The sequence below is a fragment of the Cervus canadensis genome, chromosome 4, assembly GCF_019320065.1.
Source record: "Cervus canadensis isolate Bull #8, Minnesota chromosome 4, ASM1932006v1, whole genome shotgun sequence".
NCBI classification, from domain to species: Eukaryota; Metazoa; Chordata; class Mammalia; order Artiodactyla; family Cervidae; genus Cervus; species Cervus canadensis.
The window spans coordinates 40,712,804-40,848,792 of NC_057389.1; the positions used below are offsets into that span (position 1 = coordinate 40,712,804).

General features: G+C 39.5%; 1 protein-coding gene across 1 annotated transcript; it reads left to right on the forward strand.

Moving 5' to 3' along the window:
* Positions 1 to 12,953: 12,953 nt before the first annotated feature.
* LOC122440818 (hepatitis A virus cellular receptor 1-like) lies at positions 12,954 to 109,692 on the forward strand. Its single transcript, XM_043467518.1, has 13 exons — positions 12,954 to 13,032; positions 61,233 to 61,366; positions 62,791 to 62,933; positions 81,470 to 81,593; positions 84,683 to 84,740; positions 86,619 to 86,948; positions 90,099 to 90,314; positions 96,620 to 96,835; positions 97,789 to 97,884; positions 100,783 to 100,838; positions 104,566 to 104,638; positions 105,514 to 105,550; positions 107,781 to 109,692. Exons 1-13 carry the CDS (start codon positions 12,954 to 12,956, stop codon positions 107,881 to 107,883), a joined length of 1,665 nt encoding a protein of 554 aa, XP_043323453.1. The 3' UTR covers positions 107,884 to 109,692.
* Positions 109,693 to 135,989: the final 26,297 nt, after the last annotated feature.

Sequence of the window (135,989 nt, forward strand, 5' to 3'; positions counted from 1 at the left end):
CCGCTTCAGAAGGGACTGGTGCAACAGATTAAAATCCCTGTAGAAAACACCGACTTCACCGGAAGGGCCCTGTAAATATCGAGAAGTGTAAGCTGGAACGAGGAGCTATCTGAAACTGAGCCGAACCCACACTGACCGCAACAGCTCCAGAGAAACTCCTAGATATATTTTTACTTTTTTTTTTCTAAGTAAGGAAAAAAAAAAAATTTTTTTTTCTTTTTATATTTTTTCTTTTTTATTTTTTCTCTTTTATTTTCCTTTAAAATTCCCTATTACTCCCCCATTACTCCTTAACTTTCATTTTCATAGATTTTTACGATTTTTTTAATTAGGGGAAAAAAAAATTTTTTTTTTCTTTCTTTCTTTTTTCTTTTTTTTCTTTTTCTTTTTTTTTCTTTTTTCTTCTTTTTTTTCCTTTCCGTTTTCTCTTTTATTTTCTATTTTTCTTTTTCTCTTATTTCTTTTAAAGTCCTCTAGAACTCCTCTACTACTCTTCATTTTCATTTTCACTACACTATAACCTTACCAAAAAAAAAAAAAGAGAAGCCCTATCTTTAAACCGAAGATTATTCTCTCCCAATCTTGACTCTCTGTTTTCTACCTCAGAACACCTCTATTTCCTCCTTTCCCCTTCTCTTCCCAATCCAATTCTGTGAATCCTTGTAGGTGTCTGAGATACGGAGAACACTCTGGGAACAGACAGCTGCGTAGATCTGTCTCTCTCCTCTTGAGTCCCCCTTTTTCTCCTCCTGCTCATCTCTATCTCCCTCCTCCCTTTTCTCCTGTTCATGTAACTCTGTGAACCTCTCTGGGTGTCCCTAACAGGGGAGAATCTTTTCGCCATTAACCTAGAAGTTTTATTATCAGTGCTGTATAGTTGGAGAAGTCCTGAGACTACAGGAAGAATAAAACTGAAATCCAGAGGCAGGAAACTTAAGCCCAAAACCTGAGAACACCAGAAAACTCCTGACTACATGGAACTTTAAGCAATAAGTGACCGTCCAAAAGCCTCCATACCTACACTGAAACCAACCACCACCCAAGAGCCAATAAGTTTTAGAGCAAGATATACCACGCAAATTCTCCAGCAACACAGGAACATAGCCCCGAATGTCAACATGCAGGCTGCCCAAGGTGACACCTAACACATAGACCCATCTCAAAACTCATTACTGGGCACTCCATTGCTCTCCAAAAAGAAGAAATCAAGTTCCACGCACCAGTACACTGACGCAAGCTTCCCTAACCGGGAAACCTTGACAAGCCAATCGTCTAACCCCACCCACTGGGTAAATCCTCCACAAAAAAAAGGAACCACAGACCTCCAGAATACAGAAAGTCCACTCCAGACACAGCAATCTAAACAAGATGAAAAGGCAAAGAAATACCCAACAGGTAAAGGAACATGAAAAATGCCCACCAAGTCAAACAAAAGAGGAGGAGATAGGGAATCTACCTGAAAAAGAATTTAGAATAATGATAATAAAAATGATCCAAAATCTTGAAAACAAAATGGAGTTACAGATAAATAGCCTGGAGACAAAGATTGAAAAGATACAAGAATTGTTTAATAAAGACCTAGAAGAAATAAAAAAGAGTCAATTAAAAATGAACAATGCAATGAATGAGATCAAAAACACTTTGGAGGGAACCAAGAGTAGAATAACGGAGGCAGAAGATAGGATAAGTGAGGTAGAAGATAAAATGGTGGAAATAAATGAAGCAGAGAGGAAAAAAGAAAAAAGGATCAAAAGAAATGAGGACAACCTCAGGGACCTCTGGGACACTGTGAAACGCCCCAACATTCGAATCATAGGAGTTCCAGAAGAAGAAGACAAAAAGAAAGGCCATGAGAAAATACTCGAGGAGATAATAGCTGAAAACTTCCCTAAAATGGGGAAGGAAATAGCCACTCAAGTCCAAGAAACCCAGAGAGTCCCAAACAGGATAAACCCAAGGCGAAACACCCCAAGACACATATTAATCAAACTAACAAAGATCAAACACAAAGAACAAATATTAAAAGCAGCAAGGGAAAAACAACAAATAACACACAAAGGGATTCCCATAAGGATAACAGCTGACCTATCAATAGAAACCCTCCAGGCCAGAAGGGAATGGCAGGACGTCCTGAAAGTAATGAAAGAGAATAACCTACAACCTAGATTACTGTATCCAGCAAGGATCTCATTCAGATATGAAGGAGAACTCAAAAGCTTTACAGATAAGCAAAAGCTGAGAGAATTCAGCACCACCAAACCAGCTCTTCAACAAATGCTAAAGGATCTTCTCTAGACAGGAAATGCAGAAAGGTTGTATAAACGTGAACCCAAAACAACAAAGTAAATGGCAACGGGACCACACCTATCAATAATTACCTAAATGTAAATGGGTTGAATGCCCCAACCAAAAGACAAAGATTGGCTGAATGGATACAAAAACAAGACCCCTATATATGCTGTCTACAAGAGACCCACCTCAAAACAAGAGACACATACAGACTAAAAGTGAAGGGCTGGAAAAAAATATTTCATGCAAACGGAGACCAAAAGAAAGCAGGAGTCGCAATACTCATATCAGATAAAATAGACTTTCAAATAAAGGATGTGAAAAGAGACAAAGAAGGACACTACATAATGATCAAAGGATCAATCCAAGAAGAAGATATAACAATTATAAATATATATGCACCCAACATAGGAGCACCGCAATATGTAAGGCAAATGCTAACGAGTATGAAAGAGGGAAATTAACAGTAACACAATAATAGTGGGAGACTTTAATACCCCACTCACAACTATGGATAGATCAACTAAACAGAAAATTAACAAGGAAACACAAACTTTAAATGACACAATGGACCAGCTAGACCTAATTGATATCTATAGGACATTTCACCCCAAAACAATCAACTTCACCTTTTTCTCAAGTGCACACGGAACCTTCTCCAGAATAGATCACATCCTGGGCCATAAATCTAGGTCTTGGAAAATTCAAAAAAATTGAAATCATTCCAGTCATCTTTTCTGACCACAGTGCAGTAAGATTAGATCTCAATTACAGGAAAAAATTGTTAAAAATTCAAACATATGGAGGCTAAATAACACGCTTCTGAATAACCAACAAATCATAGAAGAAATCAAAAAAGAAATCAAAATATGTATAGAAATGAATGAAAATGAAAACACAACAACCCAAAACCTATGGGACACTGTAAAAGCAGTGCTAAGGGGAAGGTTCATAGCATTACAGGCTTACATCAAGAAACAAGAAAAAAGCCAAATAAATAACCTAACTCTACACCTAAAGCAATTAGAGAAGGAAGAAATGAAGAACCCCAGGGTTAGCAGAAGGAAAGAAATCTTAAAAATTAGGGCAGAAATAAATGCAATAGAAACTAAAGAGACCATAGCAAAAATCAACAAAGCTAAAAGCTGGTTTTTTGAAAAAATAAACAAAATTGACAAACCATTAGCAAGACTCATTAAGAAACAAAGAGAGAAGAACCAAATCAACAAAATTAGAAATGAAAATGGAGAGATCACAACAGACAACACTGAAATACAAAGGATCATAAGAGACTACTACCAGCAGCTCTATGCCAATAAAATGGACAACTTGGATGAAATGGACAAATTCTTAGAAAAGTATAACTTTCCAAAACTGAACCAGGAAGAAATAGAAGATCTTAACAGACCCATCACAGGCAAGGAAATCGAAACTGTAATCAAAAATCTTCCAGCAAACAAAAGCCCAGGACCAGATGGCTTCACAGCTGAATTCTACCAAAAATTTAGAGAAGAGCTAACACCTATCTTACTCAAACTCTTCCAGAAAATTGCAGATGAAGGTAAGCTTCCAAACTCATTCTATGAGGCCACCATCACCCTAATTCCAAAACCAGACAAAGATGCCACAAAAAAGGAAAACTACAGGCCAATATCACTGATGAACATAGATGCAAAAATCCTTAACAAAATTCTAGCAAACAGAATCCAACAACATATTAAAAAAATCATACACCATGACCAAGTGGGCTTTATCCCAGGAATGCAAGGATTCTTTAATATCCACAAATCAATCAATGTAATACACCACATTAACAAATTGAAAGATAAAAACCATATGATTATCTCAATAGATGCAGAGAAAGCCTTTGACAAAATTCAACACTCATTTATGATTAAAACTCTCCAAAAAGCAGGAATAGAAGGAACATACCTCAACATTATAAAAGCCATATATGACAAACCCACAGCAAGCATCACCCTCAATGGTGAAAAATTGAGAGCATTCCCCCTGAAATCAGGAACAAGACAAGGGTGCCCACTCTCACCACTACTTTCAACATAGTGGTTGGAAGTTTTGGCCACAGCAATCAGAGCAGAAAAAGAAAGTAAAAGGAATCCAGATAGGAAAAGAAGAAGTGAAACTCTCACTGTTTGCAGATGACATGATCCTCTACATAGAAAACCCTAAAGACTCTACCAGAAAATTACTAGAGCTAATCAATGAATATAGTAAAGTTGCAGGATATAAAATTAACACACAGAAATCCCTTGCATTCCTATATACTAACAATGAAAAACAGAAAGAGAAATTAAGGAAACAATACCATTCACCATTGCAACAAAAAGAATAAAATACTTAGGAGTATATCTACCTAAAGAAACAAAAGACCTATACATAGAAAACTATAAAACACTGATGAAAGAAATCAAAGAGGACACAAACAGATGGAGAAACATACCGTGTTCATGGATTGGAAGAATCAATATTGTCAAAATGGCTATACTACCCAAAGCAATCTATAGATTCAATGCAATCCCTATCAAGCTACCAACGGTATTTTTCACAGAACTAGAACAAAGAATTTCACAATTTGTATGGAAATACAAAAAACCTCGAATAGCCAAAGTAATCTTGAGAAAGAAGAATGGAACTGGAGGAATCAACCTGCCTGACTTCAGGCTCTACTACAAAGCCACAGTCATCAAGACAGTATGGTACTGGCACAAAGACAGAAATATAGACCAATGGAACAGAATAGAAAGCCCAGAGATAAATCCACGAACCTATGGACACCTTATCTTCGACAAAGGAGGCAAGGATATACAATGGAAAAAAGACAACCTCTTTAACAAGTGGTGCTGGGAAAACTGGTCAACCACTTGTAAAAGAATGAAACTAGAACACTTTCTAACACCATACACAAAAATAAACTCAAAATGGATTAAAGATCTAAATGTAAGACCAGAAACTATAAAACTCCTAGAGGAGAACATAGGCAAAACACTCTCCGACATAAATCACAGCAAGATCCTCTATGACCCACCTCCCAGAATATTGGAAATAAAAGCAAAACTAAACAAATGGGACCTAATGAAACTTAAAAGCTTTTGCACTACAAAGGAAACTATAAGTAAGGTGAAAAGACAGCCCTCAGATTGGGAGAAAATAATAGCAAATGAAGAAACAGACAAAAAAAAAAAAAAAAAAATATACAAGCAACTCCTGCAGCTCAATTCCAGAAAAATAAATGACCCAATCAAAAAATGGGCCAAAGAACTAAACAGACATTTCTCCAAGAAGACATACAGATGGCTAACAAACACATGAAAAGATGCTCAACATCACTCATTATTAGAGAAATGCAAATCAAAACCACAATGAGGTACCATTACACGCCAGTCAGGATGGCTGCTATCCAAAAGTCTACAAGCAATAAATGCTGGAGAGGGTGTGGAGAAAAGGGAACCCTCTTACACTGTTGGTGGGAATGCAAACTAGTACAGCCACTATGGAAAACAGTGTGGAGATTTCTTAAAAAACTGGAAATAGAACTGCCATATGACCCAGCAACCCCACTTCTGGGCATACTCACTGAGGAAACCAGATCTGAAAGAGAACACGTGCACCCCAATGTTCATCGCCAGCACTGTTTATAATAGCCAGGACATGGAAGCACCTAGATGCCCATCAGCAGATGAATGGATAAGGAAGCTGTGGTACATATACACCATGGAATATTACTCAGCCATTAAAAAGAATTCATTTGAATCAGTTCTAATGAGATGGATGAAACTGGAGCCCATTATACAGAGTGAAGTAAGCCAGAAAGATAACATTACAGCATACTAACACATATATATGCAATTTAGAAAGATGGTAATGATAACCCTATATGCAAAACGAGAAAAAGAGACACCAGAGTACAGAACAGACTTTTGAACTCTGTGGGAGAAGGCGAGGGTGGGATGTTTCAAGAGAACAGCATGAATATTATCTATAGTGAAACAGATCACCAGCCCAGGTGGGATGCATGAGACAAGTGCTTGGGCCTGGTGCACTGGGAAGACCCAGAGGAATCGGGTGGAGAGGGAGGTGGGAGGGGGGATTGGGATGGGGAATACATGTATTCCATGGCTGATTCATGTCAATGTATGACAAAACCCACTGCAATGTTGTGATGTAATTAGCCTCCAACTAATAAAAATAAATGGAAAAAAAAAAAAAAAAGAAGAAGATAGTTTGAGTGAACTACAAAAAAAAAAAAAAATCAGGGAAGTTTACATTTTTCCATCTTGATGTAGACATCCTAATTTTCCTTACCACTTGATGAAAGGCACAGGTTCTTCAGGATTTCCTGGTTTCTGGTGCTCTTTCCTAATAAATGTTCTCTCACTAAAGTCTTCTATTAACAACAGAACATGATATTTTTGGCCTTCATAATCTGTTTCATTTTTAATTTAATGAACTTGATATTGCAATCTCCCAACTTTTGTACTTGGCTTGTGCCCTTGATGAAGGCAAGTAAAATGTCAATTCTGATGCAGGAAATAACTGACTCTGGGGAAACTACCTCTAGGGGGCATTTTAAGGAAGCCAAAAAAGGCTGGTGGGAGGAGGCCACATGTAAAGAAGAGAATTTTTTGGAAACTGAAATTATATGATTGTTCTGGCTGAATATTTTTTAAAAATAACATAGAAAGAAATTAATAGGAGACTTTTAGTGCTCAGAAATTCTTTAGTAGATGAATATTTATAAAACCACTGCTCTGTTCAGTGGGAAACAGGTACATAGCTGAATCAAAGTGACTCTCTACCTCCAACCCAATTCTTTGCTAAAGTTTTCTTGCACTTTTCACAGAATGAGCTTACTTTTCAACCTTATGTTAGGGCTCTTCCTCAGCAGTTTCTTCTACCCTTAGCTTTCTAGCTTCTTTCTCGGGAAATACTTACCACCAAGGAAGACAAATTAAAGAAGCTGATTAGGTTTTTTTCATTGTTACAGTCCTTTAATAAGATTTTTTGCTTGGTTCCTTTTTTCTCTGTATTTTATTTCAAACTGAGTGGATTGGAATTCACACTTTTAAAAAAACTTCTGATTACGCTATTAGAACAGGCTCAGCAAACTGTAGCCCCAGGACCAGATCATATTATAAAACACTTCCACCCACAGTTTTATAAATAATATTTTATTGGAAGACAGCCACACTCATTTGTTTATATTCTGTCTATGGCTGTTTTCACATTGAAAGATTTGAGCAATTACCACTGAGATCACAGGACCCCCAAAGCCTAAAGCATTTACTAATGCCTTGTACATAACAGGCACAAATAATTGTGGAAAAAAAGTTTTTCTTCTTTAAGGCAAAAATTAGCTAGTTCCCAAATTAATTTGACTTGATCCCTCAAAAGATATTCATGTCAATTGTCCCCTATTCAATAAACTTGGGATTCTAGTTTATAGTTTGTAGGGTTGAAATTTAAGAATACTTCTTGTAGGCAAAAAAAGATATCTGGTGAATAAAAGCTACACATTCTTGATTCAGGCCTGCAATTTTGCCTTTATGCCAGCAAGCACAGTGTTTTGGCTTAATCCCAGTTTCAATTTTCCCTGGGTAGCTCTGAGGACTTCAGTAAGTGGTTTGGAATCCTATACCATTTCTAACTCTGAAAAAAGTCTAAATTATTGCCTATTGTTATTATCTCTCCAGTAGAAAAGAGCCTTAAAATGTCTGGCTCACTTTCTATCCAAAAGCCTAAGGCATCTATTATCTAGCATATGGTGTTTGTGTGCGTGTGTTGTTTTTCTTTTAAGTTGTGATGTAGTTGATTTACAATGTTGTATTAGTTTCTACTGTAACGAGAAATGAGTCAGCTATATGTATACAGATAACCCATCCTTCCTGGTCCTTCCCCCCATCCACCCTTCCATCTTACCCCTCCGTCACCACAGAGCACCAAGCTGAGCTCCCTGTGCCACATAGCAGGTTCCCACTAGCTATCTATTGTACACAAGGTAGCGTATATATGTCGACCTGAATCTCCCAGTTCATTCCACCAACCCCCACCCCTCCCTCTGTCCACTTGTCCATTCTTTACGTCTGCATCTCTAATCCTGTCCTGCAAATACGTTCATCTGGACCATTTTTCTAAATTCCATATATGTTTTAATATATTATGTTAATATTTGTTTTTCTTTTTCTGACTTACTTCACTCCATCTGACAGACTCTATATCCATCCACCTTTCTACAGATGGTAATGGTGTGAATTAATTTGCATTTAGGATGCAGGTCTATTGAAACAGTACTTCTAGGACTGACTGAAGTAAATGCTATTTATTTGGTAAATATTCCAGTTCTTGGAAACTACTATTTAAGTCCTAGTCATACACCACTAAAAGGACAAAGACAGTTTCAGGCTCTAGACATTTTTTCCTATCTCACAGATGTTTATGAAGATACATAAATCTGATATGCATGTCTAGTCCTTATGAAGTGCTTCAATACAAATCCCAAATGTCATTTTTTATATTGACACCTCCCGCAAATATCATCCTTTCAATGCAGTTGTTTCCTTGTGACCATGTCTTCATTCCCCCCTCAGTCACAGATTCTAGTTGACCAATGACAAGAACTCAGAGTTCATGGGAGATGAGTCTGAGTTCTGCCTGTGGACAGTCTCCTTGGTTGTGTTGGTTTACTGGCCCAGCACAAGTCTCTTGTTTCCTGCAGCTTAATGAAGCCCTGCTTTCATGTTGATTTCTAGCTGCACCTACAACAACAACAATAACTACTACTACTCCTCCAACAACAACCACCACTACTACCACCACTGCTCTGACAACCACCACCACTACTCCCACAACAACCACCACTATTCCAACAACAACGACCACTACTACTCCAACAACCACCACTACTACCACCACTATTCCAATAACCACCACCATTCTTCCAACCACCACCACTACTCCAACAACAAACACCACCACTTCTCCATAAACAGTCACTACTACTACTCCAACAGCAACAACCACCACTCCAAACTCCACCACTACTCCAGAAACAACCACCACTACTCCACCAGCAACCATCAGCACTACTCCAGCAGTCACCACCACCACTCCAAAAACAACCACCACTACTCCAGTAGCAAACAGCACTACTCCCAAAACAACCATTACTAGTCAAACAACCACTACCACTACCATTACTCTCACAACAAACACCCCTACTTCAACCACCACCATTACCACCACTCCAACAACCACCACCACTACTCCAAAAATAAGCACTATCACTACTCCAACAACAGATACCACCACTAAGACAACAACCACTACTCCAACAACAGCCACCACCACTCCAACAATGACCAGCACCACTTCTCCAGCAACAAGTACCACTATTCCTACTCCAACATCAGTAGCTATGATGAGGATCTCAACAGCAATGACCCCTACTACTCAAGCAACCATGACTACTCCAACAATGACCAGTGGTATTCCAACAACAAAGTCCACCTCTACTCCAAGAAGAACCACCACTATTTTAACAACGATTACCACCACTACTACTCCAATAACACATGGAGTATGTTGATGAGAATGATGATACATACATGGAGTATGTATGAGAATGATGATAACCACAATCATTCCAACAACGACCACCACTATTACTCCAACTGCAACCTGGAATAGTTCCACCACAATTACTCCAAAAATGACAACCACCACAACTCCAACAAGGAACACCACTACTGTAACAACCACAATGGTCATCACTGCTCCAGAGAAATGAGGCCCTCTACCTCTGCTTTTTTAATGCCATCACCCACAAAGGATTTCCAACCAGGTAAGCAGATGTGCTTCTCAGCCCAGAAGGCTTTAAAGGAGAGGATATAGACCATCCAGGGGCACTGTGTTAAGGCAGAAATACAATCTAGGGTAAGGATGCTCAACAAATTTCCATACCTGGTTTCACAAAATTCTGAAACTCCCTGCCCCCTCTTACATTCACAATTTTTATGTCTAAGCATTTTCAGAATGAGGGGGACTTATGGCTTTTATCTGATTCTCAAAGGAATTCATCAATAGTTAAAGAAAGCCAGACCACTGATTTGGATGTCTATGTATGATAGTGAATTTGGCCCAGTTGAATATAGACTTCAGAGGAAAATATGTGGAGTGCCAGAACAGGCTCAGGTAAATGAGACTCTGTCCTTACAAGGAGTTCTGAATAGAGATGGTAATTTATTTTGAAACTGAAGCCAACACTTGAGGATAAAATTTCAATGAAGTTAATTTTACTTTGTTTCCTGTATCAGGAACCATGCTAACTGCTTTACAAGTATTAAGCCACTTAATTCTTATGACAACTCTATGAATTGTAGGTGTGACTCAATCATATTATGTATTCCTGAGGCCCGAGGAATGAAATGTAACCTCATTGTTGACAGTCATATGACTAGAAAATGGTTGAGTCTAGATGTCCCCGTTAGTTTGAATGTTGGGCCTTTTCTGCCTTCTATTATGAACATGGAGCTTATATTTGGGTGAACTTCTGATCTGATATCATCACTGGAAAGGACTTCATATTGAAAAGCCCTATCTTTTCAGGTTGTCAGTAACTTACATAGTTTTACATACTTCATCACTGAAAAGCCTTGTCTTTCCAGGTTGTCATTGACTTACATAGTTTTGCTGCTAGCATCCTTTAATTAATTTATGTAGCAGAGAAATGTTATTTATACTGATGAGAATGTAAACATCAGTACTAAGGACTTAAGAAACTTAGAATCCATATGTTTGTTTTTTCAATTCAGGCTACATGATTCATGCTTCAAATTTTAGTTAAATAAAAGTTTTGGTTTAATAGAAATGGAAGTTAATTTCCCTTATGGGTTGGGAAATAGCTTCTCATTCTGAGGACATGTTTACATTCAATCATTCTATTTTTAGAATTAAAAGGATAATGTTTTAGTGAACATTCTCTCTGACATGGCTCTAGATCCAGAGGAATAACAGAAATGTCACAACCTTTTAGCTAAAAAAGTCTGATGGAGCATATTGATTTACCCTCACTCCCATTCAACCATATGTGTATTCAACTTGAGAAATCTGAAGGATTAGATTTTGGACAGAGTTTGGAAGAGAGGTCTTTAGGTTAAAACTGGGATTTTAGAGTCATAAAAGTTTGCAAAAAAAAAAAAAAAGAAAAGAAAAGAAAATCTTAGTTCCAGGCAGCAAACACACTACATCTGTTGACTTTCTCAGTATTGGTTTAGCTTCTTAATAGTTTGTGCTGACAGAAGTAGATGGATTAGTGTTCCTGGTTTGGGGGACATGTGTAAGCTATGGCCTTTGTTTAAAGCAGAGTTTCAGAAGGAGAGTGTTAGTGTATTTGTCCATGTGACCTCCTGGGGGGTATAATTCATTGAGTATTATATGTATCCTGCTGGAGATGGTTGGATGGCATCACTGACTCAATGGACATGAGTTTGGGTAAACTGCGAGAGTTGGTGATGGACGGGGAGGCCTGGTGGGCTGCAGTTCATGGGGTCGCAAAGAATCGGACATGACTGAGTGAACTGAACTGAACCGATGATTTCCTGAAGAGGTTGAAATTAGAGTTGAACTTTAGCAGATCTAGTTTTGCTAGATCTAGTGCAGGGTCATTTATGTTTACATGCATTTCCTCTCTGTGCTCTGTGCATCTGTCCATACTAGTTACCTAAAGTATTTCTGTAATAGTTGGAAGTAAACTCATAGGAGCAAGGAAGAAAAAAATGCCCACAAAGATGCAAACTAGGGAAAGAAGTTAAGCTCAAGAGTTCTTTTGCACAGATTTAAGAGGAATGAAGGCTCTGATCATCTGATTTTCTTTTATTGTCCTGTCCTTAGTTCCTAAAGAGAGTCATATCCTGTTATAAACTTGAGAATTAGGGGAAAGCAAAAACAAAATTAAAAAGCCATTACCTTGGAGATTCCTTTAAAAACTAGGAATAAATCTACCATATGACCCAGCAACCCCACTACTGAGAATATACTCTGAGAAAACCACAGTTTTGCAGGAGACAAGTGCTCGGGTCTGGTGCACTGGGAAGACCCAGAGGAATCGGGTGGAGAGGGAGGTGGGAGGGGGGATCGGGATGGGGAATACATGTAAATCCATGGCTGATTCATGTCAATGTATGACAAAAACCACTACAATATTGTAAAGTAATTAGCCTCCAACTAATAAAAATAAATGGAAAAAAAATAAATAAAAGAAACGTGTACCCCAATGTTCATTGCAGCACTATTTACAATAGCCAGGACATGGAAGCAACCTAGATGTCCATCGGCAGATGAATAGATAAAGAAGATGTTATATATATATACAATGGAATATTAGTCATAAAAAGTATGAATCTGAGTCAGTTCTAGTGAGGTAGAAGAACCTAAGCCTGTTATACAGAGTGAAGTAAGTCAGAAAGAGAAAGACAAATATTGAATGTTTACAAATATATATGGGATCTAGAAATATAGTATTGATGAGCTATTTGCAGGGAAGGAAAGGAGATGCAGAAGTAGAGAATGGGCTTGTGGCACAAGCTGGGGAGGAAGAGAGTGGGACGAATGGATGAAGTAGTACTGACATGTGCACTATCATGTGGGGCATGGAGCGCTGGGGAGAAGTTGCTGTAGAACACAGCGAGCCCAGGCCTGCACCGTGTGATGACACAGAGGGTGGGACGGGTGAGGGATGCGGCTCAGGAGGGAGGGGATGTGTGTGGTTGTGGCTGATCTGTGTTGCTGTCTGGAGGAAGCCAACTCAACATTGTAAAAATTAAAAACAAACAAAAGAAATGACCAAGAAACACACACACACGAACAAAAGACAGCTCAGAATAAGAGAAGAGGTGATGCTGAAATGTGAAGTCCATGGTGAGGAAGTGGAAAGAGGAAGACCAATGAGGGGCAATAAAAGAAGCCCAGCTCTAAAATTCTGTGGCACTCTCAGAGGAAGAGATATAAAGATCTTATTAAGAGGCAAGGGGTCAACTCTTAAGGTAAGGTGAGAGGTCTGATGGAAAATAAAGAAGAGATTTCAAGAAGGGAAAAGGAAATATAGCTCTGAGAATTCTTACTGAAGCTTTTTGTTGAGAAGTGGAAGATTAGTCAGATAATACAGGAAATCATTTTTATGAAAGGAGTGACCAGAGCACAACTGCAGAAGGATCCAGGGTACCAGGGACATTGCTTCATGGCTCATTACCAAGACTGAGACATTGGACAGTACTATTACCTGGAAGGGACCTCAAGGAATTGAATAATTTTAGTATGTTTTCTGTGCTGGTCAATGTGTGCATCTCCCTGGAAAGACGTGTGGATGGATAGTTAGGAACTTGAATAAGGTCAGCAAATCCAGATTGGGTTTCTTGTGAAGGGAGGAGTGTGGATTAGTGCAGGCTATTCTCCACAAAAGTGAAATGTCATTAGTATGAATAAAAGTTTAATTGCGAGTCCTGATTACAATGCACTGTTGTAGACCTTAGGGGGATCCTAGGAGTATAAAAAGTGAAATAATTCTGTCTGTTGGTAGGCTTTCCAGATCATTGTCTAGATCAAATTTATTCATGATGATGAAATGCCTACATGTCACTGTAATGCCTCAAGGTTATTTGATATTTCTCTAAGAAAGATTTGAAGGATAATTTCTGATTTTAGCTTTGTGTTTTATTTTTGTTGGAGGTGGAAAATTTCCTCCATAATTGTATACCATTCTTCCATTCTTATCATTCCAGTACCTTCTTTATCTTTTCCAACACAGACAGCAGAAAACCAGCCTACCATAACACATGAAACCAATATAGCAGGCTCATCATCACACTCTTGCTCAACAGGTAACTTCTGTTTCTTACCTGAACACCTTGTTTAACCATTTCAGGTCAGTGTTCTCATCTCTAAAATGGGACTGAGGAAATTTGTATAAGCATGTATAAAGTGCTTTGTATATGCTAGATAATCAGCAAAAAGAGAATCCTGTATTTGACCTATAGTTGCTTATGATGTCCAACAGTATATGTTCTATATGACAAAACAGATATTTCAAAACATTACTAAAATTTGCACATCAAAACTTCATGCTATAATATCTTTTCATACTGGGGTATTACGTCATTTAAGATACACTGGCCTTGGGGCTGATGTAACGTATTTTCTAAAGCAAGTTTGGATCAATGGGTAAGCTGGCATATAATGTAGGACTTAGATGTCGCCTGTTTGAGGTATCTTGGTACATTTCATTCATGTTTTGAATGTAAAACTAATTTAACATCCATTTTGAAAACAGTGGTTCTGCTCTTTGGATGTGTAATGGCCTCTGAGCACTCACTGGCAGTTTCTTAGCTGTCATGAAAAAATTGATTTCTACCTGTGCTGTGCTTAGTCACTCAGTCATGTCTGACTCTTTGAGACCCCATGAACTGTATCCCATCAGCTTCTCTGTCCATGAGATTCTCCAGGCAAGAATACTGGAATAGGTTGCCATTTTCTTCTTTAGGATTTGCCATTTCCTTACTTTATCTACCTATAAGTGGTAATTTTTAACCTAGTTCTGAGTCTGAGCTACTATGACTCCCCTAAAACTATATGTAAACTTCCCATGAACATGCATTTTCACAGTTAAGGAAGGAAAAAAAAAAAGGTTCATTTTGGAAGGGCCCATGATAAAATGGTTAAAAAGCATAACCTTCTTAACCATTGATTTTAAGTTAGTAAATATTATTAATTTGGTATAACTCTTGCAATGCCTACAGCATTCGGCCATATGATTATTAAACTTTTCACTCATTACCAGAAGGCCTGTGAATGTATTTGGTTTACAGTGAAACTTCAGTATTTTGTTGAGCAGATGGAAATGGCACAGTGACAGTCTCCAGATCCCCTTTGGCATTGCAATGGAAGTGTAAGCATATTCCTTACTGCTTTATTAGCCTGATTCACTTGTATGTTTCCTTGGAAGCAAGTTACATTTAGAGAGTATTATTGTAAGTCTTGTTCACAATTGATTCTTTCTCATTCACAAAGTAAAGGAAGAAAAGAGTTTGACTCATAAATAGCAATGCTTTCATTGATTAAAGCATTCATTAATTTTAGAAGTTTATATAGATGTATTAGTTTGTTAGAAATACCTGAAAAGGGATATTTTAATCTACCTTTCCCTTCTTCACACACACAGTACAGACTTTCTCCTGACCAAAAAAATTAGCAACAAAAGAGTGAAGTAATTCACAGATAATCAGATACTATCAAGGAAGATTTTAATCATTGTTAGAGAAATAACATACCTTGAGTTGATGTGGTGGGATGGGGGCCATCCAAACTAAAAATATTATGTAAATGAAAGTTTGCTTGCTTAAACATAGGACCCCTAATGTCCTTTTCCAACCTTATTGTTCTCCTATAGAGAATTGTTGAGGCACTGCTAAATCTTTCTATATGTAAACCTTACCATATGATGCCTTATTAAGATACTAAGGTCTTGAACAACTTTGTGATTCTGTAGTATGTTCTCACACTTTTCCACAGTTAGCTTGAGAAAAAGCTCAGGATGTTCATCAAAGCCTCATCTTTGTGAGTAAGTTACAATAATTTCCAGTAGGATATTTTGGCTTCCTTGAGTGAAACAACTTTCCTTTCATTATATGCAAATAACTCTTAGAAGCAACACAAATGAAGAGATTAAGGAATGAAAATAATCCTGATCATAAGTGGTGAGTAATTGCAGCATAGCTATTGTAAGTGAAAGTCAAGTTCAGGAAAAGTGGGATTATTTAGTGTGAGGGCAGATGGCATTATGTTGCATACCTTAGTGGCAATGAGAAACCACCACATAGGAATGATATGAATGATTCTAACCGCTCTGATGGTATGGGCACTGATTGGTCTGATGGATATGGGCTGAATTTGTTTATGCCTGTTAAATAGCAGAAGTGCCACTGTGTCACTGACTGTTACGCTCCTGAATACCCAGATTCACCCTGGATTAAAAAGAATTCTGAATGCTGGAATTGTTCTTAAACTCAGTTACCTGCAGGACAGGTATGTTTAGCAGCAAGTAGAAAGCAGTTCACACTAGGCGGTAGCAAAATCTTGGACTTTTTGTATCTTGACTCTGGAGATGTCAAGGTGTCTCCCAGATGTCCTAAAGCCAAGCAGCGTACATTTTAACCCAGTAGATCAACTTCCTGAGCTCTCTCTTAAGGAGAGAATTGTACAAATATGTGAGAATGTGTAAGAAAAGATGTCCATTGGTGCTATTTATAATTATGAAGGTGTTACAAACACTCTAAATGTTCAGTGATAAGGGATTAATTACTTTAGTCAGTTAAGGATGCTCACTTATTGCCATTAATGATGTTGCCACTGCAGTGAATTACTAACATAAGAAGACAGTGTCAATTGTTAAGTGAAAAAGCTAACTTGTTAAACGTTATATATACTGTATATTGAACATCGTCACTGTCTGTGTTAAGAAAAGCACTAGAAGAATAAAGTCCTGGAAGAGTATGTAATGAAAAATACTAATAGTGGTTGTTTCTGGATGTTGGGTTTATGTTTTATTTTTGTGCTCCTTTCTTTATCTTGAGTTGCACATTCTGAAATGAACCTGCAGTGTTTATGTTAGTATAATATTTTTAAAAAGGAAACAAAGCCTGCTTCCTGTAACTCTTTGTCCCACCTAACTACTGTCCCACCTTCACAAATAAGGTGATAAGACAACGTTTCCCTTCCAAGACACTGGCCTTTTCCCCTTTAGGCAAGGACAAGTCAAATGCTAAGTTACCCTCTTCTCTATTCCTATTAGTTTTTATCAGGAAATACCTAGTGTACCTTACCCAAGTACCTTCTTCAATTTGCATTTGACAGACAGAGAAACAGAGATTCAGAGAGGCTAAATAACTTGTCCACGGTCACACAGCAACTGAGTAAAAGAGCTGGGATTCTGACTCTAGAGTTTAACCTCTTATGCAGGAAGAGACATGAGACTTAAATCTTTCTCTGACCATTCAGTTTGTTTCTATTAACATCCTACCAGTGGGAACTCTTTAGATTTAGAGTTAAGCTATGTAAAGGGGCAGAGCATGATGCCTGGTGTATTTTGGGTTTATTTCAAGAGGTGATGATCCCTTATGAACCACACTAGGATATTCAAATAAACTGTATTTTCTTCAATTGCTCAGCATTTTAATTGTTAAGCAGAGCCATACATCTGAGCAGCCACTTTCAAGTCCATTTATGAACCCATAGATATTATCTTGAGTTCTCCTGAAAAAAAAAGTGTTGAATCAAGAGCCAAATTAAAAAATTGAACACATTCGGATAACATTGAATAATACCACATCAGTTTATATAGGAACAGAAATTGTTGCTGCTTTCTAATAAGAGGATTATTTATGAAAGTGGCTACTGTTTGTTGCTCAGTTGTGTCTCACTCTTTGTGACTTTTTGGACTGTAGCCCTCCAGGCTTCTCTGTTCATGGAATTCTCTAGGCAAGAATACTGGCATTTGTTGTCATGTCCTTCTCCAGGGGATCTTCCCAACCCAGGGATCTCCTGCATTCCAACCCAGGTCTCCTGCATTGTAAGCAGATGCTTTACTGTCTGAGCCACCAGGGAAGCCCCCTTATTTATGGAAATACCTTATCAATTTTTTAAAGTATACATTTAAAAATACATATAATAATGCATATTCATTTGAAGCTTAGAGTTTCAGTTTTGACAAATGCATAGACTTCTTTAAGTACATTTACATATGTATATACAACATACATATAGTGTATGTTGCAAAATATACAACATTTCTACCATCCCAAATACATTTTGAATTTTAAGTTGTCTTAGAATTTCACCATATGGCTATAACTTCAGATCATTTGGTCTCACCCCTCATAATCCAAAACTAGCCAAGGGCCAATAAAATAAATATGTCAGGGTGCATTGTTTCCAAAAATGTTTTCTACTCATAATTCTAACATGATTGTTTTTTTCTTTTAATCTGCTGATGTTTCCTTAGGCTGTGACACTGACACAAGATACTTGGATATGCATCAACAAGGGAGTCTCTATTAGAATATCTGTTACATTCTCGGTATTATTCCTCACAGTTTTGGTATTCATGATTAGTAAAAGTAAGTCACCTCAGGACTGTGCCCACAAGAGTATTCTTGATCTAATCTGCCTATAACCCTACATTCCACATGATTTCAATTTCATGTAATTTTCTTGGTTGGTTCTTACATTATTCTTTTTTCTTTTTTCTTTCTCTTATTGTCCCATAAAGAGAAACATGTTATTTAAATTCTCCATAGGAGAAATTAAATATGGAGAATTAAGAATTGGTTGGGTAGAGCTGGAATTTGGAAGTCAACAAAGCAGTATAATATATAAGATTTGCTCACTCTTCATTTTCCCCTCCCCTCAAGACCAATTTCTGTCCCTATAGGGGGTGAAATTGTTGAGGGTTTTACAACACCCACTTAATAGAAGAAGCAATGAGATATTGGGAGGGTACATGATATCAGGGCCAGGAGGAGAATGAAGGTTTTCGCAAGGCAATCATCCAAATTCTCCTGGTTTCCTCCTACCAGTTGAGTGTGTGTGTTTAAAACCTGTCATCTATGAGAGAAACACAATCTCCCACTTTTTTTTTACAGTGAAATATAATGGCATTAAAGTAAGCTATGACATGTGGGTAAATACACTAAATATTTCATAAATATGTGTTGCTTTACATTAAGGGGCTTATTTGGCTCCTAGATTAAAAAAAAAGTTACCTGGAGTTGTCAAGGAAAGGATCCACAATTATTTTCTTTCTCTTTCTTTTTAAATATATTCTTTCTAAAAATAAATTAAAAAAATATTCTTTCTTCTTAATTAATTTGTCAGGCTTTGAGATTTGTACAGATTTTATTCATATTGAAGTAATAACAGAAATAAAATACTTGTTTGGAAAAAACATCTCATGAACTCCTTGGCTTACATGTTTAATTTTCTCTTTATTTCTTCCCCAATTTAGGTAATTTATTCTTGGGTAATAAGTTGGAGCTACAATGGTAAGTTTTAAATGGTTTGTGTCAATGACTCTTTTAACAATTCTTACTCTAGTAAAAATTTCTCTGTCTCTCTCCTTCCTCTATTCCTTCTGAACTCCCCATTTTATACTCTGGATCATGAAAAATCTAGTATATAGAGAACCTCCACGGCTTTTCAACCTTCCAGTGATGATTTTAGCATCTCTGTATTCTCTGCAAATGTGCTAGAACTGCTACAGAAACAGCACCTGAAACCAGACCTCAAAGAGCAAGAACTAATTTGCAGGGTTTTTTTTTTTTTTGATGGGCCATGAGAATGGGTTGTTTGGTACATTATTTGGTTTCATTCAGTACTTTGTTTATTGAATGTATATTAGATGCCTATTCCAAAGAGATGAGCAAAAGAAACAGAAAACATTAATGAATAAACAGTATACTTTTAGAACTTGCAGAGAAATACCATGGGGACTAGAGTAGCAGGGCAATAGGTTATGTGAGTGAGCCCCAAAGGAGCAGAAGGCAGCTCTGCAGAGATCTGGAGGAGGACAGCTCCAGGCTGAAGATGCACAAAGGCAGTGGGTAAGGACGTGCCTCCAGCTCTCCATGGTTCCCACCACTCCCTGTGGCTCCACCCCAGCCTGCTCTGATCAATTAGTTGCGTGTTCTCATAGGCATTTGAATTTACAGTTGTACAAATATACTCCACTTCCTAATGAAAAGTTAACTCCTCTCTATGCATCCCTGTAGTCATTTCCCCAAACACCTGTAAAGGTGGGAAACCACTACTTACTTCCAAATCTAAACAGCCTGCAGCATCTGGTCCAGTTTGGGCTTTAAGAAAGGTTTTTCTTTGATAAAATCCACCCCTCTTAGTCCATCATCCATTATTCCTAGTTCTCTTTCTTTGGATATTTGTACACAGCCTTTCCTATGTCTGAGTTAATCACATGAGCCAGTCCACAGAACACGCCTTGAATAATCCCCAGCATATTGCGAGTGTTCCATCGATGCTGGCTTTTATTATTGCAGTCATGCCCTTCATAGCAATAAACCTGTGAGATAGGAACTAGTATTATTCTCAGTTTACAGATTAGAAAACAGGATTAGAGATGTTAAGTGACATCCAAGGTCACATCACAGAGCAGGTAAAAGACTCCGTCTTAGGCCTATTAGAGTAAAAAACACAGATTTCTTGAAGTTTTTGACTGATTCCAAAAATGTATGAAAAATATATTCTCTATGAGAAGAAAAGCATGGAAGATAGCATCCTTATAGTTCATTTTTGTCCTTTTACTGTTAACTTTTATTAAAGTTTCACCTTTCATCACCTAGTTAGAAAATACTTATTTTAGAAAATATTGTATATTATAGAAAAAAAAGCAAAACAAAACAAAAAGGAGCATTTCCTCATGATGTTATTTTTTGGGAAGCTATATCACGCTGACTCATTTTGAGCTACTAACATTTAAACTGTTTTCACACATATATGACTAATCTGTTTAAAGATCATAACTGAGTGAAGGTTCAGTGCATTTTATATCATTTCTGGGCAGACTTAGGTAATAAAAATAGTGACTGTGTACAAATTCTGAAAAAACATAGTTGTATGAAAGCTCCACAAGACCTTTTCATACACTTGATGTGTGAGCATACATGGTATACAGATCGTATAAACCGTGGCTTTCTAATTCTCACCATTAAGACACAGAAAGATTTCTGATTCCATGATCCAGTATAGACTTATGTGAAATAATCCTATTTTACTATATCCAGTATGCTCTTATATTTTGTATACTGATATATATTTTTCTTAAATACAGGATATAGATGACTAAATTACCCTCGCTAAAGAGTTGCAGTCCATAGTTGGGAAAAAAACCCAGCCAAACCATTTCCTGGCCATCTTTGAGAATGTGCATCCTGGTTTAGTACTTCAGTTTGACGTCTTATATTAGTTTTCTTAGATTTTTCCATTTTTGTATTCTGTTACATGAGTCTCTTGAAGGAGACCAGTCTTGAGTTTTTTTAAATGACTGCTGAGGGTTTCTACCTCCCTATTACACAGACTTTCCTGCAACTTCATGTTTACAACTCTTGAAGCTTCTATGCATTTCATAGGCTTGTGAATGGAGCTCTGGGAAATGCAAATACCCAGTGTGCCTCAACATAAACAACTGTGTTGCTCATACTTGAGAAGTGGTCTGCTTTTCTCTTATTCATGTTATTCTTTTTGCAGTGTGATTCCACTGAGGGGCTCTAATGTTCAAATTTTGAAAAATGCAGATGTGAATCATGTCTGAGCAGAAGACAATGTCGACATTATTGATGACCAACTTTAAGTCAAGGATTAAGATCCAGTGGCCTTCTAAGGTGTTATGCCCTTGACTGTAGAAGACAGTGACCAGATATTACCATATCAGAGTCCTTTCAAGCAGCAGGACAATTTTTTGGTCAGTTTCCAGTGGCATTTCAAGGAGTCAGGGACACTGGATGTAGCTCATCTGTGTACAGTCAAGTTCTGGCACACAGTCCTAATTTTTTATACTAAAAGTGTCTCAATCTTCCTTGTGATTGGAAAGCTTTCTACTAAACATGCAATGTATTCTTTGGAATTGTATATTCTCTTAAGTCCTTACGAATCCTGTTATCCATCAAGAATTCTCATTGTGGAGACAAAAGACACTTCTATTTCAGATATCAAGGCTGTTCAGAACAGCTGGCTACAACTTAAAATCAGCAAATCCAACTTGAGATTAAAGGATTTAACATGAAAGCATCTCATGATCCCTTTCTTCATGGTTTTTTTTTTTTTTTAATTAAATGACTTCAAATGTTATATTCCTTAGGACCACTCAAGGGTTTTAAATCATGGGAGTGTGCAGGTGTTTTTTTCTTTTTTTAACTTTACCATTCAAGTACCACCTTTATTTTATGTTATTACACACACACACACACACACACACACACACACACACACATAATGATATTAGCATTTTAATATAATGACATCCAATAAGGCAAGTCCTCACACTATTCTTTTTCATAATGTCCCTGCCTATTCTTGTTAATTTCTTTTTACAAACAAGCTTTTGATTATTTTATAAAATTCCAACATAGTAAATCCTGTGTATTCTAATTTAATTTAGAGAGATGATTCTTTGTGATATTAAATCTTCTCATCAAATAACATGGTTTATCTTTTTATTTATTTATTTTATTAAATTAATTTATTTATTTTAATTGGAGCCTAATTATTTTACAATATTGTAGTGGTTTTTGCCATACATTGACATGAATCAGCCATGGGTCCCCCATCCTGAACCCTCCTCCCACCTCCCTCCCCATCCCATCCCTCAGGGTCATCCCAGTGCTCTGGTCCTGAGCACCCTGTCTCATACATCAAACCTGGACTGGCGATCTGTTTCACATATGATAATATACATGTTTCAATGCTATTCTCTCAAATCATCCCACCCTCTCCTTCTCCCACAGAGTCCAAAAGTCTGTTCTTTACATGTAAAGGACCATAAGGGCCTTTCTAATTTTGAGTTGGCATTTTTGGTGATCCCAATGGTCCCTAAATTTTTTTGCACACAGCCACCAGTGTAATTGGAACCAGGATCTGATTGTGCTATGGGAGTTGAAAATCCTCCCACTGGTCCCCAGTGGGTACAAGTCCCTACTCCATCACAAGCCCCTCGAAGTTTCTCCCTTGTCCACTTCATGCAGCCCCTCCATGCGGCACTCCGGCAGATAGAAATGCCTCAAAACCCACTCTCCACTCTGTAGGTCAACATGTCTTGGGGAGATGCTTGTCACCTGTCTCTCCACCAGGCATGCCCTCCCTCAAGGTTCATCTCAGCCTTAGCCTCTTCATACTTTCTCACCTCATCCCTGTAGACAGAATGCATCCCCTCCCCTGAACCCTTCTGTGCAGCCCATTGTAGTCTCTCCATGAATAATATGGAGCACTCCCATGTGCCAGGCATGGTGCCAGCGCCTAGCTCAGGTCCCTCTGCAGGAGGCCGGCACCCCACCTAGCTTGTGTGACACCTAGGGGTGAATTACAGAGAGGCCCCCTCCTCCTTCTGGCTGACAGAGCCCTGGAGCCAAGGCAGAGATGTGTCAAATAGAGTCTCTAAAACTGTAACCATAAATAGTGACCCTATAACCTGGTCCTGTAATGTGAGAGGTGTTCAGGTCATTGATGCTTGTTATACTGAGCTCTTTGAGGGAAGTGTATGTAGTTTCCTAGTATCCAGTTTACACAATACTTATCCATGACAATTAATGAACACATTGACTAAAAAAATGTTCCCTAGAGCCTTCTAGTCAGGGAACGGATAGTTGGATGGCATCACCAACTCAATGGACATGAGTTTGAGCAAGCTCCAGGAGTTGGTGAGGTACAGGGAAGTCTGGCCAGCTGCAGTCCATGGGGTCACAAAGAGCTGGACATGACTGAGCAACTGAACTCAGAGCCTTCTTGTGTGTGCTGGGGTGGAACTTGCTGGAGTGTGAGAGCCTGTGTGAACCCCAGCGACTGAGACTAGTAATTTTCAAACTTGATTGCATATTAGAATCACCTGGGAACTCAGACCCTGACCAATCAAATTAGGATCTCAGCAGCTGGGGCTGAGGTAGTGTTGTAGTAGTCCAGTTGGAGAGCCCGTTGAAAGAAAATTTCCAGGGGCAGAGTATTACAGAAAGTGAATTTACTAAGAAAAAAGAGCAGACATAATGTAGGCACTGGGAGCACAGTGGGCCAACTTCCTAACAGGTCAGAGAGAGGTGACTGTTAGAACAGCAGGCAAGCTCAAGGGAAAACCAATGCTTTTCGTGGGTGGGCTAGTAGCCAATTTTTATAGCCTCTAAACAAAGAAAATTCCTGCTGGAAAGATGGCATCATCCTTGATGACTGGTCAGGGTGCTATAGGGTGAGTACCAGAGTGGGTATTTTTGCCTAATAGGGGTAACGGAGCTGGCCAGTAAGAAGCAGGGGGTTTTTGGCAATGGTTACAATGGGACTTGTGGGATTTATCCCTGGGCTGGGAAGATCCTCTGGAGTAGGAAATGGCAACCCCCTCCAGCATTTTTGCCTATAAAATTCCACAGACAGAGGAGCCTGGTGGGCTACAGTCCATGGGGTCGCAAAGAGTCAGACAGCACTAAGCTAATGAGCACCCCCCCACACACACACACACACAGTGGGGCTCAGTCACTTCCAGAGTTGGCCTTAGTACAAGGCCTCACACCTGTAACCTTCATATGGGACGCCAAAGGTAGTGTTAAACTTTTCAGTCTCCCCAGGTGATTTCAATGTGTAGTCGAGGTTGAAAACCGCTGACCTAGAGACTTGGAAAAGGCAGATGACAGCAGATTTTCTTGTTGTGTGTGACAAATGCTCTAGAAAAGTGTGAAAGATACAAACTAAAACAGGAACACATCAACACCGTCCGGTCCGGGGCAGGTGAGCCACCAAATGGGGAGAGGGCAGGATGCCGGGTGACAGCAGGTCTGTCCTCCATCTGGCTTCCTTAGCAACCACATGATGCTGGTGCAGCCCTGGGAATGAGAAGTCTGGATGCTGCCATGCTTTTGTAAGGCTTCTCCGGAAGCTGGCCCACAGCTGTCTCCTTTGACCGTCCCTGGACCTCCAAAGTACTGAATGTTTTCTTCCAGCAGTTGTAGAAACAAGCAAAGTAGAAAGTCCCCTTTGGCCTGTGAGGAAGTGCTCTAAGGTAACCCTCTGTGTTTTGTGCTGTCGATGCTGAGATGGCGTGTGCTCTGTCTGGCAGTTTCTGCACCTGCTGGAGCCAAAAAATACTTGGGTTATGAATGATTCACGTATTTCTCAATAGACTATTTTTTAGAGCAGTTACAAGGTCACAGCAAAACTGAGCAGGAAGTCCAGGGAGTTCCCATATGCCTGCCTCCCTCTCCCCAAAATACACAGCCTCCCCACCATCCACATGTATCCCAAGCCTTGTGTATCAATGTTGGTATATTGATGAACCAATATTTACACATCATAATCAACTGAAGTCCATAATTTATTGGAGTTCAAACTTTGTGAGATGCTTTCTAAAGGTTTGGACAAGTGTATCATTATTTGTATCCACCATTACCATATCATGCTAAACAGTTTTATTGCTCTATTTACTGCTCTAAAAATCCCCTCTGCTCCACCTATGCTTTCCTTCCTCGCCTCAAACCTGCAACAACCACTGACCTTTTAATTGTCTCCATAGAAAGATCATATGTTTTCTGAGATTTCATGTCGTTGGAATTACAGAGTATGAGCCTTTTCAGATTGTCTTCTTTCACTTGGCAGTATGCAGTTAATGTTCCTCTGTTTCTTTTTGTGGCTTCATAGATCATTTCTTTTTATTGTGGAATAATATTTTTTAGTTTAAATGTAACAGTTTGTTCATTGACCTATAGAAGGACATAATAGTGGCTTTCACATTTTGGTAACTATGAATAAAACTGCTAAAAAAAATTCATGTGCAGGTAAAGGAGCACGATGGATGGGTTGTATGGTAAGAGTTTGTTTTGTAAGAAATTGCTAAACTGTCTTCAAAAATCGCTAAATAGCAAAATAACATTTCTTAATTCTCATCAGCAATAAATGAGAGTTCCTTTTGCTCCACATCCTTGTCAGCAGTTGGTCTTGGATTATAACCATTCTAACTTCTTTTTTTTTTTTTTAATTATTTTTTTATTGAAGGGTAATTGCTTTACAGAATTTTGCTGTTTTCTGTCAAACCTCAACATGAATCAGTCATAGGTACACATATATCCCCTCCCTTTTGAACCTCCCTCCCATCTCCCTCCCCATCCCACCCCTCTAGGTTGATACAGAGCCCCTGTTTGAGTTTTCTGACCATATGGCAAATTCCTGTTGGCTATCTATTTTACATATGGTAATATAAGTTTCCATGTTACTCTTTCCATACATCTCACCCTCCCCTCTGCTCTGCCCATGTCCACAAGCCTATTTTCTATGTCTATTTCTCCATTGTTGCCCTGTAAATAAACTCTTCAGTACCATTTTTCTAGATTCTGTGTATATGTGTTAGAATACGGTATTTATCTTTCTCTTTCTGACTCACTTCACTCTGTATAATAGGTTCTAGGTTCATTCACCTCATTAGAAACTGACTCAAATGTGTTCCTTTTTATGGCTAATATTCCACTGTGTATATATACCACAAAATCTTTATCCATTCATCTGTCAGTGGACATCTAGATTGCTTCCATGTTCTAGCTATTGTAAATAGTGCTGTAGTGAGCATTGGGATACATGTGTCTCTTTCAATTTTGGTTTCCTCAGGGTATAGGCCTCAGAGTGGGATTTCTGGGTCATATGGTGGTTTTATTCCTAGTTTTTAAAGGAATCTCCACACCATCTTCCCTAGTGACTGTATCAATTTACATACCCACCAACAGTGCAGGAGTATTCCCTTTTCTCCACACCCTTTCCAGCATTTATTGTTTGTAGACTTTTTGATGAGGGCCATTCTGACTGGTGTGAGGTGATATCTCATTGTAGTTTTGATTTGCATTTCTCTAAAAATGAGTGGTGTTGAGTATCTTTTCATGTGTTTGTTAGCCATCTGTATGTCTTCCTTGGAGAAATGTCTGGTTAGGTCTTTTTCCCACTTTTTGATTGGGTTGTTTGTTTTTCTGGTATTGAGTTGTATGAGCTGCTTGTATGTTTTGGAAATTAATCCTTTGTCAGTTGTTTCATTTGCTATTATTTTCTCTCATTCTGAGGGCTGTCTTTCACCTTGATATCGTTTCCTTTGCTGTGCAAAAGCTTTTAAGTTCAATCATGTCCTAATTGTTTACTTTTGTTTTTATTTCCATTACTCTAGGAAGTGGGTCATAGAGGATCTTCCTTTGATTTGTCATCGAGTGTTCTGCCTCTGCTTTCCTATAAGAGTTTTATAGTTTCTGGTCTTCCATTCAGGTATTTAATCCATTTTGAGTTTATCTTTGTGTATGGTGTTAGGAAGTTTTCTAATTTCATTCTTTTGCATGTAGCTGTCCAGTTTTTCCAGCCACATTTATCGAAGAGGCTGTCTTTGTCCCGTTGTATATTCTTGCCTCCTTTGCCAAAAATAAGGTACCCATAGGTGCATGGATTTATTTCTGGGCTTTCTATCTTGTTCCCTTGGTCTATGTTTCTGTTTTGTGCCAGTAACATACTGTCTTGATGACTGTTGCTCTGTAGTATAACCTGAAGTCAGGAAGCTTGATTCCTCCAGCTCCATTCTTCTTTCTCAAGACTGCTTTGGCTATTTGGGGTCTTTTGTGTTTCCCTATGAATTGTGAATTTTTTTTGTTCTAGTTCTGTGAAAAATGCCATTAGTAATTTGACAGGGATCACATTAAATCTGTAGATTGTGTTTGGTAGTATAGTCATTTTGACAATATTGATTCTTCCTACCAAGGAACATGGAATATCTCTCCATCTGTTTATGTCATCTTTCATTAGTGTCTTATAATTTTCTGTGTACAGTTCTTTTGTCTCCTTAGGTAAGTTTATTCCTAGATATTTAATTCTTTTTGTTGCAATGGTGAATGTGATTGATTCCTTAATTTCTCTTTCTGATTTTTCATTGTTAGTATATAGAAATGCAAGTGATTTCTGTGTATTGATTTTGTATCCTGCAACTTTGCTAAATTCACTGATTAGCTCTAGTAAATTTCTGATACTATCTTTAGGGTTTTCTATGTATAGTATCATGTCATCTGCAAACAGTGAGAGCTTTACTTCTTTTCCGATCTGGATTCCTTTTGTTTCTTCTTCTTTGATTGCTGTAGCTAGGACTTCCAGAACTATGTTGAATAATAGTGGTGAAAGTGGACACCCTTGTCTTGTTCCTGATCTCAGGGGGAATGCTTCAGTTTTTCACCATTGAGAATAATGTTTGCTGTAGGCTTATCATATATGGCCTTTACTATGTTGAGGTAGTAGGTTCCTTCTATGCCAATTTTTTGAAGAGTTTTAATCATAAATAGGTGCTGAATTTTGTCAAAGGCTTTTTTCTGCATCTATTGAGATAATTATATGGTTTTTATCTTTCAATTTGTTAATATGGTGTATCACATTGATTGTTTTCTGTATATTGATGAATCCTTGCATCCCTGGAATAAATCCAACTTGATCATGGTGTATGAGCTTTTTGATGTGTTGCTGATTTCCATTTGCTAAAATTTGTTGAGGATTTTTGTATCTATGTTCATCAGTGATATTGGCCTATAGTTTTCTTTTCTTGTTTCGTTTTTGTTTGGTTTTGGTATCAGGATGATGGTGGACTCATAGAATGAGTTTGGAAGTATTCCTTCCTCTACAATTTTTTGAAAGAGTTTTAGAAGGGTAGACATCAGTTCTTCTGTAAATGTTTGATAGAATTCTCCTGTGAAGCCATCTGGTCCTGGGATTTTGTTTTTTGGGAGATTTTTTTTATCACAGTTTCAATTTTAGTGCTTGTAACTGAATTTCTCATAACTTCTATTTCTTCCTGGTTCAGTCTTGGAAGATTGAACTTTTCTAAGAATCTGTCCATTTCTTCCAGGTTATCTATTTTATTACCATATAGTTTTCCATAATAGTCTCTTGTAATCCTTTGTATTTCTGTATTGTCTGCTGTAACCTCTCCTTTTTCATTTCTAATGTTGTTGATTTGATTCTTCTCTCTTTTTTTCTTGACAAGTCTAGCTAAGGGTTTTTCAATTTTGTTTATCTTCTCAAAGAACAAGCTTTTAGTTTTATTAACCTTTACTATTGTTTCTTTCATTTCTTTTTCATTTATTTCTGCTCGGATCTTTATGATTTCCTTCCTTCTACTAATTTTGGTGTTTTTTTTTTTTCTTTTTTTCCCAGTTGCTTTAGGTGTAAAGTTAGGTTGTTTATTTGATGTTTTCTTGTTTCTTAAGGTAGGATTGTATTGCTATAAATTTCCCTCTTAGAACTGCTTTTGCTGCATCCCATGCGTTTTGAGTTGTCGTGTTTTCATTGTCATTTGTTCCTAGGAATTTTTTTTCTTTTTTATTTCTTCAGTAACCTGTTGGTTATTTAGGAATGTGTTGTTTAATCTCCATGAGTTTGTGTTTCTTACAGATTTTTCATATAACTGATATCTAGTCTCATAGCATTGTAGTTGGAGGAGATGCTTGACACAATTTCAATTTTCTTAAACTTACTGAGGTTTGATTTGTAACCTAAGATGTGGTCTATCCTGAAGAATGTTCCATGTGCACTTGAGAAGGTCTATTCTTCTGCATTTGAATGGAATGTCCTGAAGATATCAATGAGATTCATCTCATCTAATGTATTATTTAAGACTTGTGTTTCCTTATTAATTTTCTGTTTTGATGATCTGTCCATTGTTGTGAGTGGGGTGTTAAAGTCTCCTACTATTATTGTGTTACTGTCAATTTCTCCTTTTATGTCTGTTAGTGTTTGTCTTATGTACTGAGGTGCTCCTATGTTGGATGCATAGATATTTACAATTGTCATGTCTTCCTCTTGGAATGATCCCTTGATCATTATGTAGTGTCCTTCCTTATCTCTTGTAATCTTTATTTTAAGGTCTATTTTGTCTGATATGGGGATTGCTACTCCAGCTTTCCTTTGTTTCCTATTTTCATGGAATGTATTTTTCCATCCCCTTACTTTCAGTCTATGTGTGTCTTGAGGTCTGAAGTCAGTTTCTTGTAGACAGCATATATAGGGGTCTTGTTTTTGTATCCATTCAGCCAGTCTGTGTCTTTTGGTTGGAGCATTTAATCCATTTACATTTAAAGTAATTATTGATATATATGTTCCTATTGCCATTTTCTAATTGTTTGGGGTTGATTTTGTAGACCTTTTCCTTCTGTTGTATTTCCTGACTATATAAGTCTCTTTAACATTTGTTGTAAAGCTGGTTTGGTGGCACTGAATTCTCTTAACTTTTGCTTTTCTGAAAAGCTTTTTATTTATCTATCAATTTTGAATGAGATCCTTGCTGGGTACAGTAATCTTGGTTGTAAGATTTTTCCCTTTCAGTACTTTATATATATCCTGCCACTCCCTTCTGGCCTGCAAAGTTTCTGGTGAAAGATAAGCTATTAAGCATATGGGGTTTCCTGCCGGAGCCTGCCGGCAAATGAACTGGTCGAGAACTCAATTACCAGAGTACCTAGGAAAATAAGACTCAGAAAGATGGGGTTGAGAGGGACGGCGGAGTCCGCTTGCGTCTGACTCCGCAAACTTTATTAAAGAATACCACGCCTATATATATGCTAACAGGAGTTACTAAGAATAGATCGAGGGTTTGCATCGTGCAGAGCTACAGATGTTTTAAATTCCCACACTTAAGATCAGTAAAGCATTAATTACCCTAGCGCCCGACATGATTAAGATCAATAGAACTAGATAGAAAACAGGCTTCATCAATAGAACATTAAACAGATGGAAAACAGGTTTTGAGCATGATGAGTTTATCAGCACCAGGAAAACAGGCAAAAGCTCACTGGGGTGTTTTTTCCCTGAAGGAGACAAATGCCAGTCTATACTTTAACAAGAAGGGGTGGCAGGACAAAGAGAGACCTTTTGTTCTCTCTTAGGGCCGTAAGGGGCCTGTACGTTCAGAGCGGCTCCCTGCAGTTTCCCTTTTGTTACTTGTTGCTTCTACCTTTCTGCTTTTAATATTCTTTCTTTGTGTTTAGTCTTTGTTAGTTTGATTAGTATGTGTCTTGGTGTGTTTCTCCTTGGGTTTATCCTGTATGGGACTCTTTGTGCCTCTTGGACTTGACTGACTCTTTCCTTTTCCATGTTGGGAAATTTTCAACAATAATCTCTTCAAAAAATTTCCCATACCCTTTCTTTTGTTCTTCTTCCTCTGGGACCCCTATAATTTGTATGTTGGTGTGTTTGGTATGGTCCCAGAGGTCTCTGAGGCTGTCCTCAGCTCTTTTCATTCTTTTTAGTTTTTTCTGCTCTTCAGAAGTTATTTCTACCATTTTATCTTCCAGCTCACTGATTCGTTCTTCTGCTTCAGATATTCTGCTATTGCTTCCTTCTAGAGTATTTTTAATTTCAGTAATTGTGTTGTTTGTCTCTGCATGCTTATTCTTTAATTCTTCCAGGTCTTTGTTAATTGATTCTTGCATTTTCTCCATTTGGTTTTCAAGGTTTTTGATCATTTTTACTATCCCTATTCTGAATTCTTTTTCAGGTAATTTTCTTATTTCCTCTTCATTTATTTAGACTTCTGTGTCTCTAGTTTGTTCCTTCATTTGTGCAGTATTTCTATGTCTTTTTTTTTTTTCTCTCTCTTTTTTTTAAATTATTGTGTTTGAGGGCTCCTTTTCCCAGGCTTCAAGGAAAGTTGAATTCTTTTCTTGAAGAAGATTGAATTCTTTCTTCCTTTTGGTTTCTGACCTCCTAAGGTTGGTCCAATGGTTTGTGTGAGCTTCATATAGGGTGAAATTTGTGCTGAGTTTTTGTTTGCTTGGATTTTTTCCTTCTGATGGGCAAGGCTGAGTGAGGTGGTACTCCTGTCTGATGATGATTGGGTTTGTATTTCTGTTTTGTCTGTCATTTAGATGAGGCATCCTGCACAGGGTGATACTGGTGGTTGGGTGATGCTGGGTTTTGTATTCAAGTGGTTTCCTTTGTGTGAGTTCTCACTATTTGATACTCCCTAGGGTTAGTTCTCTGGTAGTCTAGGGTCTTGGAGTCAGTGCTTCCATTCCAAAGGCTCAGGGTTTGATCTCTGGTCAGAAATGAAGATTCTGCAAGTGGTTTGTTATGGCATTAAGGAAGAGTAAAACAAATAATCCAAAAAAGATGAACCCCAAATGGCAGTTAGAAAATCAGGCAAACATTAATTAAAATAATGGAATATACACATATACATATATACCCATGAGCAAAGTGAAAACAGTCCAACAAAAATAAAGTGCTGTAGATTGATCTGGCAAACAAAGGAAATAAAAAATTTTACTTATCAGTTAAGAACAAAGCTAACTTAAGCACAAAATGGAAAACAAAACTAAAGCAGGTGCCAATTGGGGAATAAAGCAATGAACACAAAACTAACAAATATGTTGAGAGGAAAGGAAATAAAGAAAAGAAAGAAAGAATAGATATGCAAAGTTAAATAGAGATAGATGAAGATTTATATACATTAAAGATTAACTGCAAGGGGGAAAGAACAGTTGGAAAGGCAAACAGGGAATAAATGTAGAAGAAATATAATAGGTTTAAAAAATTAAAACTTACAATTATAAAAAAGAGAAAAGAAAAAAAACTGAGGAAGTTAGAAAAAAGGGGGAAATAAAGGAAAACTCCACAGAACTGCAAAAGCCCAATGTAGAGACAGAGGTTTATAATAACAGTAGAAACTGACTGAATATACACATATACAAATACACCCATAAGCAAAATCAAAACAGTCCAACAAAACTTAATTACAATAGATTGACCCGGGGAACAAAGAAAACCAAAAATTATATCTACCAGAACAAAGCTAATTAAAGCACAAACTGGAAAACAAAACTAAAGCAAGATGCCAATTGAGGAATAAAGCACTGAAAATAAAACTAACAAATATGTTGAGAGGAAAGGAGAGAAAGGAAAGAAAGAATAGATATGCAACATTAAATAGAGGTAGATAAAGAAGATTTATATACTTTAAAGTAACTGCAAGGGGCAAGGAACAGTAGGAAAAGAAAACAAAGGAATAAATGTAGAAAAAATAATAATAGGTTTAAAAAATTAAAGAGAAAAGAAAAAAAGGAAAACTACAGAACTGCAAAATTCCAACGTAGAGGTAGAGGTTTATGACAACAATAAAAAACATGACTGAAGAAAAAGGGGGGAAAAAGCTCAAAAGATTAATTGAATTTCATATAGTGCCGATAAAATCAACAACTACAACAGAGTGGGGAGAAGAGGAAAAAGAAAAGAAAAAAAAAATCCAGAAGAATCTACAGAACAAGTCAAAATATAAGAATGATGAAGTTTTTCTTGAGTCACTGCTGTCAGAGTCCTTTCCCACACTGGGAATCCCAGTTCACCTCACCTCCCTAGGATGCCCTCCAACACTATACTGATCTCTGGACCTGCTGTGGGGGCTGCTCAGATTCTAATCTGGTCCCATATTCTGCCTCCAATGTCCACAGCTATCAGAGCTAGTGCGTTTTCTTTTGTGGGAGCTCTCAATGGCCTTTCATATACTCCATAGACACAGTCTGCTTAGTTGATCATGTGGATTTAACCATGTGCTAAAAGCAGCTTGTGCAGCTGGTGGAAAGGTTTGGGGTCTTCTTCCTTAGCCACACTGCCCCTGGGTTTCAAATGTGGTTTTAGTTCCACCTTAAATGTGGGCCATCCACTGGGGTTTAGCTCCTGAGGCTGCCCTGGAGGACTTGGGTTTGACCCTGTGAGGGCCAGGTGTGGAGGCGGTGCAGTTTTTTGGGTTGCAGGGATTCTTGCAACACCAGGTACTCAGGGGAGTTGGTGACTATGGCAGCAGGAAATATAGTGTTCTAGAAAGGTATGGCAACCAGTATTGGCCAATATGCTCCAGTATTCTTGCCTGCAGAATCCCCTCTCTGACAGAGAAGTCTGGCAGGCCACAGTCTACAGGGTTGCAGAGTCGGACAGGACCTAAGTGACCCTGTGCACATAAACACAAGACTTTTTTTTTTTTTTTTTTTGCCTGTGGCAGCTCTGCCCCAGTGAGAGTTGAGCGTGAAGGTGGTGCAGCTGCTTGGCTTGCAGGGACACAAACTGCCTCCGTGGCAGGAGTTATGGCCCTATCAGAGTCTTTTTTTGAGCCTCTTGTAGCTGGCAATCAGAATGCCTCTTTGGCCAGTCTTTCTCCACAGCTCTGCCTGTTCAGGCACTTAGAGGGCTCTCTTGCCTGGGGTCCTTCTCTGTTGTCCAGCACGTCAGGCACATAGAGGGGTCCCCCTGGCTGGGGTCCTACTCTGTAGATTGGCACATCAGGAACTTAAAGGGGCACCCTGGGTGGAGTCCTACCCTGAAGTTCAGTGCGTGAGGCGTTTGATGGGCCAGTCTCTCTATTTTTCAGCTGCTCATGCTGGCGTGTGGGGAGAGAGAGGCTATGGTGATGGCTCCACCTCCTACGCATGACTCAGCAGTATCCTCTTGCTTCCATGGCTGCCTGGTTTTCCTCCACAGGCATTTCCCATCATGATCTCCTCCCTCAGATCCCCTCGATCCGTCTCTCCGCAGTCAACAGCAGCCCTCACACTGAGATTGTTCCACAGTCCCTAAACTCCAGCTCCCAGCCATTACCCCTTCCAGAAGACCCACCTTCCTGCCCAGCATATGTATGGCTGTGGCAAGGACTGTCTGATTCTCATTCCATTTAGGCTGCCACAGATCAGCTGTTTCACTCTCAGCCTTAAATGTTTCTCCTCTGACTCAGACAATTGCTCCACTGTGGGGATCAGATCCCTGCTTCAGTTCCCCCACTGGCCAAGGGTAGGTCCAGTCCTACTAATACTCCTGTTTTTTCCCCTAGTTCCTTCCTCCTACTGAGTTTTGCGTGGTTCTATATTTTTTTTTCCCTCTGGTCAGGTCCTCCTGTCAGCTCTCAGCTGATGTTCTGCATGCACTTCTGTGTCTGAAGGTGTATTCCTGATGTATCCATGGAGAGAGATGTACTCCACGTCCACCTACTCCTGCGCCATCTTGTTCCTTCTTTAACCGTTCATTTTTTTCAATTAGCATTCCCTGATAACATATCATGTTGAACACGTTTTCATATGTTTATTTGCCATCTCTATATCTTCCTTGGTGAACTATCTATTTAGGTCTTTTGACAATTTTTAATTAAGTTGTTCATTTTCTTATTGTTCAATTTTAAGAGTTCTTTGTATATTTTACATTATAGTTCTTTAAGAGGTTTGTTTTTGGCAAGTATTTTCTCCAAACCTGTGGCTTGTCTTCTCATCCTATTAACAGTGTCTTTCATAGAGTAAAAGTCCTTAATTACAATGAAGTTCAAGTTGTCAATTTTTTTTTCCTCTCATGGGTCGTGTCTTTGGTGTTGTACTTAAAAAGTCATTGCCATATATAAGGTTATCTAGATATTCTCCCATGTTGTAATCTAGGAGTTTTATAGTTTGGTATTTTACATTTGAGCATATGATCCATTTTGAATTTTTTGTGGCAGGTATAAGGTCTGCATCTAAATTCATTTTTTGATGTAGATATCCAGTTATTCCAGCATCATTTATTTAAAAAAAAACAACCATTTCTCCATTGAATTGCCTTTGCTCCTTTGTCAAAGGTAATTTGACTTTATTTGTATTGTTCTCTTTCTTGGCCCTCTATTCTGTTCCTCTGATATATTTTTCCATTCTTTGTCCAGTTGCATACTGTCTTTGTTGTTGTAGCTTTATAATAAATCTTGAAGCTGGGGACTACCCATCTTTGGACTCTGTTCTTCAGAATTGTTTTGACTATTCTGAGTCTTTTGTATTTCCACATATACTTTGGAATCAGTCTGTTATTATCAATAAAATAACTTTCTGGGATTTTTTTTATTGAAATTGCATTGAGTCTAAGATCAATTTGAGAGAAACTGTCATCTTAACATATTGAGTTTCCTGATCCTTGAATACGGACTAGCTCTCCATTTATTGAATTACTTTATTTTTTTCATCAGAGTATTATAGTTTCCTTATATTGATCTTATACATATTTTGTTGATGCCTAAGTATTTTTTGTGTTTGCTAATGTAAATTGTATTGTATATTTAATTTCAAGTCCTGATTTTTCATTGCTATTATATAGGAAAGCAAGACTTTGGATATTAATCTTGTATCTTGTAATTTTTATTTAATCGCTCATTAGTTTCAGGAATTATTTGGTCAATTCTCTGGAATTTTCTATATGGGCTATCATGTCATATGTGAACAAAGAGAGTTTTGCTTTTCTTCTGAATCTGTATACCTTTTATTTCTTTACTTGTTTTTCTGCATTAGCTAGGATGTCAAGCATGATGTGGAAAAGGAGAGCAGATAACCTTACCTTGTTTCTTAACTTAATGGAAGATCACCTCGTTCAGGCTTTGAACAAAAGCCATGACTATGAGAACTTTAAATAATATATCTTCATATATGCACATTCCGGTCTCATGTACATCTCCAGCCTTCTGGAGTTTTTTTGGGAGGGCAAGAGGAGGGGGTTGTCCCCTCTGCCATTTGAGCATAACAAACAAAGGCCCTTAAAAACTTTCCCCTGACGATTTGATGCTTTAACAATCTCTAGGTAACCCCCTTCCCCTTTCCTTTACATCTGAGTCAAATTTTCTGTCCAAATGTCCACTTCCTTGCCTCCAGTTTACTCCTGAAACTAATGCAACTGACTCTACTCCTCCACAGAAGCCATGAAGCAAAAATTTAATGAAAGTGCAGTGGGTATTTCTCAGTCTTCATCATATCTGACCTCTGACCAAGCCATACTTCCTACAACTCTCTTTCCTTTTGCTCTCAGGAAGTGGTGCCATTTATCCTGATTTTCTTCCTAACTTTCTACATTTGTTCTTACTACCTGTGGCTGGACCCTCTTTCTCTATCTGCCTAAGTGCTAGTGTCCCCAGAACTCAATCCACTCCTTGCTTCTTTCTTGTCATCTCCCTCTTTACTGGAGATCCCCAGGTATCTTATCTGTTACAGTCATCTCTCTCTCCTTAGCTTTAGGCCCAGTTGTGAACTGCTGACCGGGCTTCTCCACCAGTATATCTCACAGGCAAGCTACAGTTACATTCCCACCAACAGTGCTCAAGGTTTTCCTTCTCTCTCCAGTACTTGTTATTTCTTATTTTTTGATGATAGCCATTCTGACAGGTGTGAGGTAATATCTCATTGCAGTTTTGATTTGCAGTACCCTGATGATTAGTAATGTTAATCCTCTTTTTATGTTTCATTGTTGGCCATTTGGATGTCTTGGAAAAAATGTCTGTTCAGATCCTCTGTCCATTTAAAAATTGAGTGCTTTTTGCTATTGATTTCTATATGTTCTTTATATGTTTTGAGTATTAACCCCTTATCAAGTTATCTAAGTTTCCCATTTGGTTCCAATGGTCTGTGTTTCTATCCCTTTGTCAACACTGCACAATCTTTTTTTATTCTTAATTTCTTTTAACTTTTTATTTTGTATTGGGGTATAGCTGATTAACAGTGTTTGATAGTTTCAGGTCAACAGCAAAGGGACTCAGTCATACATACACATGTGTCCATTTTCTCACAATCTCCTCTCCCATCCAAGCTGTCACATAACATTGAGCAGAGTTCCATGTGCTATATATTTGGTCTTTGTCGATTATCCATTTTAAATGTAACATTGCATAATCTTGATAACTGTACCTATGTAATTAATCTTGATATGGAGTAGACTTATTCCTTCCACTTTATTTTACTTTTCTAAAATTATTTCAGCTATTCTAGTTCCTTTGTCTTTTCATGTAGATTTTAGAATAATCTTCATTTTTACAAAAATATTGCTGAGATTTTGGTAAGAATTGCATTAAACCTATATATCAGTCTGGGGAAAGAGAAATGACATCTTTACTCTGTGGTCCAACTCATTAACACAATATGTTTCTCAGTATATTGACATCTTCTTTGATTAGTTTCCTCAGCATTTTTGTAGTTTATAGCATACAAGCCCCATATATATGTATATGTGTCTCTGTGTTCCTTGGTGGTACACAGAAATAAAATGGTGTATAGGAATAAAACCAATTTTTATATATTTATCTTGTATTTTGTATTATTGCTGATCTCAGTAATGAGTTCTAGGAGTTTGTTGTTTTTAAAGATTGCTTGGGATTTTCTATATAGACAGCAAATCATGTTATCTAAAATTGGGACAGTTTTAATTCTTCCTTTATAATCTATATAGCATTTGTTTCCTCATCTTGTCTTATTGACCTGGATAGAATGTTAGCTCTGTAGCTTTAGAATAGACTTCCCTGGTGACTCAGACTAAGGAATCTGCCTGCAATGTGGGAGACCTGAGTTTGACCCCTGGGTTGGGAAGAACCCCTGGAAAAGGAAATGACTACCAACTTCAGTATTCTTGCCTGGAGAATTCCATGGACAGAAGAGCCTGGAAGGCCACATCCTTGGGGTCACAAAGAGTCAGACGGGACTAGGCGATTAACACACAGCCTAAGTACAGGGGGAATAGGCATCCTTCCCTCCTTCCCAATCTTCATGGGGAACATTCACACTTTCCCCTTTAGTATGATGCTATTTTTAGGAATTTTTTTTGTACATGCTTTTTATTTATTTATTTTTTTTTATTTTTTATTTTTTTCAATAACTGAATTTTTATTCAATTCTCAAAATGAACATAACCTTTTCTTCACAGTGTTGTATGTTAATTATTTGTAAGTTTAACTCAATTTTAATTTCAATGCAGAGCAGCATTTCCCTTTAAACTTTCCGGAAATATATAAATATAATGTTTTAAATATCAACTTGACTCTCTAAGTTGACTTGTTTTCATTTTTTTTTTTTTTTAATTTTTTTATTAGTTGGAGGCTAATTACTTCACAACATTTCAGTGGGTTTTGTCATACATTGATATGAATCAGCCATAGATTTACACTTATTCCCCATCCCGATCCCCCCTCCCATCTCCCTCTCCACCCGATTCCTCTGGGTCTTCCCAGTGCACCAGGCCGGAGCACTTGTCTCATGCATCCCACCTGGGCTGGTGATCTGTTTCACCATAGATAGTATACATGCTGTTCTTTTGAAACATCCCACCCTCACCTTCTCCCACAGAGTTCAAAAGTCTGTTCTGTATTTCTGTGTCTCTTTTTCTGTTTTGCATATAGGGTTATCGTTACCATCTTTCTAAATTCCATATATATGTGTTAGTATGCTGTAATGTTCTTTATCTTTCTGGCTTACTTCACTCTGTATAAGGGGCTCCAGTTTCATCCATCTCATTAGGACTGGTTCAAATGAATTCTTTTTAACGGCTGAGTAAAATTCCATGGTGTATATGTACCACAGCTTCCTTATCCATTCATCTGCTGATGGGCATCTAGGTTGCTTCCATGTCCTGGCTATTATAAACAGTGCTGCGATGAACATTGGGGTGCACGTGTCTCTTTCAGATCTGGTTTCCTCAGTGTGTATGCCCAGAAGTGGTATTGCTGGGTCATATGGCAGTTCTATTTCCAGTTTTTTAAGGAATCTCCACACTGTTTTCCATAGTGGCTGTACTAGTTTGCATTCCCTGTACATGCTTTTTATTATGTTGAGAAAGTTCTCCTCTCTTCCTATCTAAGAGCTTTATTCACCCATGGGTGTTTGAATTTTATCAGATGCTTTTTCTGGATCAATTGATGTGATTTTATGATTTTTCTTCATTAGTCTTTTAATATGGTGAATTACACTGATTTTTAGTGTTGAATCAGCCTTGCACCCTTCAAATAAACTCCATTTGGTCATAGTGTCATAGTGTATAGTTTGGTCATAATGTATAATTCTTTTATATGTTTCTGAATTCTAGTTTCTAATATTTTATTAAGGATTGTTGTATCTATATTTTTGAATGTAGCTTTCTTTTAAATTTTGGTATCTCTGTGTTCCTTGATAGTATATAGAAATAAAATAATACATAGAAATAAACCAATTTTTATATTTTTTGTCTTATATTTTGCATCTTTGCTGAACTCACTTCCAAATTCTAAGAGGTTTCTTTTTTTTTTTTTAAGATTCCTTGGGATTTTCTATATAGACAATCAATCATGTAATCTACAAATAGGGACAGTTTTAATTCTTCCTTTCGGATCTGTGTATCATTTGTTTCCTTGTCTTGCCTTCTTGCCTGGATAGAACTTTAGCTCTGTGTAGCATAGGAATGGGGAGATCAGGCATCTTTCCCTCCTTCCCACCCTTTGTGGGGAACATTTACTTCTTCCCCATTACTGTGATGCTATTTGCAGGGACTTTTTTCCTTTGTGCATGTTTTTCACTATGTTGAGTAAGTTTTCCTCTATTCCTATCTGTCTGAGAGCTTTATTCATACATGGGTGTTGAATTTTATGAAATATTTTTCCTGAATCAATTGATGAGATTTTATGATTTTTCTTCTTTAGACTTTTAATATGATGGGTTACACCAATTGATTTTTTAATGTTGAATCAGCCTTGTACCCTTGAAATAAACTCTATTTGGTCATAGTGCATAATTCCTTTTATATGTTGCTGAATTCTATTTTCTAATATTTTATTAAGAATTTGTGTATCTATAATCTTGAGTGTATTCTTTTTTGTACTCTTTATCTGGCTTTGGTATCAGGGTAATACCAACTGCATAAAATGGGGATATTCTACTTTCATTTTTTGGAAAAGATCATGTAGGATTAATGTTAGCTTTTCTAAGTGTTTGATAGAATTCTCCATTGAAGAGACAGAAAGTAAAGTTTAAAAAAAAAAAATGAGAGAGAGAGAGAAAAGAATTTTCCAGTGAAATCTTATATGCCTACAGATCTTCTGGAGACATTTTTAAATTATAATTTCAATTTCCATAATAGTTGTGGGCTTATTCATATTATCTATTCCCATTAGGGTGAGATGTGATAGTGTTTTTGAGGAATTGGTCCATTTCATCTAATGACTAGTTTATCTATGTAAAGTTATTCTTAGTATTTTCTTATTATCATTTTGGGGGTTCCAGGGCCTATAGTGATATCCTTGGTTTCATTTGTGTTGTTAGCAATTTGTGCCTTTTCTGTTATTTTTTCAGTTAGTCTTGCTAGAAGTTTGTCAATTTATTGACCTTTCTAAAAAGTCAGCTCTTTGTTTCCTTGACTTCCTGCATTGGTTTTTCACTTTAAATTTCATTGATTTCAGTTCCTATCTTTATTATTGTCTTCCATCTTTTAGCTTGGGTTTGTTTTGTTTCTTCTGCTCATCTTTTTCTAGGTTTTTGAGGATTATCTTAAATTACTAATTTGAGTTTTTTTCCTCTTTTCTAATGTATGCATAAAACTATTATAAATTTCCCTGTCTGTGTTGCTTTAGCGCTATCCCACAAATTCTGACCTAATTTTTATTCAGCTCAATGTATTTTTAAAATTCTTTTGAGACTGTTTCTTTCATCTTTGGATTATTTAGAAGTGTGTTATTTAATTTTTAAGTGCTTGAAGAACTTCCTGTAATCTTTTTATTATTAATTTCTGGTTTGATTCCATTGTGAGCAGGGACTATACTGTGTATGATTTTAATTCTTTTAAATGTGTTGAAGTTTGTTTTATGGCTTGGGATGTTCTCTGTCTTGATATGTGTTTTGTGGTAACTTGATGAGAATGTATTCTGCTATTTACAGATTTTCTAAATGTTGATTATATCCTGTTGTCTGATACCGTTGTAGAATTCTATATTTGTGATGATCTTATGGCGAGTTATTCTGTTAGTCATTGAGAGGGAGTGCTGAAGTCTCCAACTATAATCATCAAATTTTCTACTTCTTTTTGTTCAGTCAGTTTTTCCTTCACATATTTTACAGCACTGTTGTCTGATGCATATGGATTTAGGATTGCTATGTCTTGCTGAGCTAGCCCTCTTATCTTTATACAACGTCTTTTTGTGTGTCTGAATATTCTTTTGTCTGAATTCTACTTTACGTGATGGTAATATAGCCACTCATACTTGCTTTGATTAGTTTAGATTAGTGTTTGCTTGATAGATATCTATGTTAGTTTGCTAGGGTTTCCATAGCAAAATACCATAACCTATCTTTAGAAAGCATCCTGAGATATAGAATGTTGTAAACAGAGTGTGATGGAGGCTTAGTCACTAAGTCATATCTGACTCTTGCAACCACATGGACTGTAGCCCCCCAGGCTCCTCTGTCCATGGGATTTTCCAGGGTGTAAACTTTGACTTTCTGCAGGTTCTTCAGCCTCTCCAAACCACTTTCTTCAATGATAGAATGCCTGGCCGGCTTCAGGGTGTTCTTACATTAGAAGCCCAAAAACCTGGGAAAGGAGGCAAAAGATAAATTAGAAACAACATGTAGACATTATAGTTGAACAAGTAGGGTTGTTAGACACTCCTTTTCAATCCAGAGATTCAGGAAGCCCTCAGCACAGTAATGTTCACCCACTAACTGAGACACACTGGGCAGTCACCCTAGGCACAGTTCAGATTGTGTCATGTGGGCACCCTCCCCCATGCCCATGGTAAGGGGCACCCGAGGCTGGGCCAGGACACAGCTGTGAAAGGAGGACCTGACTTCTGGCACCTCGCCTTTTGCCCTTTGGGTTTCTTCTCCTTGTGTGGCCACCCTACTTTTTCCACTTCTTATTTCCAAAGGACTTCCTCCTCCTAGACACCTCACCATCTTCTCACTGGTTCTTACTATATATTTATTTGGAGTTTTTGTTTGAGGAGGGGTGGGTTAGTGACCAAGTGTCCAAGCTCTAACCTGACAGTAGAATCTGACTCTGCTACTTATTTTATGTGTCTTCGGGCAAGAAATTAACAATTCTCAGACTGTTTCTCCAAAGTCTTATTAGAAACAGAAAATGTGGACTTGAAGGATTTCCAAATATTTAATATGACTGTTTTGCTGGGTTTCCAATGGTAGGATTTGGGGCTGAAACTGAGGAAGTTTTTTCTTCTCTCCTTTCTCCTACTTTCCAAGTATTTAGCAGAGAGCAGTATTAGAGTAATTTAGAGGGTATATGTTTTCTGTGAACTGTTATGTAAAGTTTAACACAGCTAAAAGAAATCAAAGCAACAGAGAGCAATTTATTTTTGTCTTTACTTATACCCACTCCCTCATTTATGCAAGAGAAATTATCATGAGCTGAACGAATTTCAAAGTTGTTCATGGGAAGATGTTTTGCTATCAAAAAAACCTCTGTGCCAAAGGAAGGCAGCACTTCCAACTTTATAGAAAAGGGAACTGAGGCACGGACAAAATTTGGTGATTTACTCAGACTTTTCTACCCTTTAACTTGTGACATGCTAAGCCTGTGCTGTGTATCTCTAATACTCATTTGTCTTTGGTTGGTTTTCTGTTTTCTTCCTTTTCAAATCTGTTGCTTTTATACAAGAACATAATTGTTATACAAAAATTTAAAATGTGGATTTTTGACGAAAAAAGGAACCCAAAGTTGCTTGTTTCCTCTGCTCAGAAGAGGTTATTGTTAACAGCTCTCATATTACTTCAGGCTTGTGTCTATGTAGGTTTCTTCTTACAAAATGGGTTAAGATTGTGCATGATCATTTGTATCTGGATTGTCACACTCAACCATGAGTCAACTTCCTCATTCCTATTGTGGAGAATAGTAAGGATGCACTTGTAAAAATCCTTGTAAATGGTTGATGAATCTTTATACGGATGATTCAGTCTGACCCTTCATGTTTATGGCACATGCCACTCAGGTTATTTTCAGTTTTATGTTATTATTTGTAATAGTCTTATATTTACTTTTAATAATTTATTTGTGTCTCCACTTATTTCTAAACCATATTTTTACATTTTGAGATGGTCACGTGATTTAAGTTTTACTGTTTTTCAGAAGTGTAACTTTGGTTTCTTTCCAAGTTATCTTGGAGATCTGGGAAGGGAACTGGACCTGATATAGAAAGGAGGAAAGGAGAAATGGAGCTCATCCAGGTGAAAAAAAAAATCTGTTATTCAAGACACTCTAGTGATGGACTTTGTACTTTGTCACACTACTTTTTTATTTGAATGGGTTGTGGGGGGAGTCTTACCTCACCAAAGAGGAACTTTGAGTAAGAATTTGACAGCAAAGTGTCTGAAAGAATGAGCACTTTCTTTAGCAATGCAACTCCAGAAGTTTCACTTCTTCTTCCTCTTCTCTTCCCAAGCTAGAAAACTCTTAAAATACGTGGACCCTGTTGAAAAGATCTTCAGTAATAGAGTAGGGTTAGAGCTGATGACAGGGAAGAAGCCAGTTCAGTAACCAGCCACAATGACAGAGATAAAAATTATCCAATTCCTCTCCTAAGAGCCCTTCTCAAATTGTCTCTGTGCAGTCATATGCACTAAACTTACTCTTCTTGAATTCACACAAGGAATAACTCTTCTCAAAGCCTTTTTGCTAGAAAAACCAATAGAACTGGAGAGTCAGTTCTCCTCCAATGGAGGAGATTCAGTTCAGTTCAGTCACTCAGTCATGTCCGACTCTTTGCGACCCCATGAACTGCAGCACACCAGGCCTCCCTGTCCATCACCTACTCTCAGAGTTTACCCAAACTCATGTCCATTGAGTCAGTGATGCCATCCAACCATCTCATCCTCTGTCATCCCCTTCTTCTCCCGCCTTCAATCTTTCCCAATATCAGGGTCTTTTCAAATGAGTCAGCTCTTTGCATCGGGTGGCCAAAGTATTGGAGTTTCAGCTTCAGCATCAGTCCTTCCAATGAATAATCAGGACTGATTTCCTTTAGGATGAACTGGTTGGATCTCCTTGGTCCAAGGGACTCTCAAGAGTCTTCTCCAACACCACAGTTCAAAAGCATCAATTCTTCAGTGCTCAGTTTTCTTTATAGTCCAACTCTCGCATCCATACATGACTACTGGAAAAGCCATAGCCTTGACTATATGGACCTTTGTTGGCAAAGTAATGTCTCTGCTTTTTAATATGCTGTCTAGGTTGGTCATAACTTTCTTTCCAGGGAATAAGCGTCTTTTAATTTCATGGCTGCAATCACCATCTGCAGTGATTTTGGAGCACAAAAAAGTCAGCCACTGTTTCCACTGTTTCCCCGTCTATTTGCCATGAAGTAATGGGACCAGATGCCATGATCTTAGTTTTCTGAATGTTGAGTTTTAAGCCAACTTTTTCACTCTCCTTTTTCACTTTCATCAAGATGCTCTTTTAGTTCTTCTTCACTTTCTGCCATAAGGGTGGTGTCATCTACATATCTGAAGTTATTGATATTTCTTCCAGCAATCTTGATTCTAGCTTGTGCTTCACCCAGCCCAATGTTTCTCATGATGTGCTCTGCATATAAGTTAAATAAGCATGGTGACAATATAGAGTCTTGACGTACTCCTTTTCCTATTTGGAACCAGTCTGTTGTTCCATGTCCAGTTCTAACTTTTGCTTCCTGACCTGCATACAGAGGCAGGTCAGGTGGTCTGGTATTCCCATCTCTTTCAGAGGGGATTAATTTACACTTAAAAATTTTTTTTCACTTTCACTCTTTCATTTTCTTAAAGGAATATTTTCAGAGATTTGAGGTAGAAGGAAGTTTAGATATCATTTAGTACAGCCTCATCATTTTATAGATGAGAAAGTAGGTAGAGAATATATTGTTTAGATTTCATTCTGATCATTGTTTTCCCTTTTGCTCTAGAGTTTAAATTGTTCAGTTCTTGTATTATATAACTCATCTTGTAAAGGCTTGTTGCCCTGGTAATTCTTTGATTCACAATGTCTGACATCAGTTTTTTCTAACAGAAAAGCACTTTCTTTCTTCAAGGGATGAGGTTGAAACTCATCAGGCTTATTTCTATTTTGAGAAATGAACTGTTAACTTCCCTCATGTAATCCTCTACATTTTCCTATATCTTTGACCTTTCCTGTGTCACTCTTCCTGTTGCAGAGGAAGAAATAGCCTTATTCCTACAAAAGCAAACTTTTCACGTGTATTCTTTTCCCCCATTTTGTTTCATAGTTTTTTAGCAAAGTAATCCATGTTCAGTTCAGTTTCTCAGTAGTGTCTGATTCTGCAACCCCATGAATCGCAGCACCCCAGGCCTCACTGTCCATCACCACCTTCCGGAGTTTACTCAAACTCATGTCCATCAAGTCGGTGATGACATCCAGCCATCTCATCCTCTGTTGTCCCCTTCTCCTCCTGTCCCCAATCCCTCCCAGCATCAGGGTCTTTTCCAATGAGTCAACTCTTCGCATGAGGTGGCCAAAGTATTGGAGTTTCAGCTTTTGCATCAGTCCTTCCAATGAACACCTAGGACTGATCTCCTTTAGGATGGACTGGTTGGATCTCCTTGCAGTCCAAGGGACTCTCAAGAGTCTTCTCCAACACCACAGTTCAAAAGCATCAATTCTTCAGCGCTCGGCTTTCTTTAGTCCAACTCTCACATCCCTACATGACCACTGGAAAAACTTGAATACAAAATAGTAGTGGGGATACCCTAGTGGTCCAATGGTTAAGATTTGGTACTTTCATCCCTGTGGTCTGGGCTGAATTCTTGGTCAGGTGTATAAGACCCCACAAGCCACATAGCACTGCCAGGAAAAAAAAAAAAAAAGGTAGCTAAAGTGTCAACTGCAATTTCTATCTCAGCAATAATTGTCTAGAAAGCATAAGGAATAAATTACATTAGCTTTAGGAAGTATAATGTAGTAATTAACCTAATCAAGGATGCAGAAAACCTTTATGAAGAAAAGTGTCATGAAACATAAGAAAAACTGATGTACTAAGTTCATGGACTGAATGACTTAACATTTATGAAGATATCATTTCTTCCTTAATAAATCATCATTCAAGCTAATTCAATAAAAATCTAACAGGATCTTTTTCCCTCCAATTTTATTGAGATATAATTAACACATAGTATTGTACTAGTTTTAAATGTACAACTTGATGATAGTTATTTGTATGTGTTATGAAATGATTACCACAATAAGTTAACAATCATCACCTTACATAGTTACAATTTATCTTTTGTGATGAAACCTTTTAAGATTTACTCTCTTAGCAACTTTCAGATATACAATATAGTATTGTGAACTTTTTTCTCCATGATGTACATTATATCCTCAGAACTGATTTATTTTATAACTGGAAGTTTGGACCTCCTGACCACCTTTACCTATTTTTTCTACTTCCCATCCTAACAGAGTCTTTTTAAGTACTCAACAATTATATCTAGAATTTTCATGGAAATATAAAGTATAAAATAGTTTAAAAATTTTTTAAGAAGACCAAAGAAAGTGGGAGAGTTTGGAGTTACTCTTCTTAATATTAAAGCTTGATACAAAGTTGTGATACTAAATACTGTAGAAGAACAACAAAACCCCCCAGCACATCAGAAACAGAATAGAATACACACATATTCACACAATTTATCTATTTGTCTAATATTCAACATAGCATATGATAGAGATGGCCTCACCAATCAGTGAAGAAAGAATGAACTTGTAGCAGAAAGTAGTGAGAAAATTAGATTACTATACAGAAAAAATAAAGTTCAACCCCTACCTCATACCATGTATATGGTGAACTCCAGAGGAATTAAAGAGCAATTTCAAAAGTAAAACTGTAAACTTAATAGAAAAAATAATGGGAAATATTATAGTAATTTTGGAATAGAAATGGGACTCAAATAAAATCTTCAAGGCAGAATCCATGAGAACAAAGCTTGATGGATTTTAAAATATCATTATTAAGGATTTCAGTTCAATGAAATTTTCAATGGACAAAGTTGGCAGAGACATTATGGAGCAGAAATTACTTGTAAAGTTCAGAGATAACATTATACACACACACACAGATTAAGAGAAAAAGAAAATAAATAGAAAAATGGGCAAAGATAAGAGAAGCCAATTCACTAACCAGGGACCATAAAGTGATCAGTAGTGAAGAGATGATTGACCTCACCAGTAGTCAGAGAAATTCGAAGGGAACACAGTAGCATATAACATTCGTCAGCATGGCAAAAATTCTAGAGGGATCGTATAGAGGGATTCTAGAGCTGCTCTGGGGAAGCAGCTCTCAAGCAGAGCTAGTAGCAGTAAAACTGTGCATTTGTTCTGGAGAGAACTTTGTTAGTACCTGTTGAAATTAAGTAAGTGACTAGCCTATAATTTAACAATCCCTTGTCTGGATACTTATCCCAAGAAACTGTTTCTCAAGTCCATGTCAGGACATGTGTGAGGTTGTCCATTTAAATGTTTTTTCTACTAGTGGGGAGAGCTTCCCAGGTGACTAGGAAATAAAGTGATAAAGAATCCGCTAGTGGTAAAGAATCTGCCTGCCAATGCAGGAGATGCAAGAGACACAAGTTCTATCCCTGGGTCAGAAAGATGACCTGGAGGAGTAAATGGCACTCCAGTATTCTTGCCTGGAGAATTCCATGGACAAAAGAGCCTGGCAGGCTTACAGTCCATGGGGTCGCAAAGACACATGATAGATCAACTGAGCACATGCAGGGAGGTAAACTACATGCTCGTCATTAAGAGAATGGTTGACCGTAATAGGGAATATGCCTACAATGACATAGCAAAATATTTTGTCAGTTTGAAATATAGTATACAAAGCAATGAGCTTCCCTGGGGGCTCCCTGATAAAGAATCCACGTGCCAATGCAGGAGACTCAGGTTCGATCCCAAGGTCAGGAAGATTTCCCTAGAGAAAGAAATGGCAATCCACTCCAGTATTCTCACCTGGGAAATCCCATGGACAGAGGAGGCTGGTGGGCTACAGTCCCCGGGGTTGCAGAAGAGTCAGACACAACTTAGTGACTAAACAAGAACAGCATACAAAGCAGTGCTATGCATCTTTCAAGGATACTTACATATCCAATGACATTTACACAACACATTGAAGAAAACTTAGTTATAAGGGGAAATATGAGAAGGCTTAACAGACCTGAGATTATATTGTGCCTTAAACTATACTATGAATTCAATTCTGCACCTATGAAAAAATATACACATTCACCCACAGCAAGAACATTTATCCTTTCAGTAAATACTTATTGAGCACCTACTGGAAAAGAGTATCACCCAAACCTTACTTCAGAAATAACCATGTGTGACATTTTGTATACCTGTATTCTTTTCTTCACTTTGTTTTTCTATTTCTGAATCCTTGGCTAACAAAAACTATACTTTTATGCTGAAACACAATTTTTCCTTTAGAATGATACCATTTCCAATTCTACAGAACTGGCTTTTTTTCCCATCCTGAAAATGACCCATTCTCTTGGTCATCATTATCTGTCTTTCTATTTCTCATGTTGAGACTGTGTCTTCAAATAACTTACTTTCACTTCCTAATTTAGAACAGTTGTCATTTCTTCCAAGTTTCCATTAAAAACCACTGTTTTCTCAGAGGCCACCAATGGTTCCTTAAGTTTAATCAAGTGGCATTCTCTCTGTTTAAATAAATAAGCAAGTATTGTTTATACATGTTAATATTTAGCATGATGCCAGGATTTATTGCTGGGGTTACAGGGAGATTTTCTTACAGTCTCCGTGTTGTGGGAAATCACACTCAGTTAGAAAGTAGATTTGGAACTCTTATGTGATGTTCTAATTACAGAGATCAGCTGTGACCAGGTTGCTACCGGAGCTCAAGGGGCTTTGGATACAGGAGAACATTTTGGAGAAGATTTCAGTCTGAGTGTTGAAGGGTGAACCAGTTAAACAACATTAAAGAATTCTAGACAAGTAGCTCTCAAACCTAGCTGCACATAAGGTTTTAAAAGTGCTAATGCCCAGGCCCCATGCAAGACCAATAAACTCACAGTGTCTGGGGTAGAAGCTGGGCATGTATTTGAGGTTCCTCTTACTATTTGAAGGTGTAGCCAGATCTGAGAACCACAGATCTAGGCTGATAAATGAACACAAGAAAGGATAAAGGGTGCAGAGTGGTAGCACATGCAGTTTGTAAGTGTCAGAGCCTCTAATCCTGGACTGTCTTACTTCAAAGAATGTTTTAACCCCTCCTGTTGCTGCTTCCATGTGATCGCAGTGGTATTAGGTTACAAGGCATTAGGTTGCAGTGACACAGTTTAGTGATTTAGAACAATACCGCTTTGTTTGTGTTTTTGTTTGCTTCCATGGAGGGTCAGGAGGGAAGGGTTCCCGCTTGATGTCGTTCTCACCCTGCGACTGAGGCTTGTGGAGCTTCCACTGGTTGGAGCCAGTTCCTCTGTCAGCAGAGGGAGAATAGTGAATTGTACACCAGTTCTCATACTTCTACCTGCATGTGACTCATGACGCTCCTGCCCACATGCACAGGCCAGATCAAGCCTGGTGGCCACATCTGATATCATGAGGGTGGGGAATATTCCTTCACCATGTGCCTGAATTTAGCTAAAATACTTGTAAAAATGACTGTCACTAAGTTTTATGAAATCAAACTGAACTCGACTGGATGACATAACCGACTCAATTGACATGAGTTTGAGCAAGCTCTGGGAGATGGGGAAGGACAGGGAAGCCTGGTGTGCTGCAGTCCATGGGGTTTCAAAGAGTTGGACATGATTGAGCGACTGAACAACAACAGTTGCTCCAGGCAGCCAGCTATACTCATCTGTGATTCTACAATGTAATGTAACCTGGAAGTAGTGATTTCATTATATTGGGCCAAATAGGATATCTCCAGGGAAGCTGGATGCTTTAGTTTTTTTATCTTATGTCTTTCAATTTCTTAATCCAAGTTCTGGACTTGCCAGAAGAATAAGAGTTGGGTTTCCAAGCTTTCAGCACTTCCTAGATTATTCAGATGGAAACATCTTTCATCTTCAGAAGATAAAATCAACATAACAATGACTCTTTCAACCAATCAGAATATGTATCTGCCCAGGCTCCATTTCTGCCTTTCTGTCTGTGGAGCACCCCACTTCCCCGTAAGGATGATATTTCTAAGGCCCGTTAACTCACGCTGGTTTCCTCCTGTCTTTGTTGTCTGTTTCCATTGCTTGTAAATTAAAACAATATTTCCCAATTCTTTATGATCTCAAAGAACATAAGTAGTCTTATTTAACCCCTAAATCAAGTTTATATTCAACCTTATTTTACAGATGAAGAAATTGAGTTTGACAGATGTGAGACTTGATCTCATGAGATTTCTGAAATATTTGTATCTCTTGACAACCACCTTGATCTTCTTTCTACTCTATTAGTTTCTCCCTTTAATGAGTCAAAGTATTCTTTCATTCACTCTGTTGCTCATCCCACTCAACAAGAAATTATTATTTATTGGAAGCATTCAGCCAGCTGTAGGGGGAGTGCATTCAGGGTCTCTTATTTTGGAGGAGTGCTCTGTTAAAGAAAGTGCTGTTTGTTGCTCCACTAACAGCCTTTCCTTCTCCTAATTGAACTTCTCCTAATTGTACTTTTTCAGAAAACCAGCATATTCCATCCCTTGATCTCTGAGACCATAAACCCCTACCCCAGGCTCAGGGGATGTCGTTAACTGGCCTAAATCAGTCATAGACATCTCATAGATTGGATTAGAGAATTGACTGGTAGCTTTGTTCTGGATAATAAGTTATAAGAGGAAGTCTGCTGAGAAGGTCTTCCATTCCCCAATGAAAGTCATGGAACAATGATGTGAAAGCACTTTGACTCTCCTTTCTCCTTCCCACAGATGAACTTGATGTCCAGAAGTATGTCAGCCCTACTGTGACTATGTATTGTCATAAATCAGTAGGGTGGAACAGAAAGAAAAGAGCCTGGGTCCTTTTCTAACCTGTAGGTTGCCTACATCCAGATGTCTTCTAATGAGAAGAAAAACAAATACTTTGTATGTTTAGGCTTCTATGAATTGGATTCTCTACTACAATTGAATGGTTTCAACTGACCATTTTGGTGACATACATAAACAAATCTTATTTGTGGTAGAGTTGTCAGTCATAGCTAATTTACCCCAAGGGACTGTACCCCATTCATAGCACTCATTGCTCAAACTACAAATGGAATGATTGTATTCTGCCCAGTTGGGTCTTTCTCTTCATGGTGATGGCTGATCCTAGGGTGCCAACCACAGACCTGCCAGTGAACTGTAACCTCAGGTCTGCCATGAGAAATGAGAACTGGGGGAACTGGAGTCCTCCTTCAGGGGCGTGAACTTATAAATGAGAGAATGAGTCATTGGACTCAGAGAGCTGAGTTAAGGGTGGCAGAGAGGACTTGGGGCTGGGGTATATGATGTGGACCAGGAGCAAGCTGAAGTCATGATGAACCTGGTCGTGGGGAGAGGTTCAGAGACAAGAAGAGAGAGACACCTGAGAGAAATGCAGAGCAAGTTATGTCTTGGGAGTGCCTGATGGGGCAGTGATTCCTGACCATGAGAGCCCTTGTCAGGAGTCCCCTCTTTTCCGGGTGACTCGTTGTCCATATAAGTGACTCTCTGACCTTCTCCTCATAGAAGCTCTAGCTAATCTACTAGAAAACAAAAGCTATACTGTGAGTTAAAGTTAACAATTCCAACCCTTCTTTCTTGCTTATAGAGTATAAAAGGTAATACTTCTTTACATGTTTGTAGTTGGGATTATATGTGAACAACACAGTACTTGGCACATAGTGGCAGCTGCATGAATGTGAATTCCTTTCATTTCCCTAACAACTAGGACTGTGTGGAGCCAGAAAGGACTACTTGGAAAAAAGATGCAAGCAAAGGCTTGACCACATGTGTCAAGCTTGGAAGGTTGGTAAATTAGTGATCTTTCCTTTGACTTTGTTTCCAAGAGTCATGATTCTGCACATCTCTGAACTAGCTTCTCCAAGTAAATCAATCTGTTTTGTTTGCCTTGTACCGATCCCTACAAAGGAATGGGTTAAATGATTGACTCTGCCCACCCTCAGATGCTGGACTGGATCCACACAGATTGAGGAAAGGATGGTTCCACAAAGGAAGGTCTGTTGAGCAATCAATGACAAGATACATACTGCAACAGATCATACTGTCTTCTGTGCTCCTCCAACACTACCTGAATAATAGCTACTTGGATAATAAGTAACATTTTTTGGGTGCTTACTATTTGCCTGGTAGTCTACTAAATGCTTGCTTTTTTTTTTATCGTATTTTTTTTCATTTATTTTTATTAGTTGGAGGCTAATTACTTTACAACATTGTAGTGGTTTTTGTCATACATTGACATGAATCAGCCATGGATTTACATGTATTCCCCATCCCGATCCCCCCTCCCACCTCCTCCTCCACCCGCCATGGACCATCTTATTTAGCACTAACAGCAATCGGAGATATAGGTAATATCATATAATAGATAATATTATATAAACAGGCAATTGTGCACAGAGAAATTAAGTAAGTTGCTCATAGCCACACCACAGCTGGTATTTAGTCAAGATGGAATCCAGGCCAGTTGGATTTCCCACAGGAAACCACAGAAATTACAGAAGCTGATGCATGGGTCGTAGATGAGAGGAAGCTTGCTGAGGGATCCTCATGGTTGACAAATAAGCAGGAGAGGCTACCCTTATCCTCTCACTAAGCAAGCCCATAAAACAGCCCTCTTCTCAGGTTAAAGTCACTTCCTGATCTCAAGAGTCATACTGTACAAGATGGATGAGATTTAGTGATCTTGTAACTAGTTAGTTCTTGAAAATGCTTCTAGTTGTGAAGTCCTTTTTAAAAAAAAAAAATGTTTTATTTTGAGGTTCAAGGATCATACATAAATGACAGAAATCAACCACACTTCAGTTTAAAAAAAAAAAATGAGTACCTCTTCACTCTCATGACAATGCCTATACTCGTTTACTGTGGCTTTTCAGGGCCTTGATAATTGGACTTAACCTTGGAACTCAAGTTGGAAGTATTCCAACTTCCTGACTTGGCACTTCCACTTCTTCCCTCCTGATTTCAAGTCCAGTTATAGTGAAATATAGGCACATATGTATCAATCATAATCCTCGGATCGCTACATGGTCTCAGCATTAGTCTACAGGTGTGCTAAGTCACTTCAGTCGTGACTGACTGTGCCTCTACGGACTGTACCTCTCCAGGCTCCTCTATCCATGGGATTTCCCAGGCAGAAACACTGGAGTGGGCTGCCATCTTGTTCTCCAGGGGATCTTCCCGACCCAGGGCTCAAACCTGCATCTCCTCTGACTTCTGCACTGCAGGCAGAATCTTTACTGCTGAGCCACCAGGGAATTTTTAAATTTTTTTGAGAGAGCATTAAGTTCTAGCTTTAAAATTACAATATACACCTTTAAGTGGTTTAAGTAATATAATAAGTGTCTGAAAACCTGAAATTCTCCTGTTAGTCTGAAGTGCCTTGTAACTATCACCGCTGATAAGCTGCTCCCTCTGCCTGAAATTCTTTCTACCCCACCCCAATCCTCTCCAATGTCCTTTAGATCTAGACTTAAGAGTGTCTTTGACTCTCTTCTACCTTTCACACTGGTAGGTTTCTTTTCCTGACACTCCCATAGAGTTCTGTCCTTTTCCTGTTACATCTTTTCACAGTGTGCTCTAGTGTTTGTTAACTTGATTATCTCCCTCTAGGAGGGACTAGCCTGTGAGCTTATTGAGGACAACAATGACTGCCTAACATTGCAGTTTGGCACAAAGCAAGAATTCAATATGTGGTTCAGAGATTGACAGTTTTTACTGTTAAGATTGTAAGCAGTTTTGGGTATGTGGACCATACAGTATCTGTTTCATTTACTTAATTCTGACTGCAGTATGAAAGCAGCCATAGACTGTAAGTAGACACATGGGCGGGGTTGTATTGCAATAAAACTTTATTTACAAAAATGGAGGATGGGCTGGATGTGGTCCACGGGCCATGGTGTGCTGACCACCCCTCTACTATAATTGATAAAGAAAAGAATAAATGAAAATGAATGAGTGGAGTTAGATTTAACCAGAGAGGAATTACTGGCTACCACAAAGAGCCCTTTATCAGAAAACTTGGATTCTATTTTCTTTCTATTACTTAAAAGACTAAGATACTCTGTGGCCTCCAGGACCTTCTCTTTAAAATAGCACCTGATAATACTGCTTCTGTTTAAAGATTTGAAACTATCAGGTCCTTAAGGTTAAAATCTATGTCTTATTTGTCTTCACTCCCTGAGCCCAGAATGTAGAATTCCTACATGCCTAGAGTCTAAGAGATGACAAACACTAGTTGGAGTGAAGCAGGTGTTTGATGAAGCAGGTAGTTGGACCATGTAATAGTAAAACCCCGTAAAACTGGAAAAACTTTAGTCATCCAGCCAAACTGCCACTATGTAGACGTCCTTTTGGTTTAGACGGGGGTCTTTTGATTCCAAATGATGGAAGACTCAACAGAAATTGCCTGAAGCCCCAAAGGGAATTTACTGGCACATTGCTATACCTTGTTTCAGGGGCTCAAACCACGTCAGAGATCCAGGGTCTCCCTTTGTTTCCACTTGCCTTCTGCCTGACTAGTTCTTTTACCAGGCAGGTTTCACCCATTTGTAGCTTGATGACTAACATTGGCTTCAGGCTCCCGTCCTCACAGTTCAAAGCAGCTGCAAAGACAGAATTGATTCCATTAGCTATTGCTGCCTAAGTGCGTGGGTGCTCAGTCGTGTCTAACTCTTTGCGACCCCATGGACTATAGCCTGCCAGGCTCCTCTCTTCATGGAATTTTTCAGCAAAAATACTGGAGTGTGTTGGCTTTTTCTCCTCTCGGGAATATTCCAGACCCAGAGATGGAACCTGCTTCTCTTTTGTCTCCTGCGTTGCAAGCGGATTCTTTACCACTAGCGCCACCTAGGAAGCCCCTTAGCTATTGCTAGTAATAAGTATTTGACTCACTTGCTGTAAGGAGAGATGCTGTGAGGATCAGTGCTATACAAAAACCCATTCAGAGAAGTACAGACGTGGCAGGTCAAGGGGAGTTCTCTAATGCTCTTAGTTTTGGAGTCTCCCATGTTCATACTGGTTTAGTAAATCCAGAAAGTATGCTGGTCATAAAGAGAGGTACATTTTCTGAAGTAATCAGCTTCTTCCAGGGAGTTACCTGTAAATTACATACAATACACCCAAGCCAGCCTAGAGAGCTGAGAGGCTAGGGAAAAGAAATTGGCTTCTATGGAGAAATGGTGTCTTTCTAGATGTGAACAAGCTTTCTCTAAACTCAGATCCACTTATTTCCCGAGCACTTTCTAAGAGAAAATATGAAAATAGTTGTATGTTCACCACAAACTTCTCAGCTTATTTCTGGGATATTATTTGAGAATATCAAAATTGAAGAATTATGTCACAGATTATGTTTTTAATGCACTTTGAAGGAATACTATACAATTGATAAAGTGACTGATATTTTCAGATCTTTCTATTATTTCTTTTGCTCTGAATTTTCTCAAAACGGCATCTTTGTCAAGTTACAAATTTGGATCATGTTAAAACATTTGAACATGAACCAGCATAGAGTATCTGAAAACAATCATAATTTGTTTTCTATAACAAGGATTAATTTGTTTCAAATTATGCTCATCTGTAGTAATATTAAATTTTACATTATATTTTCTAACCTAAAGTAGGAAGCAATAGTTTACCTTACTTAAAGAACTGTTTTGAAGCATATTTGGTAACTTTGAAGTTAAAAGAAAAGCTCAAAACATCTGCAGAAATGTAGGAGCTGGATTATCTCTGGGGAGCTCAGTCTAAAACCTTAAACCTTATTTTCTGGATACTGAATCTGGAAAATTCAGCTCTTCAAATTTAAATTCGTCAAAGAGGGAATTACTTGGGTGACATTAGATGAATGACTTTTCACCCCTTGCTAAGGTAAGAGTGTCAGTATGGTAGACAAACATAGTAGGACCTGCATGGTATAGAAGTGAGACTGTTCTTTAGAAGAGAGAGATTTTAAAAGACATAATTAAATACAGAGATATACCATATTCATGCACTGGAAAATTTAATGTTATTGTAATGCCATTTCTGCATTTCTCCACAAGTTGACTTGTTTTAATTCACTCACAATCAAAATGACAGAGGACTTTTTGGTTTTTTTTATTGTTGTTGTTCATTTATGGAAATTGAAACATATCTGAAATTTATATAAAATATAAGTAAGAAAAGCCAAAACCATCTAGAAAAAGAAGAATGTTGAAGAGCTCATACTACCTAATTTAGTGTAAGCTACAGAATCAAGACAGTATACTATTCATATACTATTCATATATATTAATAGTATATATATATATTCATATACATATGAATATATGTATACATATATTGCATACATATACATATTCATATTCATAATATACTATTAGCAAAAGAACTGCCATGTTGAATGATAGCACAAAGTAGTAAATCCAAAAAAGGACTCAAGCATATATAGCCAGCACACATAGACTCAGTTGACTTTTGATAAGGGTGTCAAGGCAGTTTGAATGGGGAAAAGAAACCTTTTTTTCTACAAATGATGCTGAAAAAACCTTATTTTTTTTTTTAAAAGAAATTGTCTCCACCTCATACCACACAGGAAATTAATTTAAAATAAATCAGAGGCTAAAAATTGAAACCTTAAACTACTAAACTTCTAAAAGAAAATAATTTGGGATAACTATAATCTCTTTAAACTCTAAAAGCTTTCCTTTTCTCTGATTTTTCCTATTTGTGTGGTTTCTCCCTTCCTTCTCTTTTTTCTTAGAAGACACTAGTTTTGTTGTTGTTTTCTGTCTGTTCTCTTCTGCTCTCCCTGTTGTCTTTATATCTTTTTCACACTGTATACTCTCCTGATCTCAGAGATCCTCAGTTCTCCATTTATATCTCAAAGTGATGGCCTAAACACTAATTAGGAGGGGTGCATACATGACTGAGACTCTTATTAATCTGATGACTTTACTGAAAGGGGATTGGGTATATTGTGGGGAGTCGCAAATCTCAGTATCTTTGAGTGTTTTATTTGGGCCATTCAGTTTTCTCAGAGATTACATCCCCCAGGTTCATGGGAGTGGGGTGGGAAAAGGATTCCACAGTTTATTGAGCATTCAGTGGAAAGATTTTCTCTGAATCCCTTTGTTTTCATCCTTTCCTCACTGTTTCTGGCTTCTCTGAGTCCAGAGCCTCACCCAAGATTTGTATTTTCATGAATACTTCAGTGTAAGAAATTTGAAAATTTAAGGCTCATTTGGCTGGTTACTATCAAATGAGATTTTTTTTTTTTTAATCTAAAACATTTGTGCATCCTTAAATTCCCCCTCTGGGTATAGATAGGAGTTAGGTGCATTGCCCTAAAAGTCACAGATCAAATGGGTGTGTAGTGATTAAGATCAAGGACTTTGGCATCAGAAAACCTTGGTTCAGCTCTGTTTCTACATTTTTGCTGTGAATATCTTTACTTGGTTCCCTTAAGCTTCAGTTTCCTCAAGCTTCAGTTCCCTCATCTGTTAAATGGGAAAAATAATTATATTTATTTCTTAGGGTTGTGAGAATTAAATAATACATCTATATCTCATAGAGTACCTGACATAAAGTTAAGCCTTCAATGACTAATGATGATGAGATAAATCTGTTTAAGAAAACACATCTGGTTGATGAACACTGATTTGATTCCTCCTCTGATTCTGTGGTCCTGGATATGTTGTTGAATCCATAGAGTCCAGAAGAGCCATAAATATCATCTAGTTCAAGCCCTGAAATCTGGTCCATGAATTGTCTTGTGTGCTCTTCCCCATCAAGTGATTTCACTAGAAGTGGTGGAATTGGGCCCAGACCTTGGCTTGTTTGTTACCTGAGCCTGTCTGGTAACTATCACCATATGCTTCCTTTATTGAACCTCTTCTTTCCTTGCCCAATAAAATCTAATGGTGTTTTGGCTTATGGGATGGTTGATGGCAGCCCTGCTTTTATTTCTCCATTATCAGGACAAGGAGGCCAAGGGGCTGGGTAAGGGAGAATCCAGAATGGGAGCAGAACCAAATTCCTGCCTAATTTCCCTTTAGCTCCATGAGGAGGAGTCTGTGTGTAAACTACCGCCAGCAGGGAGAGTTAATTGCATTTGAGTGTGAATTGCTCAGTAGCCAGGAGGACCATGGCTGATGCAGTTTACAAGTATGCATACCCACAGCATAGGTGCTCATGGATGTGTGGGAAACCCCCTACATGTGTGGACAGCAATGCCCACGTATGCCCACACCATCATTCCACATGTCTGCATACACCCTAATGGCCAGGAGGAAAGTGCTCAGCACATTTGATCATACATCTCAGACCGAGGGAGGCCATTCAGGATAAGGAAAGAGAAGATTATGAGGCAGAAAGAGAAATGAAACCTAGAGGTTCTGCCCTGTCAGCATTAACTGGAGTGTAAGAAATGGAATTTGGACAGACAGACAAACTCCTGACATCTGCCAACAGCTAAAATGTTCAAAGGGCTTCTAATTCTCTAGCTGGTGATTGAACTTGGGTGGGTTTACCTGAGTAAGAGTTCTCAGTCTTTCCATCCAGGAGTCCCAGAAGGCTTGGCACCCTGTGATGAATGTCCATGGCTGATCTGTAAAGCTGAAGTCCATTGCATTCCTGCATCCACTCAGCTTCTCTTCTTGGAGGGTCTCTCCCTTTATTTGTGATATAGGGTTTATCCCGAGACTGGTTTGGATGTTTTAGGGTGGGGATATTTATATTCATACCCAAAATGGTAATTGGAGACACGGAGATATGGGGTCGGATAACATGGGAAAAAGAAATGGCCTTTGCAGGTGTTGCTAGCACTGTCAGAACAAGGGGAATTTGTTCTGCTAAGAGCTCTTATTATAATTCTTATTTTTCTCTTTATTTTAGGAGTTTTTGTTTGCTTCTTGGTTCCTTTTATTTTGCTGGGGGTCAGGCAACAAGGTGAAGTTTACCTTTTCCGCATATCATTTCCAGGTTTTGGATGATGCAAATGTACACACTCAGTGTGGACCAGATTAGACCTTCACATGCTGATGCTATAGGGTGAGATGCCCTGAACTGAGTTGAAGTCACATCTTGGTTATTATCTTTTGACACTGACATCCATGGCCCTTCCAGATAAAAAAGGAGGAACATGGATAGAACCAGTTTTAATAACCCATGACTCTAGGACTAGACAGTATCTAATGTCCTTTGCAGTTTTAACAGTTCATAATTCCTGTACATGAATCTTTCGGATGTGCTGCATGAGAAAACACGGGTATTCCAAAAACCAAGCCCTTGTCCTGCTGCTCTGTGTTCCTTTCTTTCCTCTGTAACTCCATGCATCCTCAGGTCTCCATGTAAGGCAGGCTTTTCCTGTCCACCTATAGCTGCCAAAGTGCTCTGAGTGTGTCTACTATGTGTCTGCTGTCCTCCCTGGAGATCCCCCATTAGAGAACTTGTCACCCTGAGGTAATTATTCATTTAACTGCTTCTCTCCCCAGATACCCTGTGGGAGTTAATGGAATGAAAGCAGTTCCTGTCACTTTATCGTTTTTTTTCCCTGGTCTATATATTCTCCTATGGGCTGGAGGTGTGGAGAAAGGTTTGGTGGTGGTTGAACACTGATTGGGCTTCTCCAACCCTCCTTGAAGAAGGCTGTGCCTGGTGGCTAATCTGTTTGCTTGTCTTTTGTGCCTTTTCTGAAGACAGTGACTGCCTGGGCTTATCAAAGATCAGAGCTAAATGTGCTCTTAAAAGTTGCAAAATCAAACCCTTCACTAGGTAGATGATGAAATTGAGACCCAGACTGGGGAAAGGACTTGGTTAAGTTCACCAGCTAGAGAAGGAACCCAGCTGGCCCCAGAACCGAGGTTGTACCCACCATTCTGGGTAATTCCTGAAAAGAGAAATTGATTTAACATCCTTGATTCCTGCACTCCAGGATAATTTTGCAGCTGAAAAGAACAGTTTCTTTCCTATTTCTGAATTCTGATATGCTTGGTTATTTGTACTAATAGCTTATTTGTTTCATGTGGCATTTAATACTCTACCTCATGTGAACCTGAGAACTATTTCTGAGGCAAGCATGATCTCTCCCCTTTGCCACATAATGAGGTCAGGATTATTGTGGCTTTCCTCCGGAGAACACAAAAGCAGCAACTGGCAGAATGAGGTTTTCATTGTAAGCGTAATGGTTTTTTTCTGCCACACTTGCTTCCTTTTTTAGCATTAATTTTTAATCAAGTCAGTAATACAGAAACACCCTTGGTGAAACAATTAAAATGTTATAAAGCTAAAATCCTCTCTGACTACTACCCTCAAGCCCAGTCTCTTTCCTCTGATCAAGGAGATGCTGACACAGTGAGTTGGGTGTCTGTCCCATCAGCCACTTTTCTATACATTTACTTTTATATGTCTGTGCCTGCAAATCCTGCAAATTGTTTATGTTGTTTTTTTTTTAGTGGTTTTGTATTTTAGGTGACATTTTGAAGTCTCCCTCTCTATGTGATGTTTTCAAATCTCCTGTTTTCAGTAAGGCTTGGAGTTTTCACGCCAGTGGATACAAATCTGTCTAATTCTCTTATCCTTGTACATGCTGTTCCTTGGAAGAACTGTGCCATAGGTAAGCCACTCCCCATATACACATATTCATTCCATTCCCACACATATGACACTGCTGGTAACATTTGCAAATAGGTTTCCTTGTGTGTGTGTGCTTTTCTAGAATAGATAACAAACCATAAAATTGCTCTGGCTTAGCTAGGTCATGTGCATGTCAAGTATTAACCAAAACTGCCAAATTGCCCCAGAGTGTGGGTGTACAAATTCATACCCCAGTTTACTCCAGTTTCCTCCAGGAGGCCAAGTCATTTTCTAGGCCTCTGTCAGGCCAATACTTGATATATCAGTGTTCTAAATTTTTTCCAGTCTAATAGGTGAAATTTACTGGCTGCTCATATTTCCTTATCTATGAATGGGGACTTAAATAGGTACTCCTCCAAAGAAGATACGCAAATGACCAAGAAACAGATAAAAATGCCATTAGCCATTAGTGAAATACAAATCAAAACCAAGAGATATCACTTCACACCTACTAGAATGGCTAATTTTTTTTTTTTTAAGGAAAGTAACAAGTGTTGGTGGCGATGTAGAACAACTGCAACCCCTGTACATTGGTGGTGGGAATATAAAATGGTGCACCCACTGAGGAAAATTGCGTGGTAGTTCCTCAAAAAGCTAAACATAGGATACCCCATGACCCGACAATTTCATCTTTGGTGTAAAACTCCAAAATTCCTAAGCAGGGAGTTTAACAGATACTGTACACCAGTGTTCATTGCAGCATTAGCCACAATACCCAAACAGTGGGAAAAAACCCAAGTGTTATCCAACAGATGAATGGATAAATAAAACATGCTGTGTACACAAAAAGGAATGTTATTCATCCAAAGAAAGGAATGGAATTCTGATACATGCTATAACATGCATGAAACGTAAAACATTACACTGTAAGAAATAAGCCATATGTAAAAGGACAAATATCATATGATTTCACTTATATGAAATATCTAGAATAGGCAAATTCAAGTTAGAATCCAGGTAGAAACCAGGGCATTTTTCATAGAGGCTTCATCATTTGGTGGAAGTGGAAAGCCCCTACTATAAACTAAGATATACAAGATGGATTTAAAATTCAAATAGAAAATAGCCCAGTTAATATTTACATAAACATTCAATGCATTGTCTACATTGCACATTCCTGATGTTCTAAAATCATGGTTCAGGTTCAAAATGGTGCCCTTACCATGGTCCAAGATTCTCCATCATACTGGAAATCCAAAGAGGTGGCTGGTACCAAAGACATAAATGAGAGGCAGGAAAGGATAGCAGATGATAACCATCAACAGATGCACAGAAGCCGCAGAGTGTCAGCATCAACTTAGAGTAATTTATGATGAAAACCAGAATGAAGCCAAAAGCCAAATCTCAAAGGTATTCAAGAAAATCAGCTGTGAATCAGGAGTGATAGCTGAGTAAGAACCACAGACAAAGTGGGCAACGCCCTGGAGTTGACCATGGTAGACCACAGAATAGCAAAATCAGAGCCAAGCACCGGGCCCAAAGATAAACAAAGATAAAGCAGGGTCAGAGTTCAGAAGAGGCTGGTGATGCAGAGGGGTCAGGAGTTGGGAGGGGCAATAGCAGAACTGTGGAACATGGGCGTCTGAGCCACTCTAGATGGTCTGTCGCCCCCTGCTTCAGAACTCCACCTAGGGAGGTTATAAAAACACAAGTAACAGGACCCAATTCCATATTCATACACTCAGGATCTCCTGGAGGTAGGAACCAGGTATATGCATTTTTAATATGTTCCCAAATGGTTCTGAGGCTCCTTAGAGTATGATAAATGTAGATAAGGGGACATTCCCCCAGCTTCTCAGATAGACCACCAGTCCCTAGGTTCAACATTAACCCACAGGATCAATCTTCATTGGGGGCATGCAGGTCCTGCCAGCAAGTTTTAATAAACACAGACTCTGAGCTTGTGGGGCTGGAGAGGGGACTATGACAGTAGCACCTACTAGTCACGGGGCACCCACCCTGTGCCATGCTTTCCTGGCATTGCTACACTTAATGCTTACCTATGAGGAGAGCCCCATGATCAGGCCCAATTTATAGATGATGAAGCTGAGACTAACAGAAGAAACACAGTGTATCCTGGGCCTCCTGGCCAGGCTGGAGCAGCTTCAGGTTCTGGGCCAGTTTGACTCCAAGACTCTTTGTATATACCGAGGTGTTACAAAATGTTTCAGACATCATTGTAAAAAGTTGGGGGAAGAAAAAGGTGGGAGATCAAAGAGGAGGTTGCAGTATTAGTTGACTGTGAGTCTTTGGTTAATGGAAAAAAATGTTTTTCACCACAGCAAACCCAAGGCATTAATGGGGAAGCAAGACTCTGCTGTCTTTTCTTGATCCTCCAGCCAGAGGTATTGTCAGGTTACATAATCTCTCTCTCTTTTTTTTTTTAATCTCAGTGAAGAAGGGTCTAAGATTAAGTTTGGGAAGAGATTGAAAACCAAAGCTCAGAGGAATAGATTAAAATGATGCTGAGGCATCCTGAATCACGAGGGGAAAAAATGACAGGACTTTGTTGATGGAGCTGCTGAAGGAAGATAAGATGCTGAAGGCATCTCAGAGGGATAGGAGGGCTGGGTTGAGAAAGAGAACAGCAGAGAGAAGAGATAACTGGGTGGAGAGCAGAGATAAGAGGCTGGGTGAGGCAAGGCCAGGGAGGAAGACCAGACTGGATTTTCCAGTCTGGAGTCTCTCCAGCACTCTGCCTTTCTCTTTCTTGTTTGTCTCTCAGAATATATCTTAAAAGGGAGGAAGGAGACCATATTTGTTGTATATTTGTACTATACCTTAAATGTTCAATTCTGATACTCAGTCTCTGTGCTTGAAAACATAGTCACATTTGCTGCTAAATCTAAACTCTCATCTCTTCAAGACTGTGAGGCCCAGGCCCCAGACCCTCTGGCATTGTGTCCTTTACACGCCCCCCTCCTCCCATTTCCAGCAAATTTGGAAAACTTAGCATTGGCCACAGAACTGGAAAAGATCAGTTTTCATACCAGTCTTAAAGAAGGGCAGTGACAAAGGATGTTCAAACTACCACACATTTGCACTAATTTCACATGCTAGCAAGGTAATATTCAAAATCCTCCAAGCTCGGCTTCAATAGTACATGAATGGAGAACTTCCAGATGTTCAGGCTGGATTTAGAAAAGGCAGAGAAACCAGAGATCGAATTGCCAACATCCATTGGATCACAGAAAAAGCAAGAGAATTCCAGAAAAACATCTACTTCTCCTTCATTGGTTACACCAAAGCTTTTGACTGTGCGGATCACAACAAACTGGAAAATTCTTAAAGTGATGGGAATACCAGACCACCTTACCAGCCTCCTGAGAAACCTGTATGCAGGTCAAGAAGCAACAGTTAGAACCAGTCATGGGACATGGGACAACAGACTGGTTCAAAACTGGGAAAGGAGTATGTCAAGGCTGTATATTGACACCCTGCTTATTTAACTTATATGCAGAGTACATTCTTCACAATGCCAGGCTAGATGAAGCATAAGGTAGAATCAAGATTGCCAGGAGAAATATCAATAACCTCAAATATGCAGATGACACCACCCTTATGGCAGAAAGCAAAGAGGAACTAAAGAGCCTCTTGATGAAGATGAAACAGGAGAGTGAAAAAGCTAGTTTAAATCTCAACATTCAAAAAACGAAAATCATGGCATCCGGTCCCATCACTTCATGGCAAATAGATGGGAAAACAATGGAAACAGTGACAGACTTTATTTTCTTGGGCTCCAAAATCACTGCAGATGGTGACTGCAGCCATGAAATTGTGAGGACCAGATGGTTGGATGACATCACTGACTGAACGGACATGAGTTTGAGCAAGCTCCGGGAGATGGTGACGGACAAGGAAGCCTGGTGTGCTACAGTCCAGTGGTGCCTCAAAGAGCTGGACACGACTGAGCAACCAAACAGCAACGACTACAACAGCAACAACCCATTTCCAGGTTGGTTTCAGACAGACGTAGGCAGAAAGAACACCTGGTTTTGCTGAGGTTATTAGGGGGAGACCTACAACTCCCAGCTGACTATCTATCCTTCCGACCTCACACACGAGCGTAATCACTGGGAGGTCACCCTAGCACTGTGTGGGCCTGGAGGGCCCAGGGCACAGGGCGGAGCTTTGGCTTTGGAGCTGTTCCGCAGCTTGAGTCCCAGTATCTGAGCTCGCATTTCCTCATCTCTCAAGCAGGGATCAGACTGGCAGCTCCCTCACAGAGTGCTTGTTATGATGAAATAAAATAATGCACATACAGTGATTAGGGCAGTGCCTGGCACACAGAAGTGCTCAAATCTTGTTCGTCTGACTGCTGGCCCTGTTAGTAGGTGCAAGTGCAAAGGTGGGTGCACATGGCAGGCACCCCATGAAGATGATACTGACCCCCTGGGTTGAGGAGTCAGGATGCTTGATTCTAGTTCTATCTCATTCACCATCGAGGGAACCAGGGGTGTCACTGGAACTGTCTGTGCTTCCATTTATCTCCTCTATAAAATGGAACTGTGCCCTTCCTCTGATGCAGACTGCTATGTGTTTGAAAATGCTTAGGAAAGTATGAGACAGCATAGAAATACAGAAGTGGTCATTTCCATTACTCTAACACTGCACTTTTGCCAAGCTGACCACTGACTACTGAGCTTATCAAACTTCCTGTAGCTAAGAATTATTAGTTGCTATAATTTGCCTTCACCTTCTAAAGTGGAAAGTTTCCTCTTTCTTCCTTTGACCTGGATACTGGCATCAAAGGCACAGCTGCAAGGAAGTGTGCAGGCAGAATTCCAAACTTTCATTCTTTTTTCTCTCATCATTCTTTTTGCTTCTCAGGTACATTAGAAGTGATTCAAGTCTCTATATTATGCACTTAGCCTAATAAAGCCAGAAACGGCTTTATAGACTATAAGATGTCTGGAAACAAGGACTAGGTCTGTCTAGTTCGTTCTTAGACGCCAGTACCTAATAGGGCCCTTGGCACATAGGAGACATCCAGCACACTTTTGTCAGATGAATGAATGTGGTTGAAATCAAGATTGTTTACCCAACAGCCACCCCCAGTTTCTTCCATACAGACTGATCCTAAGTTTTGGCTGAATGGCAATGTGCACAGCCTGTAATGATTCTTGTAAAATAGTTCCAGATAGCTCAGTCCCCCTTGCTAAAAGGTGGGTCTGTGACCCAGTGAAATAAATGGGCAGTGAAATATATGGGGAAGTCTTCTTGTTGATTCTAGGAAATATTTCTCTTTTGGATAAAAGGTAAGTATCATATTAGAGGAAAAGTCCCATTTCCCATCTTCTTTTTCCTTTCTGCTTGGGATGCTTTTGTGGATGGGTATACTACAGCTCTGGCAGCCATCTTGGGACCAGGAGGGAAGAGTCTAGGAAAGTCAGAGAGACTCTAACATCTCATTGTCAACTAAAGAATGTCACTCCCCATCTGGCTCAACAAGCATTGAGTAACTGCTCCTCTAGCTGCTGACCTTCATCAACACATCCAAAGGAAGTGCAGGGTGGAGATCAGGAATGAGTCACTCTGTGATCTGGGGAAAAGGGCAGACCAGGCCTTCAGATCGATACTTTCAGGAGAAAAATTGTATCAACCAGGATTCTTGCATTTTCACGTACTTAGAAAAGCATTAAAACCATTAAGTAAGGTATCTGTTCCATGTGACTAGCAGTGACCTTCTACAGAGATGTGGGCTTGGTTGACAAACTCCTTCACCAAATTCACATATACATGGGGACTCCCATTATGTTTAGGCACCAGAGGGCACAGGGTTGCCTTTTGACCAAGCTCCTTCTTCTGCACAAAGCTTTCCACTGAACCCTTCATCTACATTTGTCTTATCTTGGTGCCATCTCCTTACTGTCCCTCTCATATCTCTGAACAGATTAGTGGCACCACCTTGTCCCCCTAGACATTCCTTCTCTGTTGATCTTTGCAGTTTTCTCATTATCACTTTCCACAGACCAACTATTATATCTTGGGTTTTAACTACTTTAATGGGTCTCATCCACAGCCGTTGGGACATTGAAGTCATTACCTTGTCTCCTCAGATCTTCCTGAGCAATCTTATTGATCATTTCTTGGAGCAAAATCACTTGGGGGTATTAGACCCATGTAAACTTGTAACTTGGCCGAGCGTTATCCTGATTAATTAGCAACACTGCTTTCTGGTGCAAAGCCACCCTCCCTGCAGACCGCGCTGTGCTGTGCTGAGTTGCTCAGTTGTGTCCATGGACTGTCGTCTGCCAGGCTCATCTGTCCATGGGGATTCTCCAGGCAAGAATACTGGAGTGGGTTGCCATGACCTCCTTCAGGCCCCTAGGGACTGGTGCTTTGCAAACATGTCTATATACCAGAATTACCTGAGGTGCTTTCAAAACTCGTGAAGCCCAGGACATGTCAATTAAACCAAGAGAGCAGAGGTCAATCCAGCTTCAGGATTTTTTTAAGTTCCCCACAAGATTCCAGTGTACAGTCACATTTGAAGATCAGTGCTTTAGACAAGTACTTCTTGATCTTTAATGTGCATGTGAATCACACAGAGGCCTTGTTTAAATGCAGATTCTGAGGGTCTGGGATGCCACTGATATTCTGCATTCCTGACGAACTCCAAGGTGATGACAACAGTTGTCTGATGCCCACATTTTGCAGAGAAAGGGTCTTGAATCTAGATTTAGTAGTCTATTCTAATGCTGGATCTGAAATTAAATTCCCCTTATGTCCAATTGCAACGTCACAGGAAAAAAAAAATACATTGCCTGCAATAAAGCCAAGGGCAGGGGCACTGAATTGAAAAAGTCAGGAGTGTTGTTGATCTCCAATTTGGTTATGGACGTGGGTTGACAAATTATCCCACTCTATGGGGGACTGAGGGAGGTTTTCAAATGCCAGGATTTTGAGTCTTAAAACTGGAACAAGTTCATCACCATAGTTAGAGGTAGCGTCCCAAAGAGCAACAGCCAAGTTTTGCACTTCAGCATCTGATTCCTCTTTCTTGGAGCAGGAGGGAGTCCCATAGGGTCAAGTGTTTGCTAGGAAAGACAGCTTAAGGAGAAGAAATGAGAGTTGCAGGCCCAACAAGAACTTAAAGAATGTGACTTCAAAAGAGTAAAGAATCACGCAGATCCAGATGGAATTAGAAATTTTCAAGGACAATATTATCGCATGGCCCTAGAGATAAGTCTAGGGTACATGGTTTAGGTTTCTGCTCTACCATTCCTTTCCTGTGTTTCCTGGGGTAACTTATTCCCCTTCTCTGGGCCTCAACTTCATGAGCTAAGAAATGGGTGTTGAGTTGAAGGATGTGAAGGGTCTTTCCTGCTCCCATACCCCCTAGCTCCTTATGCAACATGGATAATACTACCATTGCAGAAGTACATCTTTACAGTGTAATTAGAAAATGAACCTTCAGATTTGGGAGCAGCCGTCTCTAGGGCTCCCCAGGCACCTCCACAATGGCATTAGAATTTATCATATTCAGGAACACTTCCCTTTTCTGACCTCTGATGTTCAGAGCGCCAAGAACTCATAGTGCTTTTTTTCCTTAAGACTGTAACATGTATACAAATCTAAATGAAACTCTATCTCAGATACAACCTTTTGGTTACAAGTGGCTTCCTCTTTCTGCTCTTGCCTCCATCACAGGGAACCCACTTCTCAACATTTTTTCTTTAGATGGACAAAGAGTCTCCCCAGCCACCCATTGCAAGATTCCAGTTAACCTTTCATTAAGTTTGCTAACAGCTAGCTTCAGCTCTTTATAACTTAGTTCAATACATTCCCATTTCAATGGGTCCCACCTGGCTTCCTTAAGGTTACTGCCAGCTTCTCCACTAGCAGCTTCCTCCACAAATGCAAATAGACTCTGAGTAAATAATATGGGAGCAGGGGAAGACTAAGCTATAAAGGGGTTGGCATTGCAGAACCAGGGTTTCCCTGGTGGCTCGGTGGTAAAGAATCTGCCTGCCAGTGCAGGACCTGGGCTCTATCCCTGGGTCTGGAAGATCTCCTGGAGAAGAAAAATGGCATCCCACTCGAGTATTCTTGCCTGGGAAGACCCATGGACAATGGTGCCTGGCAGGCTACAGTCCATGGGGCCGCAAGAGTCAGACAGGCTTTAGCAACTAAACCACCACCACAGGGAAGTGATTCTGTCTTCTAGGCCCCCAATACAGTGGATATTAGGAGGTTGTTTGTAGATGCTACCAATTCATCCTGATGGCCCAGAGAGGGAAAGAGGAGCCAGCACCCCAACCGCCTGCTCTGATCAAGGAGTCTCAGCGTAAGAATTCTGGATGTATTCATTTCTTTATCCTGTGACTCCCATCCTCCACCCCCTCGATCTTTGAAACTCACACTGGCTTCCTTTATCCAGTTCGAGGATGTTATTTACCAAGTGTGGTGTGAGCGCCCGTAAGTGGACACACAATATTCCATGTCAGTCTAGGCCACTTCGCTCCCACATCTTCATTCCTCCGTATCAGCTGCCCGGCCTCTGAGTCCCCCACTGCAGCCTGGGGCAGAGCCTAAGGGTGTTTCCTCTAAGTCCCCTTGAGTGGAAAATAGGAGACTGGAATCTCACGTCTGCATTTGGAAGATTCCTCTGCCACAGCATGGAGGACAAATTGGAGAGGGAAAGGAGCGAAGCTGGTGAGTGTAGTTAGAAGCTACCCTAAGGCTCCAGCAGAAAGTGATGCTAGCTTGACTGAGGGCTGATGACTCCCCTGGGACCTTGGGCACCGGTTGCTGGAAACTCTGCCCCTACCCTCTACTCCACCTCCGTGGCCATGCCAACCATCATGGGGCCCTGGTTACAGAAGAGTCTTTCCTTAAAATCTCCACCCTCCTCTTAGGGATTATGTGCAGCCAGAGTTCTCAAACTCTAAGACTCATCTTAATCACTTGTTAAAGTACAAATCACTGGGCTCCAACCTGGGGTTTCTGAGTCAGTAGGTGTGGATGGGCTTCTCAGGTGACTCAATGGCAAAGAACCTGCCTGCCAATGCAGAAGACATAAGAGACACAGGTTCAATCCCTGTATCAGGAAGATCCCCTAAAGGAGGGTATGGCAACCCACTCTGGTATTCTTGTCTGTAGAATCCCATGGACAGAGGAGCCTAGCTGGCTACAGTTATAGGGTCATGAAGAGTTGGACGCGACTAAAGTGACTTAGTAAGCAAGCAAGGTGTGAGGTGGGGACAAGAATGTGTGCCTAACAAGTTCCATGTGATGTTCAGGCTGCTGGGCTGAAGTGCCCTGTTTGAGAACCTCAGAGCAACAACAGTGGTTCTCAGCCCTGGTTGCATGTTAGAACCACTTGGAGCATTAAAAATAAGTAAATAAAATAAAATCAGATGCCCTGGCTACACTCAGACCAATTACAAAAGAAACTCCTAAAGGGTGGGACTCAGGAATTGACATTTAAAAAAAAAACAATCCAGGTAATTACAGCGTTCAGCTAAGGTTGAGAGCTACTAGGCTGGAGGCTACTAGGAGGTTATTACTAGTTGTAAAACACTATGACTATGGATTTAAGTGCTTATAAATCCGACCAAGGCGTTTCAGAAACATACTTGGTAAAGACTGAAGATGGCCTCTTGCGAAGATACTCATTGAGCTGAGATGTTCTGTTTAGGGAGCATGGGATTTACTGTCATCCCTTCTAGCCAGACCCAAGTTGGTGGTGGTATTGGTGGTGGTTTGAGAAGGTGGGTAGGGAGCATGAGCTAAGTTAGGATGGGGTGTCTCATTAACCCACAACATATTAAAACTTGACCGTTTGTACAAGGTCATCTAGTCTCACCCCATTTTCCACACTGGGACACTGAAGCCCTGGACATGATTCTAGATCCATCACCCCCCATCCACCCATCCCCAGGTTCTAAATCTGAATTTAGCCTGCTTGTCATTTCCAATATTTTGAGTTAACATAGAGCAGAAAGCCAAGCAAAATAAAGCAACCTGTGTGCTGCTAGTTATTTCCTTCCTTCCTTCCTTATTAGTCCAACCCTGCCACTCATCTTGGCACCAGGTGAGTGAGGCAGAAGGCTTGCTGCCCTTGGCAGGAGGTTCTCCAAGTGCTTGGGTGGGAGGGGGTGCTTTTATTAACTGCTCTATTTGTGTGAATTAACATTGGAGGAGCCTAGAGGCTGTTGTGGATGAGTCATAAAACTGGTATTTTTTTTACCTCTCTTTAAGTAATGTCAAGAGAGTAAAAATATAAAGCATGGCTACCTGGAAAGACTGTGCACCTATTTTGTGAGTGTGTCTACTGCCCCAAACATACCAGGAAGTATTTCTGGCAAATTTCTTTCAGACCCAGTTGACTTCCCACATTTCTTCCCAGCCGGAGGCCTCTCACTGAGGTGCACATTCTTTCCATTCAGTCAATGACTGCTTGTTTTAGCCTCTCTCCATGGTTCCTCATGCTACTGGCTCAGAAAGTGTTTAAATAAACCTGTTCTTATTGCAGAGCCAGTTCCCATGGACTATATACTTAGAGAAACTGATCTGGACTGCCTCACAGTTATAACCACGGGCTGGCTCTCTATGAACATCCACATCATTCACCTTAGTGTACTCTGATGACCTCTTAGCTATTTCCAAAATTAAATTTCTCAAGCAAGAATTAAGATGTGACAAAATATGAATGGAAAAATAATAGAAAATCTGGACCTTTTAGAGGTCAGTCAAAATGATGGTGTGATTCCATGTTGTTTCATTCACTATTGAGGACAGTCAATAACCCAGGGATGCTCACACCACACCCAGAGTGAGGCACTGAATTCTTAATGCTGGGCATAAACAGAGATCTAAAAGCAATATAAAGCAAAGTTAACAAGGGTAGGGAAGGGGCCATAAGTCATGTCCCATAAACAAGGCAGTTTGGAGAAACATGAGGTTCTCTAGGTACCAGAAGCACTGCTGCCAGGTAGTAGAGAGTTTAGACCTGTTCTGTGTAATCACAGAGTTCAAACAGGACCAACAGGCAGATACTGTCTAGACACAGAGCTTGTTTTAAATATTTCTAAGTCTCAGAAGTGCCCCTAGATTGAATGGACTTCCTTAGGTGTGGTAGTGAGTTCACCATCACTGGAGGCATTCAAGTATACTGTGGAAGATAACTCATTAGTGATGCTACATAGATTAAGCCATGAGACAGGCAAAGTTTAGTCTCTAACTTTCACTTTGTGAAATTAAAGCATGACTGGATTAGGGACACCAATATGATAGGTGGCTATTTGTTTTTTAAACAAAAACTTCTAAGACATATTTTGATGATTCACATGTCATACCTGCATCATCAATCCTAAGAAAAAAAGGTACATTACAGTGTGAAAAGACCATCTTTATCCTCACTTCCACAGAGGACATTTTTTATCTTCTCCAACATCGTCTAGCCTGTAAAGAGAGAAGAGAGCCTACTGATGAGAACACCAAGACCAGCAGCCAGTGGATGCTGCTAAATTACAAAATGACTAACCAAGGGCTGTTAGAGTCAAAATGGCTCAGAGTCCATCCAGTCCAAGCCTCTCATTTCACAGATGGCAAAACTGAGGCCACGGGAGATAAAGGGCATTTGCCAATCTAGTATAATAAGGGGATTTAAAGTTTTTCTGTATTAGCAAAACATAAAATCATGATCTTAATGTGTCTCTTTACCAGGAGGATCTTCAAGTATGACTTTGAAAAGTTACCTTTCCCTACTTATTAATATTTACTTGCTAACAGATACTGTGGTATTGGTCAGTTATTAAGAAAGGAAGGTCTTTATCACAGTTTATACCAAATCCTTTCATTTCTTTTCTAAAAAGCTATATAGGAGAACAGGTATGCAAAATCCCTTTCCAGAGAGTTTTCAAATTATGTTTTTTTAAAAAGACAAAACAAAAAATCTGCTCCCATTGCCTAATTTGGTAGAGGACTTAAAACCCAGGAATGACACCGTACATGTTTTTTCATTTTCCATACTGCTAATGCTCCTTCAATGAACTCCAGTTTAACAATGACCTTTTGAAGTGAGTCACCCAGAGTTGAGCAAATAATGGGTAGAATGGCATATCTCCTTCCTTCTTTTGCGTGTCATACTTCTGTCAACGGAACCTGCCACTATGTTTGCATTTGGGGCAAATACCACAGTGTTAACCAAGACAGGTTAATGTGAGCTGAATCCCCACATCTTTTTTTTTTTACCTCTAAGGCCACCTTGCCAACTCTGTCTTTAATCAGAATGCAAGCACAAGGCATTAAACCGCCGAGTGGTGCTTAATCATTGTAACAGCTTGTACAGACATCACAGCAATCAGGCATGCAAGATGGATTACCTGGTGTGTTTATGGAAACAATTGGTTTTCATGAATTTCCCTGAAAAGACAAGGCCGTGTTAGAATCAGAGTAGCTGTGCTTATGTGAACGAAATGCTGGGGCATGCACAGAGCAACCTTATGAAGAGCAGAAGTGGTCCAAAGATGGGACTTAGGAAGTGGATTTGACAGAGAAAGCCACTCCTTTCCAAGATCAGATGATTCTTCTTTTGGGTTACTGCCCACCAGCTGCAAAGTTGTCTCAATATTATAGACAATGGTGTTAAGCTGCTTTTGTGTAGCATGCAGGGATTGAACCTGACCAGGGATCGAACCCGTGTCACCTGCAACGGGAGTGCAAGTCTTAACCACTGTACCATCAGGGAATATTCTTGATTTATTTGAATTCAAGTACTCACTTGGGTTTTAGAACACTTCCTGTGCACATGTACCCAGAATTTCCCAAACTGTAACATGTGTTTGTATTGAGAGTTAATGGCACATTTCCACTAAGCTCCAAATTTCCCTCTACAGTATTCACTAGGGACAAGTGTGGAGGCACACAAGTTTCACTATTGTTGTTCAAACAGGCTGAGATGGTTACTAGTAGTCAGAACTGCTCACTTACTACTAACTTCTGTTAGTGACTACAGAACAATTTTTTCCCCCATTTTTAAAGCACCATTTCACATGTTCAGAGATGTGGAGTGATTTGCCTAAGATCACACAGCAGTGCAGAGAGAGCTGGGACTCACCCACAGGTTTCAGGAATATTATTAAACTGTGTCCATGGTATCCTGGGCTTCCCCAGTGGTGTAGTAGTAATAAATCAGCCTGTTAATGCCAGAGTCCAAAGACCCTGGGATTCAATTCCCAGGTCAAAAAGATCCGCTGGAGTAGGCAATGGCAAACCACTACAGTATTCTTGTTTGGAAAATCCCATGGACAGTGAAGCCTGGCTGGCTACTCTTCATGGGGCCAAGATGGAGTTGTCAGTGGGTAAACTTAGGGGGGAATGCAAGAACCACCTGAAATTATATATGTGTGTGTATTATACAAATATACATATATATATACACATATACATATATACATACATATACATATACTATATATGTATACAGTGTGTATGTATCCACACATTTGTCTGTGGAAAAAGTCTAGAACTTCTGTTAGATTCTCTAAGATTTCTGCAAAGCCCCAAATAAGGAACCATAATTCAAACACAAACAACAGGAACAACCACAATTAAAATTCTCATAGGTTTCCTACTCCCAGGTAAAGGCAGTCTGTTAAGGGAATATGAACTCTTGTCCCTCTAAGTAGCTGGGAATTCAGATCATTGTGTCGAGCCTGAGGATTAATTTCATTTCTCACTTGGCCACAGGAATGTGTGGAATGGTCCCAAATTGCTTCTTATAGTCCTAGCTTCCCTCTTGGGTCCAGACCCTGAAGACAGCACGAGGAGACCCATCTCACTAAGTCATTTCCTAAATAAAATCCAGTGACACGAGATTAAATCTCTTATGATTATGCCTTAGCCTCACTTTTACTGCCTCAATAACATCCCAAATCCTTTTTGTCTAGTCCTTTCCCCTCTCAGTCTTCTGAGTAGCAGTAGGTAGAGGTTAAAAGACCTCAGCTGGCAAGTGTAAGACTCATAGTTATGTACCAGCTCCACCATTGTATGCTTTTTGTTTTTTAGAATCTCAGGTTCTTGTTCTAGCCTTTTCGAAATCTATTTCCTGGTGGTGAATGAGAGCCCTCATGCGGGACTCCTATCCCCTCTCCTCACTGCATCTCTGCTGCTCTTCCTACTCACACATCTTCATTCTCAGGCCAGGCCGGCTGAGGAGCAAGAGGCCACATCTACCAGCTCCCAACTGAGTTGGTTCCTTCCAAGTTCAGTTCAGTCGCTCAGTCATGTCCAACTCTTTGCAACCCCATGGACTGCAGCATTCCAGGCCTCCCTGTTCATCACCAACTCCCTCGGAGCTTACTCAAACTCATGCCCATTGAGTCGGTGATGTAATCCAACCATCTCATCCTCTGTCATCCCCTTCTCCTCCCACCTTCAATCTTTCCTAGCATCAGGGTCTTTTCCAATGAGTCAGCTCTTCATATCAGGTGGCCAAAGTATTGGAGTTTCAGCTTCAGCCTCAGTCCTTCCAATGAATATTCAGCACTGATTTCCTTTAGGATGGACTGGTTTGATCTCCTTGCTATTCAAGGGACTCTCAAGAGTCTCCTCCAACACCACAGTTCAAAAGCATCAATTCTCTGGTGCTCAGCTTTCTTTATAGTCCAACTCTGATATCCATACACTACTGGAAAAACCATAGCTTTGACTTCCTTAGAGCTTCCTTCCAAGTACAGAGACATTTTTTTGGTTTTATGGCTTTTTGTTTGTTTGTTTGTTTTTACTGCTGATCACACCAGGGGGAAAATCAGTGATGAGTTGGCAAACTTACTTTCGCTTAGGGAAGTGAAAAAACCTTTTTAAAAAACATGGTAGTCATTCTTGACTCACTATTAGAATAAACTTGAGGTTCTGAAAGGTTTTCACTGACTCCTTTTTGCATGGCTCTACAGAACTCTCAGTTACAGGTTTTGTTTCTCTGGGTGGACATCTTTAATCTTCTGATAGCCCTCAGTTTTTTTATAATATTCACATGACTCAATCTAGAGGCCTGTGCTCTATAATTTGGGCTTCCCAGGTAGTACTAGTGGTAAGAACCTGCCTGCAGGAGATATTAAGAGAGACAGGTTCAATCCCTGGGTCAGGAATATCCCCTGGAGTAGGAAATGCCAACCCCACTCCAGTATTCTTGTGTGGAGAATCCCATGGACAGAGAAGTCCATAGGGTCTCACAGATTTGGACAGGACGGAAGCAAGTTAGCACACAGGCAGACACCACTCTATAATTTAGGCTCAGAAATCAAGTTTTGCTTGAAAAAGAGCTGTGGTCAAGTGTGCCATGCAAGGCCTTCCTGATTTGTATTATTTATTTTATAAGACATCTCCAAGTATGGATCTCCTGCTCCAGGGCCCTCCTCTGCTTTGAAGGTGTTTGGTCTGCAGACACCATCTGAAGAAACCCTACCTAGGCTGGCAAATCCTCACCTCCGCTCTGTGGCTGCCTAAATGGAGCTCAGGGATGTGGAGTGACTTTCCCAAGATCACACAGCAAAGCAGAGGGAAAACTGAGACTCATACTCATGTTTCAGAGGCTTTAAATTTGAGTCTAGGGACTCCTGGGGGTGGTGTTGTCAGTGGGAAACTGATGCTAAATTGAGGCTCAGACAAGGCCACCGGGTTGAGAGAGGGCTTGCAGTGAGTCAGGGAGATTGCAGATTAGAGGCCAGTTCTCTTATTCCACATAGTTAACCTTTGTCCCAGGACTAGCAGACTCTCTCTCTCAATGGAGCTCCCTGAGGGCAGATTTTCCTATTTGCTCCTCAAATATCAGGCTTCAGTTTTTCTCAGACACAAGGTGTCTCATTATGCTCATCAACAGCAAGAAGTCCAGGCAGTAAATCATTTCAAATCCCACACATTCAAATACGCATGAGGACTTGGCTGTCCACCGAGGAAAACTGGAAAAAAGTGAAACCTGCTCTGGTAATCATCAAATTTTCCTTTCTTTGTGATTGTTACAGTAGTTTTTTCTTGGTCCCAGGGTTGGATGGTGGGGGAGTGGAAATGGGGGACTTTTAGGAGCATTTGCTATCTTACTGTGTCTTTCTGTTTTACAAAACCAGCCCAAGCTTCATGGTCCAGAGAAAGCTGTTTTTTTCCAGCAAATCGAAGGATTCTCAGAGGGAAAAGTGGTTGGAGATGAGATTTTTATATCTTTATCTTGGCATCTCATTTGGATACATGGAAATAGGTTGCATGATACTTGGTAATGGCCTTTCAAATCTATGATTCATTAAACATGGCTTAACTGGTTGGTTCTCCGTGCAGGGCCCAGACATACCCAAATGAGGAAGCCTTGACGTCTGTCCTTAAAGAGGTTTAGAGACAGGCTGTGTACAGCCAACAACCATCCTGTGGGATTTACTTTGGGGCAGAGTTATGAAAAAGTGCCCTGGGGACCCAAAAAAGGGAGAGAAGTGTTCTAAGTGGGAAAGGAGGGCCAGGATGTTTCTCTCAGAGATCCTTGAATTGATTCTTCATGGATGAGAACATTTCATTGAGCAGAGAGAACACAAAGGGAGACCAGCCTGAGCAGGGATAAAGGGACGGATAAGAGTGTGAAATCTTTGGTGATTGATTAAGAGCCTAGTTTAATCTCATGGTGACTAGGGAGCCAGGAGTGGCCTCGGTTCTTAAAGGACTTCATTGATGGGCTGAAGAATTTAGATTTCATTCCAGGGTCTTAAGGAACCATTCATGTGTTTGGATTAGGGAATGGTATTTTCAGTTCTGTTTTTGGAAAAATTGCTCCTGTAAAGTCTATGGAAGCTATGTTGGAGGGGAGAGGATGGTAAACAATATGCCTGCAATGCGGGAGACCCGGGTTGGAACCCTGGGTCGGGAAGATCCCCTGGAGAAGGAAACGGCTACCCACTCCAGTATTCTTGCTGGCAGAATTCTATGGACAGAGCCTGGTGGGCTTCAGCCCATGGAGTCCCAGGGAGTTGGACAAGACTAAGTGACTAACACTTTCACTTTCCATAAGCCTCTATGCAGAGAGGCTCCCCAGGAGGTTCCTGCTATAATCCAGACAGGAGAGGAGTGTCTCCACTAGAGTGACAGCAGCAGTAACAGCAGAGAAGGGACAGAGCCAGAGCCATTAGGACTTGGAATTGTGAGGACTTAGTGGCTGGAGTAAGAAGGAAGGATGGGTGAGTCTCTGTACTTGGGAGATTAGCTGATGTGATGGGTTCACTGGTAAAAGAACCCCGGGAGAAAAAGTGAAAATAATTTGGATTTTCTTGAGTTTGAAGTGCCCCTGGGTGATGTTGAGCAGGCAGTTGGAAATGTGGGGCTGAGTGGACTTATGGATGCCTAAGTGGGGTTTGGTGTCTGATGATTGGCACCTCCCTCTAATCAAATAATCATTACTATGATGATACAGTGTAATTGTGAATAGGGACTTCCCACTATACCAAAGCTTTCATAGTTATTATCTCATAGGGGAGAGTTCTGGGCTATCTATGTAATTCTGGGAGTCACTGATAATAAAAAACAATTACTGAGTGCTTTTTATAGGAAAGGGCTGGGCCTGATGCTTTTGAGGGCATTATCTTGTTGTGAGGCCTCATCCAAATGTTTGAGGAAGATTCTATTATTACATTCATAATAAAGGAGAAGAAACTGAGGTTTGCAGAAATTAAGATATTTGCGAGTTAGAAAGATGACGTTTCAAAGTGGACTCTCTTGATTGTACTGAGACCTGAAATGAGTTTTCCATACTGCCACGCCGGTCCTGGACGCACGGTATAGGGTTAAAACTCTCTCCTTCACGTAGGAGGAGTTAGTGATGGAAGACTCAAAGAATAAAGAAGGTGGTCTTCTCCCCTCCTCTCTCTTCCTTTGATTATAAAAATGTCACCCACTAAATACTCGGTACAGCACAAGACTCGTCTGTCAGCTTATGAGTCTCACAAGCATCCTATTCTTGTGAACCACTTCTTATTTATCCCTTTTCAGCCTCTGGCTGAATTCTTTCTGTGCTATTTGGAGAACAGGAGCTCCTCAGAGTGCCCGAAACACCACCTAGTGGTTTCAACTGGCAACCACAACTGACAGTAGATAAGAAGGTCACTGATGGGTCCTAGTGGGGCCAAGGGACAACGGAGTCCAAAAGTTCTGGGAAGGACACTCTGCCCATGGCCAACAGTATTAAGCAGGCCGATCACCCCTGAATGATTTGGGACTCTGATTGGGTACCTAGGTACAGACTATAGAAATGATGATTCGATGTGTAAAGACAGGGAACCAGGGGAACAGTTGGAATCAACTTGGGTTTTCACAGAAAGGTAGCAGGTATATTTGGAGATGTAAAGGGGATCTTTTGGTTGGTACATGTGACAAGGGGTGTGATATGTTAAGAGGAAGAAATTTTACCTTTTGGGTTGCTTCTGACAGGATTTGGCAATCTATACTCATCTTCCTAATTCTAAGAGTTTTCTTCTACATTCTGTGTGTATCCCTGATAAAATTCAAGTCTGTAAACTTACACTTTTTAACTAATGCAGACATATTTTTAGCATCATCAACCTTAAGTATAATACTTTATTGTACCTGGGTTTTCTAAAAGTTAGTAAGTTCACTTTATATTTGTTGTAAAATTTGAAAGCAAGAAAATTAACCCCTTATTGTCAGACTTTTGCCAGTCTGATGTCCTTGAAGCATGACTATTATCTGCTCCTAAATGAGAAAAATTAAGATAGATTTTTAAAAAGCTGTAAATTAAACAGTCAGGAATGTGGGAAATCCAAGACGGCCACTTGTCTTTTCCCGGCTCCGTGGCAAACCCCATTCTTCATTTAATGGGTTAAAGCCTTTTTTGGCTACAAGACTGGTATCCTCACAGTGAAAACAGAATGATTAAAAATGTGTTTTTCACTTGAGGTATACTTTGACTGTTTTTAGCAATCAAAGTACCTACCTTATTGGAAAAATTATACAGGCCTATGTGATCAATCTGGCAGTCTTATTTTATGAACAGATTAATCTTAATTTGGCTATATTTGATAAAAATGAGAGTAATTTTAGAGAAAAAGATTGTTTTAATAGGTATAAAATTTTAGTTTTGCTACTTGAGGTATGTATCTACTGTCTGAAACTTACTTTTCCAATAGTTCTTTGTTGCTATGTTATATTGTTATAAAGCTTAAATGAGTTATTAAGAAGGTATTCTAAGCTTGTTTCTGAAGCTGGTCTTTGGATTGAGACTAGATGCCCATAGTCTATTACCGGGGGATTATACGTACTATCATTTAGAGGACTGTGTCCAACCTAGATGAAAGGCCTCTTATCAGTTTTCTTAAGTATATGATGTACAAGGAAACTGATGGGAATCATCTTCCAAGACTTAAGGTCCTGCCTGCCTGCTAAGTCGCTTCAGTTGTGTCCAGCTCTGTTCGATCCTGGGGACTGTAGCCCACCAGACTCCTCTGTCCAGGGGATTCTCCAGGCAAGAATACTGGCGTAGGTTGCCATGCCTTCCTCCAGGGGATCTTCCCAACCCAGGGATCGAAACAAAGTCTCCCACATTGCAGGCAGATTCTTTACCAGCTGAGTCACCAGGAAGTCCAAGAATAATGGCTGGGTAGACTATTCCTTTTCCAGGGGAACTTCCTGACCCAGGAATCAAACCAGGGTCTTCTGCATTGCAGGCGGATTCTTTACCAGCTGAAGCTACCAGGGAAGCCCAAGACTAAAGCTACTTCCTCCTAATTACTTGAAGTGCCCAGCGGAGGACTTCCTGAGCCCTGATGTCAGTCTTCCCCTCCCTCCAACCCTTATAAGCGCTGATCCTTTATTTTCAATTTTCAGCAAGACCAGTGTCTGCTCACTGTCAACACCACTGGGACACCTTCTCTACTATTCCTTTGCGGCAATTTCTCAGGGAGTAACATCTGCTTGGGAGACCACTTTGGAAGGAACAACATCTAAAGTTGTAAGTACAAATCTTGGTTAAATTACACAGTGGATTTTGACATGGGAAGGAAACTTTTGGATAGCTAACTACTGCTCGAGTGCACCCCGCTGCTGCAACAGGAGCTATCTTACAGGCAGGAGCCCTTGCTCTAGCAGAGGCTATTATCCCCGGGGAAAACACACCCAAGGCTGAGGAATGACCTCCACTAACAGGAGCTCCTAGGTACCCCAAGTTACCCAAGGGACTCAATCCCAGCCTAGCTGGCTGAGAGCATACCAGAGCAGTATGTTACCAACCAACTGCTCCTATGGTTCTTCCTCTGAGAGAACTTTCTCATAAAAATCAAGAAACAAACGTGTTTTCTTTGCTGTCTGATCTAAGTCTGGCAGAGGATAAATTGAGAGGTTTTTCTGAGGACTCTGAAATTTTCACAAAGAAGCTTACCTGGGGGGAATCTCACCTGGGGGGATTTACAGATTTTATCCCACCGCTACCCTCCTAAGAAAGAACAGCACACAGTACTGGCAGCCAGAGCCCACGCTGACCGAGTGGAAGCCCAGGCCCAAGAGGGCCACGCAGTACACCAGGTGGAAAACAGTGCTTTCCCTGAGGCAGATCCACACTGGGGACCAGATGAATTGTAATGATAGAAATAAGTAGGACCATAGGATTAATTATTTATTAGTGGGTATGAAAAAGCTTATAGTGAAACCCATCAATTATGAAAAAAGTGAAAGAAGTCCAACAGGGGCCAGAGGGAAATCCTGCAGCTTTTCAAAGGAGATTAGTGGAAGCTTTTAAATAGTACCCAATGTGGATCCCTCCTCTCCAGAGGGACAGGTCCTTTTGGCTATACATTTCATAACCCAGTCTGCCCCAGACTTCAGATGCAAAATTCAAAAAGCAACTGCTGGAAGGAGGAGGTCCTCAGACCTTTTGAGCAATTTGCTCTAGTTGTCTTATTTGGTTTTCAATAATAGGGATATGGCCGAAAAGACTGAATGTGTCCAGAGAAATACACAAAAGGCCCAAATGATGGCAGTGGCCCTGTTCACTCACAGACCATGAAAGGGAGGCCAGACTTTCTGGGTCATTTGACTGTGCAAGACCGATGGGTATACAAAATCAATGTGCCAGGTGTGAACAGAAGGGACACTTGAAGGGAAATTGTGATCAATGAGCTTTTAGAAAACATCCAGGACATTGAAAGAGAGAATGCCCCAGATACCAATGAGTGACAGGGGGCCCTTGGCTATTGACAGTTTCATGATCAGAAGACTGAGGTCGCCCGAAGCCAAAGCTGACTTTGCCTAGAGAGACCATCTACATAACTAATGCCAAACTTCAGGTGGTCATTGATGTGGAAGGCCACTTAGTAGAATTTCTTAGAGATACTGGTGGAACCTTCTCTGTCTTAACCCAGAGGGTTAGAAATCTTAACAACCGTAAGAAATATATAATGGAAGTGTCAGGAGAGAGACAGAGGTACACTTTCCTAAAAACCCTTTTGTACAACATCAATGGCCAGTTGTTTTTGTATTCCTTTCTGTTTGTGCCTGATTGTCCTATCTCTTTAATGGAAGGTGGTATGGTGGTTTAATTGCTAAGTTGTGTTTTATTCTTGCAACCCTATGACCCTTGCCAGATTCCTCTGTCCATGGGGTTTCCCAGGCAAGAATACTGGAGAGGGATGCCATTTCCTTCTCCAGGGGATCTTCCCAACCCAGGGATCAAACCCAGGTCTGCATTACAGGCGGATTCCTTAATGACTGAGCCACCAGGCAAGTCCTATCTCTGTAATGGAAGGGACTTAACTAAATTAGGGGCCACTCTGTTTCCTGAGGGACAAGGAAGCAACTCTATCACCAATTGATATTAATAGAAAATAAAGAACAGATTAACAGAGATAGAAGACTTAATAAGCCCTGAAGTATAAAATATTAAGATACTGGGCCTAATAAAAAAACAAACAGATTAAGGACTTAAATGACCCTTTTCCAGATTTAGAAACTGTTTTGGAAAAATGTTTTAGATCACCAAATCATGGTTATAATCTCTTTTAATGCTTAATTTCTTTTCATTTTTATCTTTTGTAAATCCATCCTCCAAAGCTTAACATCTAAGAGAACTAAAAGGATGATACTAATTGGTTTATAATTCTTACAACAGAAAAGAGACAGTCAGCCAGGTGTTTTAGTCCTTCCCCAGGCAGGCCTACATCCAATCTCAGAAGGAAGCAATTAATGATTCATTGTTACCTCTTACCCACTTTTAAGCATAAAACAGTAAACATCTGGAGTAGGAAATCATAGGGACAAAGTAAAGGGACATGATAGTGATTTAATAGTTAATCCCATTAGGTAATTATATGTAAAGAAAAAAGTAAGAGAGACCTCTGTAAGTTAATGATCACCCAAGAAAAAAATGGAAAAATCCTGAAACAATGTGGGCTTCCTTGTCTCATAAAGCAGAGCAAGTCACTTAGCAGCATCAAAGCCAGACCTGCTTGCCAAACAACAAATCCAAGCTAACTCGCTTAGCCATAAAACCGTTTAACAGGAGCATAAGACATGCCTTCAAACTGTATAGCAATAGTGGAAAATAGGGCCTAAAACCTGCCCAGTGACGTGAACAAGGTAATGACCCCTAGGACATGCTCCCAGCACACACACACACACACAGAGAAATAATTTATGGAAAGGTGACATTTCAAAGTGAATGACCCTCACTGTTCTGAAACCTGAAATAATTTCTCCATAGTTCCATGACAATCCCAGATGCACCATATAGGGCCAAAAACTCCCCTACCCAACTTGTAGGAGGAGTTAGTGATGGAAGACTCAAAAAAAGACAAAGAAGGTGGTCTTCTCCCCTCCTCTATCCTCCTTTGATGATGAAAATGTAACCCACTCAGTACTTGGGGTGGCACAACACTCACCTGCTGGATCCGATGCCTCACAAGCATTCTATTCTCATAAATCACTTCTTTATCACTTTGCCTCTGGCTAATCCTTTCTTGGAGCCCCCAAAACATCACCTAACTGTTTTGATTCTGATACTATATGGTGGCAGGACACACTAACCAGTTTGCTTTCTCTTTCCTTCAGGACAATAGCGTCATGCATCCTTGGGTAGCCATCCTGGGCTTCCTACTCCTTCTGATAGGTAAGTGAACAGGTGGGCTGTGCTTTGGAAGCCTGAGGATGGGGGAGTGTAGGGGCTGTGTTGGTGATGAGGCAGCGGAGGTGTTCTAGGGCTTTGTCAGAAGGTAATGGGGTCACCAATGAGCAAAGAACAAGGCTGAAGCCTTAAGCCAAAGAAATTGCTTAAATACTAAGACTTACAAAATCTGTGAGTGGGTTACAAGGCATGACGCTGTACAGTATGGTTTATGCCACTGCCCATATTTAAACAACAAAAAAATATGGAGGGGTGGGTAGGTAGATGGCTATATATGCATGAACTGCTCATGTGTAGGTAGGAAACAGTAGCAGCTGTTATCACAGTGTAGAAGGGGATGAGAAGAAGAAATGGGGATGAGGGGGGAAGGAAAGAGTCCTTTACTGTACCATTCTGTGCTTTTTGATTTTTTCAACTGTGGGCAAATATTTCTCTTAAAAAGAAAATATTTTAATTTCCCTACTTTTCCAGTTGTTAAGACTCTGTGCTTCCAATGCAGGGTGCAGGGGTTCCATCCTTGAATGAGTAATTAAGGTCCCACAGACCATGCTGTGTGACCAAAAAAATTTTTTTAATAAATAAAATATTTTAATTAAAAATATCCTATGAGACAGGGGAAATTTAGGAATACACATATCCTAAATTTTAAAACAATCTCTAGAGTTGGGAATATGAGGAAACATATTTTTTTAAATTATACTTCTAGAACAAATTTTTATATTTAGCCTGTATTACCTTTGTAATCCAAAAATGATACTAAGCAAAATTAAATATTACCAGAATTCCAGTGAAAAAACTAGACTCTTATTTTATGTATCAATGAGTGTTTTATTCCCAGAGCACTTCCCAGAATTACAGCCCAGCCCTATGATTAGTCATGAGACTCAGATTCTTTTATGGACCACTCGGACTGCATTTGACAATGTAGGGATTTTTAAGCCACTGACTCAGGAGAGAGGTGTTTTTGTTTGTTTGTTTTTTAAGAGGCAACATTTAGTATTTGACTGAATGTTCTCCAGTTTTTTGGTTTCACCTGGGTAAGTGGACTGTGCTTCCTTATACATTGCTCAAGAAGGGATCCCTGCTTGAATTTATCTGGTTGATCCTTAAGCCCATGATAAGCTTCAGTTTCTCCTGAAAGTGTTATAAACTCAATTTCCTAAGAATTGATTTCTAAACAGCTTAGCTTTGGCCTTCTAACCAATAATGCTTTAAGTAAAACTTTATCTCTGCTTTTTTTTTTTTTAAATTTGATTAAGAGCAAGGTTATGAGGTGATTTAATTTGAAAGAGCTATTTATTTATTTATTTTTGTTTGTTTTTGTTTTTTTTGAAAGAGCTATTTAAAAACTTACAATAAAGACAAAATCAAAACTAAAAATGCAAAGGAGTTTTTAAAAGAGATTTCAACTGAGATACTGACAATCAGGGGAGAAGAAAAGCTACATGTATGTGTTACCTATTTCATAAGCAGATACATGTCAAAAACAGAAAGAAATACACACATATTCATGTATTACTGTTATGGCATTTATTTCAAACCTTTTGGAGAGAGATTTGGTCTTACTACCAAGAGATTGAACATATTTCTCCCTTTATCCTGAAACTTTCTCTCAGAAATCTATCCCATTAGGAAGTAATTCTGAATACAGAAAAACATTTATATGATATTTCATCTAGAAATATATCTAGTAAATGATAATGCTGCTAAAGAATATGTGAATGTAGAAAAATGCTTATCCTAAGTTTTAAAAACTCAAGATGTTAGTCAGATGATTTCAAACCAAATAAGCTATATAAAGAAAAAACTGAAAGTAAAGTTAAAATATTGAGACCCCATGCTCTGGTTTCTCTTTATTTACAGATGGTGTAACGTCTTACCTACATGTGATTGGAGTGGAGGGTCAGTCTGTCAGGCTACCCTGCTCCTATAAAGGAAAAGTCACATCCACGTGCTGGGGCCGAGGGGAATGTTCTTGGTTAGACTGCAAAAATACCATTATCAGTACTGAGGAATACAAAGTCACTGAACGGAAGAATGAACGTTATAAGCTCAAGGGAAATATCGGTGGAAGAGATGTTTCTTTGACCATAGAGGATGCAGTCCCTTCTGACAGTGGCTTGTATTGTTGCCGTATTAAGAAATGGTTTTTCAATGATGAAAAAAACATCATAAAGTTGACTATAAAGCCAGGTGAGCTTGTCTTCCTACTTACTTTGATCACTTGCTATGGGTTACCCTAGATAAAGAGTTTTCTATTTGATATTAACCTCTTCTTCCTTGAATAGGGAAAGAAGAGGCTCCTATAATCTTGTTTTCTAATAACTCTTCATAGGATAACTTGTATTTGTATAGAATGAAGTGTTAACACTAACCTTGATTCAAGACCATAGGCTAAAGAAACTTCCCAGTCAGCAAAATATCTTCTAAGGCAGTGCTTTAGGAGTGCTAATTGATTAATGAAAAAGCATTCACTGTTCCACTGAGATATAGTGAACATTTTTATGGAGCTGAATTTATTCCACTTAAAGAACTGCCCTTTCCTCTGAGATTATTTCTTAGAAGAATTTTTAAATGTCCTTTCCTAACTTTTTAGGACTTATAGAGAATTTCAAATGTATAAAGTAGGTAATATAATGTCTGGTCAAGTATTTGTATAATTTGGCTTTAATAGTGGTCAATTCAATCTTGTTGCATATATATTGTATGAGCCTTTATACTATAGAGTTTTATCCCCTCCTTCTGCCATGTCTTGGATTTTATGAAGCACATTTCACACCATATCACTAAATTAGTCAGATGAGTCACTCAGTTGTGTCCGACTCTTTGCAACCCCATGAACCGCAGCACGCCAGGCCTCCCTGTCCATCACCAACTCCCAGAGTTCACCCAAACCCATGTCCATTAAGTCGCTGATACCATCCAACCATCTCATCCTCTGTTGTCCCCTTCTCCTCCTGCCCCCGATCCCTTCCAGCATCAGGGTCTTTTCCAGTGAGTCAGCTCTTCGCATCAGGTGGCCAAAGTATTGGAGTTTCAGCTTCAACATCAGTCCTTCCAATGAACACCCAGGACTGATCTCCTTTAGGATGGACTGGTGGGATCCCCTTGCAGTTCAAGGGACTCTCAAGAGTCTTCTCCAACACCATAGTTCAGAAACATCAATTCTTCAGTGCTCAGCTTTCTTTATAGTCTAACTCTCACATCCATACATGACTACTGGAAAAATTAAAATGGGCTTATGTCAGTATGAAAACATTTACATCTCAATAAATGTTCACTGGTAGCTTTTAAGAGTTTTGTGAAATAAAAAAATCAGGGAAGTTTACATTGTTCCATCTTGGTGTAGACATCCTACTTTTTCTTACCTTTTGATGAAAGGACAAGATTCTTTAGGATTTCCTGGTTCCTGGTGCTTTTTCCTAATGAATGTTCTCCCACGACACAGAATCCAATACCCAGTCCTACATTAGTTATGTCTCTTTTTTGCATTAAATGAAGTTGATATTGCAGTCTTCCAACTTTGTATTTTGCTTGCATCCTTGATGAAGGCAAGTGAAATAAGGTCAATTCTGATGCAGAAAATGCTGGCTCTAAGGAAACTGCATCTAAGAGTCAATTAACAGAAGCCAAGAGAGACTGACCCTAGAGACATGTGGAAAAGAGACAGCTTTTCAAGAGATCATTTTGGAATTGTGATATTATATGATTGGTCTAGCTGAATATATTTTTTAATGACATAGAAGGAAATTAGGGAAATTTTGTAGTGCTCAGAAATCTTTAAGAGATGAATATTTACAAATTCACTGCCCTGTCCAGAGGGAAACCAGTCCATAACTGAGCCAAAGTGACTCTCTGCCTCCAATCCAATTCTTTGCTTAAGTTTTCTTGCACGTTTGACAGGATGAACTTACTTTTCAACCTTCTGTTAAGGTTCTTCCTCAGCATCTCCTTCTACCCTTAGCTTCCTAGCTTCTTCCTCAGGAAATATTTTCCACCAAGGAAGACAGTTAGTTAAAAAAGCCAAGTAGACTTCCTCCTTGTTATAGTCCTTTGGTCAGATTTTTTTGCTTGCTTCCTCTTTTTGTCTAGATTTGATTTCAAAATGAATGGAGGGGATTGGGATTGAACATTTCATCAAAACCTTTGACTATACTCTTAGACCAGGCTTGGCAACCTGTACCTCCAGGACCATATCAGATTGTAAACAGGCTCAATAGTAGTTTTATAAAGTTTTATTGAAACACAGCCTCAGCTAGTATATATATGTATATATGCCTCAGTTTATATACTGTCTATGACTGTTTTCACACTGACAGATTTGAGTAATTATCACCGAGATCACAGGGCCCCCAAAGGCTAAAATATTTACTAATGCCTTGTACATAAATACTTGTTGAAAAAAAAGTTTTTCTTCTTAAAGGCAAAATTGACTAGTTTCCAAATTAAGCTGACTTGAATCCCTCAAATGAGTTTTCACAGCAGTTGTCTCATATTCAAGAGACTTGATGTTCTAATTTACATTTTGTAGAGTTGAAAATCGAGAATACTGCTTGTGGGCAAAATAGATGCCCCTTAAGAAAAAAAGTCCACATTCTTGAGTCTACCCTAAACTTTTGCTCTTGTGCCAAGCACTGTGTTTTGGCTCACTTCTAATTTCAGTTCTTTCTCTGGATGTCTCTGAGGACTTCAATAAGTGGTTTGGAATCCTACAGGATTTCTGGTTCTGGAAAGCGCCAAAGTTTTTACCTGTGGTTATTATCTCTCATGTAGAAAGGAACCTTAAAACATCTAGTCCACCTTCTAACCAAGTGCATAGTGCATCTGTGTTGTCTAGCGTATGCTCTTGGTGTGAATTAATCTGCATTTAGCATGCAAGTCTTTTGGAAGGGTACTCATAAGGCTGACTGATAGAATGGCATTTCTTTGGTAAATATTCTGTTTCTTAGGAGCTACTATTTAGGCCCTAGTCATATATCACTGAAAAGACAAATGCAGCTTCAGGATCTAGACATTTTCCCCTTACTCACAGATATTTATTTAGATACATAAATATAATATACATGACTAGTTTTTACAAAGTGTTCAGCACAAATCCCAGGTATGATTGTTTTCAGGTCCATACCTCCCCAGATTTTGTCTTTTCAATGCAGCTGTTTTATTGTTGTGGCCATGTCTTCACTCACCCCTCAGTCAGAGATTCTAGTTGACCAATGATGTGAACTCCGGGTTCATGGGAGATAAGTGTTCATTTCTGCCTGAGGACAGTCTCCCTGGTTGCATTGATTCACCGGCTCTTATTTCCTGCAGTATGATGAATCCTTGCTCTCATGTTGATTTTAGCTCCACCTACAACAACAGTGAACCCCAGTATTACTACGGAAAACACGAGGACCAGTACCGAGACTCCAAGAACAACCAACACCGCTACTCCAACAGGGAACACCACTATTCCAGAAAGGGACAGCACTACTATAGTAGTCACGAATCCTCATATGACAACGGGGGCCTCTACTTCTGCCCTTCCAATGCCCACTCCCACAAAGGACCTCAAGCCAGGTAAACAGTTGTGATTCTGAGCCAAGAAGCCTTTAAAGGATTGGATGTAGACCATCCTGGGTACAGTGTTAAGGCTGAGGTATAGTCTAGGGTAAGGAGTTTTAATAGGCTTCCATATCTGACTTTAGAGTTTCTGAACTCCTACCCCTGATAGCTCAGTTTGTAAAGAATCTGCCTGCAATGCAGGAGACCCTGGTTTGATTCCTGGGTTGGGAAGATCTGATGGAGAAGGGCTAGGCTACCCACTCCAGTTTTCTTGGGCTTCCCTTGTGGCTCAGCTGTGAAGAATCTGCCTGCATTGTGGGAGACCTGGGTTCGATCTCTGGTTTGGGAAGATGCCCTGGAGAAGGGAAAGTCTACCCACCCCAGTATTCTGGCCTGGAGAATTCCATGGACTGTATAGTCCATAGGGTCACAAAGAGTCAGATGACTTAGTGACTCTCTCTATCACTATACCTTGTTACATTCACCTTTTGGAAGTACAAACATATCAGAATGAAGGACTTGTGACTCTTTATCTCATTCTCACAGGAATTCATTAATACAAATAAAGTTAGACCACTGATCTTGGACATCTAAGGAAAGGTGGACTTGGCTGAGTTGACATGTTGTTATGAGGGAAAAGTAGAAATGCCAGAACAAGGTCAGGTAAATGAGAATCTGTCCTTACAATGAGCTGTGAATAGAATCACTTCAGCCATTCTGAGGCCTAATCCAACACTTGGGGAGAAAATTTCAGTGAAGTTAATATTTATTCTGTTTCCTGAGTCAGGAACCAGGCTAACCACTTAAGTATTAATCCACTTAATTCTTACGATAACCCTATGCACTGTAGGTGTGACTCAATCCTACTTTATATTTGTGAAGACTGAGACACAGTGTCTAAGTTCATCGTTGGGAATCATATGAATAGAAAATGGTTGAGTCTAGATTGTCCCATTAATTTGAATTTTGGGGCCTCTCTGCATTCTATCCTGATCATAGAGCATGTATTTGGATGAATTTATCCTGATCTGACATCCTCACTGGAACCACCTTTATACAATTACCCTGTCTTTTCAGGGTGTCAATGTCTTACACAGTTTTGCTTCTAGCACCCTTTAATATATTTATGTAGCAGGAAATGTACTCATACTGTAATAAAGTAAACATCAGATTTAAGGACTGAATAGATTTAAAATGCACGCGTTTGTTTTTTCAATTCAGGGTCCAGAGTTTATACTTCAGATTTCTGTTAGTTAAAAGTTTAGGTTTAATACAAATGGAGAATAATTTGACTTATGGGTGGGGAAATAGCTTGCCATTCAGAAGACCTGTTTATGATCAAATGTTCTATTTTTTGGATTAAAAAGATAGCTTTTACCTTTGGAGATTCCTAGAGCCTCCCCAACTCTTTGACACTTTGAAGTGACTCTGGAATCTGAGAAGTAACAGAAATATCACAACCTCTTAGCCAAACACGTCTGTTGGAACACATTGATTTCCTTTCACTCACACTGAACCGTGTGTGTATTCAACTAGGAGGGATCTGAAGGACTGGTCATTGAACTGAGTTTGGAAGAGAGGTCTTTAGGTTAAAACTGGGAATTTAGAGTCATGAAAGTTTATTTTTAAAAAAGTTTTCTTCCAGGCAGCACACTAGAGCTTCTGTTGACTTTCTCAATATTGATTTACTTTTTTAATTGATTTAATAGTTTGTGTCTACTGAGTGCATGGATTAGTGCTCCTGGTTTGAGGAACACGTGTAAGTTATGGCCTTTGTTTAAAACAGAGGTTCAGAAAGAAAGTCTTGGTGTATTTGTCCATAGGACCTCCGGGTGGATAAAACTCAGTGAGTATTACATGTATCCTGATAATTTCCCTCAAAGTCTGAAATTACAGTTGAGATTTACAGGGTAGAAAGGAGGAGAACACTGAAGAAGATCCACTGCAGGGGCATCTGTCCTCACATCCATTCCCTCTCTCTGCTCTGTGACCCTGTCCATGCTGGTCACCTAAAATACTCCTGCACTGGTTGGATGTGAAATCACATGAGCCCACCTGCTCCTCCCCCGTGCTGTGTTAACAAATCTCTTCTCTATGTCTGTGTCTCTATTGCTGGCCTACAAATAAGTTCATCAGAGTCATTCTTCTACATTATCTTCTGATTAAGATGAAATGTATTTTTTTTAATAAATAAACAAAAATTAAGTCATTAGGAGCAGTGGAGAAAAGAAAGATGCCCACAATGACCCAAACTAGAGAAAGAAGTTAAGCCAAAAAGGTCTTTCACAGATTTCAGTTGAATAAAGACTCTGATCATCAGACTTTCTTGTTGCCCTGTTTTTAGTTCCTAAAGTGAGCCACATCCTGTTGTAGATTTGAGCATTTGGGGACGCAAAAACAAACAAAAGAAAAAACCAAAATGCTACTACCAAAAGCAATGACTAAACAAAGAAACGAAAAACTCCACAAAAAAACAAAGACTGCTAAGAACAAGAGTAAAGGTGATGTTGAAATGTGAAGTCCACGGTGAGCAAGTAAAAAGAAGACCAATGAGAGGCAATAAGGAAAGTCCAAGTTTGGGAGCTCTTGTTCAGGCAGCACCACTAACCTGCCTGGAAATTCTTCGGTTCTCTCAGGGGAAGGGATATAAGAATCTTACTAAGAGACAAATGATCAACTCTGCACATCAGATGAGATGTCTGATAGAAAGTGAAGGAGAGATTTCAAGATAGGAGAAAGGAAACATAGCCCTGAGAAATCCCAGTGAAGTTTTTTAGTGAGAAATGAAAGATGAGTTAAATAACACGGGATATCTGTCCTGTGAAAGGAGTGACCAGAACACAACTGCAGAAGGACAGGGTACCAGGAACATTGCTCTGTGGCTCTTTACCAAGACTCTAACTTTGGACAGTACTTTGCCTTAATGTAACCTCAAGAACTTGGATATTCTTAGCTTATTTTCTGTGCTGGTTAATATGTGCATCTCCCTGGAAAGATGTGTAGATGGATAATTAGGAACTTGAATAAGGTCAGGAAATCCACATTGTTGTTCTTGTGAAGAGAGTGTATTAGTGCCAGCTCCAAGGCCCTGGTCCATGAACATTTAATATCACTGGTATGAACTCAAGTTTAACTGGGTGCCCTTCTTAATATGCACAGTTGTAGGCTTTATGGGAATTCTAAGAGTATAAAAAGTGAAATAATTCTGTCTATTGTTAAACTCTCCACATCATCATTTAGAGTAGATTTATTAATAATAATAAAATATCTATATGGCAGGGTAATACCTCATGGCCATCCTTAAATTTTTCTCTAAGAAAGTATCAAAGAGTAATTCCTGATTTTAGTTTTGTTATTATTGTTGGAAATTTTCCTATGCAAATTATACATTATTCTTCCTTTCTTGTCCCTCTTTATGCCCCAAATATTTCTTGTTCCAAACATTATGAGCTAAAAGGAAATATTTGTGAAATTAATATTTCTTTGAGCACAGAGAGTGCAGTTCTTGACAGTGGCTTGCATTGCTGCGTATTGAGAAGAGAGGGTAGTTCAATGACATAAAAAAACATCCTAGAGTTGTGTATTAAGACACGTGAGCTTGTATTCCTATTTACTTTGATCACTTGCTGTGAGCTTCCGTGGTTTTTTTGTTTGATATAACTTCTTCTTTCATTAACAAGGAAAAAAGAGGTTCCTGTAATCTTGTTTTCTAATCACTCTTGGTATAAAATAACTTTATCTACACAAATAACTGTATTTGTGTAGAATGAAGTGTTAACACTAACCTTGATTCAAGACCACAGGCTAGAGGAACTTCCCAGTCAGAAAGCTATCCCCTAAAGTAGTCCTTTAGTAGTGCTAGTTGGTTCATGAAAGAGCATTCACTGTTCCACACTGAGATATAGTAAAAATTTTTATGGAGCTGAATTTATTCCACTTGAAGAACTGTCCTTTGCTCTGAGATTATTTCTTAACAGAAATTTTAAATATCCTTTCCTAACATTTTAGGACTTACAGAGAATTTCACATGTGTAAAATAGGTGATATAATGTCTGGTCAAGTATTTGTATAATTTGGCTTTAACAGGGGCCAATTCAGTCTTGTTGCACATACATTGTATGAGCCTTTATACTATAGAGTTTCACCTCCTCCCTCTGCCATGTCTTGGATTTTTTGAAGCACATTTCACACCGTATCACTAAATTACTTCTTTAAAAATTAAAATGGGCTTATTGCAATAAGAAAACACTTGCATCTCAATAAATGTTCACTGGTAGCTTTTAAGAGTTTTGTGAAATAAAAAAATCAGGAAAGTTTACATTGTTCCATCTTGATGTAGACATCCTACTTTTTCTTACCTTTTGATGAAAGGACAAGATTCTTCAGGATTTCCTGGTTTCTGGTACTCTTTCCTAATGAATGTTCTCCCACAAAAGTCTTCTATTGCAAACAGAACACTATATCCAGGCCTACATAAGTTATGTCTCTTTTTTGCTTTAAATGAATTTGATATTGCAGTCTTCCAACTTTTTATTCTGTGTCCTTGAGGAAGGCAGGTGAAATAAGGTCAATTATGATGCAGAGACCATGACCCTAGGGAAACTGCATCTAGGAGTCAGTTAACGGAAGCCAAAGAGGCTGACCATAGAGACATGTAGGAAAGAGACAGCTTGGGAGGAGATCATTTTTGGAGTTGTGATATTATATGATTGGTCTAGCTGAATATATTTTTTAATGACATAGGAGGAAATTAGGGAAATTTTGTAGTGCTCAGAAATCTTTAAGAGATGAATATTTACAAATTCACTGCCCTGTCCAGAGGGAAACCAGTCCATGACTGAGCCAAAGTGACTCTCTGCCTCCAATCCAATTCTTTGCTTAAGTTTTCTTGCACTTTTGACAGGATGAACTTACTTTTCAACCTTCTGTTAAGGTTCTTCCTCAGCATCTCCTTCTACCCTTAGCTTCCTAGCTTCTTCCTCAGGAAATATTTTCCACCAAGGAAGACAGTTAGTTAAAAAAGCCAAGTAGACTTCCTCCTTGTTATAGTCCTTTGGTCAGATTTTTTTGCTTGCTTCCTCTTTTTGTCTAGATTTGATTTCAAAAAGAATGGAGGGGATTGGGGTGCACTTTTCATCAAAACCTCTGACTACACTTTTAGACCAGGATTGGCAAATTGTAGCTCCAGGACCAGATCAGATTGTAAAACAGACTCACCAACAGTTTTATAAATAAAATTTTATTGAAACACAGACTCAGCTATTCACTTATATACTGTGAATGGCTATTTTCACACTGATAGATCAGAGCAATTATCACTGAGATCACAGGGCCCCCAAAGGCTAAAATACTTACTAATGCCTTGTACAAAAATACTTGTTGAAAAAAGATTTTGTTCTTGAGGGCAAAATTGGCTAGTTTCCAAATTAAGCTGACTTGATCCCTTCAAATGTGTTTTCACAGCAGTTGTCTCATATTCAAGAGACTTGATGTTCTAATTTATATTTTGTAGAGTTGAAAATCGAGAATACTGCTTGTGGGCAAAATAGATGTCCCTTAAGAAAAAAAGTCCACATTCTTGAGTCTACCCTAAACTTTTGCTCTTGTGCCACTGTGTTTTGACTCACTTCTAATTTCAGTTCTTTCTCTGGGTGTCTCTGAGGACTTCAATAAGTGATTTGGAATCCTACAGGATTTCTGGTTCTGGAAAGCGCCAAAGTTATTACCTGAGGTTATTATCTCTTATGTAGAAAGGAACCTTAAAACATCTAGTCCTCCTTCTAACCAAGTGCATAATGCATCTGTGTTATCTAGCGTATGCTTTTCGTGTGAATTAATCTGCATTTAGCATGCAAGTCTTTTGGAAGGGTCCTCATAAGGCTGACTGATAGAATGGCATTTCTTTGGTAAATATTCTGTTTCTTAGGAGCTATTATTTAGGTCCTAGTCATATACCACTGAGAAGGCAAATGTGGCTTCAGGATCTAGACGTTTTCCCCTTACTCACAGATGTTTATTTAGATACATAAATATAATATACATGACTAGTTTTTACAAAGTGTTCAGCACAAATCCCAGGTATGATTGTTTTCAGGTCCATACCTCCCCAGATTTTATCCTTTCAATGCAGCTGTTTTATTGTTGTGACCATGTCTTCACTCACCCCTCAGTCAGAGATTCTAGTTGACCAATGATGTGAACTCCGGGTTCATGGGAGATAAGTGTTCATTTCTGCCTGAGGACAGTCTCTTTGGTTGTATTGATTCATAGGCTCTTATTTCCTGCAGTATGATGAATCCTTGCTCTCATGTTGATTTTAGCTCCACCTACAACAGTGAACCCCAGTATTACTACAGAAAGCACAAGGACCAGTACTGCCGAGAATCCAAGAACAACCAACACCGCTACTCCAACAGGGAACACCACTATTCCAGAAAGGGACAGCACTACTATAGTAGTCACGAATCCTCATATGACAACGGGGGCCTCGACCTCTGCCCTTCCAATGCCCACTCCCACAAAGGACCTCAAGCCAGGTAAACAGTTGTGTTTCCAAGCCCAGAAGCCTTTAAAGGATTGGATATAGACCATCCTGGGCGCAGTGTTAAGGCTGAGGTATAGTCTAGGTATAGTCTAGCCTATTAACAGGCTTCCAAATCTGGCACTACTAACTTGCCTGGAAATTCTGTGGTGCTCTCAGAGGAAGGGATATAAGAATCTTTTTAAGAGACAAATGGTCAACTCTGCGGATGAGATGAGATGAATGATAGAAAATAATGGAGAGATTTCAAGAAAGGAGAAAGGAAACATAGCTCTGAGAAATCCCAGTGAAGTTTTTTTGTTGAGAAATGAAAGATGAGTTAAATAACACAGGATATGAGTCCTGTGAAAGGAGTGACCAGAACACAACTGCAGAAGGAACCAGGGTACCAGGAACATTGCTCTGTGGCTCTTTACCAGGACTCAGACTTTGGACAATATTTTGCCTTAATGTAACCTCAAGAACTTGGATATTCTTAGTTTATTTTCTGTGTTGGTTAATATGTGCATCTCTCTGGAAAGATGTGTAGATGGATAATTAGGAACTTGAATAAGGTCAGGAAATCCAGATTGGGGTTCTTGTGAAGGGACTGGCTTAATGCCAGCTCCACGGCTATGTTCCACAAACATTTAATATCACTGGTATGAACCCAAGATAACTAGATGTCCTTCTTAAGATGCACTGTCGTAGGCTTTATGGGAATTTTAAGTATATATAAAGTGAAATAATTCTGTCTTTTGTTAAGTTCTCTAGCTCATCATCTAGAACAGATTTCTCCATGACAATGAAATAGCTATATGGTAGGGTAATCCCTGATGGCCATCCTTGATTTTTTCTCTAAGAAAATGCAAAAGGGTAATTCCTGATTTTAGTTCTGTTATTTTTGTTGGTGGTGGAAATTCTCCTCCACAAATTGAATCCCATTTTCCATTCTTGTCATTCCTGTAGCTTCTTCATCTTCCACCACGCAGACTGCAGGAACCCAGTCTACCTGCACACGTAAGACAAGTGTAACACACCCACCAAGGCACTCTTACACAACAGGTAACTTCAGTTTCTTTTCGGAACAGCTGGGAGCTTTGAAGTTTTGATAGATATTAGCACATTGTTAAGAGCACATATTCTGGATTAAGACAAGTCTGAATTGAGTGCCAGTACTGATTACTCCAATTAGCTACGCCACTAGAGCAAATATCTTACCATCTTTGAATCTGTGTTTACCCTGTGGAAAATGGATTGAATGTTACTTATTCTTATGAGGATTAACTGAGATAAAAATCTTAGGGCACAGTTAAAATGTAAGTGATAGAGTGGCAATTATGATTATTACTTAGAATGTCTAGATGTATGTACAACTGAGTATATATGAAGCTTGTCTGACCTGAAAATATCCGCATGCATATCCATATTTTTCTAAATTAAATGAACCAGCCTTGATTTTCAACTTATTTCTTGGCTCACTTCCCTGGACAGAGCCTTAAAAGTATTAAATCCAAACTAAGCTGGTCCAGACCAAACTAGTCATCTGTTTGCATTTCCTCTAAGCTCCAGAGACTACACAGAGCCATGAGTCTCCCCTGCTGTCTTGTCAAGCTTTCATTCCATGTGGACACTTTGAGATGGGTTGAGGACATGGACACCAGCACCAAAGATGCATGCCCCTCTGAGATTCTGCTATTCCACCCCTAAAGTACTCCCTATTCTCCCTAATTTGGGCAGGTCTATATTCTTTGGGATGTAAGATTTGTCTGTCTTTCCTGTGATGGAGAAAGGTAATGCTGAGTCCTGTCGTCTTTCCCAGCTAACTCTGTTACCCATGGTGGTAAATTTGGGGAGTGCCCCATGTGAACCCCTTTGTAATGCAGAATTGGCTTATGTGTCCTTGCACCTGTGAAGCATCCAAGCAAGGTCAGGCTTTGCAAGACTCCTCATGAATATGACTCATCATGCTCAGGAGTTGCTAATCTGTAGCAGACACCCAGTATGGCCTACATTTTGCCGATCATTCAAAGACACTCTTAATTGAAAATGAACATGCAGTGGGACTCAGAATGGGACCAATTCAAATTGGGATTAGCTAATAGTTACATTTGGTTTGGAAAGTGGAATCCTTGGTGTGAACTCTTTCTAGGCACAAAAACAAAAAGAAAGCAGATTAAAATACAGGTGAGAGCAGCTGGAGCAATTCCACCCCGCACTTTTAGGCTAAGAGGAAGAACAAAGTAGGAAATGGGAAATTGTTCTCTTAAATATGTCACTAAAACCTGGTCAAGGTAGACTTGCCCGTGTGGGACAGACATGGGAACAACTGTGTCCCCATGACCTCTGTGACTGCTGCCGTCTTGGCAGCATCACTGAGGCCCTCCGGCCAAATCCTCACAGTGCCCGAGTCACACTTGAGTGGGTTAAAGCCTCACAAAGCAAACGGTGTTAGTCCAGAAGGAATTTTGGTCACCATATGGCCTTTTACCTACCTTTGCAGACAAATGTGCCAGTAAACTGTTGTATATTATCTCACTTAATTCTTCTAGGGCAGGTTTACTTCTTGCCATTGCCAGCCTGGGGAGGACCTTTAGTTCTGCTTTGGAGCCAAGCAGCTTCCAATTCAACTGCCCACCCATGGCAGCTTCAAGCCTCATGCCCATGGGCAAATTGTTTCATTCCTCACTGCATGTTTGTAAGGCATGAAGGACATGATATTTGGAAAGTTCATTGCATGGTGTTCCCCGCTCCATTGCTCCTATTATTATATAACAACATAATAGTATAGATAGTATAGTTGATATTTTTCCAATATGCTGCTTAGCACCTTTCATGCATCATCTAATGTGACTACGCTCTGAAACAGGTGCTATCAACAGCTTGCAGTTCAAGGTTACCCAAGTTAGAAAATTATATATTTACATGCATACATATGTAAATGTATATGTAAAGGACCTTAATCAAGGTCACGTTGGTAAGGGACATTGTCAACACTGAAGTCAAATTTTATCTGACTCAAATCCTTGGTGTTTTTACAACATCACCCATTCTGTAGAGTGCTTGGTATAGAATAGATACTCAGTAAAGAGAGAATTCTGTATTTGGCCTATAGTTGCTTAGGAGGGTCAACAGTATATGTTCTGTGTGACAAAAGAGATATTTCAAAATGTTATTAAAATCTGAATATTCAAAATTAAGACATAATATGTATATGGATACTACCTAAAACTTTAATATAAAAACACATTATATTACAGGATAGTATGTTATATTTATGATATATGTTATCTCAGCCCCAAGGCCAATGTAGGATAACTATATACATATATATATATAGTATATATATAAATATATACACACTATATATACACTATATTTGCCTTGGGGGCTGATGTAGCGTGTTTTTTATAGCACTTTTGGATCAATATCTGGGCACATTGTCACATAATGTAGGAGTTGGATGCCACCTGTTTGGGATATCTTAGTGCATTTCTCTAATATTTTAAATGTAAAACCAATATACCATCCATTTGCACAGGGCAGTTCTGTTCTTTGGTATGCAGTGGCTTCTGAGCACTCATTGGCAGTTTCTCAGCTATTGTGAAAAATCTGACTACCTACCTTAAATGGTAATTTTTAACCTAGCTCTGAGAATGGGCCACTACGACTCCTTGAAATTGTAGGTAAACTTTCTGTGAACCTGCACCTTTTTCCACAGAGACAAAAAAGGGTTTCATTTTGGAAGGGACCATGATAAAATGGTTAAGAAGCACAGGTTGCAGGTTAAATTAGTAAATGTCATTGACTTGGTATAACTCCTGTAGTGCCTACAGTATCTGGCCATATGATTATTCAACTTTTCTCATTCATTACCAGATGGCAATGGGAATATACTGGTGTTTGCAGTGAAAATTTAATATTTCTTTATAATTCTAATTAATTTTCCTTCTTGTTTAGCAGGTGGGAATGCCACTGCAATAAACTTTCCAAGTGCTGTTTGTTGTAGCATTCAAACTGTAAGCATATTCCTTTCTATTTTTTTAACTGGGTTCACTTGTATGTCTCCCTAGAAGCAAGTTACATTTAGAGATTATTATTGTAAGACTAGACTAGTCCATAGATTGATTCTTTGTAATCCATAAAACAAAGTAAAAAATGAATCTGACTCTTAAATAGGGATACTTTGTGCTCAGTCACTGGGTCATGTCTGATTCTTTGCAACCCCATGGACTATAACTTTCCAGGCTCCTCTGTCAATGGGATTGCTCAAGCAACCCCCTAGAGTGGGTTGCCATTTCCTCCTCGAGGGGATTTTTCTGACCCAGGGATTAAACCTGCATCTTTTGAGTCTCCTGCATTCGCAGGCAGGTTCTTTAGCACTGAGCCACCTGGGAAGCCCAGAGATGCTTTAATTAATTTTAAAAAGTTTATATAGATGCACTAGTTTGTTAGAAACACCTGAAAAGTGGTATTGTACTCTACACACACACACACTCTATATACACACCCTCTACAGACTTTCTCCTGGCAAGAAAATCAGGGAAAAAAGAATGAATTAATTCAAGGATAATGAGTAACATTATTACCAAGGAAGATTGTGATCCTTGTTAGAGAAGTAACATGCCTTGAAATGATGTGGTGGAATGGGGGCAATCCCAACCCAAAATTTTATGCTAATGAAAGTGTGCTTGCTTAAATATATGCCTCTAATATTTTTTTTCCAAGTTAATTGTCCTTCTAGAAAGAAATTTTGAGGCCACTGCTAAGTCTTTCCATGTACAATCCTCCCCATATGATGACTTATTAAGGCCCTAAGGTCTTGAACAACTTTATGATTCTGTAGGATGTTCTCACACATTTTCACAGTTAGCTTGAGAGAAAAATCTAAGGAGTTCTAGTCTCATGAAGTTCATCAAAGCCTCATCTTTGAAGAATTCTTTGAAGAATTTATTAATAGGACATTTTCTTTTGGCTCCCTTGGGCGATACAACTTTCTTTTTATTGTGTACAAATAACTCTTAGAAGCAATAAACAAAAAGAGTTTAGGTATGAAAGTAATCGTGATCATAAGTGGTGGGTAATTGCAGCACGGCCATTGTAAGAGAAAGTCCAGCTCCAGAAAATGGGGTTATTTAGTATGAGGTCAAATGGCCTATGCTGCATGCCTTAGTGACAGAGAACACCACCACAAGATTTTAATCACTCTCATGGTATGGGTACTGACTGATCTGATGGATATGGACAGAATTTGCTTATGCCTGTTAAATAGCAGAACTGCCACCATGTAAGTGACTGTTGTATTTTTATATAGTCAGATTATGCTGAATTTAAAAAAGAAACAAATATCCTAAATGATGAAATTGTTCTTAGCTGCCAGGCAGGTATGTTTAGCAGAAAGTAAAAGCTATATCTGGGCTTCCCTGGTGGCTCAGTGGTAAAGAATCCACCTGCCAATGTGGGAGATGTGGGTTTGATGTGGGAAGATCCGCTGGAGAAGGAAGAGGAAACCCACTCCAGTATTTTTGCCTGGGAAATTCCTTGGATGGAAGAGCCTGGCGGGTATAGTCCATGAGGTTGCAAAAGAGTTGGACTCGACTTAGTAACTAAACCACAACAACAACCAACAAGCATTATAGAAGCGAGTTCACAACAGGCAGTGGCAAAATCATGGGCTTTTTTGTGTCTTGACTCTTGAAGGTGTTATAGTGTCTCTCAGGTATCCTGAAAACCACGCAGCATATATTCTGTCCCAGTAGTAAATCCATTTCCTGAACTCTACCTTAAGGAGAGAACAGCAAATATGTGAAGATGTATAAGAAAAGATGTTCATTGCTGCTATTTATAATCATGAAAATGTTATAAACAACCTAAATGTTCAATAACGAGATTAATTACTTAGTCAATTAAGCATGCCCACTTATGCCCATTAACAATGTTGTCACTGCGGTGTATTTACTGACATGAGAAAACAGTATCAATTGTTAAGTGAAAAAAATAATTTTTAAAATAGTGTAGGGACTTCTTTGATGGTCCAGTGGTTAAGACTCCATGCTTTTTATATAGACGTCACAGGTTTGATCCCTGGTTGGGGTACTTAAACCCCACATGCTCTGTGATATGGCCAAATATATATATATATATATATATATACACAAAAATAAATGAAATACTGCATATGCTGTAGCATATACTGAATATGGTCACTGTTTCTATTAATAGAAATATTGGAGAAATAAAATTCTAGAGGAGTATATTTAATGAAAAATGGTGATAGTGACTTTTCTGGACGTTGGAATTATGATTGATTTTTGTTTTCCTCTCTTTATGCTGAGCCACATATTCTAAAATGAACCTGAAGAGTTTATGTAACATAATATTTTTTAAAATGAAGCAAAGCCTGCTTCCTACCATCCCATTTTCCATCCAACCACTTTACCCCCAACATGTAAGGTGATAACACAGCTTTTTCCTCCCAAGACACTGGCCGTTCCCCCTTTAAGCAAGGATCGCTCAGAGGCTAAGCCACTCTCTGGATTCCTCATTTTGTTTGTCAGGAACTACATAATGTACCTTTCCCAAGAACCTTATTTAATCTGCTAATGACAGACAAACAGAGGTTCAAAGGGGTTAAATAGCTTGTCTAGTGTCACACAGCAACTAAGTAAAGTTAAGCTGAAATTCTGGCTCCAGAGTTTAAACTCTAATGCAGACTTAATGTGAATAAACTTCAGACTTAATCTTTTGCTCTGGTCTTCCACTTTTTCTCTGTTAAGATACCTTTCCTGCAGGCCATCTTTAGGATTAGAGTTAAGTTATGTAAAGGGTCAGACATGATGCCTGGTGTATTTTGCGGTTTACCACAAGAGGTGATTCCTTATAAGGCACACCAGGAGGCTTAAAAAAACTGTATTTTTTCCAATTGTACAGAATTTTAATTTTTAAGCAGCACCATATATATGAGCAGCTACTTCAAATCTACTTATAAAGAAATATATAGAATCTTGAATTCTAGTTTAAAAAAAATAAAGAGTTCTCTAACAAAAGGCCAAATTCAATAACTGAGCACATAAATGTAATACCACCATATTAACTTATATATGAACAAAAATTGTTTTCTAGTACCATAAGAGGATTATATGTGAAAATACCTTATTAATTTTTAAAAATATATGTAATTTACATATAGTAAAGCAGACTCACTTGAAGCTTATAGTTTGAGTTTTGTCAAATGTATACACACCTTGCATGAGACAAGTGCTCCGGCCTGGTGCACTGGGAAGACCCAGAGGAATCGGGTGGAGAGGGAGGTGGGAGGGGGGATCGGGATTGGGAATACATGTAAATCCATGGCTAATTCATATCAATGTATGACAAAACCCACTGGAAAAAAAATAATAATAATAAAAAAAAAAAAAGAGGAAAAAAAAAATGTATACACACCTGTAAATACTACCCCAAGAAAGATATACAACATTTCTACCATTTCCAAATACATTTTGAATTTTAAGCTGTCTTAGAATTTCCCCATATGATTATAAATTCAGATCATTTGGTTTCACCCCTCATGATCCAGAACTAACCAAATATTAGTAAAGATAAATGTGTCTGGGTACATTATTTTTTAAAATGTTTTCTATCATAATTCTAACAAGATTTTTTTGTTTTTTGTTTTTTTTTTTTGATCTGCTGATGTTTCATTAACCTGTGGTGCTGGCACATTATCCATGGATGATCGCCAATAAGGGAATCTACATTGGAATCTCTGTTATTGTCTTGTTATTATTGCTCATGGTTTTGGTATTCATGATTAGCAAAAGTAAGTCACCTCAGGACTGTGCCCACGGGGGTATTCTTGAGATAAGCTGCCTGTAGTCCTACATCTCACATGATTTCAATTTCACACAACTTCCTTGATTATTTCCTTGTTCCTTTTTAATCTTAAAAATATTTTCCCATAAAGAGAAACATTATATTTAAATTCTCCATAGGAGAAATTAAACATGGAGAGTTAGCATTGGTTGGGTAGAGTTGGGATTTGGAAGTCAATAGACCAGTATAATATATAAGATCTATTTACTTCTCTTTTTCTCATTCTCTCCAGAACAAATTTCTGTTGTTATAGGAGGTAAAATTGTTGAGGGTTTTACAGCACCCACTTAACAGAAGAAGCTCATGAGACTTTGGGAGGGTACATGATTTCAGAGCTAGGAGGAGAACAAAGGGTTTCACAAGAGTCATCCAGCGCCTCCTGGTCTCTTTCCACCAGTTCTGTGTGTGTGTGTGTGTGTGTGTGTGTGTGTGTGTGTGTACAAAACCTGTCATCTATGGGAGAAAACAATCTCTCATTTTAATTACACTGAAATATGGTTGTATTAAAGTAAGCTAGGGCATATGGATGAATATACTAATCATAATAAACACAAGATACTTTATAAAAAGGGGCTTATTTGACTCCTAGAGATTCAAGAAAAGTTAACCTGGAGTTATCAGAGAAGGGTCCAGATTGATTTGTTTCCTCCTTTTTTAAAGCATTCTTTCTGTTAAGTTAACTTTTTTAGGCTCTGATGTCCATACAGATTTTGTTCACATTAAAGTAATAACAGAAATAATATGCTTGTTTGATTTTTAAAGAAATCTCATGAACTCTTTGGCTTACAAGCTTAATTTTCTCTTCATTTTCCCACAATTTAGAATCTCTTTGCCTGGGTAACAGGATGAGGCTACTACGGTAAGTTTGAAAGATTTTTTTGTCAATGCCTTTTGATGTTCTTACTCGGGTAAAAATGCGGAAGATTTCTTCGTTCCTCTCCTCTTTTTCTTCTGAGCTCTCCATTTTATACTCTGGGATTCTGAAAAATCCAGTTTATTGAGCACCTCCACTGCTGTCCGACCTTCCAGTGATGATTTTAGCATCTCTATTTCCCTGAAATTGTGCCAGAATTGCTACAGAACAGCACTTCTCACCTAACCTGTTAAAACAAGACACTAAATTGCATTTTGTGTGATGGGCCGTTTGTACGAGTTGTTTGGTTTGTTATTTGACTTCATTCAGTGCCTTGTTTATTGAATTCTTATTATATTCTCTGAAGAGATGAGCAGAACAGACAGAAACATATAAATGAATAAGCAGGGAACTTATAGAACTTCCAGAGAAATACCATGGGGAATACAGAGACAGACAATAGACTATGTGAGTGAGCCCCAAAGGAGCAGAAGGCAGCTCTGCAAAGATCTGGAGGAGGACAGCTCCAGGCTGAAGATGCACAAAGGCAGCAGGTGGGGCCGTGCCTCCAACCCTCCGTAGTTCGCAGCCTTGCCCTTTGTTCCACACCCAGCCTGCTCTGCTCAATTACATTAGCTGTGTGGCCTCATAGGCATTTGAATTTACAGTTGTGCAAATCTATCCCTCTGGCCAATGAAAAGTTAAATCCTCTTTGTATGCATCCCTGTAGTCATTTTCCCAAACACCTGTAAAGGTGGGAACCCACTACCTATTTTCAAATCCAAAGAGCCTGCTTCGTCTGGTCCAGTTTAGGCTTTAAGCAAGGTCTGTCTTTGATAAAATCCATCCCTCTTAGGCTCCATCCATTACTCCTAGTTTCCCTTATTTGGATGTTTGTATACAGCCTTCCTTATGTATGAGTTAATCTCATGAGCCAGTGCACAGAACATGCCTTGAACAGTCCCCAGCATACTGCAAATGTTCCATAAATGCTGGCTTTTTATTGCAGGCATGACCTTCACAGCAATAAACCTGTGAGACAGGCACTTGTATTAATCTCAGGTTACAAATTGGAAAACAAGTTTAGAGATGTTAAGTGGCATCCAAGGTCACATCACACAGCAGGTAAAAGATTCCATCTTAGGTCCTTTAGAGTCCCAAACCCAGACTTTTAGGAGTTTTTGACTACCTGCTTCCAAGAATGGAAGAAAAGAAATACTCCCTATGGGCCAAAAAGTATGAAAAATAGCATCCTGTTAGTTCATTTTTGTCCTTTCACTGTTAAGGTTTTTTTAAGGTTCACTTTTAATCTCATAATTAGAAAAGAAAATATTTATTGCAGAAAATAATGTATAATATAGACAAACAACACAAAACAAAAAGGAAAATTTCCTCATAATTTTATATTTGAGGAGCTATGTCACATTGACTTATCTTGAGCTACCAACACTTAAACTGTTTCCACAAATGTATAAGTAATTCATTTAAAGATCAGAGTTTAATGAAAATTCAGTGCATTATATATTATTTCTGGGAAGGCTTAGGTAATAAAAATTGTGACTATATATGCATCCTAAAAATGCAACGATATCAAAACTCCACAAATGACCTTTTCACATACTTGATACATGAGTGTGCATGTTACAAAATCAGGTAACCCATGACTTTATAATTTTCCACATAAGACATGGTAAGATTTTTGACTCTATGATCCAGTGCAGATTTATGTGGAACAATACTGTTTTATTATATCCAGTAGCTCTAATATTTTGTATACTTAGATATATATATTCACCTTAAATATAAGATATAGATGACTAAATAGATTTAATTTGACCCTCACTAAATAGTCTCAGTTCACAGTTGGAAAAACACCAGCCAAACCAGTTCCTGACCATCTTTGAGAATGTGCATCCTAGTTTAATACTTTAATTTGAAGCCTGATATTAGTCTTCTTAGATTTTTCATTTTTTTATTCTGTGATATGAGTCTCTTGACAGACACCAATTTCAGGGTTTTTTTAAATTTTATTTTAATAACTGCTGAGATTTTCCATCTCATTATTAAGACTTTCCTGCAACTTCATGTTGACAACTCTGAAAGCTTCTTTCATTCCATAGGCTGTGGAATTGGCATCTGGGAAATGCAAATACCTAATCTTGCCTGAACATAAACAACTATGCAGCTCATACTTGAGAAGTGGTACTTTTCTCTTACTGTGTTATTCTTTCTGCAGTATGATTCCATTGAAAGATTCTCAGATTGGAGCTTTGAAAGATGCAACCATGAAGCCTGTCCGAGCAGAAGACAATATCTACGTTATGGATGAAACTCTCTAAGTCACGGGTTGAGATCTGGTGGCCTGCTAAGGTGTTATGTCCTTCACTGTAGAAGACAGTGACCAGATATCACCATGTCAGAGTCCTTTCAAGCAGCAGGACAGTTTTTTGGTCAGTTTCCCATGGCATTCCAAGGAGTCAGGGATATTGGGTAGAGTGAGTCTAGCTCATCTGTGCACAGTCAACCTCTGTCACAGTCCTAATTTTTTATACTAAAAGTGGCTCAGTCTTTCTGGTCATTGGAGAGCCTGCTCCAAAACATGAAATGTACTCTTTAGAATTGTACATTCTCTTTAGACCCTTTGAATCCTATTATCCATCAAGAATTCTCATTGAGAAGACAGATAACACACTTCTACTTTGGTTAACAAACTGTCAAGAAATGAATACAACAAAATCAGCAAACCCAGCTTGGGACTAAATGACTTAACATGAAAGCATCTCATGATTCTTTTTTCTATTTAAGTGACCCCAAATGTTAGATTCCTAAGTACGTTAAGGGTTTCAAATCATGGGAGTGTGCTGGTTTTTATTTACCCATTGGGAAAATAAAAGTGAGTGTGATTTTGCCATTATAGGTAGGTCTGGTTTCTCAGGGCTCTGGAAATAGAAGGCATTAAGTGCTTTCCTGGGGACCAGAATGGTATTTTAGCAGTTAGAAGAAGGTAGGGAAGTGAGTGGTCCATGAAACACCCGGGGAAGAAAATCCATTGCCATGTGATTTACACTGTTTCTGCTACATTGGTACTACAGTTCTAGGTGCTTATGTAAACAACTGGCAGGCTCTAATGGAATCTTAAGAATGTGGCAGGGCAGAAATAAATATAAGGAAAAAAGAGGGGCAGAGTAGCAAAAAAGGCTTTCTGCCTTGGAAAAGCGTGTTTGCAAGTATAGTAGTGTTGTTTGAGACTAATCCAGCATTTCCAAAACTTGTTTGAAACCCCTAAGCACAGTAGCATTCTGTGAAACAAGACCTGGGGCATGGGAGAAAGCAGGTGGTACTCAGAATTAGAGACAGAACTTGAATTCTAATCCTAACTCACACCAGTAATATTTGGATGGCATTATGGTAAATCCTTCCTTATGCCTAAATTTTTAATATGTTTTTAAATGAAGTGTAGTTAATTTACAGTGTTGTGCTGATTTTTTTTTACACATATTAGAATTATTTTCACACACACATTGGTGTTCAATGGTAATTCCAGTGACATTTACTTTTGGGAGAAAAATAAAAGTGAAAAAGACTACAGAAATACAAGGTTTTGTGTGTGCTTGTGTGGAGTCTGTAGTGATAGGAAGGAGATCTACCATCAGTGTTCAGTAAATAATTTCAATAGTGCTGCAAATCTCTTGGCATATGGTCCCTTTTATTATTTTTTGAATTACATTTCTGTTTTGGAAAAGTCTATACTGGGTAATTTGGCTATTATCTTATACTATAGAAAAATTTGTTTACAACCAAGGGGAAGAATGATTTATAAAGAGGGAAGGGGAGGTATTTAGTTAATACTAAATTATTTTCTGTATATATATCAATCATATAGAAAATACTGACTTGCTTTTGATCTTTTGAAATGATGAGCTTACATTTTATACAGTTGATCTTGGGGCATTAGGAGACTGGTGTATTAATAATTAAAATCATATATTTGAACTTAGAAAATTTTATGCATCTTTAAAAAGTAGATGAACCAAGCTTTCACTAATGGCTATGAAGATAATTTTATGAGTACATGAAAGTGTGAGAGACTTCTTATCACAACTTTCATTCATATGTACACTCATTAATTAAACACACTTCTGTTTTCATTTTGGAAACTGACTTGTTTTCTTATTTTCATCATTTACTTGAGGCCAGGCATCTTCAACTCCTTGTGAAGCTCTGGGCTTCACAGGACAAGGGCAAGTGGGACCAGAGTTGACAGTCAAGGTGCCTGGAACTCCTCTAGGTGCTGGGGATGGAGCAGAGAACAACCCTCAACTCCAGTTCGCAAGAAACTCCATTCAGTAGGAAGGAAACTGTGGCACCATCAGTTCTGGTACTGATGATGCTAAGGAAAAAACAGGTACATTGACCGAGCTGAACTCTTCAAACATGGCATTTGGGGCCAGCTAACCATTTGTGGGGGATTGACAAGGGGTGCTAGTGGTGAAAAATCTGCCTGTCAGTGCAGGAGATTCAAGAGACATGAATTCAATCCCTGGGTTGGGAAGATCCCCTGGAGTAGGTAATGGCAACCCATTGCAGTATTCTTGCCTGGAAAATTCTATGGACAGAGGAGCCTGGCGAGCTACAGTCCATGGGGCCACAGAGAGGCAGACACAACTGAGCGACTAACCACACACACACACACACCCCACAGTAGGAGGGCTGTGCTGGGCGTGTGGGACTATTTGTTAGCATTCCCGACCTCTGCCCACTAGGGGGCACTTGTGTCACCCCAGGTAGTGACAACTGCAAACGTCTATAGGCCTTACCAATGTCTCCTGTGAGGCAACGTCACCCTCGGTTAAAAAATGCTGTGATAAGCCTAGGCTGGATGCATGAGACAAGTGCTCGGGCCTGGTGCACTGGGAAGACCCAGAGGAATCGTGTGGAGAGGGAGGTGGGAGGGGGGATCGGGATGCGGAATACATGTAAATCCATGGCTGATTCATGTCAATGTATGACAAAAACCACTACAATATTGTAAAGTAATTAGCCTCCAACTAATAAAAATAAATGAAAAAAAAAAAAAAAAACAAAACTATGTAAGCCAAAAAAAAACCCAAAATGCTGTGATAGAGGATGCCTGGAGGGTGTGGGGGTGTGGGGAACTGGTGTAGCTTTGGCTGGGCTCATCAGGAGCTGCTTCTCAGAAAGCAGGGACTTTGAGTGAAAGCCAAGGAACGTGTAGGTGGCCCCTGAGGGAAGAAATCCAGCAAGTGCAAAGGTACTGAGGTAGGAAGAGCTTGTATATTAAGAGGGAGAAAGTAAGGTGTGTTCTAGTGTGGCTGAGGCAGAGTGAGTGAGGAAGATTGAAAAGAAATGAAGCTGGAGAATTGTGTGCCGGTTCAGGCGCTGATGCAAAGGGCTGTATAAATATATCTGTATGAATGTATCTGAGGAGAATCCCATTCCTGGAAATCAAAGCCTTTTGCTATCAAGAGTTAAACCTGCAGATTACATTTTAACATTTATTAACCTGCTTGGTGATACTGTTCTAAGTTCAGATATAAAAATCCAGTTTGGTTGGGGTGACAGGAGAGGGTACCTGGGGGAAGGAAGGGGATGGATCCTAGCAACGAAGGGCTTTTCAAAGCACTGTGTGAGGGCGCCCAGGCCTAGGAAGGAGGCTCCTGAAAGAAGAGGGCCAAAGTTTGAATCACATGGGCCTGAAGGCAGCTGAATTCATTCTTTCTAGACTTACAGCTTGGAATCTGTGGAATGGAGCCATTGCTGCCTTCAGCTAGTTCGCGATGGATTTTTAAAATAGTTACATGTTCTAATGTACATTTTTAGAAAATAATGCATCAAAACTATGATTCAGTGGATATTTTTTAGGATGACTAAAATTTTAAAGTTAACCTAAAACTATTTGAGAGAACAATGGCAAAAGACAATGTGAGTATGGCAAAGGTTATGCAAATGTCTGAAGCCAGAGAGGCAATGAGTTAGACGAGTCGTCCCTACCTCCTGGGCCATGAACCAGTTCGGTCCAAGGCCTCTTAGGAACAGGGCCACAGAGCAGGAGATGAGAGAGAAAAACTTCATCTACTACTCCCCATTACTTCCCATAGATTGCATTACAGCATGAACCATCCTTCCCACCCCATCCCTGGAAAATTTGTCTTCCAGGAAACAGGACCCTGGTGCCAAAAAGGCTGGGGATTGCTAAGTTTGATCAACTGGGAACTCGTTAGAATACAGATTCCTAGGCTCTGCTCCTAGAGATTCTGATTCAGTAAGAAAGGAATTTATTTCATGTTTGTTTAAATAACAGAAGGTGACTTTAGAAGTAAAAATTTGACAGCAAAGGATCTGAAAGAAAAGTTTTCTTTAGCAATGCATCTCCAGGAGATTCATTTCCCCCTTTTCCTCCTCTTTTCCCAAACTAGAAAATTCTTAACATGCATGGGCCCTGTTGAAAAGAGCTTCAGTAGTAGAGTGGGTGTAGAGCTGATGAAAGGGAAGGAGCCAGTTCAGTAACCAACCACAATGACAGCGATAAAAATAATCACGTTTCTGTCCCAAAGTCTTCTCAAATTGTCTTTGTTCAGTTGTATGTACTAAACATATTCCTCTTGAGTTCCCACAAAGAATAACTCTTCTCAAAGCCTCTTTGCTAGAAAAGCCAATAGAACTGGAAAGTCAGTGGAAGAGATTAATTTACAGTTAAAATTATTTTTTTCATTTCTACTCTTTCATTTTCTAAAAGGAATATTTTCAGAGCCCTTCAGTCCAGTTCAGTTCAGTCGCTCAGTCGTGTCCGACTCTTTGCGACCCCATGAATCACAGCACGCCAGGCCTCCCTGTCCATCACCAACTCCCGGAGTTTACTCAAATTCATGCCCATCGAGTCGGTGATGCCATCCAGCCATCTCATTCTCTGTCATCCCCTTTTCCTCCTGCCCCCAATCCCTCCCAGCATCAGGGTCTTTTCCAATGAGTCAACTCTTCGCCTGAGGTAGCCAAAGTACTGGAGTTTCAGCTTCAGCACCAGTCCTTCCAATGAACACCCAGGACTGATCTCCTTTGGATGGACTGGTTGGATCTCCTTGTAGTCCAAGGAGTCTTCTCCAACACCACAGTTCAAATCATCAATTTTTCGGCGCTCAGCTTTCTTCACAGTCCAACTCTCACACCCATGCATGACCACTGGAAAAACCATAGCTTTTACCAGACAGACCTTTGTTGGCAAAGTAATGTCTCTGCTTTTTAATATGTTATCTAGGCTCAGATGACACCACCCTTATGGCAGAAAGTGAAGAGGAACTAAAAAGCCTCTTGATGAAAGTGAAAGAGGAGAGTGAAAAAGTTGGCTTAAAGCTTAACATTCAGAAACTAAGATCATGGCATCTGGTCCCATCACCTCATGGGAAATAGATGGGGAGACAGTGGAAACAGTGTCAGACTTTATTTTTCTGGGCTCCAAAATCACTGCAGATGGTGACTGCAGCCATGAAATTAAGACGCTTACTCCTTGGAAGGAAAGTTATGACCAACCTAGATAGCATATTAAAAAGCAGAGACATTACTTTGCCAACAAAGGTCTGTCTGGTCTCAGAGCCCTTAGGTAGAAGGAAATTTAGTTATCATTTAGTACAGTCTCGTCATTTTATGGATGAGAAAGTAGGTGGAGAATATATTGTGTAGGTTTCATTCTCATCTTCGTTTTCTTTTTTGCTCTAGAGTTTAGATTGTTCCTTCTTATATTATATAATTCTTCTTAAAAGGGTTGTTGCCCTAGTAACTCTGACTCACAATGACTTTCCTGGGGTTTTTCTAACAGAAACATATCTTCTTTCTTAAACAGATGAGGTTCAAACCCATCAGGATTATTTCTATTTGAGAAATGAACTGTTCAGCTCCCCTCACTCAACCCACTGCATTTTCCTATAATTTTTATCTTTTTTGTGTCACTCTTCATATTATAGAGGAAGAAATAGCCCTATTTCTACAGAGTCTAATTTTTCACTTGTGTTCCTTTTCCCATTTTGCTTCATAAATTTTAAAACATTAATCTATGTTAATTGAGTATAAAATAGAAAGTACCAAGGATTCCCTGGCAATCAAGTGGTTAGAATTCAGTGCCTTCCTCATGCTGGCCAGGATTCAATCCATGGTTGGGAAAAGATTACCCTGCAAGACAATCAGCAAGGCCAAAAATTTAAAAAAAAAAAAAGTAGGTAAGATGTGAATAGCAATTGTTAGCAATAATTGTCTAGAAAATATAAGGTGTAAGTTACAATAGCTATAGGAAGGTGGTGTTAGTGGTAAAGAATCCACCTGCCAATGCAGGAGACACCAGAAACATGTGTTCAATCTCTGAGTCAGAAAATGGCAACACACTCCAGTATCAGTGCCTGGAGAATTCCATGGAGAGAGGAGCCTGGTAGGCTACAGTCTGTGGGGCCGCAAGAGTCAGACACAAATAAGCGTCTGAGCACAGAGGAAGTATAAGGTAGTAATTAACCTAATTAAGGTTAAAATTACTCTCTTAGCAACTTTCAGATATATGATATAATATTGTGAAACTTTGTCACCATGTTGTACATTATATCCTCATAACTGATTTTATCTTACACCTGAAGTTTTGATCGTCTGACCGCGTTTACGCATTTTGCACCCCCATCTTAACAGGATCTTTTTAAGTACTCAACAATTGAATCTAGAATTTTCATGAAAGGTTAAAGTATAAAATAGTTTTAAACTTTTTTAAAGAAGACCAAAGTAAGTTGGAGAGTTTACAGTTACCCTTCTTTATATTAAGTCCTGACACAAAGCTGTCATAATAAAGAATATGTAAGAGAAACAAGACGAAGCCCCAGTGATTCAGAGTAAACAGCATAGAACACACACACATTCACACACATTTACTTACCTGTCTAGTAATCTATATAATATATGATAAATTTTCGTCACCAACCATTGAAGAAAGAATGGACTTATATCAGAAATTAGTGATAAAAATAGCTTACTATATAGAAAAAAATGTTGAATCTCTACATCATACCACATATATCGTGAACTGGACTGGAATTAAAGAACAATTTCAAAAGTAAAACTATAAACTTAATAGAAAAAGTATAGGGAAATACTACAGTAAGTTTGGAGTAGGAAAAAATACTCTTAAATAAGACCTTCAAAGCAGAAGGCATGAGAATAAAGGTAGATTTTAACACATCATTATTAAGGATTTCAGTTCACTGGGAAAAGCTGGCAGAGGGATGACAGAACAGAAGGAAGTACACTTGCAATGTTCAGAGTGGACACTGCTAGTGTTGCTTAGTTATTTCAGTCACGTCCAACTCTGTGTGACCCTATTGACTGCAGCTTGCTGGGATCCTCTGTCCATGTGATTCTCTAGGCAAGTGGACTAGACTGGGTCGCAATGCCCTCCTCCAGGGAATATTCCCAGGGGATTAAACCTGGGTCTCCTGCATTACAGGCAGATTCTTTACCTCAGAGCCACCAAAGAAGCCCAGAGTTGACATTATCCATATATAGATTAGAAAAATGGGCATAGAGGAGAGAAGTCAATTCACTGAAGGGGAAATGCAAGCAGTTACCAGTAAGTGAGGAGATTATTAAAGTCACCAGTCGCCAAAGAATTCCAAAGGGAACACTGTAGCACATTTTATCTGTTGGCATGGCAAAAATTCTAGAGGGACCATGTTATTAGCAAGGCCATGGGGAAACACAACTCTTATGCTCAACTGGTAGGAGTAAAGCTGTGCGGTTGTTCTGGAGAGAAATGTGTCAGTATGCGTTGAAATTAACTGCTTGACTAGCCTATAATTTAACAATCCCTTTTCTGTATATCAACCCCTATGAAACTATTTCTCAAGTCCATGTCAGGACATGTATGAGGTTTTCTGTTCAAACATTTTTTGCGTGTTAGCAGAGAGTTGGAGGCAAACTAAATGTTCATCCTTAAGAGAACGGATGACTATGTAGGGGATATGCCTACAATTATGTATCAAGCAGCAGTTAGAAACTCTAAGATAACTGTATATATGGTAATCTAGCTATAGCTCCGAAGAAGGCAATGGCAACCCACTCCAGTACTCTTGCCTGGAAAATCCCATGGACGGAGAAGCCTGGTAGGCTGCAGTTCATGGGGTTGTGAAGAGTTGGACATGACTGAAGTGACTTAGCAGCAGCAGCAGCTATAGCTCAAGAACGTCTGTTTGAGTAACAAGGAAGCAGAGAGATCTATACATATCAAAATATTTTGTGAATTTGAAAAATTGTATACAAAGCAATACTATGCATTTTTCAAGGATAGTCACATATTCAATGACATTTAACATGACACATTAAAGAAAAATTGGGGTAAGTGTGGAGATATAAAGGAAAATCTGAGAAGGCTTAAGGTAATATTGTTCCTTAAACTGCAAAATGAACTCGACTCTGTACCTGTGAAAAAATACACACATTCACACACAGAAAGAACATTATTTATTCAATAAATACTCACTGAGCACTTGCATGAAGACAAAAAAAATCACCAAAACCTAACCACATAGAAAGAACCATTTTTGACATTTTGTATACCTATGCTGTTTTCTCTACATCCTTTTCGTATTTCTGAATCTTTGACTAACAAAATTTTACTTTTCTGCCAAAACACATTTTCCCTTTTGAATAATACCATTCCTAGTGCTATAAAACTGACTTTTTCCCATCCTAAAAATGACCCATTCTCTTCATTATTATCATTTGCCTTGTATTTCTTGTGTCAAGTCATCATCTTCAAATAATTTACTTTCAGATTCACTTCTAAACCTAGAATGGTCATAATTTCTTCCAAGCTTCCATTTATTTTCTCAGAGGTCACCATCAGTTACTTAATTTTAACCAACTGTTGTTTTCTCTGTTTAAATAAATCAGCATTTATTGTGTATATACCTTGATACGTAGCATGATGACAAGATCTAGGTGCTGAGAATACAGGAAGATTTTAGTACAGTCCTTGTGTTCTGGGAGATCAGACTCCGATTGGAAAGTAAATGTGGAAATGGAAAATCTTACGTGATTTTCTAATTACAGAGATCAGATATGACCAGATTGCTACTGGAGCTCACGTGGGAACTTTGGGTTCAGGAGAACATTTTGGAGAAGATTCAGTCTGAGTGTTGAAGGGTGAACCAGCTAAATAACGTTAAGGAGTTCTAGACAAGTAGCTGTCAAACATAGCTGCACATTTGGCTTTAAAAGTGCTAATGCCTAGGCTCCACCCCAGACCAATGAAATCACAATGTCTGGGGTAGAAGCTGGGCGTGTATTTGAGGTTCCTCTTGTGATTTGAAGGTGCAGCCAGATCTGAGAACCACAGATCTAGGCTGATAGAGGAACACGAGCAGGGCTAAAAGGCACAGAGTGGTAGGACATGTGGACAGTAAGTGTCAGAGCCTCTAATCCTGGACTGTCTTACTTCAGAGAATGTTTTAACCCCTCATATTGCTGCTTCCACATGACCGCAGTGATGTTAGGACATGTGACATTACGCTGCAGTGAAACAGTTTAGTGGTTTAGAATAATACAGTTTTGTTTGTATTTCTGTTTGCTTCCATGGATGGTCATAGTGGAGGGGTTCTTGCTTCACTTCATTCTTGTCCTGGGACCCAAGCTTGTGAAGCTTTCACAGTTTCAAACCAGTTTCTCTGTCAGGGGAGGGAGAATAGTGAGTTGTACACCAATTTTTACAAACTTCTATCATCTATTGGGAATACTGGGGTAGCTGTAAGGGGTACACATGCATGGCCTCTTGTCTTGGAGGAGTGCTCCACTAAACAAGGTGTTATTTGTTGCTCAACTAACATCCTTTTTTTCTCCTATTAGAACTCTAATACTTATTCAGGAAGCTAGCATATTCCATCCCTTGATCAGAGACCCTAAGTTCCTACCCCAGTTTCAGGGGATGTCCCTGCTTGGTCTAAACCTGTCATAGACATCTCATAAGTTGGATTAGAGAATGGACTGGTAAACTTGTTCTGGATAAGAAGTGACAGAGGAAATCTGCTTAGAAGATCTTCCTTTCCCCAATGAAAGTCACAAAACAATTATGTGAAACTGCTCTGACTCTCCTCTCCCCTTCCAAAGGATGAACTTGATGTCCAGAAGTACCTCAGCCCTGTTGTAACAATGTTGTAGCAAACCAATAGGGTGGAACATAAGGAAAAGAGCCTGGGTCCTTGGTATTTTTTAATCTATAGGTTGCCTATATCCAGATCTCTTGTTGTGAGAGGAAAACCCTCTGTGTGTTTAGGCTTCTGTGAATTGGATTCTCTGTTGCTCACGTTTGAATGGATCCTTAAGTGACTTAACTGACTATTTTGGTGACAAACATAAATACACTCATATTTTTGGTAGAGTTCTTGGTCATTGCTGGTTCACCTCAACCACTTCTGAAGAACTGTACCCCATTCATAGCCCTCACTGCTCAAACTACAAATGGAGTGATTGTATTTTACTCAGTAGGGTCTTTCTTCTCATGGTCATGAATGACCCTGAGGTTCTAACCACAGACCTGCCAGTGAACTACAACCTGAGGTCTGCCATGGGAAATAAGAACTGGAGAGACTGGAGTCCTCTTTCAGGGCTACGGAATTTATAATTGAGAGAATGGGCCACTGAGCTCAGAGCTGAGGTGAGGGTCGCAGAGAGGACTTGGGGGCTGGGATGTGTGATGTGGAGTAGGAGCAAGTTGAGGCTATGAGAAAACTGATGATGAGGAGTGGTTCAGAGAGGAGCAGGAAGAGAAGGGCAGAGCAAATGATGCCTTGAAGATTCCTGATGGGATAGTGATTCCTGACCATGAAGGCCCTCGTCGGGAGTCACCTTTCCCCCGAAACAGTATGAGTGACCCACTGTCCTTGTCCTCAAGTAAGCTGTAACTAATACACTAGAGAGCAAAAGCTACATTGTGAGTTAAACTTTTATCCAATCCCTCTTTCTTTGCGTACATAGTATAAAAGGTAATAATACTTCTTTATAGGTTTATAGTTGGGATTATATGTGAACAACACAGTACTTGGCACATAGCAGCAGCTGGGCGAATATTACCTCCTTTCCATTTCCATAATAATTATGGCTGTGTGGAGCTAGAAAGGACCGCTTGGAAGAAAGACACAAGCAGAGGCTTGATCACATGTATCAGGTTTTGGATGGATGGTAAATTAGTGATCTTTCCCTTGACTTTCATTTCCAGGATTCATGATTCTCCATGCCTCTGAACTAGCCTCTCCCAGTCAACCAGTGTATTTTCTTTACTGTATACTAGTCTCTACAAAAGAATGGATTAAATTATTGATTGTACTCATCGACTCAGATGCTGGACTGGATGGTTCCACAAAGGAAGGGCTATTGAGCAGGCAGCGCCCACTGCAACAGGCCACTCTGTCTTCTGTGCTCTTCCAACACTACTGGAATAGCAGCTACTTGGATAATAATTACCACTTGTGAGGTGTTCACTATTTGCCTGGTAATCTGTCGAATGCTTTTCAAGGACCTTGTCATTTAGTACTCACAGCAATCCAAGAAGTAGGTATTATTATCTGCATTTTATACAGGGATTATTGTGCACAGAGAGGTTAAGTAAATTGCTCATATCCACACAGCTCATGGGTGGTCAAGATGGAATCCAGGCAGACTGATTTTTCATCCCATAGGAAATCACAAAGTACAGAAGCAATGCAAGGGTCACAGATGAGAGGAAGCTTGCTGAGGGGATCCTCATGGTTGATGATAAGCAGGAGAGCATACCCTTCTCCTCCTATTAAAAGAGCCCATAAAAACAGGCCCCTTCTCAGGTTAAAGTCATTTCCTGATCTCAAGAGTCATAGACTGTATAAGTTGGAAGAGATTTAGAGATCTTACAACCAGTCAGTTATTGAAAATTCTCCAAAATGTGAGATTTTCTTTTTTTAAAAATAAGATATACTCTCAGGTTCAATTATAATATTCAAAATATAGAACTCAACAATACTTCAATTAAAGGAAAAAATGATGAGTTCCTCTATGCTCTCCTAACACAGTCCATACCACTTCATATGGCTTTTCAGGCCCTTGGTGTCCTGACCCCAGCCTGTGTTCCAGTCTCTTCACTTGGCACTTCTACTTCTTTCTGATTTCAAGTCCAACCATAATGACAAACTCACAGCCATCAGTTGTAATACTTGGACCACTATATGATCTCTTTGTTGCTTTACCCATAGCTCTGTTTTATATTTTTAGCTCTTTATTTTGTACAAAACGTTTAAGTTCTACTTTTATTTTTAAATAGTATAATACAGATATTGAATGGTTTAAATAATATTATGAATACCTGAAACCTGAAATTCTCTAGTTCGTCTGAGGTGCCTTGCAGCTATCACCACTGATAAGCTCCTCCTTCTATCTGAAATTCCTTCTACCCCCGCCCCAGTCCTCTCCAATGTCCTTCTGGTCTAGACTTAGAAAATATTCTTGACTCTCCTTCCACCTTTGAGACGGGGCTAGGATTCTTTCCTACCACTCCCAGTGTTCTGTCCTTTCCCTGTCACATGTTATCACAATGAGCTCTGTTGTCTGTTAACTTGCTTGTCTCCCACTAGCAAGCACTAGCCTGTGAGCTTATTGAAGACAAGAATGGCTGGGTTAACACTGCACCCTGGCACAAAGCAGGAACTCAATATATAGTTCAGAGGTTGAGAATTCTTTACTGTTGAGACAAGATAGTAAACATTTTTGGCTGTACGGGCCATGTTTTATCTGTTGGATTTACTCAACTGTGTGTACAGGCTTAGGTGCATCACGACATGTGGGATCTTCCTGGCCTAGGGATCAAACCTATGTCTCCTGCATTGGCAGGTGGATTCTTTACCACTCAGTCACCAAGGGAAACCCTGGACTGTCTTCATTTTTGATGACCTTGAAAGTTTTGAGAAACATTTGTCAGATGCTTTGTAGAACACCCCTCAATTTGGTTGTATCTGATGGTGTGTTCTAGGGGGAGATTGCAGAAATAAAGCTCCGTTTACCTTACATCTCTCAAATGTCAACACCTCTGTTGACATTGATCTTGACCGTCTGCCTCTGGCAGTGTTTGCCAGGTTTCTCCACTGTAAAGTTAGTATGTTCTTCTCCCTCTTCCTGCAGAACTTGTTGGGAAGAAAATCACTGTGCCCAGCCCACATTTGAGGAGGAGGGGAGTTTTGCTTCACCTCTTTGAGGAGGGAGTATTTACATCAATTATTTGGTACTCTTCTGTGTAGTAGATTTGTCTCTTCTCCCCCACATATGTATTGATTCAATTATTTATCAATATGGACTCATAGTACACATTGTCTACTAAGGATTATAATGCAGTACTATTTTATTTTGTTGTTCAGACCATTCTAGTTCTGGTCACGGGGAACTCTTCCTATTGTCTCCTCTGTCCCTTTAATAATCCTATTGTTAAATTATGGATTTTTTTTTAACATTTCCTACTTCCTAGCACTTCAAGATGCTCTGGAGACTTTTAATATTTTTTTCCTTATGTCTGAAATTCTTACATTTCACGATAACATACTACTCTTGTGCAGTCCTTTTTATTCATGCGGGCTTCCCTCAGAGCTCAGTTGGTAAAGAATCTGGTTCAATTCCTGGCTTGGGAAGACCCGCTGGAGAAGGGATAGGCTACCCATTCCAGTATTCTGGCCTGGAGAATTCCATGGACTATACAGTCCATGGGGTCACAAAGAGTCAGACATGACTGAGCGACTTTCACTTTCACTTTTTATTCATGAAATTTAGCATTTGGTTGGCCATCCCAGTCTGTAGACTCATGTCTTTTGGGTATTAGAATTGAGAAAAATATTTCTTTAACAATTTCCTCTTCTATATTTTCTATTTTAATATTTGGAACACCCCTAGCCATTTGGCTTTATAGATGGGTTATATTTTCTAGAAAATTTCCTTTATTTTTCAAACATTCCATAAAATTTGGGGATAAGTACAAACATTTTAATTTCTAAGAGTTCTTTCTTTTTCTAAGTTAACTTTTTCTTTTTTATTTTTAAAATTTATTTTTAATTGGATGATAACTGCTTTATAATGTTGTGTTGGCTTCTGCTATATAACTGCCAGAGCCTGCCGGCAAACGAACTGGTCAAGAACGCAATCACCAGAGTACCTAGGAAAAATAAGACTCAGAAAGAAGACTCAGAAAGAGAAAGATGGGGTTGAGAGGGACGGAGTCCGCTTGCGTCTGACTCCGCCAACTTTATTGAAGAATACCACGCCTATATATACTCTAACAGAAGTTACTAAGAATAGATCAAGGGTTTGCATACGTGCAGAGCTACAGATGTTTCAAATTCCCACACTCAAGATCAGCAAAGTGTTAATTACCCTAGCGCCCAACACGATTAAGATCATTAGAACATTAGATAGAAAACAGGCTTCATCAATAGAACATTAGATGAAAACAGGTTTCAGGCATGATGAGCTTATCAGCACCAGAAAAACAGGCAAAAAGGTCACCGGTGTGTTTTTTCCCTGAAGGAGACAAATGCCAGTCTATACTTTAACAAGAAGGGGTGGCAGGACAAAGAGAGACCTTTTGATCTCTCTTAGAGCCGTAAGGGGCCTGTACATTCAGGCCGGCTCCCTGCAATAACAATGTTAATCAGTCATATATATACATACGTTCCTTCCTCTTGAACCCCTTCCCCACTTCCCATCCCACCCTTCTAGGTTGTCACTGAGCACAGGTTTGATTTCCCTGTGTTATACATCAATTTCCCGCTAGCTATCTATTTTACATATGGTGTTGAACATGTTTCAATGCTACTCTCTTGATTCATCCCACTCTCTGTTTCTCTTGTAGTGTTCACAAGACTGTTCTTTATGTCTGGATCTCCTGCCCCTCGAATAGGTTCATCAGTACCATTTTTCTAGGTTCTGTGTATTTGCGTTAATATATGATGTTTGTTTTTCTTTTTCTGACTTAATTTCACTTTGTATAACTGGCTCTAGGTTATAGTTTCTATGTTCCTTCTCTTTTTTTTCTTGGATGAGACTAGTTTTGGGTTGTTTCTTTGTCTGCTTGGTTTCTTCTACTCCCTCTATTGTTTTTTATCTTTTTCATACTGAGTATTTTCCTGAAAAGTCTGGAGATCCTTGGTTGTCTGTTCATATCTTAAAGTGATGGCCTAAACACTAATTAGGACAGATGCATGCATGACTGAGATTCATGCTCTGATTACTTTATTGAAGTGAGATTGGATGATATTGTTGGGGGGCAAAGAAATCTCAGTATCTTTGAGTGTTTTATTCTGACCATTCAGTTTATACAGAGAATACATGCCCCAGGTTCCTAGAAATGGGGTGGGAAAGGATCCCACAATTTAGTGAGCATTCAGCGGAAAGATTTTCTCGGACTCACTCTATTACCATCCTTTCCCCACTGTTCTGGCTTCTCTGAGTCCAAACTTCACCCAAGATTTCTATTTTCACTAATCTTGAAGTGTGAGAAATTTGAAGGGTTAAGGTTCATTTGGTTGGTTACAATCAAAAGAGATTTTTTTAAAAATGCTGGAACTTTTGTGCATTCTTATCCAATAGCAAAGAAAAGCAATGTGAAAGAATGCTCAAGCTACCATACAATTGCACTCATTTCACATGCTAGTAAAGTAATACTGAAAATCCTTCAAGTTATGCTTCAACAGTATGTGACCGAGAACTTCCAGATGTCCAAGCTGTATTTCAAAAAGGCAGAGGAACTAGAAATCAAATTGACAACATCCATTGGATCATAGAAAAAGCGAGGGAAATTGAGAAAGCCATATACTTCTGCTTCATTGACTACACTAAAGCCTATGACTGTCTGGATCACAACAAACTGGGGACAATTCTTAAAGAGATGGGAATACCAGACCACCTTACCTGCTTTCTGAGAAACCTGTGTGCAGGTCGAGAAGCAACAGTTAGAACCATACATGGAACAATAGACTGGATCAAAATTGGGAAAGGAATACATCAAGGCTGTATATTGTCACCCTGCTCATTTAATTTACATGCAGAGTACATCGTGTGAAATGTTGGGCTGGATTAAGCACAAGCTGTAATCAAGATTGCCAGGAGAAATATCAACAACCACAGATATGCAGATGTTACCACTCTAATGGCAGATAGTGAAGAGGAACAAAAGAGCCTCAGTTCAGTTCAGTTCAGTCACTCAGTCGTGTCTGACTCTTTGCGACCCCTCGCAGCACGCCAGGCCTCCCTGTCCATCACCAATTCCCGGAGTTTACCCAAATTCATTTCCATTGAGTCAGTGATGCCATCCAACTATCTCATCCTCTGTCGTCCCCTTCTCCTCCTGCCCTCAATCTTTCCCAGCATCAGGGTTTTTTCAAATAAGTCAGCTTTTTGCATCAGGTGGCCAAAGTATTGGAGTTTCAGCTTCAGCATCAGTCCTTCCAATGAACACCCAGGACTGATCTCCTTTAGGATGGACTGGTTGGATCTCCTTGCAGTCCAAGGGACTCTCAAGAGTCTTCTCCAACACCACAGTTCAAAAGCATCAATTTTTCGGTGCTCAGCTTTCTTTATAGTCCAACTCTCACATTCATACATGACCACTGGAAAAACCACAGCCTTGACTAGACGGACCTTTGTTGGCAAAGTAATGTCTCTGCTTTTTAATATGCTGTCTAGGTTGGTCAAACTTTCCTTCCAAGGAAAGAGCCTCTTGATGAGCGTGAAAGAGGAGAGTAAAAAAGTTGGCTTAAAACTCAACATTCAAAACATGAATGTCATGGCATCCCGCCCTATCACTTCATGGCAAATAAATGGGGAAAAAGTGGAAAAAGTGGTAGATTTTCTTTTGGGGGGCTCCAAAACCACTGCAGATGGTGACTGCAGCCATGAATATAAAGACACTAGCTCCTTGTAAGAAGCTATGACAAAATTAGCCAGAGTATTAAAAAGCAGAGACATAACTTTGTCAACAAAGATTCATATAGTCAAAGCTATGGTTTTTCTAGCAGTTATGTACAGATGTATGTGTTGGACCATAAAGAAGCCTGAGCACCAAAGAATGGGTGCTTTCAAATTCTGGTGCTGGAGAAGACTGGTTTGCTGTTGCTAGACAGAAAAGAGATCAAACCTGTCAATCCTAAAGGAAATCAACCTTGAATATTCATTAGAAGGACTAATGCTGAAGCTGAATCTCCAATACTTTGGCCACCTGATGTAAGAGCTGACTCATTGGAAAAGACCCTGATGCTGGGAAAGACTGAGGGCAGGAGGAGAAGGCAATGACAGAGGATGAGATAGTTGAATGGCATTACCAATTCAATGGACATGAGTTTGAGCAAACTCTGGGTGATAATGAAAGACAGGGAAGCCTGGCATGCTGCAGTCCATGGGATCACAAAGTGTCTGACATGACTTAGCAGCTGAACAAATTCCTTCTCTATAGCTAGATAGGAGCTGCCACTGATATACTTGGTCTCATGGTGCATTGCCCTAAGGGTCACAGATCAAAGGAATATATAATGATTGAAATCAGGAGCTTTGGGATCAGAAAGTCCTGGCTCGAGTTCTGTTTCTGAAAATTTTGCTATGAATGCCAATTACTTGGCTCTCTTAAGCATTAGCTTCTGCATCTAATAAATGAGAAAGCAGTATTATCTCTTTCTTAGGGTTGTGAGAATTAAATAATACTTCCATATCATGTACTAGAGTGCCAGGCATGTAATTAAGCATTCAATAACTAATGATGATGAGATAAATATGCTTTAGAAAATACATCTGATTGGTGAGCATTGATTTGATTCCTCACCTAACTGATTCTGTGGTTGTGGATATATTGTTGAATCCATAGAATCCAGAGGGTTAGAAATATCGTGAGATTTAAGCCCTGAAATCTGGTTCATGAATTGTATTATATGTTCTTCCCCATTAAGCTGTTTCACTAAAAAATGGTGGGAATGGGCCCAGACCTTGGGCTTGTTTGTTACCTGAGGCTGCCTGGTAGCTATCACCATATGCTTCCTCTATTGAACCTCTTCTTTCTTTGCTCAAAAAAAATCTAATGGTGTTTTTGGCTTATGGGATGGTCGATGGCAGCAGTGCTTTTATTTCTCTATTATCAGGTCAAAGGGCCCAAGGGCCTGGGTGAGGGAGAACTCGGGATGATAGAAGACCTAAATTCCCACCTGACTTCTTTTTGGTTGTCATGAGCAGTCTGTGTGTGAACTCCTGCCAGTGGGGAGAGTTAATTGCATTCGATTATGAGCTGGACGGTAGCCAGGAAGACCATGGCTGATGCAGTTTGCGAGTGTGCACATGCACAGTGTAGGTGCTCACGTACATGTGGAAAACCTGCTACATGAGTGGACAAGTGCACATCCACACCACTCCACGTGTCTGTTACACATAATAATAACCAGGAGAAAATTGCTTAGCACATTTCATCATACATCCCAGATTGAGGAAGGCCATTCAGGATGGGGAAAGGGAAGATAATGAGGCAAAAAGAGAAATGAAACTTCAAGGTTCTGCCCTGTCAGCATTAACACGAGTGTAAGAAATGGAATTTGGACAGACAAACAGACTCCTGGGGCCTGCCAACAGTCCAAATGTTCTAAAGGCCTCTGATTCTCTGGCTGGTAATTGAACTCAGGCAGCTTTATCTGAGTAAGAGTTCTCAGTCCTCCCATCAGGAGTCCCTGGAGGCTTGGCTCCCTGTGATGAATTTCCATGGATGATCTGTAACACAGAAGCTCACTGCACTCCTGCATCCACTCACTCCACTTTGGAGCCACTCTCTCTCTTTGTGACTCAGGGTTTTTCCTGAGACTTGTTCGGGAATTTTCAGTTCAGTTCAGTTAAGTCGCTCAGTCATGTCTGACTCTTTGCCACCCCATGGACTACAGCCCTCCAGGCCTCGCTGTCCATCACCAGCTACAGGAGTTTACTCAAACTCATGTCCATTAAGTCAGTGATGCCATCCAACCATCTCATCCTCTGTTGTCCCCTTCTCCTCACATCTTCAATCTTTCCGAGCATCAAGGTCTTTTCCAACAAAGTTCTTCACATCAGGTGGCCTAAGTATTGGAGTTCAGCTTCAGCATCAGTCCTTCCAATGAATATTCAGGACTGACTTCCTTTAGGATGGACTGGTTGGATCTCCTTGCAGTCCAAGGGACTCTCAAGAGTCTTATCCAATACCACAGTTCAAAAGCATCCATTCTTTGGCACTCAGCTTTCTTTATAGTCCAACTCTCACATCTATACCTGACTACTAGAAAAACCATAGCTTTTACTAGACAGACTTTTGTTGGCAAAGTAATGTCTCTGCTTTTTAATATGTTGTCTTGGTTGGTCATAAATTTTCTTCCAAGGAGCAAACATCTTTTAACTTCATGGTTGCAGTCACCATCTGCAGTGATTTTGGAGCCCCCCAAAATAAAGTCTGTCACTGCTTCTACTTTTCCCCCATCTATTTACCATGAAGTGATGGGACCAAGATGCCATGATCTTAGTTTTCTGAATGTTGAGTTTTAAGCCAACTTTTTCACTCTCCTCTTTCACTTTCATCAAGAGGCTCTTTAATTCTTTGCTTTCTGCCATAAAGGTGGTATCATCTGCATATCTGAGGTTATTAATATTTCTCCCAGCAATCTTGATTCCAGCTTGTGCTTCATCCAGCCCAGCGTTTCTCATGATGTACTCTGCATATAAGTTAAATAAACAGGGTGACAATATACAGTCTTGACATACTCATTTCCCTATTTGGAACCAGTCTGTTGTTTCATGTCCAGTTCTAACTGTTGCTTCCTGACCTGCATACAGATTTCTCAGGAACCAGGTCAGGTGGTCTGGAATTCCCATCTCATTAAGAATTTTCTACAGTTTGTTGTGATTCACACAGTCAAAGGCTTTGGCATAGTTAATAAAGCAGAAGTAGATGTTTTTCTGAAACTCTCTTGCTTTTTTGATGATCCAGCAGATGTTGGCAATTTGATCTCTGGTTCCTCTGCCTTTTCTAAATCCAGCTTGAACATCTGGAAGTTCACAGTTCATGTACTGTTGAAGCCTGGCTTGGAGAATTTTGAGAATTACTTTGCTAGCGTGTGAGCTGAGTGCAACTGTGTGGTAGTTTGAGCTTTCTTTGGCATTGCCCTTCTTTGGAGTTGGAATGAAAACTGACCTTTTCCAGTCCTGTGGCCACTGCTGAGTTTTCCAAATTTGCTGGCATATTGCATGCAGCACTTTCACAGCATCATCTTTTAGGATTTGAACGAGCTCTACGGGAATTCCATCACCTCCACTAACTTTGTTTGTAGTGATGCTTCCTAAGGCCCACTTGACTTCGCATTCCAGGATGTCTGGCTCTAGGTGAGTGATCATACCATGTGGTTACCTGGGAACTTTAGGGTGGTGATATTTATGTCCATATCAGAGATGGTAATTTAAGACACAGAGATGAGGGGTCAGATAACATGGAGAAAAGAAATGTCCTTGGCAGTTGTTACCAGCAGAGTGTTCTAGCAGAGGAATTTGTTCTGCTAAGAGCTCTTACTATAATCTTTATTTTCTCTTTATTTATAGGAATTTTTGCTTGCTTCTTGGTTTGTTTTATTTTCCCAGAGGTCAGGATTCAAGGTGAGCTTTATATTTTCTTTAGGATAACACAAATGTACACACTCCGTGTGGACCAGTACAGACCCCCACATCCTGATGCTATAGGGTGAGATACTCTTGGCTGAGCTGAAGTCACATCTTGGTTATTATCCTTTGACGACTATGGCCCTTCCAGGTAAGAAAGGAGGAACCTATATAAGACCAGTTTTAACAATCCATGACCCTAGGACTAGACAGTATCTAATGTCTCTTGCAGTTTAAACAGTTCATAGTTTCTGCATATGAAACTTTCAGATGTGCTGTATGAGAAAACACCTGTATTCCAAGAAAAATTAGCCTTTGTCCTACTGTTCTCTCTGCCTTTCTTTCCTCTATAACTCTCTGCATCCCGAGGTTTCCACCTAAGTCAGGCTTTTCCTGACCACCCTTAGTCTCCAGACTGGTTTAAATGTTTTTGCTGTGAGTTCCTGTCCTCCTTGGAGGCCCCCACTTTAGAGAACTTGTTGCCCCATAGTAATTACTCCTTTAACTACCTCTCTTCCAAGACACCCTATGGGAGTCAATAGAATGAAAGCAGTTCTTGTCCCTTTTTTTTACCATTGTTTTTCCTGGTCTATATATTGTTCTTGAGCTGGAGGCATGAAGGGTTTGGTGATGCAGATAGTTGCTATGACCACCTTTCCCGCTGTTGGCTGGACACTGATTAAATGGGCATCTCTAACTCTACCTGAAGAAGGCAGCGCCTGTTTTTATTTGGTGCTTTTTCTAAAAGACGGGTTTTGAAGTCAGTGACTACTCAGACTCATCAAGCATCAGAGGTGAGAGTGCTCTTGAATGATGTCAAATTAGCCTGCACCAGGGACTGAGGATCCTTTGTCTTTCTCCCCAACAGGACTGGCATCTCAGGAGGCAAGGTCTTGCTAGCCATATGTGTAATAAGCTTCTCAGGTGAGTCTCATACACTCTAAAATGTAAGAAGAACTGATGTGAATGCTTCCAATAAGAGAACTTTCATAAGCATTATGTATTTTTCTCTCAAAGCAACTTTGTGAGATAGAAGGTATTATTTGGATTTGATGAAGATAAATGATGCCAATCCAAGTCTTTGCTTTTCATGCCTGATATAACCAGCTAGTAATATTATTTTATAAAATACTGGTTGACTTCAATACTGTATGACGCCTTCAATATTCTATGAGTTCTAAGTTCAGTTGAAACTGATGATAAGTTTCTGGTCCATTAGAGTTAATGGAAATTTGGCATATTTAAGAAAGGGTGGTATATGTAGTAATGCTAATTCAGATGTTTAGGGGGTGAGTGGTTTTGACATGAATCAATCTTTAATATCTGAAAGAGACTACATTTTCACCCTATATTATAATCTTTGAGCTTGTTTTTTTTAGATTTTGATTTTGATTGTTGAAAGAACACCAAGAATAAGTTCAACTATCTTCACACATTATCAACTATACAACAAACTATTGATAACTATGGGTACAATGTGTGCAGTAAATTACTAGAGCTTATTCATCTTGCTTAACTTAAATGTTATATTTAGACTCACTTTTAATGGGCTTGTTCATTTACTCATTAATGTGGTGTTTTGGGAATACTTACTAATCTACAGGACACTTACTATCTATTATCTACCAGTATCCTGTAGATTAGTAGATTAGTGTCCTGTAGATTAGTAACAGAGAACAACATAAATTTCAGCTTTTTGCTCATGGAGCTTATAGTGTACTAGGAGAAACAGGCATAAAATAATAATTTGTCACTTTCAAAGATGACTCTAGCCACTCTGTGAAGAATAAGTTGGATAGGCCAAGACTAGAATTAAGAAAACCAATTTTCATGAACATTTAAAGGTCCAAACTGTGGACCAGATGAGGCAGCTAAAACACAGAGAAATTGAGGGATGCCAACTATACCTGTGGTGTTTCCCTCTTCCTCCATCTCCACTTGGTACCAGACATACATATCTTCTATTGGTTATAGCCCCTACAACCACTCACACCCAACTACCACCACCGCCGAGATCATGCCCACAGCTGTGTTCCCAAAAACAGTCATGACTACACCTCACAACCACAAAACCACTTCAGAGGAGAACTACAGCTGCGCTCGCAGCCATGGCCTCCACATGCTTTCTGACAGCATCAAGCTCCCTTCTCGAGGAAGAGGTGACACAGCTGACCCTTGAGGCTTCCACCGAAGGGCCCATTCTCCCCGCAGGTACCTGGCTCACCTGGCCATTCTTTTCCTTCTGCTGTTCAGATGTATCTTGAATCCCTTGGAAGAAGTTTCTCCTACTGAATAGGGCAGCTCAGCAACTTGCTCTAGGGTCTATGTGTGTACGTATATGTGTACGAATTTGCCAGGGCTGTCATAACAAACACCACAGACTGGGCCACTTAAACAACAAAAGTTTACTTCTCACAATTCTGGAGGCAAGAAGTCTGAAACCAAGGGGTCAGCAGGATTGGTTTCTTCTGAGGCCTTTCTCCTTGATGTCTGCCTTCTCCCTGTGTCTTCATGTGATCTTTCTCCTTTGTGTGTCTTTGTTCTGATTTCCTCTTTTTGTGAGAACATCAGTCATATTCAAGTAGAGCCCATCCATATAACATCATTTTTACCTTAATTATCCCTTTTAATGTGCAGTCTCCAAATATAGTCACATTCAAGGTCCTAGGTGTCAGGGCTTGAACAAATGAATTTGTGGGTGGGGGCCACACAATTCATTACACAACTCTGTGTCTGTGTGTGCGTAGATTCATTAAATTGTTCTTTTACATTTCTTTATGGTTTCCTTTTGTTTGTTGCTATTTTTTTTAACCTTTGTACTTTTGAAAAGTCAGCATTTTGGGTTCTCCAGTTGCTCTCCCTCCAGGAGACTTGGAGATACTAGTAAAGAACCAGGAAATGTTACCCTCGGTCAGAAGAGTTCCATCCTGCCAGGGCTCAACTGTTTACTTAGGCATTAGAGGAAAGACCTCTAGATGCCTTAAAATATCCCTTGATGAACTGATTCTACTTGTCTTTTTTCTTTCTTCCTTTCTCTCCCTCCCCTTCTCCCCCTCTGTCTCTCTCTATTCTTCCTCTGTCCCTCCCTTCCTCCTGAAACCTTCTTAATACTCTATCTTGGAACTCTCACTGAGTCACTAGCTCCATTAATTATGAGGACTTACCAGAGCTCCCACCATCTTTCAACCTCTGATTCTGAGGTAAGATTTTCAGAAAAGAATCATGAGATAGCTTGAAGACTTAGGCATTTTGGCTGCCTCAATAGGGGCTGGATTAATTTAAACAACTTTATAGTGTTGAATTGGATAATTCCATTATACTATGAGTAGTGACCTAAGGTCCAATTTTTATATGTAAATTTTATTCCTTTGGTCTTTAAAATCATCATCTTAGAATACAACATTTGCAGTTTTTCACCTAGATTCTAAAAATTACTTAAAATCATTGGGAAAAAAATTAAAGTAAACATTGAAAAGTAAAAAGACAACTATAAAAATAGTTCCAAATCCCACCACTCAGCACAAATACTTTTTAACTGCATTTATCAAACTTTTCTCTCATCCAGGATCAGAAAGTGTCCTCCCCAGGACCTCTCAGAGAAGCACAGAGGCGATTTCATAGACACTGCCTTGCTCACATCCAAGGGTACGTGGATGTGGTTCTCTTTCTTTCCTCTCCCCTTGGATTGAGGGGAAACACTGAACAGAGTGTCACCGAGTCAGATGACTAGGGATGACTGTTGGGTCCTGTGAGCCATGAAGCCCTCCTGGGACACACTGGTGTCAAGACAGTGTCTGTGGCTTATTCCTCCTTGTGGATTTTAGAGAGTGAGGGAGACCATTGACTTGATTCATTTGTGCAGTTCTCCATGGTAGATCATCTCTAGAATATTTGCCTGTCCACTCTAGGCTGGGTGGAGCTCGGCTATCTCATCCCATTTCCAAATATACTGGTCTTCTTCCTTGAAGCCCCAGAGGGTGAACTCACTAGACCCCTGGACTCTGATAGTAGAAGGAGCGTTCTTTCATTCATTTGTCCTTTCCTCCCTCTAGCCAGACTTTTTTAGGTGTTTACTAGGGTCCAGGGGCAGAGAATATCCTGAAAATAATTTAAATCCTTGGAGGTGCTAGAGGGGACTGCCTGGGTTTGATTATCAGCTGCTACTACTTTCCCCTAGGGGTCTCTGGCCTCTGTTGTGTAACCTCACGCATATGAAATTTAGATGAGTGCCTGGCTAGCTAGTAGACATACAAAAGGTAGTTGTTACCTTAGTGAAGCTTATATTCAGGAAGAGGAAAACAGACTTCCATGAGGTAAGTAAATCAATGCTTGTGAGAGTAGAATGTAGGGGGGCAGTGAAGTAGAATGGTTCATGTGTGTTCTGGTGTCCACTGCATGATGCCTCTTCTCTGCTGTGATTTTGGCAAAGTTCCTTAATCTCTCTGGGCCTTGGCTTCCTCACTGGTCAAATGGGAATAATGAAACCCCAGTCCTTATCTCTTTCTGGGGATTAAATGAGAGAGTGCATGTAGATCACATAGAACACTGTCTGCCATGTACTAAATAAAAGGTTTACTCAGTAAACCTTTGCTCTTCTTTTTTTTTTATGACAGAAGTCAGTTTAGGGCAACTGTGGGGCCCCCCAGATAGGAATACAGCCATTTACCTAAGTTTGCTTTCTCTTTTCCTTTTTTTCCCCCAGTGTCTAGAGTTTGGGTTCTGCAGTTGAAATCCCAGACTTTGATGCAGGAAGTGAATGACTTGGTGACTTCTGAGTCAGGAGATAAGGGGACTGTGCTGCTGTGAGGGATTTGCCTTTGGCCATGGGAATAGTCTGTCACCTGCCTGCTTGTCTAGGATTCTGCTTTTTGGGTAGCACTGTGGTCACAGCCTATATCCTCCTGCAAGTTGGGATAAGAGTGAAACAGGCTAAGAACATCAGCGCTGGCTCCTTGCCTTCTCTGCCTCATTTCTGAAACCAGTCTTGGGATTTAAAGCTAGGACTGCTAGTAGGAAAAACCCACATTCATCTTTCAAAATGTTACTAATTTATTTTAAATTATACAGACAGTTCAAAAATGTATTTTTGTTAGATAAATGTCTTTAAATGTAGAAATAGCATGCTCTTTGACTCCCTGTCTTTAATCCCAGTTCCTCTCCAGATTAATGATGGACATTAGTTGAAGGTGATGACTGTTCAGATCTTTTCCTAGTCCCTGATGTATGGAGTTATGGAAATATACAGCATTATGTGTAAAGTTCTGAAATATACTTTCAGCCTTCTGCATGTTTATTCACCTAACATTATACATTGGACCACTTTCTTTATTGGTCCATGTCGAGCTTCATCACTATGTTAATTTGCTGTGTAGTCTTTTGTACTTCCCTGGTGGCTCAGAAATAAGGAATCCGCATGCAATGCAGGAAACGCAGGAGACACAGTTTCGATCCCTGGGTCAGGAAGCTCCCTTGGAGGAGGAAATGGGTTGCCATTTCCAGTATTCTTGCTGGGAAAAATCCCATGGACAGAGGAGCCTAGCAGGCTACAGTCCAAGGGGTTGCAAAGAGTCAGATAGGACTGAGCCACTGGGCAGGCATGCTGCCTCACCCAGGCCATTTTTTCTTACTATGGATATTTATAGTATCCATTGTCCATTGAGGGGCATTTAGTTGTTCCAAAGCTTCATTCTTAAATAATCTGCACTGAGCATCCTTGTAGGTATCTCTTTAAGTGATTAAGCAAGTGTCTGTCTAGCTAGGACAATGACCAAGAAGGAGAAATGCTAGGTTCAAAGAAATGTGTGCTTTTAAATTTAATATCTTTTATAAAATTTTTCTCCTGATAATTTCATTTCACTTGATAAACCCTGGGAGAGAGAACACTTGTAACCATACCCGTAGGTGGCACTGTTGAAGAGGAGGTCTCTTGGTCCCTTTGTGACATCTACTCAACCAGGGCTTACTGAGCACAGATCATGTGCTGGTGTGGGGTCAACTGTTCTCATGGGCCATGTCATCAATCCCTCTTAGCAATGCTTCTGTTTCTCTTTGACATAGATTTCTCAAGGCTGCATAACTCTTGGTTGCCAGATCCAGGAAGTCTTGCTCTGATTCCATACTTTTAGGTATTATTTTATTTTGCCTTATCCTCCAGTCTGAAATAAAACATTATATTTTTGTCATTGACCTTCTTTTTCCCCCACGGTATTTGTAATGAAACATTTATAATCCATACTGAGGATTTAGGTAGGTGTTAGCTGTTGTATAAGTGTTTTAACATGTATTCTCTTATTTACATCTCACAATGACCTTCTAGCCAGGTGCAAATATTATTCCCACTTTCCAAGTAAAGATATGGAAGATCAAAGAGTTTATTAGAGAAGCTAACACATACTGAAGTCTGTCATTGTTTTAACATTATACATTTTACATATATTAGCTCATTTGGTTTTTGACAAAATATTATGAAATAGATATCATTATCACTTACATTTTAGAATTCATGAGGGTTATACAGCTTGTCTGGTAGATGATAGACCTTGATTTAACTCATGTCTGCTCAATTCTGGTGCCATTCTGACATCATGCCAGTGCCCCTGCCCAATCTACTCTCTGGAACCACTTATTGAATAAAACTTCATTTGCATAAAAATGCTTTCAGCCTATTCAGAGAACCTGCATGCCTCTGTGGGATTTTTCTTGCTTTGGCTAAATATTCCCAATACCTTCCTAGTTTCTTCATTCAGTTTTTGGGTGGCAAGTGGATGGTTGAAGGCCACTTTAAACATAAACACACACACACACACACATATAATTGTGTATGTATAAAAGTCTAGAACTCTTATTAGATTCTCCAAGAATTCTGCAAAGCCCCAAATGATGAGGAACCTAATTCAAACACAAACAAACAGCAATACCAAGAACACAATTTACATTCTCATAGGTTTCCTAGCCCCAGGTAAATGCAGTCTGTTAGGGGAATATGAACTGTTACACCTCAGTTAGATGGGAACTCAGATCATTCCACTGAGCCTGAGGATTAATTTCATTTCTCATTTGGTCACAGGATGTGCGAAATGGTCCCAAATTGTTTCCTACAGACCCAACATCTCTACTGAGTCAGGAGCCTGAAGCCAACATGAGGAGAACCACATGACTAAGTCATTTCCTAAACAAAATCCAGTGGCCTGAGATTAAATTCCCTGTGTTTATGCCTCAGCCTCACTTTTACTACCTCGATAATATCCCAAATCCTTTTTCTCTAGTCCTTTTCCCTCCCACTCTTCTGGTAGCACTAAATGGAGATTAAAAGACCTCTGCTGGCAAGTGTAAGTCTCAGCTCCACCATTGTATGCTTTATTTTTTCTTTTAAAATCTCAAGTTCTTGTTCTAAGCTTTTCTAAATATCTTTCCTCAAAATGTACCATGGAGATGATAGTACATGTTTCACAGGGCTATTGACTTACGAAATGCATGAGGCCAGTGCCTGGTCCATAATTCCTGGTGGTGAATGAGAGCCCTTGGGTGGGACTCCCACCCGCTCTCCTCACTGCATCTCTGCTGCTCTTCCTACTCACACACCTTCATTCTCAGGCCAGGCCGGCTGGGGAGCAAGAGGCCACATCTACCAGATCCCAGCTGACTTAGTTCCTTCCAAGTACACAGACATTTTTTGGTTTTATGATTGTTTTTTTCCACTGTTCATCACACCAGGGGAACAGCTGATGAGTGACAAAATTACAAACTTGAAGAAGTG

Coding starts and splice junctions, on each gene's coding strand:
- LOC122440818 (XM_043467518.1), top strand. CDS start 12,954: ATGGAGCGCTGGGGAGAAGTTGCTGTAGAACACAGCGAGCCCAGGCCT. Junction 81,594..84,682: donor AAGGAACAACATCTAAAGTT/GTAAGTACAAAT, acceptor TCTTTCCTTCAG/GACAATAGCGTCATGCATCC. Junction 104,639..105,513: donor GGTATTCATGATTAGCAAAA/GTAAGTCACCTC, acceptor CCCACAATTTAG/AATCTCTTTGCCTGGGTAAC.